General features: G+C 46.9%; 1 protein-coding gene and 4 pseudogenes across 1 annotated transcript; all 5 read right to left on the bottom strand.

The window, feature by feature from the left end:
- Positions 1 to 707: 707 nt before the first annotated feature.
- On the bottom strand, positions 708 to 32774 carry Wdr1 (WD repeat domain 1). Its single transcript, XM_042670270.1, has 15 exons — positions 32644 to 32774; positions 32181 to 32302; positions 23897 to 23987; positions 19478 to 19625; positions 18304 to 18484; positions 12253 to 12330; positions 11993 to 12073; positions 11598 to 11831; positions 10466 to 10553; positions 8416 to 8572; positions 7152 to 7239; positions 4648 to 4758; positions 3769 to 3942; positions 3376 to 3520; positions 708 to 1789 (listed from the first exon to the last, which is right to left on the bottom strand). The coding sequence occupies exons 1-15, from the start codon at positions 32657 to 32659 to the stop codon at positions 1683 to 1685; spliced, it is 1821 nt and encodes a 606-aa protein (XP_042526204.1). The 5' UTR covers positions 32660 to 32774; the 3' UTR covers positions 708 to 1682.
- Positions 32775 to 40310: 7536 nt separating this feature from the next.
- LOC122099762 lies at positions 40311 to 44329 on the bottom strand (annotated as a pseudogene).
- LOC122099744 lies at positions 41826 to 43463 on the bottom strand (annotated as a pseudogene).
- Positions 44330 to 44528: 199 nt separating the features above from the next.
- Positions 44529 to 45310, bottom strand: LOC122099769 (annotated as a pseudogene).
- A 7402-nt stretch (positions 45311 to 52712) lies between these two features.
- On the bottom strand, positions 52713 to 53113 carry LOC122099763 (annotated as a pseudogene).
- Between the last annotated feature and the right edge of the window lie 90596 nt (positions 53114 to 143709).

The raw sequence follows: 143709 nt of genomic DNA on the forward strand, positions 1-143709 counted from the left end.
CTCCCTCCAAGTGGTCTATGCTGGACCTTGCCGACTGCTCCGGGTCAGCCCAAGGTCTCAGAATCTTTCCCGTTCCCGGAAGTCAGAGTTGCTCTGCCAAATGAACTCGGTGTGCTAAGCCCTTGCCTACAGAGGAACTGGCAGACATGTGCAGGGAAAAGCATCGTGTCAGCGTTGTTACTTAGGTCTATGGCAGCCTCAGCTTAGGCAGTAATGCTTTTTTCTTTCCCTGACTTCTACAGCTCGTTTGTGTGTGAACTGCAGACATGATGATTACAGCCTGAAAGGAGGTTTGTTGCTAGGAATACAGATCTCACACAACTCCACGCCATCTTTCAACCTGAACCAGCAGCTTTCACTAGGGAGCTCATCTGGATGCTCCCAAGATTTCCAGGTGTGCTTTTCCTTTTGGAAGACAGCTGATAGGAAGGACACGTATGGCGATTTGAATGGGATAAATGGAGACACCTCCCATCCACAGCACAGTGTAGAGAGGAAGGTAAGGCTGGAAAGGAACAGGCTGTGGGCGTAGTGATGTGGCAGCAGGGATGGGGAGGGGACCAGGCGCCCTGGGCTCCTCTACTACTGTCCCTTCTCACCACAGCCCCCTCCTGAGAGGCAGGGTGGCCACTTACCTAAGGCCACGAGGGTTCCCCAAACTGTCCCATCCCCTCACACCCCACCACACAGAACCAGTGATCCACAAACAAGAGAAAAGATATTTAATTATTTCTCAGTCTAATCTCTTAAAGCGCTCAAAGTGTTTTCACAAGTGCAAGGGGTGGGATTGTTCTCAGCCAACATTACCAGTGACTCCGACACACGCAAAGAAACTCCAAATCACCGTGCTTTATACTTACTTTTAATTTCTGCACTGAAAAAGAAAAGGAAGGTAAAAATGACGACAGATTACAGTGATTTCATCTTTGCCCTTCTCCTGGTCTTGGAGGCAGACGGGGGAGGCAGGGACACATCAAACATGGTGATGGTGGCAGCCAGAACACCAGAGTCTGGCTACAAAGGGCTCGTCATGCCTGGACACGGTGCTGTCAGCGTGCCAGCTTGGGGACAAGGACAGGCAACAGTTAAGATACACTTAAAAAAAAATATCCCACAATTTCATTTTTAAAACCAAGCACAAAAGCTGACAATGAAATAGGTCCAAGGTTACTTGTCTTCCGGTGAGATCCGGGGAGGCGCCCAGGGAGGCGCCTGGGGACGGGCATGTGGCGTGAACCCCTGCTCTAGAGTGCCTCGTGCTCCCTGCGTCGCTGCCCCTCTCTAGTGCAGATGTGGCCTGCGTAGAAAAGGGGAGCCATGGCTCCCCTTGGCCGGCCTCCCTACTGACAGCAAGAGCCTTGGAGCCGGATCTCTGTGCTTTGGAGGCAGCTGCCTCTGGAATGTTCCGCGCGTTCTCAAGGTCTGCTTGAGTTGTGGGGGTTTTAGTTACGAGCCACACTTTGTTTAAGTGCTCGCTTTATTTTTCATGTGCAAACTGTAACTGTCTAAAGCTTTCAGAAGGTCGCATACAGACACGAACACCTGCAGAGATGAGGGGAGCCACCGGCCCTCCCCCCACGGGGGCGGACAGCGGGTGGGCGCGTTACAGAAATAGTTAGAGAAGAACGTTGGCGGCAGTTAAACTCTAGTCCCTGATTCGGTCCCTTCGGGCAGAGGCGTCCTCAGTAGGTGATTGTCCACTCCTTGACAGAGGCGTCGTGAGAGGTGGTGACCAGCGTGTGCTCGTCCAGCCAGGCCAGGCTGCTCACGTGGTGCAGCCGGTGTGCATCTGGGGAGAGAAGGCGGGGAGGGGGGTTATGGAAAACACGACTCCTCTCCCTCCAGTATGTCTCAGACAGGGAAGAGAGGCCCTGGGGACAAAGTCATCAAGGGCTGCAGAAACCAACCACGAGGGGCTGGCCTGGCTGGAGTCCCCTCGCCGGAGGGCAGGGGGCTCAGTCTTGCACTTGCCAAGCTGCCAGGAGCAGGGCCCCGGCCTCTGTCCGCCATGCCAGTGGCTCTTCTCCAACACCACACGTCCCGCCCCCCACAGTGGTGAGAGCCTTTCATGTAGAAGACAACTCTCACCAGGCAGACTTGGCCAGCCAAGGATGGAAGTGCAGGCGGGCCCATGAGGGCTCCTGCGGTGAACACGACAAATGCCCTTTCTTATTATTCCCACAAGGACACAGTGTAACAACGGTTTACACAGCAAGCACTGGCTTAGGCACTGGAGGACTGGAGTACCATACACGTGTGCGCGCGCACACACACACACACACGCGCGCGCGCGAGCACGGGAGGATGTGGATGTGCTTCTAGGCAATCACTACGTGTTATGGAAGGGGCTTGAGAACCATGGGGGAAATGCCGACTGCGGGACACCAACGCCCCCTCCCGAAGGCCCCAGTTAACAGGCAGGGACCCCAGTTACACTCAACACTAAAGGTGGCCTTCTGTGTGGCAAATGGGAGAGGGGACCAGGCTGTGTGTAAGCAGCGGGCAGGACAGAACTGAGGGAGTCCCTGGGAGCACAGCCACGTGCGACTGTGGAGCCCTGGAATGAGCTACTAGCAAGGGAGCAAATGCTAAGACGCTCAACTAAATCAAATACACTATTAAAACAGCTGAGCCGTGCTGGGCGAGGTAGCTCACGCCTATAATCCTGGCTACTCAGGAGGCTGAGATCTGAGGATCTCGGTTCAAAGACAGCCTGGGTAGGAAAGTCCTTGAGACTCTTATCTCCAATATACCAGTCGAAAACCAAAATTGTTGTTGTGGCTCAAGTGGTGTGGTAGAGTACTAGCATTGAGCTGAAGAGCTGAGGGACAGTGCTCAGGCCCAGAGTTCAAGTCCCACGATTGACCAAAAAACAGCTTAACTTGTCCTGCTTTTTTTTACTTTTGATGCCACTTCTGAAGCTTGAACTCAGGGGTCTGGGCACTTTTAAGGTTCTGTGCTCAAGGCTAGTGCTCTACCACTTGAGCCACAGCTCCACTTCATGGATTTTCCTATATGGGCTGGCTTTGAACCTTGATCCTCAGATCTAAGATTACAGGTGTGAACCACTAGTGCCTGGCTTAAACCTATTTCTTAAAAAAATGTGGCTACTTGGAAAATCTGCCAGCCACATGTGGCACCGGTTATCCTATGGAACAGCACCATGGCCGGGGGAGAGAAGCTGGTGAGGACAGGGCAGGGGAGGGTGCCAGGAACCCTTCTCCTCACGTACTCCCAGGAGGGTGTCCCAGGACCAAGCGCATGGGCCTGGAGAGGACAAGAGCTAGGCCTCCGCGGCGTCACAGACGGCGGCCTCTGGAGCGGCCTTGGAACCTGCGTCAGGGACAGTCTGCCCAGGTGAGGGGTGGGAGTCACCTTGGATCTTGACTCTGGTCTCTGGGTCGCTCAGGGTCCAGACATACACCATCATGTCCATGCCACCGGAGGCAAAGTGTTCATTGTCTGGTGACCAGGCCAGGCACACGATTTTTGCATGATGTCCATAGAAGACATTGTTCTCCTAGTGGTAGGTGAATGAACGGAAGGAAGGTCAGGGTTGAGGCCAGAGCTAGCACGCGTCAGCTCTGCTTCCCTCACGTTGGGGAGGGGGAGGGTCCTGCTCCTCAGCACTACTGCAAGCAAGGCAACCCTGAAGTGCTCCCTGCCTCCTGCTAAGAACCCCAGGGTGCCTGCCACGCAGGGAGGCAGGGACACAGGAGCCTGCACCAGCCGCCCGGTGCCGCCCAGCACGACGCAGAGCCCACTCACCGAGTAGCCATCAGCCACGCTGAACACCGTGACCACCTTGCTGGAGTCACACACAGCGAGGAAGGCGCCGTCGTGGGAGTAGGCCACGTCCGTCACGGGGCCCTTGGCCTCCAGGAGTTTGCCCTCATCCTTCAGCGTGGTGCCCAGAATGGAGTACACACGCACATTGCCGTCCTGCGGGCAGGTGGGGCGGGGGGGGGGGGGGGGGGGGGGAGGTGTCATTCCACAACGCACACACAATACCCTTTCCCGGAGGGAAAGGTCTGATGCCCAAGGTACCACCCAGCCTCAGTTTCCTTCGCATTATGGCCTCAGGGGTCCCCCTCTCATTCTAGCAGGAAAAAGACTGAGGTCAAAGGAATGGGGTGCAGTGATGTGGCTTTTAAGGGGAGATACCAGGCTCAATCCCAAATCTGGACCTTGCCTCCTGGCTAAAGTATCCTATGACCCGGGCCTGATGTCCCTCCCAGGAGACTGACCTGGGGTGGCCCACCTGCGCCACATCACTGCCCAGCTTGTGCTAGACTCCCGGAAGACACTGGCTGAGTCAGTGGATAGAATCCGGAAGACTCTGGCTGAGTTGGTGGATAGAACTGGAAGACACTGGCTGAGTCGGTGGATAGAACAGCTGAGCACAGGGCCAAGGCCTCATCTTCTGGCCTGCCAGGTGCCCTAAGCTGGGGGACGGTGGCGCCACACCCTTCTGGTGTGACACAGCTGCCCAGGTGGCAGAGAAGACTGCTGGGCTCAGAGCATGCTCCTTGCACTGGGACACCATCTCCTCCCGGCCTTCTCAGGAACTCAACACAGCTCACTTGGTCCCCACATAGCAGCACACACATGAAGGTCAGAGAGGACACAAAGAGGAAAAGGCCTTACCGAGCCCCCAACGGCCACTGTGTCCCCGCCGGGGTGGACTGCCACAACCTCAGGCTCATAGCCAGGGTTGTCGATGCTAAAGCACTTCTTCTGGTCCTTCAACAAGACGATCTGAGGGACAGATATACCGCTCAGCACCACAAAGCCATGGGACACTGCTCTTAGCAGGAAGGGTACATACTGATTAGGGACCCTGGACTCCAAGCCACACCCCAGGTGCAGCCCCAACCAGCCTCATCAGTTGAGTGGGGCACTGCCAAGCTCTGGTCAGCTAGCATCAGGAGTTGGAGACTGACACCTGGACTACATTGTCAGAAGCTTCAGAGACCTCTTGTGAAAGACCACTAGAGCCTGAACTTGAAACCATGGGCACAGGAAATAAACAGTGCCAGGTAGTGTTCTCTGGGGAGCAACAAATGCACAAGGACCGGCAAGAGTGGGAGCTGCAGAGTCCCAGTCAGCCAACACCCTTCAGCCCATTCTCTGTGCCCATGCCACAGAGGACACCGGTCGTTCTGTGCCAACAGCTCTAGTCTTGTCAGCAGTAGAGTTCAATGGGCTCCCACCTGAGCACTGTCAGCTGGGGGAGAAAGAGGCTAAGGCACTGCAGCAAGGGGCCTGAGCTTCCTGGACCGCAGCTGAGAACCGCAGTGGTCCCAGGGTGCTTCGTGGTGCTGGCCTGCTGACAGCAGTGCAGGGTGCGCAAGCCACACTGGTCTCTGCTGCTCTTAAAATGCTGCACAGGCACCGCCTCGGCACAGTCATCTCCTGGCCCTAGCTAACCATACATCTGCAGAACGTTCTGACAACATAGTGACACTCTGGCCTAATTGGAGGACCAGGGGGAAGCGCACAAATGGTCCTGTTTCCCAGCAGGAACTAGGCTCTGGGAAGACAAAATTCAGTGGGTAAATCTAGTACTAGTAAATGGGAAGCAAGATCACCAGCTTGTACCCAGAGCAAGTGCCATGCCTCTCGGGTGGGGAGGTGGGAGGACAGGAAGGAAAGGGGAGGCATAAAGACTTTTTACCACATGCCTGGGCACCGCAGCTTCCTACGGGCTGGGCTGGGCCTAGACTCGCTGCCCTTGACTGCCCAAGTGGACATACCCCACTCCGGTACATACATCATGGTGGCTACAGTACTTACTGGCTCACTCCTAGACAGTGTGGCCTGAGGCCTGTGACAGTGCTGGCTCTGTCCCATCTTACCCATGACAGAGCCAGCAGCTGCCCTCAGGGGCTGGCTCCCTTGGGGTTTCTGCTCCTGATAGGGAAATGCCAGGTGCCAGCCCCCACTACAATCCACCCCATGTATATCCAACTTGACAGCAGTATCTGTCTTACAAGGAAGGGGATGTGAACATCTCCCCCCCAAAACAGCCTGAGATGCCATCTGACATGCAGTGTTCCTGTTCTAACCTCTTGGGCCCCTTTAGAATTCCTGACCTTGCTAGAAAGCTGTCATTTGGACAGAGAGCCGGCAAGTTGTGGCAGATCAGGACCTTGTCCCCTGGTCTGCTAATACCCTGCTGGACACTTGCCAACATGTCCCAAGTGGCAGGGCCAGCCTGTGACCACCAGAACACAAAAAAGCCCAAGAGCCTGGGAAAGGAGCTGTCTGAAGCCCAATCACAGGGAAGACTCCCTCCCTTTCCCCCCTCCCCGGCCAGTTCTCATCTGCTCCCCACAAGGACTACAAAGTTGTTCTAATATGAGGCTGGAAGATCCTGCATTCCTTTTGCACCCCCGTGGCCATCCAGGCTGTGCACAATAATTACTTGGCAGGGAGTCGTTGTTATCTAGGGCACACAGCATCCATTCTCCCTGAAGCAATTAGGTTCAGAGTGAGGGGGAGGGAGGGACAGGCCGGTCCTGAATGGTGGCTTTCTTCAGCAAGGTTTGTTACTCCTGCCGGCAGGGCCTCGGCTGCCACCTGCCTTCCTGTCTATATGCTGGGATGCCCAGGCCCACTGACAGGTGACATGTGCAGTAGAGCAGAATGTATATCAAGTGGGTCAACGGTGGGTTCAATCAAGGGCATCTGATCCCACACATTCCGTTAGAAACCGAGTGTAGGTGACATCAGCATGGCAATGAAAACCCAACCCGCAGAGTCAGCACTCCACCTGCTTCCTTGCCCTCATTGGCATGAGCAATGTCACCAATGCTATGGACAGTAGTGGCAGATCTGGCCCAGTTCCTTCCTCAGGCTTCATGGGCCAGCCCTGCAGTGTGGTGCTTGGAGGCACATTCTAGCTTGCCCTTTTATCACTGAGACTCGGGGCTTCAATCTGTGTCTCCATTTACTTCCTGAAAACAGGGGCCTAACTGGCTACACCGATAGTTGGGGTTAGGGGTGGGGTTCCATACAAGAGTGAGTACATGCAGTGCTCTGGTCAGTCACAAAATGCCCCATAAAAATGCTGGTAACAGGGGACACAAGTGGAATGTAGAGGCCAATCCCTTACTCTTCTTCTAGACAAAATTCAGCCAGACGCGTACCTGTCCGATGCACACAACCACGGTATAGCCCCTAGGGCCAACAGCTACGCACTTTGGTTGAACATCCAGTTTCACAACTCCTTGTCCACTGTGAGAGGAAAAAAAACCCACGTTACTTCCAAAGGTGGCTCAGTGTGGGTGCTGATACACACTTACAGTGCATACTTACTGTAAAACCACAGCAATTTGGCTATGTGGAAGAAAGAAAAGTTGACCGTGACCTATACTGAAGGAGTGATTAATTTTAAATGTGGGAGGGCAGTCACATCACGGCCCCTGGGCTCTGGGGCAATGGTGGGTGGGGAAAAACAAGAAGTGAGGAGGAGTGAACAGAATAGTCTTTCTTTCAGCCTTAACTACCTGCCCTCCAGTCCCTCCACCCACGTCTTTTTGGCCAAAGACTGAGTTTCCTGAGTACAGACTAAACAGAGCTCTGTTCTCTCCGGATGACTAGTATTTTTTATTTCTCCCAAGAGGAATCTTTAAGAACCCATTACCCCAAGAAAAAACAATCTACTGGCCTGAATGGGCAAGAATCATCATGGCTAATGTATTGACTCACTCAAGAATAATTCATGTACACACACTTTTGTAAATAAGAAAGGTTCCACATAACTGGGCCAAGGGTGTAACAGATGTGCCCTGCCTTTCACCAGGCCATGGTAGGTTCTGTAACCTCCAACCTCTCAGAGCATGCAGTCATGGCATGCAAGATGCACACAGTGAGCAACTGCACAACTGCTACAAGCTGGAAGCCAGGCTGTGTGGAGCCTCAGGTGGATGGGAGAGTTGTGATGGGATCTGGACAGCAGTGCCGGCACAGTGCTGGGTGGCTGGTCCTGGGTCTGAGGACAGTGGGGCATGGAGGCCTTGTCAAGGATGCAAGTCTGCTTCCCATTTGAGACCTGGGAGCCCTCCCTGGTTTCCCCTTGCCTGAGTTCCGAGCATCCTCACTTGTCCCCAGCTACAAAAACCAAGTTACAATTGCTGTAAGCTGAAGGCACCAGGGCAAAACCAAACAGCAGCCGCTCTGCATTAGAGTGCCTCTGCTCCGGACTAATCCCCAGCACCTGCCATCTGTACTCACGGCAGAGCCTACACACTGCCATCATCTACAAGTGCGGTCACCTAGACACTATAACCAGGGCCTGACAACAGAATGAGGCTAACAACTAAGAAGAGATAGGACACTGGGCAGTGACTGTCCTTGGCCTGGGGTCCCCTCAGAACCTGATGGCTGCTGTTTCCCATGGGCAGCTCTTACCTGTAGTCCCGCAGTGTAAGGTTGGTGTATCGCACAGTGTCATCCATGCTGCAGCTGACCAGCTGCCCAGACTCGTCTACCGCCATCCTAGACACCTGATTTGTGTGGCCTTTCCCAGAGAAGGAGTCGTTCTCTCCCGTCTCAGAATCCCAGTAATGTGGGGTGTGGTTAAGGAGAAGCTTGGCTTCGGGAGGGGGAGGCACCTGCCGCACCTTGTCCAGACAACCCAGAAACACACCAGAGGACAGCAGGATCCTCCAGTGTGCCCAAGCTTACAATTTCAGGACGCCAAGGCAGTTCAGAAGCCAGCAAGATGACCAGGCTGTGAGTGAGAGGGCCCAGACAGCCCAGTCCCTCTCCTTGGAACAATGCCACGTAAAAGTTTATCGAACTCACTACTGTGTGACTGCGGATACAGGCTGAAACCCCTTCTAAAATGCTGTGAAACCTAAAACATTTTGAGATACCACAGGTGGATGGAATATTCCACTTGAGTCCAGGTGGTCACTGTAAAATCAGGCACACAAAACACTGTAAAGCTACCTTCAGGGTAGGGGCACCATGAATTTCATATTTAGACTTGGGTTCTGTGCAATTTGAGTCTGTATATGCAAAAGCTCCCAAATCTGAGAATATCCTGAATCTTCAACACTTCTGGTCTCAAACATTTTGGGTAACGAACATTTCATGCTGCCCAACTTGCAGCCTGATCACTTTTAGAGCAGTCTAGGAGAAATCCTCAGGGATTGGTGGTCACTGGTGGCTGCTGTCCACTGAGACTCTAAGTCAGAAGATTCACTTTGCCTTTCCTGGAACAGTCAACCCTATGTTAGCCTCCAGGAAGCTGGCTGTGCTCACTGCTCAGCTGGTAGATGCCCCAGTGCCATGGGGTATCAGCCCAGGGGCGACCCACCATTCCTGAAGATTCTGAGCCCAGGTATAAGGTGTAGCTTATGATGAGACTGCTTTTATATAAACAAGTAAGAATCGTTCTTTCTTCATTGTGTCCTTGGGAAGCTATGCGTGAATTCTTAGAGTAACTAGGGTAAAGAATCTGTGCCTGGATGCTGATGGACACACGTCAAGTAGGTACAACGGTGCTGGGGTGGAGACCAACCAGGTAGGACTACAGGAGCGATGCTTGTCCTGGGCCTCTCTGCCACTACATATGACTTCTACAGCTGGGCAGTGACGTAGCCTCCTTGCTCCTTAGGAGAAGGGGAACCTTCCTGGGTCTTGTGAAACCCCAGAGCCCCAAAGAAAGCGAGCAGGTTTGAGATTTCAGGAAGAATGCGGTCGGGACAGTTCCCTCTAGCAGCATGTAAACAGGAGGATATTGACCCACAGGGCAGTCCAACACAGTGGGACATTCATAGCGGGTGGCAGAACACACAACTCAATGGCACAGTACCTGCTGGATCAACGACAGGACAAGGGCTAGGGCCTGGGCCCCTGCAGATGGCAGCACCAGGTCCCACACGGTCCTGTATGTGGGTATCTGTGCTCCCCAGCACTGAGGCACAAGAATGGCATGTAGGAAATCTCCTGTTAGAGAAGCCCCAGATGGAGCCCCGACTCCAGGGAACACAAATCACCGAGGGAACCTCCAAGAACCTCTGCTACCAATGAGCTACTAAGCCCTCTCTGGGCTTGTTCCTCCACTTTTAAAACAACAGAGCTGTACTGAAGGGTTTCGAAGCCCCCAGAGTCCTAGGCCTCTACGATCCCATTGCTTGACACAGACAGGGTCAGAGCATGAGGGTGGTACCAGCGGTCTCTAATAGGGAGGAACATAGCTAAAGTTCTGATAAGTCAAATAACACACTAGACTGCACTGAGGGGTCTGATCTTGCTCAGGATGCTCTTCCCCCGCCTTAGGCCTGGAGCAGACAAGGTTCCAAGAGCAAACATTCACGCTAGAGGCCAGTGCTACCTGGGAAATGCAGCTGGGGCCAGTGCCACCTGGCTGGCCTCAGCTCCAGCATCGTGGGAACAGGAACATGCCCTGTTCTGTGAGTGGCTTGAGCCAGCTCCCCGAGTCAAAGGATATTAATGTGTCCATCATGACTCCCAGAGTAGATGTAGGACTTGCCACCGTTTTTGTGCACAGTCAGACACTGTATCGACTTACTGTGACCCTGTGAAGGAGACAAGGTAACAGGGTGAGCTGAGGACGTGTGTCCTGCTCTGTGGCTTGTTAGCCCCATTTAAGTGAGAGGAAGGAGATAGACACTCAGCACATGGCCGAGGTGCGCTGGGACCAGTCCCATTGCCCACGTACACAAGCCATGATCTGCCACCAGCCAGCTCTGAAATGAGAACTTCTGTTAGCGTCCCCTCCCCTTCCTGTCCCAACCCCAGCTGGGTCACGGTCTAAACCAGAGTCCAGGACTTGAGCGCCTGATGTGCACTCACAAGGCTGGTACCTGACCTACCCTACCCAAGCCCCCTACAGGAAGTGCTGACCCTGCTGTCACACAAGTGTCACATACCCGGGCTCTGCCTTGTAGGGACTGAGGTGGCTGAGATGGGATTAACCTGAGGTGGTCCTGGGACTCAACCACTTTCCCAATTGCTGGTGATGCAGGGACTATGTGCACACACAGGATTTGACCACAACAAGCATCTGCCTCCAGAGGGGGCCTTTGCCTCCTTCACTGCTAACGGCACTAAATGAATTGCTGAGGAACGGTGTCCCCTGGTCCCTGCCTGTCTGTGCTTCATTAGCAACGCTCAACAATCAGTTGGTATACTTCATGCTCAGAGCTTTCTACTAGGAACTTTCCAGGCAAAAAGCGGGAAACGGAGGTGTGGCTCAAAATGGTGGAGCAATAGCCTTGAGCAAAAAAGTTAAGGGACAGTGCCCAGAACAACATGCCATCCCCCGCCCCCGCAATCAATCTACTCCCCTATTCCCACTCACTGGTCCCCAGATCTCATTCTGAGGAAGTTGTCCTCAGCCTGAAGCTTAATGTGTCCCTGGCCTTACCTCCCAAAATGAAGTTGCCATCTGGCCTCTAACCTCTGCTGAGATGCTGAGCTTGTATCCTTGGAAAGCAAATGACACCTGTTCTTATCCTGCCCTTCTGCTGAATTTGCTCTAGCTCCCACCTGGCCTTCCTTCAGTGCCCATCCTCCTGGTTACCATCTTGGGACAGAGCCACATCCAGCCTGAGCCTTACCTTGATGACCCGCAGGGGCTTGCTGGGGTTGTTCTTGTCCAGGTAGTTGATGTACCCAGACAGGGAGATGCTGAGGAGGTGGTCCTTCTGCCACAGGCAGCCCAGCTGCTGGTCCAGGACGTTGGAGCCCATGGGAAACGTGCTCACGACAGAGTTCACATTAACGTCCCAAATCTTGGAAGTTTTGTCTCCAGAGGCAGAAAGCAAATGGGTGCTATCAGGACTCCAACTAATCTACTCAAAATGAAAGAAGGGTTTCCTGTCAGCACTGGGAAGAGACCCAGGAAGTAGCTCTGCAGTCCCAGGGAGGCGATGAGGTGCCCGCCCCCCGCAACCCTAGGGGGACCCTGAAACTGTATCTTTGAACTTCAAAATGAACACAAATCCATACTCACGGCATATATTCCTCCATCATGGGCCTTGCTGTCTCCAAGCGCACATATTTTCTCTCCCGTCTTCCCATCATAGATGTAAATCTTCCAAGAAATAAAAATGCATGTGGATCTCAGATCTGTGTGTGTGAGCACCTGCTGTAGTTATTAGCTCACCAATTCTCTGCAGACACTGCTTCTGTCTTTAAGGAGCGAGCCATGAGTGCTAAGCTTTGGTGACACTCCCTGGGAAGTGGGAGGAGGTCCTCCACTCTAGTCCTTACCTGGCCGTCGGCACTGGCCGTGGCAAATCTGTTCCCATCTGGAGAGAAGCGCACACAGTTGACAAAGCGGCTGTGGTCCTATGGGAGAGAGGGCTGTTACCCAACTGAAGGAGGTCAGGAAAGTTCTCTATGAAATACAGGGCGGAACCCCAACATTAGCTGCCATTACAGTGGAGATTCTTACACAGGAAAACCTCAGTGCTAACTCAAAAGTCCAAAGTAGTCCCTGGCGGTGATCAGCTCCACCTCTTTGACCCTGCCTGCTGTTGGCTCGGCTTGAAGGTCACCCTTAGGCTGACCCTCCCTTCCTCATCACAACCCCGAGACCTCCTCCCTTCCCTCTGGGTCCCCAGACATCTCAACTCAAACTCCTAGGCCCTGGCACAGCCAGGACAACGAACCCCTCCTTCAGTCCAGTTGTGGGGGGTTACTGAAAACTAACGGCTTTTAAGAGAAATTAAGGAGTGGTTCAACTTCCACCTGGGAATTGTCTGGAGTGATTATGGGGTACCGTGCATGTGTGCACATGAGTGTGCGGCTTACAGGGACCTTCAGAGCCCAGCTAAGTGCTGGAAGGTCCCAACCTTGCTCCTTAGCTCAGCTGTGTTTAGCTTTTTATTTTTAGTTCCTTTCATTCTTGTACTCTATTTCTATGATGGGCCTTTAGCTGCTTAAATGTAGCTTCTTAGTAGGCATGGCCCACTAAACTCCACTACAGTCCACATCTTCCCACATCAGGGTCTCTCAGGCCCTCCTAACTGCTTCTGCCACAATCATGACCTGTCAATGGTTAGGGCCACTGGGCCTCTAGACAAACTCGTCAAAGACGACCAGGTCCAGAAAGGCTAGGTAATTCAAGCTCAGTCAGTGTAAGAATACAGGATCCAGTTTCTTGTCCAGAGCCATCCTGAGTGCACTGGTTCTTGAGTCCTGGCAGATGCCAGGCAAGCCCAGGCATGCTCTGGCCGGGAGCCATGTCAGGGGTCAGATCCTTAACTACCCAGCTTAACTTCCACCAATCTGCCATCCATTGCACCAGTGCATGCTGAGGGCTGTCCCAGGCTCACAGATGGAGAAAGAAGAGCCCGAGAGACATACTCCTACACACCAAGCCCTCTACAACTACTGGTAGTAGTAGCACTACCCTAAACAATCAAGTGGACCAGAACATCAGCTTGCTTCTGGCCTGATCCTTCTTCAGTGAGCACAGACCCCTACCTCTCCTCCTGGGCTTCATACTGGAATGTCACCTCTGTGCTGTTTCCTCCATGAAGGAGACAGAGGAGCTAGCTGCATGCCAACAGCATGCCCCTGGACCTCTGCCTGGAGGGGAGAACAGGGCATGGGACTGGGAGACCAGAAGTGCTCATTCCAGGGGAGCAGGGCCTGGGAAAAGAAGGTGCCCAAGGGGGGTGCTGACTGCTTTGCTTTGTGTTAGGAATAGGTCATGAGTTAGAGAAAAATATTTAGCCACTGTTTACGTCTATCCTGTAACAAACTCTAATTTCACGAGTCCCGCTGGGGTCAGACACAAGGCAGTCCTGTTCCAACTCCAGGGCAGAAGTAGCACTCTCCTGGGAAGCAGCACTGGGTGCCCAGGCCCTATGACCCCACGTGGGTGTCTCCAGCTCATGGGGAAGGCGTCATGTCCTGGGAGATCTAGGGTCATCACTTCTGGGTCAGGTGAAGCCGGTGCCCATGGAATACCAGGGCCCACATGAATCCGGGGCCTCTGCTATAGGGCTCACTCAGCCACCACTTCCTGCCCATCAGCCAGACACCAAGCATCTGCACGGACAGGAGACAGGTCTGCTCCTGAAATAGCCCCTTCCAGGCAGGGAGCAGCCAACAGCTCATTAGCTGAAGAAAGCGAGGGCTGAAAATAGCACTTCCCACAGGGAGGGCAGACAGTGTGGGGGGCTTGTGGGGAGACATCACAGGCAGTCAAGAGGGCTCGGCAGCTGCCTTCTACCCCGTCTTCTGAAGGCAGCACGGAACCTACCCATGGGTCCAACTTCCAGCCATCGCCACTGTGCCTGGTCCACACCTTCTGGGCCCCTGTGGCCACTGAGCCTTGGCGTGGGCTGTAATACGTCCTCTACATGCCCTCACCTGTCCTCCTCAGGCCCCCACCAAGGTCAGGGGGCACCCAGGTAATAACCCCCAGTCCAAGACACTGAGCGAGGCCTCAGGCCCTGGGCTCTACATGGCCCCTCCAGCCCTTCTCAGCCCACCAGTCCTAGCTGCTGCTGTATATGGGACTACCTGTGCCCTCAGCCTCTCCCATATGAGCCCAAACATGCTATGGTCCTGTAGCTGGTTGGTACCATCAGCTCCTTTCCTTCTGGCACCCCACTCCTCCAGGGGAGGGCTTCTTCCTCAGGCTTAGCAGTACTCCCTAGGAAGACTTCCCCTAGCCAGAGGGGCAGTACCCTAACCTTCACCCATCTCAGTTCGGCTAGGAAGTCCACAGGAGCTCCACCCCACCTCTCGGTTACTCTCCGGACACCCTGGCCGTGCCAGACCCATTTGTACCTTCCTCTGGTGGGTGAGGATCAGGCGAATGGATAACAGGTTCACTCCAATCTACCTTAGGCCTCCCCGGGGCTGGAATAGTCTGCTTGCTGTCAGTCCCAGGGTTCTAGGACTCCAAGACGGGAGAGACTAGTCTTGCTGACCTCCCAGGGAGACCATGGAGAGCAAGAAACGGCCCTTTGCGAAGGACAAGGGAGGGCACTCGGGAGGGCACTCGGTTGGTCGAGGACTCGGGGGAATAACACTCAAAAGGACTTGAAATGTCTGCTTTCTGCCCTGCCGTGAGGAAAGAAACTAGAAAAAGAAACAAACAACCCCTATCACCACTAGAAGCCTAGGAAGACAACACCTGCTGTTATCCAAGACTGCCACTCCCAGACTCTCAATCTCCATCTACAAGGCAGTGGCCTCAAAGCCCAGTTCAGAGTTTATCATGAGAGGAATGAAGATGGGTTCCTGTAGGGCATACATATATACATTCTCCTCAGATTCCCAAACATGGTCAGGCTGGGCAGGTGTCACAGCTCCAGATGACATGGTGATGACAGCTGAAGCCATCACTCTGATGCAAATGAAGGTTCTACTTTCTCGTTTCAGATCACCCAGTATATCTACTAAAATGTGCATGGGTGGGCAGGTGCTTGGGCCTACTCAAGGGAAAAGGTGACCCTTGCCCATCCCCATTACACAGGCAAAGCCAGGATATGGATGCCTGGACCTGGTGGGCCAGGGAAGTCTTGGGAAGTATCTGCCTCTCTAGAATTTCTTATGTGTAGGTGAGCATTTGGCTGCCTGGAACGACCAGAACTTCCAGAACTGTGTCCATGCGCTGGTTCTCAGGCACCGACGCTAAACAGGACAGTTTGCATCAGTGATGGCTGGAGTGGTCATCACCATGAGATCTGGAGCTGGGAGTACTTGCCCAGCCTGACTGTGTGTGGGTGCCTGAGGAAGGCATAGATACGTATGTTCCATGTGGACCCATCTTCTGTTCTCCTTACGATAGACTCTGAACTGGGCTTCAAAGCCACTGCTTCCCACATAGAGGAGATTGAGAGGCTGGAAATGGCAGTCTTGGCTAACAAAGAACCAGAACTTCAGTTCAGAGGAGTGGAGTCGGCCTGCTCTGCTCAACAAGCTCATGAGCAAGAACAAAAACATAAGTAATGTGACGCAAGCTTGGGCAAGTGAGGTTCCTTTGGTTTTTCTCCGAGTTGATGCTTTCCTTGTCACTTGGTCAGTCATGGTTGCTTTAGTACGTAATTTCTAACAACTTAGTTCTTTGCAAGGCAGTAGCTTGCAATAAATCCCTGTGTCCTCCCCAACCCCACCTTTCCAGCCCAGAAGCTCCATGATGTCACCAACTAAGCCCACACCCTAGGCCCTAGTGAGTTCTGGCCCCTGGCATAGACAGACAAAGGGGCAGGGAAAAGAGGCATGGGAATGAATGGGCAATCACCAGATAGAAATGCTTGTGGGCTCCTGACCTGAAGGGAAGTTCCAACTGACAAAAGCTGCCTGACCTGCAGAGACAGGTAGGTGGAATCAAGTCTGGATCCCTAGTCACCATGGGGTTGGGAACAAAATATGACTGCTTGGATTTCCAAGTAAACAGAAATTTCTTCTAACTAAAATTGTCATTTTTAGATGCTAGACCAGTGTTTTAAGAAACTTCAGATGGAATCCTAAACCATCTCTGGTTAACGTATGGATATGCATCAGAGAGTGGGAAGAGAGCCATTATCTTCTTATTTCCCAGGGGTGGGAGTCCTAGAGTATGCCCACCCTGAAGATCTCAGAGTCGGCCAGCTCAGTGGAGATCCAGGGGCCATCCAGTGTCTCTGATCCTTGGTTCCAACTCCTCCTCTCTCTCCTAGGTCTCCAGACAAGACCTGTGGGGTGAGGTCCCTGGGAGACTTTAAGCACAAGTGGTGGAGCGGTACTCACCTAGGGACAAGACCAGCTGGGCACACATTTCTACCTAACAGTTCTGGGATAAGGACTCTGTCCTGGAATTAGCAAGGAAAAGGGTAGAGAATGCTCTGGACAAGCCTTGAGTGAACACATAGGATAAAGGTGATGGAGGGTTGGGCTCAGGCTGCCCAGCTGGAGTCAAACCTTAAGCAGTCCTATGCTGCATTTGATCCACATCTGCAAAGGGAAGGAGTCTCCACCTACAAATAGCCCAGACTAGGGCTGAATCAATCCAGAAGAACCTGTGGGAGTCTCGAGAGAGGGTTATCACTGGGAACAGCCAGGACAGCCTTGGGTTGCCATGGAAACCTCTTGCCCTCTTCCTTCGTCCCCTGGGTTCACACCCAGATGATTTTGCTGTCTGAGCACCACTCACCCCGTAGTCCCCATGTCTCCACACCACTTCGGAAACATTGACCTTGAATCACAGCCTTCAACAAAGCTCCCAAAATAGCCAACTCTACCACCTACCAATTAGGCAGAAGCCACAGGAGAAAGGATCTGACAACCAAACACAGGGCACACCCTGCTAAAGCCCTACTGAGCTTCTCTCCCAAGGCCTACCAGCTACCCTAATCCTGTTTAGGCTAAGTTCCAGGGACGAAATGAGCCCGCTTCATCATGAACAGGGAATTCCTGGACAGCCAAGAGCCCTGGTCCTGTGCTTGCCCTTTCAGGGACACTGTTCTGGGCTCTGATGACTCACTCTGCTGTCATGATAATCCAAAGTCCTCCACAGCAAGCCACTTTAAAGACATTATCTCATCTAATGCTGGAGAAGGGGAAGGAGTAAGCCCCAAACTCAACCACCTCCAAGGAACCCAACAGCCATAAGACACCTTCTTTATGGTAAAGCATCATAATCCCACCTATTTTTCTTTTCCATCAGCACTCATACTGTTTTCTCCATTGGGTGTATGTAATATGAATAGCCAAAAGGTAAAGCCAGGACAAGCACAGAACTCCAGGGCCATGCTGAGCCCTCTACCCCCTTTGCCCTCACTCCTACAGACCAGCCCACACCCAGACTGGAAGGCTGCAAGACAGCTGGATGAGCAGAATGCTGCTCTGGACCTCAGGGCAGCTTTGCACAGCCACAGTTGAGATTCTTGGATTATCAATGTCCACTACATACCACCACTCTACACTGAATGGGAAGTGTAAGGCTAAAAAAGCCAGTGCTTGGCCAAGTTAAGGCGCATGCAAAATGAGAACACCGAAATATGCTGTTTATACCAAAGCCTCAATACACTAACAGGACACTTGGGCATGACTTCTTCAAACTGAGTGTTTCTGCTTCCTCCAGTCACAAGCCACTCTGTAGGCAGTCTGCTTTTCCTCTCCAGGGGAGGCAGCTGACACTGATCCTGATATCATGCAAGCCTGCTTCTCCCATTTGGTGATTCAGATCTGAGGATAACCCAGCAAGGAAGCGGCTGGCTGCCAGTATCCCGGGCTCTCCTTTCTGACAGATCTTCCACCCAAGTACACTCTGGTTGCAAGCATCAGTTGAAAACCACAAGAGGAGTCGAGTACACTTACGCCAATTGTAAACTTGAATTTGAAGGGGGGCCCCTCAAAGAACGCAGCACAGTTATCATCGCTGCCCGTGGCCAGCCGGTATGGTCTGCTCTGCTTGATGTCCACACTGTTGATGACTTTGTTGTGTCCTGTGATCTCGCCTACCGAAGAGCCACTGTCCCACAGGAAGACAGCTCCAAACCTTTATCCAGAGAGAAATTAAGGAGAAAGGTCATCAGTCCTAGATTAAGAAGGTGATGGCCAAGCTGCCAGGAGTGCTAAGACTAGGCCTGGTGTCAGTATAGCCCTGAATCAGGATAAACAAACAGGTCTGAAAGTGTGTGATGCTGGAGTTCTAAGGTTTGTGTCAAAGGAATCCATGAACATGTAGGAGTAACTCAAGTGCCTTTGGGAAGGAACTAGAAGTCCACGTCTATGAGGCCACTGCCAGAGGGCCTCCCATGTGAAGATGCCCCAGGAAGTTGCTACTAGGGGAGTTTCTTTATGCCTTCATCACTTCCCTACTGTTCTGCAGGGAGGGACTAGGAGCCAGTTGCTGTCACTACTGGCAAGGAGCTACCTTGCTCTCAGCTGACACTCAATGAAACCCTGCTGTTCCAGTTACTGGAACAAAAGGAATTAAAATCAACAGTGAGGATTTGATAAGCCACACAAGAGTCAATACCCAACAGAACACAAGCTAGTAAGAGTCTCTGAGTAACAGATACACTGTCAAGTTCAAGTGCTTAGGGGCAGCTGTGGCAGGAACTCTGTTCTCACAGTGGTGACCCTGACGGTCATCGGCCCCAGAGGACAGCTATCATCCATGCTGACTGCTCAGTATTCCTTTGCCTCTTTGCTGAGCTCAGGGGACCTTGAAAGATGGGTCCAGCTAGGATGAACAAGTGTCTGGCTCCTGGGGCATGCTTACAGGGTACTCCTAAAAAGAGGTACATTCGCTTCTCCTGTCCCATTCCTCATGCCTGGGACATGGGCATGACATCGGGAAATCCAGGGGAGAGACTCAGGATGTCGTAAGGAAACGTAAGTGCCTCACTGTGAAGTGGCACTTTATGTGTGGCCCAGCCAGCTGTGAATGGACCCGTGGCTCCAGCTAGTCACACATCTGGCACAGGTAATAGGTGTGATGCCCCCCAGTCCAGAGCCAGGACAAGAAGGGACTGAGGTGACTCACTTTTCCCTTCCTTCCCCAACCACGGCAATCCTTTTACTGTCCTCAGTCCAGGCAATGTCCTTGATCTTCCCGGCAAAAGGCTGATACTCGTATTTTAAAAGGTGCTCCTTCTGAGTGGTATCCCAGATCCTCAGCTTCCCAGAGATATCTACGGGATACAACACAACAATGTAAGAAACGCTGCATTTCTTAGTTGGGCCAGGGCAGTGTGGTCACTAACCACTTAGCAGTGGCTTGGTTTCCCTGGCCTCCTGGAGGGTAGGTCCAGGTATACGATTCTCAGCCAGTTTTAAATCAAGCTGCTTCCCCCAGAACTGCTATGGGGCCCTGCATTTCTCTTGCACACCAGCAAACCCTGGACAGGCACTGGAAAAGCCCGAGGAGAAGTGCTGGCCAAGTCCCAACATGCTACAAAGCAGTTTTGCTTTATGACTCTCAGGACACTCACATGGTATGTGGGACTCTTTAACTCTCCAGATAGAGCCCTTCATTTGTGGGGTGTGCCAGTGGCACCAAGCCCTCCCTCCAGGAGCCGTCTCTGGAGAAGCAGACACCTGCACCCTACAGACCCAGGTCCCACAGAGCCCTGAGCCTTGCTCATCACACATGCTTCCCTGCACACAAGCCAGGGCCGAGTGAGCTGCTCCTAGGAGACGATGAGGTGGGTGTTGGGAAGGAGGAACAGTAACAGAACATGGCAGTCCTTTTCTGTTCTCACTGGAACACTGCCAACCAACTGTAAAGGCAGAGCCGGGGCCTCCTCCTGGATCCTGCCAGCAAGTACGGCCCTGATACACCTCTGCCAAACAAGCTGTGCCTGTGGGAGGAATAGGGAGTACTTTCTCCTGGCTCCTAAGGACTCCAAGCTGCGCCCTCCCTAAGCAAACCATGGAGCTTCTCCAGAGGACTCTGGGCCACCTCACACAGCGGTGGACAAAGCTACTACCTGGTTGCAGTCAAAAGTACCTTTCAAGCCAGGCGCCAGTGGCTCACGCCTCTAATCCTAGCAACTCAGGAGGCTGAGATCTAAGGATTGAAGTTCAAAGCCAGCCCAGGCAGGAAAGTCCATGAGACTCTCATCTCCAATAAACCACCAGAAAACCAGAAGTGGCACTATGTCTCAAGTGGTAGAGCTGAAGACGCCTTGAGCTGAAGACGACAGTGTGCAGACCCAGAGTTCAAGCCCCTCAAGGCCCCAAGACCAACCAGAAAATAAGAAAGAAAAGAAGTAGCTTTAGTTTTTCTGGTTAGAGCAAAACAAGACCAAGAGAGGGTAGAGGTGGAGGCAGTGCAGAGAGGCAGCTACATCGAGCTTCAGGAGGGGTCACGTGTGCAAAGTCGCAGGCTAGTCCTGTGCCTGCTACCAGACCCCTCTCGGCGTGACAAGACATAGCAGGGCACAAAAGGGCTGCTCCCATGCTTAGCCTGGCTGGAGGGGACCCCAGAGAAGACACCTATTTCCCCTAGGTGGGGAAGGGTCCCCATCAACTCTTGGTAAAGTCCAGGAAGATGGTCTGACATGCTGCCAAGGTGTGTTCCAGACAACCCATGTCAGTTAAAGTCCCTTCTACAAACGGAGGGGGTGCAGCTTTTCCAGCTCCTTGGGCTCACTGGCCCACTGTTACTGCGTTATTTCCACCTCCATTCGTAGACTGGCTTCTGGTTGCTTTTAACTGTCCCCCCTACTAGACAGACCATCAGTTTCCCCTATTGGGCCCACTCAGTTGTTTTTTTTAGAAGGTGGGACAGGAAAGGTACCGAGGCCTGGGGACCAGCACCAAGCACCCTGATCAGGGAAGTCCTGTGGAGGCTGCCAACACTAACCCCAGGCCTTCCCACTGGGTGCCAAGCTTCATGGGAGGCCTAGCCCCTATCCCACAGAGGGGAAGCAGACAAAGACACCTTCAACGATCTGTTGGTTGAGACATAGCAGCTGAAGAAAAATTCTGCAGTGCAGGGATAGTGATAAGGGGTAGAGTTCTCTCCTGGAAAGCTCTGGTCTACTACCACATGGAAGGAGCCGTTCCCGGTGTCTTCATCCCCACACACAAATGCTCAGCAAATACCACAGAGCGAAGCAGGGGGGGGAGACCCCAGCTTACACCCATACTGCTGTGTCACATTAGCCCAGGTAACTTCCCATTTAGCCTACGCTGGCTGTGCAGCCAAATCAGGAGTCGGGTCTACCGCTGAGCGCCTGATGTGCCCCAGCCATCTAGGAGTGACTGCCATGGGCCCGAAGGACTGAGGTGGGGGCGGGGGGGGGGGGGGGGTAGATGAGCATCAAGACAGCCCAAGACCAATACTGCTGAAAGGGAAATGAGATGCCCTGGGAATGATCTCTGAACTGAGGCCACTGCCAACCTCCCACAAGTGTGCACACTGAGACTGAACACCTCCTACCCAGAAGGTTCTGTACTTCAGTGGCTGTGGGTCACATCACCTACAGAGCCCTGCGGAGGGGTGGACCTCAGTGGAGGGCTTCCAGGGGCCAGCACAGTCACAAGCCTCCCCTCCCCGCCTCCCCTCCTCCCACATTACATTTAGCCCGGGGCCATCATCTCCAGAGCAATGTTTCATTGTAATCCTTAGCAATCACTTTGCTCTACTCAAAGAAATTGAACAGAAATGTGAAAATGTGATCTCTACCCAGGAGCTCTTGAATTAGGGTGCTTTTAAGAGGAAACATTACATTGACGGTCATTTATAGACCAGCATCAGCCTTATGCATTAGATCTGAAGGCCATGGACTTCTGTCCTGATCACAGTCCCCTGGGGCCAGGCCTCTGCCGGCTGGTGAGGCAAGGAGCGGTGCCAAGCTAGGGATGCCCTTGCCAGCCAGCCTCTTCTGAGAAGGTATTTCTCAGAGTGATGGGCACAGTTTAGAAACACACACTGGACGAAATCTTGAGTCCTAAATACAGAGACAAAATTTCGTTGGTAAGCAGGGCCAAAGAAGCAAACACTGCTGGGTGCCGGTGGCTCACGCCTGTAATCCTAGCTACTCTGGAGGCTGAGATCTGAGAATAGCGGTTCAAAGCCAGCCCGGGCAGGAAAGACCGTGAGACTCCTATCTCCAATAAACCACTAGAAAACCGGAAGTGGCGCTGTAGCTCAAGTGGTAGAGCGCTCACCTTGAGCTGAAGAGCTGAGGGACAGCGCCCAGGCCCAGAGTTCAAGCCCCATGACCAACAAAAAAAAAAAAAAAAGAAGCAAACACTATCAAAGGACTAAAATAAATGATGGAATATGAGTGAGTTTTACACATGCAGTTGGAGCAAACCGAAGCACAATCACCACTAACTGCCTACTCTGTGCCGGACTCCTGTCACACCCTGAGTATAATCACGGTCAGCACTTGTGTCGCAGTGTACCCATTGTCCTGGATGAACTAGCACAGGGCTCTTCTCTCCCTTGTGTCCAGTTTCAATGACTAAAGCTGGGTCATTTGGTGCAAAGTCCTGCTGGGCACTGTACATACACCACATCATTGCTCCCTCCCCCATCCCTGTGAGGGGGTTGGCAGGGAGCCTTGGTTTACAGGAAAGGAAACTGGCTGCATAGCTAGTGAGGGGGGAGCTCTTTTGAGCCTGGGGTGAGCCCACTACTTCCCAGACATACAGCCCCAGGGAGCAGGTCCTGGTGCAGACAGAGATGGGGACACGGAGATAAAGATGCCCTTCCTCCTGCTAGGCAATTCTCTCAGTATTCAGTTTCAGTTTTTCTCTGGAGATGCTGAGATCACATCAGCCCATCCACACCATCTTCCCTGGGCCTGGATAGGACTAAGGCAGGCCACAGATACTTTTTGAGTGTGTGAATGAATAAGTGAACAAATGAATGAGATGCACGGTATACCAATCTACCGCCTATGCTTCTTTTTCTCAACTGTGAACGGCTAAACTCTACCTCCCAGAGCTGAGTGAATAAAACCCCTACAGCTGTGTAGGACCCCCCCTCCCTGGCCCCAGCTTCCCACTGAGCCACACAGAAAGCCCAGGCTGGAGGGCAAAGGCCAGGCCTCACATACAATGCCAGCTGGCTGGGAAAGGAGCAGCAAAGTAAGGATGACACAAAACACAGCGTGCTTGCACACATGCACACAAACACACAAAACCCCCATCAGGGTAAAGCCACTAGAGACTTTGGCTAGCCTCACAGGGGTATTCTTGCTGACCTGCAAGTTAGAGTCTTCTAGAACACGTAAAATGAAAAGTGTACTTTCCAGAATAAAGGCTAGGCCTGCAATGAGGCATTCTGGTGGCTTCTATTTTCCTTGTCAGCCCCAATTAAAGATCATTATCTGAATCCTCCTTGCTCCTAACTAATCACATCTTTCTAAGGTAGCAGAGCCCAGGCTAGCCCGGCCCTGATGCCCTCTGGGCCCACAGCACACGCATCCTGGGCTCACATAGGTACCTCCAGATGCAATGTAGAATCCACTGGGCGCATACTTGGCCACCACCACCTGATGGGCATGCTCTGTGTAGATGTCCGCAATGGCTGGGTTCTGCAGGGAAAAGAGCATACAGTAAATAGGAGGAATCAGGCAGCCACATGGTGCCCCTCCCTGATCCACAGAAGCGGGGAAAAGACGCACACCAATACTTTAGTAAGCTGTCAGAGGAACCAAAAGACTGACCTAAGGAAGGAAGCCTGTGAAATTCCTTTCCTCCTATGTGTGGAAACCTGTCAGCTGTGTCTCCTCTGGTGCTGGCTCCCCTGTGCAGCACTGAGTCTCTCATGACACCCCCCCTCCCCCCTGTGTCTGATCCCATCAGTTCCCAGAGGCTCGCAGAGCAGGCATGGGGCTGGGGGCCTTCTTTGAAAAAAATGCATAGATCAAAGGCTTGCTTTGTGGCAAGAATGGAGCCTGCCTTTGGAACTAGGATCATCCTCAGTCCTCAGCAATGAGGACTGGGCGTGACATTTTCTAAAAGTGGATCTCTCCCCCTGTGCTGCCCCCACTCTCAATGGTCTCCACAGTCAAGCGTTCTTTTGGGAAGAAATAAAGATGTGGCCATCTATTCTGGTGCTCCTGCTGTCAGCTTCATAAACCAAGGCTTTTGGGTAAAGAGGCATCTTTCAGACTCAGGGTTAGGACACAGCAGGGGTGTGTGGGAGGGCTGTTCAGCTTTCTAGAACCCCAACCTGCTCAGGCTGCTTGCAGCCCCTTCCAGCTCCCTCTGAACCACCAGGAAATCTCAGAGGACCCCTAGCTGCCATTCCACAGACCGAGACCAGCCAATATTGTTAGCTAGCTTGTGGCATGGCCTGTGTAACCTGTCTGTGTACACTGCTCCCTCAACCATCCTGTCTTCACTCCTCAGATCTATCTGCCAGCTCACTGAAGCCTCCCAGGACCATTCAAAGGGGCTATTTACTGTGTTTCTCAGGCAGTCACAGCACCCAGCGCAGTCCCTCAAATTCTCGTTCACCTCCTAGTTCCGTGACCTCATCTCTTCAGCCAGCAAAGTGCTCAATAAATGGTTTTGGGAAGGAAAACATTTCTAGTCTTTCATCTCTAAGAATTAACACAGCATTATCTATCACATGTGATTCACACATTATCTATCTTGAAAAAAAAACTGCTAATGAAATTAGAAAGATGGAATATCCAAAATAGACATTACAAAATGACAAATAACCCATTGAACAGGCATTCAACATCATTTAGCTTTATGGAAAATGTCAATCAAAAGTATAATGGCTGAGAATCACAGAAAGACTGATACCACTAGTGTTGGTCAAGGATGGCGGACGCTGGTACAAATGTAAAACAGTGAGAGCTGGAAACAATCAGCAGTTATTTAAAAGGTGGACAGAGGTATTATAAAAGGATCCCATTGCCTGGTACCTCCCAAACGCAGGAAAGCAAGGGTCTGCAGGAAGGCCTGAATCCAGGATAGCCCCAAGCTGGGCCTAACCTGGCAGGATGGAGGGCATCAACCATGGGAACAGAGAAATTGGGTTAAGTGTGGTCCACCTACTCAGCCCAACCTGCTCAGCAACAACAACAAACTATAAACAGGCAACTAGAGTGAATCTCAAAGGCTCTGTGCTCATTATGCAAAGGCATAGGAAAGAACACACTGTGTGACTCCTTTAAGAAGTTCTAGAGAAGGGGACTTCAGCCACGAAGATCAGCAGCTGTTGTGGGCTGGGCAGAACAGCATGCCTACCGAGGCCAAGAGGCCTTTTGGAATGATGGGAATATTACCGTAACTGTGCCTATGGTTATGAGACAAGATAAATCCAAGCTATGTAGCTGTTTCTAAGCCACACCCACTGAAGTCAACCCACTCTTCACCAAGAGGCTCTGACATGGTGGATCAGGTTCCCTCACACACCACCAGGTAGATGCAGCCACACAGCAAGTGCGGCCTAGAAGCTGGCTGAGGGCCCTGTGCTGCTGTACCATGGGACCCCCCCCCCCCCCACTGGACTCACTGTAAAGCACGGTGACCGCCTCCCAGGCCACACTGCCTTCCCAGGGGCAAGCAAGTCTGCAGAAGTGATCCCAGGATAGGGAATGACAAGGCTGGGCCCCGGGAGGAAATTCTGTCCCTAAAATTCCTTCCCCTAAATGGTCAGGGATCTGTAAGCAGGGTGTGTAAAGCTCAGAAGGGCAAATCCTGTGCTGGGCTGGATGAATCACACATACATACTCACTCTCTCTCACTCTCGTTTGTATTCTAAATACAACTGGGTCAGCCATGGGGTGAGAGACTCCAAATTACAGATAATGACTTACATCTGAGTCAGCGCAGCAGCTCCTCCCTACTCGACTCAGACGCGGTGGGAGCCGCTACACGCACCAGAAGCCAGAGAAGCCTGCCTATCCCGGTGGAGCCCTGGTTCTCCCTACTCGACTCAAGATGCGGTGGGAGCCGCTACACGCACTAAGCCTGCCTGTCCCGGCGGAGCCCTGGGCTGTCAGAGAGCTTCATCACCAGGCCTGCTGATGTCACATCCCCTGCGGCCCCTCTCCCTGGCCTTCTCCCTCACAATCTCAGGGAAGCAGGTCTGGAATGAGGAGAGAAGACCGGAAGGAACCAATTTCAGGAGCACCAGGGTGGTTACAGCTGTGGGAAGGGCCTCCAGCCTCATTCCCCCATTCAAAACAGCCGCAGGGTGATCTGTGCCGGGTGCTGCTCCCCTCCCCCCCTTCCTTCCTGTGCTGCTGCAGGCAGGTCCAGCTCCGGCTGGGGACACAGGTCTCCAGGCTGAAAGCAGGAAGCCCTGGCTCCCTCCCCTCGGGCCGCCCAATCTTCCATCTTTCCACCCACCGCCTTTGCAATCCGGTTCTTCCTGTCCCTTCTGGGCACAGCCACCATCACTAAACCAATTCCTCCATGTCCCACCACACAGCCATGGTTTACAGGACACCCTGCCACCCTGTCTTGCCCAGGAACCAGTGCTCTCTTCTGGGAGCCCTGTCACATGGGAGAGCGAAACACACATTCCACATAACCCTCACTGTATGTCCTGCCCGAGAGGAGACTAAGCTGCAGAAAGGCTTCCGGAAGGAGTGACACAACCAAGCCACCCAGGGCAGGGTGCAAATGCCCCTGCAGGACCCACGTTCTCTACTCTTCAAGGTGAGGTCAGATCCTAGGCTACCTATGACAGTTCAGGCTCTCATCTCAGCTCCTAGCCTTGGGTGAATACATTGGAACATGCTAGAAGGTGGGAGGCCTCGAAACCAAACATTTTGGCAGCCAATACAGTGCTGCAGGCGGGGAATCCTGTGCAGAGGGTCCCCTAGTCCCAGAGAAGAACTCCCCACTGTCCACCTGGACAGGACCCTGCTTTTCTGAGTACACTGGTGCTAGAGAAGGCAGATTCTGGGATGTCTGGGCCAGTGCACAGCACGCAAGGTCCTCTGTTCACTGGTGACTGGGGCTGATCTTGGACTACCTCCCAGAGAGCAGCACTTACACTGCAGGCTAAACTCAAGAGGCCAGGGCTACTGCTTCATAGCCACCCACAGCTTTCCCTGGGGGCCCAGCAGTGGATGCCTGTTGTGACTCACACAAAGCAGGACCCATCCCAAACCCCGTGAACTCTAGGTGTGTACTCTTGGTGTGCAGAAGCAGGACCATTTCTACTTTACCTGCCCCAAGCTCCAGCCTTTTCTCTTTACCTCACAGATGGCAGATAACCCTCTTCTCTCCTGACTGGGGAAGGAAGAAGCACATCTAAGCCTGCAGGAAGTCCAGAGGGGCTGAGAAGACCCCAGTCTCGTGCTGTTCCCTGTCTGGACTTTCATCACATCTGCCACGTCCTGGGAGAGCTACTCATCCCCTAAGACCACGGTCTGTTGTATGCAGATCAAAATACCACTCTACATGGTCTAGTGGTATCTAAATGTGCCACCCTTCTCTTTTGCAGGACATATGGTTCTCCCTTGTTCCCCCCCCCCCCCCGCCCCGCCCCCAACCCAGGATATTCTTGGAAGTACTCAACCCAATGAGCAAGGTTATTTACTGGGATTCTCAAAGCCAGCACTAGTGGCATTTGGGCTGGTTAATTCTGTCTCTGGATGGTCCTATGCCACATCTCTGGCTTCTCTCCATTAGATATTGGCAACACATCTTCAAACATGGTCAGTACCCAGCAGGGAGTTTTAAGGGGGGAGGGCAACTCCTCTCCCCCCAGCAGCAATGATTGACCTCTTGTCTTGGACCTGTGGCTTATGGGCATAGCCCAGAAGATCCTGGCTTAATGGATGGGTGCTGGATACATCAAGAACCAAGAGATGGCTGTACCAACTGATGAGATGCATTAATCTCCAAGCAGTTTCCTAATTGGCTTTCTGGACTCAAACCTTAGCTTCACACCAAACTTTCTGTTCTGTAGGGTTAACCTACGCTCTTGTCTACCTACCAGTGGCCGGGGGAGACAAGGCCAGGGTCCTGCAGAGCTGCCTGCACCACACACTCACGTCTCATCCCCAAGGCCTCAGCTACTACCCTGGCTTCACCTTACTGGTCCCACTGCTCCTTCTTTGACCCCCTAGCCCCCCAGTCCCTGGCCCCTATACCCGTCCCTCCCCCCCACCCCCGCCTTTCCCTCACATGGATTGTGGTCAGGCTGAAGGGTATGGGCTCTTGTTGGTCCAGTTCATCTAGTACACTACCAGCCTCTGTTGTGCAGTTTATATCACCATGACAGTAAACTCCATGTGGCAGGCCTCTGAACCTGTGGCTGCTGGCCACCCTGGACTATGTGGCTAGACAAAGGGTCTTATTCAGTCCTCAACCCATGTCCATGAACATAAAGAGGATACTTGTACTTGAGGCTGGAAGCGTCTGGCCAAATCCAAATATACACTTGGATATATACAGCAATGTTTAACAGCTGTATTTTATTCCCTAGAGGGTGTTGGTGACTCATGCCTATAATTCTAGCTACTCAGGAGGCTGAGATCTGATTCAGACTAGCCCAGGCAGGAAAGTTCACGAGACTCATATCTCCAATTAACCACCAGGAAACCAGAAGTGGTGCCGTGGCTCAAAGTGGTAGAGAACTAGGCTTGAGTTAAAAAGCTCAGGGACAGCACCTAGGCCAAGTTCAAACACCACAGCTGACAAATATGTATTTGTGTGTGTATATATATATATAAAACCTGAAGTTTAATTTCATTTTATAGACCTAAGGTTTCCAAATGTAAGTTTTGGCTCTATGATCTAGGACAGGTAAAAAGTCTTGCATGCAGGAACTCTGCCCCAGGTTAACTTCCTTGAAGAAAGGTACATACTTTCTTACCACACATAGCCTTACTTCTGGAGCTTTCTCCTGGATTAGTTTGCAATTGGCCTCTATTACATGCTTTATCCCTGTAGAGAATTTCCTCTTTTAGAGAAGCAATGGGATGTGGGATGTATTGAGTGAAAGAACTAAGAAACATCCCACTGCTATGAGCTTGAGAAATTGCTTTTCTCATGAAACAACTTATAAGTCAGAAAAACAACTGATACAGGTATCTCCCAAAAGGAAGTTGCAAGAGTATACTTTAGTAAGTTTAAATGGTGGGTAATGTAAATTTAGATGCAGGAAAGCTGGGCATAGTGTTACAGGCCTATAATCCCCCAAACTCAACAAAGGCAGAAGGATCATGAATGCCAGGCTAGCGGGGGCTACATGAAAGAATCTACATTTTATGCAATCTACATCTTCTTTCCTTAGGCAGTAAAACCTTTGTGGCATTCAGGTCCATGGCTCAAACAGTTGCCACATGCCAGGCTGGGGAGAAGCTTGCTTTAATGGAGCTAACCAATATCTAGCTAGGAAGGAAAGGCAGACACCAGTGCACATTCAGAAATGGCAGCAGCCTCCATGTCAGCTTGTTTCACATTCAGTTAGCACTATGCAACAGAAAAGGCTAGGCTTTTAGCAGAAACCCTTCTAATAAGGTGGTTATCTGAAGAAAAGGAGCAAGCCTTGTGGACATTGAAGAAAGAATATCTATGTAAGGAGATAGCAGGTCCCAGGAGGGCGATGTCAGGTTGGAGAATCAGGGAGGCATGTGTGCCTGGGTCTGACAGAGGAGAGCTGGGCTGAAACCATAATGTAAAGGACCCTGGCTTTCACTGATCGAGGGTACAGAGGGGAAAAGTCAAAGAGTGACTGTCTCCCCGCCTGAAGAGAAGCTTTCCTGATAGGAAAGCATAAACCATGGGTGGAAAGAGGGAGTCATTGACTGTTTTTTTTTTTTTTTTTTTTCAGGGCTGGAGGGGATAGGGTAGGAACAGTAATAATCTGTCAGAGTTGCTTGTGGTCAGCATAACCAAATGGGTATGGTAGCTAACCGAGTCAGAAGGCAACATTTTAGCAGCAAGTTACAAGAAAATTCCAATTCTGGAATGATGTATATAGGGTGTAAGATACCAACAGACATTTTGCCCCTCTATGATGGGGCCCTTGCCGCTTTTCTCTCTTCCTGACCCCATATTCTAACCAGATACCTGAATGTTCACAGGAATTCACCTTTCTCTCTGATAAAATCTTACCAATTTTGCTTGAGGACCAGTGGCCCATCAATCAAAAGATTATCTGACTATCCAGCATAGGAAAGAACATTCTGAAAGCACCCCATGCTGTCTGGGGCAGGAAGATGCATGTTCAGGACAGTAGGGTTTTAAATTCCAGAGAGGGCAAAGAATAGAGAGCTCAAACAAGTGCTGATCGAGCTCCATAAGTCAGGAAGCATTTTCTGCAAAGGGATGCATGTCTCTGGTGGTGAAATCGGCCCCTTTCACCTTACTGAGCAGGACTCCTCTGGGAGTATCAGGCCACTGTAGATGGAAGGGAGAAGCTGGCATCATACCAGACAGAGCAAGTACTCCATGCAGTGCCCCCAGCTGGAAGCAAATGGAGAGTGCAAAGGCAGGAGATTTTGTCAGGGCAAAACCACATATCATACTGCCAGGTCCTCACTCCACTGTGTAGGCCCTTAGTGATGGCTTCCCAGTCATAGGAAGCTGGATGCACTTTCCAGGAAACCTTGTGACTAGCAAGTTGTTAATATCTTCAAGGCAAGTTTGCACCTGCCTCCCCCCCTCAAGTGAGGGGCCCAGCAGTCAATCCCTGGCAGGGCAGAAACTATCAGGAGTCCTTTTCTTTCAGCAATAGCTGGCTTACCTAGACACAGGAATAGAGCTAGCAAAACCACAAACCAGGGAGGGATCTCTCATTTTACAGAAAAGGTAACACTCCTGTGTGCTCTTAGCCAGCTGTGAGGATCCCAGGACGGAATGTGTACCTATGAGCCACAATCTCAACCCATATATGCTTCTGGATGCAGACTGGAGCCAAAGCTGGCATCCCTGTGAGGAATGTGAATACCAGCCCCTTACCAAGCACAACACAGAAGCCACCACCAGCAGCTACTACCCAACCCGTATCCTTGCGAAGAAAAACAAGCACCACCTGGTAAGGGGAAAGGGTATTGACAATCAAGCTGGGTCATTTCAATAATTATAGGAGAATAACAAGAACCTGGCAAGGATTTCCCAGGTGCTGGTGCTGGAAGCTTCAGCCGGGTACAGAAAGCCTGCAGAGAATGATTCATAGGAATAAACTGGTTCCTGTTTTTGCTCTGAGGCACAGATCCACAGCGGCAGATCAGGCTAGAGTCCAGAGTGTTGGGTGTGTTCGTACTGGCTCTGCTCTGGCATACAGGGAAATCTCGGGCACCAATATGACTGAGCCTGAAGTGTTTCCCCAGTGTTCCGTGGATGCCAGGCATGGCGGGCCTTGAGGACAACCGACTCATTCACTTGGTCAGGGGAAGTGGAGGAGGGTCATCACCTCACCATCTTCCTTTTTTTATTTTTACCCCAGAGAAATGTGGTCTCAGAAGAAACCCAAAGTCACTTCTCACCCCAAGATCAAGTAGCCAACTGGCCGGGTCTGTCTGGCCCCTCAAACCCAGAGACGTGGAACTAACTCAAGTCTCAGTTTCCCCAGAATAAAAAAAAAGAAAGCCTGGACGATGAGACCATCTCATCACTGCCAGGTGGCGGCTGTAGGGGGTGTGGTGTGGGGTGTGTGTATGTGTATGGGGGGGGTTCCCTCACCTTCCCCAGGCCGCTCAGCCCATGGGGGGGGCGGGGGGACGGGAGGGAAATCCTGCCCTCTCCCGCGGCATGCACAGGCAGGCAGCACGAGGCCCCGTGGGCATGGGGGGGGTACTCACGTCGATGTTCCTCAGGATGACGCACTTGCCATTGGTGTACAGGAAATTGTTGCCCTTCGGGTCCCCGCCGAGGATTTTGGAGACGCCCCTCTCCACCTGGGGGAGGCTGGCGAACACCTTCTCTGCGGAGACACAAGGCGGGGCGCACGTGAGGCTCGGCGGCGGCGGGGCCCCGGGCCCGCCGCGGGCCGGTCACCTGTTGCCTCCGGTGGGAGGGGCGGCCGCCACTTTCCAGGAGCGCCGGGCCGGCCGCCACTTCCTGCTCCGCGTCCCCCTCCCCCGGCCTCCGTCAGGCCCCTCGACGCGCCGGGGCTCCGCCGGCCCGGCCCGCGGCGCCCACTTCGGGCGACCCCCGCCTGGGGCGGGGGGGAAGGTGGGCGCCCGGGCGGACCCGGGCCGGCCGCGCCCTCCCCCGCGCGGACCCCGGCCGCCCCCGGCCGCCGCGCCCGCCCGGGCCACTCACTGATCTCGTACGGCATCCTCGCCCACTTGTTACCGCGCCGCGCTCGCCGAGAGCCGGGGCACCGGCCGCGCTCCAACAGTCCTGGCCGAGGCCGAGCCCGGGGACAGCGCGGAAGGCGGCGCCGGGCGTGCCGGGCGCGGAGGGGGCGGTCCGAAGCCGGGCTGCGAGGCCGGCTCGCGCCTGCCCTGCGCGCTGCCGCTGCGGACGCCCGAAACCCGGAAGCGCGGTCCCGGCGCGGCTCGCCCCCCAGCTTTGACCATATATAGTCAAGCGCTGGGCTCCGCGGCTGCGGCCCCGCGAGCCTGCGCGGCCGCCGCCCCGCCCCCGCCCGGGGCCCGCCCCGGAAGTGACGCGGCGCCGCGGACCGTCAAAAGGCGCGCGCAGCTCGCAGAGTTCGGCGGCGCCTCCCGGGTCGCGTTCGCCCTGCTCGGTCTCTGTGCCGGCGGTGTCGGTTTTCCCGCTGACGCTCTGGGGGTGCGGGAGGCTCTGACGCTACAGGAGCACCCCCCCTCCTCCGTGGACCTCCTTCCCGCCAGGGTTCCCGCGGCCTGCTCTCCTCGAGCCTTCCAGGGGGACGCAGGCTTTCCGCCCCGTGGACGACCCCGAAGCCAAACAAGTACCCCCCCCCAGCTTTCCTTCCTTCAAAAGTCTTTTAGAAATAGGGTTTGCTGAGGGCAAGGTCTTCTGTCTTCCTCAAAACTTTTCTGGGAAAAAGTAACCAAGAAGCAAAAGCAATGTAGGTGCTAAGAAAATTGGGGGGGCGGCGTGGGGGGGGAAAAACGTCTAAAAAGCTGGAAGGGTTCAGGACCATGGGAGGGGGCGAGGAGGGAAAATGAAGAGCTGTGAGACACCTGTGGCAGGCTACCTGAAAAGCTACTTGAAACAAGCTAGAAAACCTGGGGAGGAAAGGGGGGGGGAGGAAAGGGGGGGCGGAAAGGGGGGAGGAAAGGGAAAGTGGGGGAAGTTGGGGAGGTTGGGGAGGAAAGAGGGGAAGTTGGGGAGGAAAGGGGAAAGGGGGGCTTGGGGGGTAGCCTTTGGCTCCCCCCCCTACTATCCTGCCCGGAATAGTCTGTTGATTCTACTTTTAAAACTATGGAGTGTTCAATGTTCCTTGACTTCCTCCCTGGACTGTTAAAAAGTCTGCAGAAGCAAGCCTTCCCTCGGCCTCTCCCGTGGCTCACCTGGGTTGTTGCTCACTAGTTCCTGTAGGCTACCTGGCCTACCCTCCCCTACCTTTCTTAGTCTTCTCCAAGTGGCAGCCCTGGGGGTCTTTTGTAGATTTTTTTTAATAAAGAAAAACCGAGTTCTTAAAACATCCTTAGGTGCTATGTGGTAGGCCTCAGGTGTTAGGTCAAACTTGCCTGCACTCTGGGTAACCCTCTCCCTTCTCATTTTGGCTGCCTTCAGGGCCTCTATGAATTTTGTTGCTTAATTGGTATAATCAGAAATCGACCTGGCAAAACAGACTTAGCCCAAACATTTCTAGATCTCTGGCAGGATGCTGGGTTCTATGACTATCCTCTCAACTTCCTAAGTAAAAAGTTAACATGCTGTGTGTGTGGTGGGGGTGGTGGTGGACAGCTGTTAGTAGTGAGAAAAAAACACATACCTAAAGAAAAATATCTAAAGACAGGAAATAGGGCAAAATATTTCCAGGGAGTAAATAGGAGGCCTGCCAACCTATTCTGTGGTTCTGTCCTGAGGGGTGAACTCAGTTGACTTGTCTCACCTGTGGAGCTCAACACTAACTGGAGCCAGCTGTAGCCAGCCTACCCTTGGCTTCTGTAGTCCCATGTAAACCTTTAGTCAGACCTCAAGATTACTCCACTGACATATTTTTTGTGACCAGGTGTCAAAAGCACAGGCAACTGAAACCATAGTCTCTTTCTTCCCTTACTGCTGACTTCGTTGACATGTCCCCATTCACAGTGCCCCATGTTCTCATGCTTCAAATTACAATGGCCAGAAATTTCACCTCTGCTCTTACCTCCTACCCCATACTGCCCTGATATTCGTCATTGCCAAATCAAGTCGCAGTGAAAGCCCAAATTTCATGCCTACCTTGAGCTCAGTCATTGCTGGGATCCCAGCTTCACCTCACCTGAGCTTGAGTCCTGACCATTTTCACTGCATCTACCCTGGCCCTCACTTTAGTCAGTGGCCTGAACCTAAACTTTGCCAGCTATGTTACAGAACTACTTTCTAGCCATAAAGCCTTCCAATGCTTAACTTCTGCTTGGTTGTGTTCTATACTTTTTCTGTCCAGCCTGTTGACATTCCAGCTTAAAGCTAATCCCTTTTCAAACTACTGGTACCATGTCTGTTAGGACTACAGGACCATTTTCTCATGCCTTGACTCCAAAGCAAAGACTGCATGTATTCCAATACTTAGCACAGAGTGCTCTAGACATTTGAAGCTGCTGATTTGAATTCTTGTGAGGGAATTGGCAATATATGCCCTAGATTTGCTTTAGATTCCCAAGTGTTTTAAAAAACTGAAAGCAATTCTGGAACAAAGATTTGAGGACCTTCCAGGCTAGCTTTGGGTATGCTGGGTCTAGTTACCTGAATTAGGTGATAAACTTGGCTTCAGGTGTATTAAGGAGATGGAAGCTTACAGATAGAAGGGGGAAATAGGTTTCAAATGTATCCTAAGTGCTTTTTCAGGTAATGAGAATGAGTAGTTGATGTGTATGGCTCTGTAGCAACCTAACTTGTCCTGACCCTGTTTTTCATCTTTGCCAACAGAATTAGATGAGTTGTGTGATAGATCTGTGGTCTTGGAGGCTTTAGGGAGGAACAGAAAGGAGAAATGGATGGTTCTGAACTTAGTTTTTCTGAAATTAGTTTTTCCTTTCCTCTCTACTGAGCCCATGTAGGACCCTGTGCCAGGTTCTAGCAAGAGCAACAGGGAGCAAGGTACAGGTGCTGCTCCTTAGGAGCCCCAGGCTTGCTGTGTTGACTGTTTCTTCTAGAAGGAATGCCAGGGTAGTGGGGAGACTTGTCTTTGTCTTCTCACAGCTGTCAGAAGTTCAGTAACCCCCTCCTTCACAGTCCACCCTTATTCCTTGTAAATAAGGTCAGGTGTAAATCATTCAGGGACTCCATCTGTAGATGGTCTGGGCGGCCACTCCACAGCCTCTGTCTCTTGTAGAGGATGTCTGTTCTGTGGTGGGAAGTGTCTGTAGTATTGATTTCCCAGAGACATGCCAACACTCAAACAGGGCAAGAAGTCTTTATTAGCCACACGGTGACTACACCCCACTATTCGGATAGTGGGATGCAGTGAGGTCTTTGCCCATAAGGGTCTTTAAAGGAAAAACTAGCCTGGGTGGGGGTTATCAAGGCAAGTAAGCAGATATACGGAAGCACAACATAGCCATGGGCGGATCAGCATGACTAATACTATTAATGCATGATTACAAAAGTCAAAATATAAGCTTGGATAGGGATAGTCTATTTTACAGAAATGATTTTTATAAGCAACTCAATATAGCTAGTGGTAAGCCTCAAGATTGTCAGTGGCCTTGAGCAAAGTTTGTGGTAAACTTGGGTGAGAGATGTTTTTTTGCTCTTTGGAAGGATGGAAAAGGCTTAGGTTGACAACTGGCCATTTGACCTGGAGTTTTCTACAGAGGGGTTTGTGTTTTTAATATCTGACCCCATTTTAAATTTTGTTCTGTTTGATTTCACATTTTACACTCACCAGAGTAACATGCAAGGGCTTTTGTTTTGAAGATCTGCTTAGTAGTTCTCACTGTAGCCCAAATTGGACGGAGAGTTAATTTAAGCTGGGACAAAGGGTAGGGTATGGAGTTACTCACCTGGGCCAAAATTAGGTTTAAGGTACTCACCTGTGAATCGGGGGCCTGGTATTTTAAAATGCCCTCCGGAAGAACTGGGTTCTTATTTAGCTTCCTGCATGTCTGCATTGAAGGATTGGCTAGAAAATCTACCAAGAAGGGTTAGCCTCTGAATTCTAAATTCTTTGGAGGCAAGAATAAGGTGACTTTTTGGAAAAATAAGTGTATAGTATCCAAAGGGAGGGATTTCACTGCAGTACTTCTATACATACCTTTAACATCTAAACCTGGATTCTATTTCTAATCCCCACTACTAAGCTGAGTCAGTTTATGACCTTTTTTCCATTTAATGCACATCATGTTCTTCCCCTTCACCTTGTATTTTCTCTTATCTCCTGCTAGTGACCCTCAGATTCTAGATTCTGCAGAAGAGAAACTGTCTGTGCTTTAACGTGCTCTCCATCTATTTTTTGGAAATGTTCTGTAGGCCTGACAGAAGTGGTTACTGACTCCCTCCCGGGGCTTCTCTGTAAACAATCTTTCAGTTGAGCATCCCATTGGGGAACTGGCTTAGGAAAACAGGTGAATCTCTAACACCGGCAAATGGTGCTGTACCGCCTTCTAATTCCCTGAGGGCTAAGGAGCCTCCCACATAAGTTGCTTTTCAGTGTGAGTGCCTTTACTGTAGTAAACATCTAAGAACATACTGCTGGCAATACAAGTCTGCCACACAGTTGAGGAAGCACAGCCTATTGAAGTTACTTATCTTTTAGTTGTCACTTCTTAGGCAGCTAAGTCATCTGAAGATGAACAGTGTAAACTTAGCGGAGAGCAAACTGATTGGAGCTGACAAACCTTATTTGATAGACTTTGAGACCTAAGCCTGCGTTCTAGACTGCATCATTCAAAACCTCTTCTGTCACTCTAGGGGTGTTTGTTATTCCTGTCTCTAGCCCTTTTACATGTTGGGATCCCATGAGTGGGAGGTTGCAACAGCTTTTCCTGTCTTCTCCTGTGTGAGGCTCTGCAATGGTAATGGCCCAAAGCCAGGTACTAGAGTCCTGTCCTTCTCTGCTGATATTTAGGCTTCACCCCAGAGGAGGTTAGTCTTTGGCCCTCAGACCATTTGAGTACTTTCATGGTTAGGAATTGGCTGTGTGTTCGTGGTCCTCATTTTATATTGGCAGCTTCGGTTAGTCCAAGAGCTATTAGGTACAACAGGAGTTGAACTTCGGTCTTCCACCTTCATAGTCCAAGCTGCTGTCCTTAACCCAGTAGTGATCAGAATTTACAAGCCTTAGGTGTATTCCTAAAAGGGTAATTCCCTTCCAGTGAGTGGTAGAAGCCAGAGGGTGTTTTCCTAACCAAATTCAAGGATGATCTAAGAAGCTCTCCAATTGAAAAGCTTGTTTTATCTTCGTTTCCACAATTTAAGCCAAAGACATGCTGCTCTTGCTGGCCTACTGTTGTGTGGCTGGTGTGATCTGCTTAGCCATGGACACTTTGGTATCTGCCCTGGATCTGTCCATGGTGTGGAGTCTTGAATCTTTGGTCTCACTGCATCCTGTGTTGCAGCAGGCTCTGGTCTAATAGTCATGTTAGAGTCCATTATTGATGACAGTCTCCAGTATATGGGAGCCCTGCCTCCACAGTCTGCTTGTACGGATCTTTGGTCTTTGCTCATTGTTCTGATTATTCATTGGCTCCCTTGCCTAGCCTGATGCTTGGAGAGCCTCTACTCCATACCTCATGTGTTTAGGCTTAAGTCTTTTGTAGAACTAGATCCATTCCTTATTCCTGAGGAAGAGATTTCTGAGGTTGTAAAGAAAGGATCCTGGAGCATCTAAGAATCCCTTGGCCTCTGCCAGCACCTCTCTCCATAGAACACCTGGCCTCAGGCTCCATAGTCACTAGGGCTGCTTCAAAAGTTTTTCCCTCTTTTGCCTTTATATTCAGAGATGCAGACTTTGGAGGACAGAACTCTAGCTCCAAAGCACAGAGCACATAGATTGGCAGTGTTTCCATGGACAGGGAGGCCAAGTAGCTGAATGCTTTTTACCTCCTGAGAAGTGGAGTGAGCTGATCCCCTAGATGGGCTTATCAGATCTCACAAACGTGTTAAGACTCTTAAAAGAATGTGGAGTCAAGACTTGAGCCAGAAACCTTGTGTAAGATTCAGATGTCTTCAGGGAGGCAGGCAAATTTACACCTTAACTTCCAGCCTTTTAAGACTGATGGAGGCTAAAGATCTGCTAAGCCTAGAATGCATTTAAAAATCTTCCCTAGTCACAAAAAGTGTTAAGACAAAAAGCCAATATAGCTGTCACAAGGACTAAAGGTGGCCCAGTACAATGTTGGCTGTTGGACCTAAATCATTCTCTCTACACAAGTTTGTGATGCTCCTATCAAGAGAAATTAAAACCCCCTGGAAGCTAGTAAACACTGAGAAGTTCAGTTCACAAGACCTTCTTATCCTGCAATTTCTAGTTAGTCTCATTGAAGACTGGAACACTAAATTGAGGGCATATTTTACTCCTTGCTAGCAGAATAGGCTGGGTGTGCCTTTCTGCTGTCCCCTTTCCTGTAAACCAACCCCAGCCCCCAATGTTTGAGCGCCTTTGAAGGGGGAAGACTTGTAAAACAGTTGATTTTTTTTTTTTTTTTTTTCCAGATAGTTGACAGGATTTGCCATAAAAGCTTTTCCATTCTTGGGGCACCTGTCTTTAGGTACCCTCCTATCAGGGCACAACAAGAGTGTTATACAGGAATTTGATCACAAGATAGAAGCCCATTTTGAGAGGTCCACTTGGGAGTCTATTAGAAAACTGGTGAATGCAAGCAGACATATGTCCCCAAAAACCTTGCAGCCTTGAATGCACTTAATACTGCTAGGAAACTGAGCCAAGAAGGTTGTAAAGAGCAGAAGAGCAGAAAAACAATCTCAACAAACTAGATCAATTCTAATGGAGAGTTGAAAAAGGACACCATGGTGACCTGAGGACAGTAAGGAGACAAGGCATGACTTGATGGCAAGCTGAGTTGGTCAGGGCCTAAATAGGGTCATGGCCAGGTGACAGGTTCACCTGGGAGGAGCTTGAGAATTCTCTCAAGTTCCTGGTACAGAGCTAGCAGGTGTGGTAACCTATTGTCCAAGTTCCTGCCCTTGCCTCTAGGAATTCAGATGAGCCTATTACTGGGGGTGGAATTTTACCTCTAAGAGTTTTCACACCAAGATGCCAAGATGGCACCAATCTCAAAAAGTGCAAAATTTTATGATTCAAGAGCTCAACCAGGTCTAAAGTTTTGGTATATATTGGAAACTGTTTTGCTGATAACCAAAGCTCAGTAAGATTTTCTGCTCAGGGATTTGCCCTAGAACAAAAAATTCCTGGTCCACAAAACTTAACTATATAACTTCTAAAAAATAGAAGCAACAATTTTCCCTCAAACCAGGATTTCATTTTTATGCGTTTTATTTGTTTTTAGTTTAATTTTGTAAAGGTGATGTACAGGATGGTTACAGTTACATAAGTAAAGAGTACATTTCTTTTTGGACAATGTCACCCCTTCTCTCACCCAGCTTTTATCTCCCTGTAAGCAGCAGTTCTCCAGGTACCAACTGAAGCCACAATAGTTCTGATGTACTGAATCAGCAGGAATGTTCTAAAACAAAAGACCACTGGCAAATTGGATGCCACTGAACAAATCAACAAAACCTAAGCATTACCAAAAGGTAGTCAACAGAGGAAAGACATGGCAATAAGAGGTATATAATGAGTCCTGGGGTACCCTTTGAAGTCAATCCCAAGTCTTTCAAGAAGAGAAAGGGATCTTAGTTTGCTAGGTGCTGGACACTGCTTCCTTTTACTCCTCATCCTCTTTCCTGTCTAGTTCAGAAGTATCAGATGACTCATGGAGCAAGACATACTCTCTGCTACTGAACCCAAACTCAAGGACATCCTTCTCTTTGAATTCGTAGTATCTCTGTGACTCAGTGCACTGATTGTTCAAGAAGGTTCCATTTCCTGAGCCAAAGTCAATGATGTAGGGCTTCACCCTCCGGCCAACTGTACATCTGCTTGGGTGTACTCCACAAGCTGATACTGGAAGACGGCATGTGCTTGAGCACGAGGGATGAGTGATGGGAATGTTTGCGATGCCCCAGTGTTGACCCAAAAGATTGGTGCTTGGTCAATGGATGTACAGGACTGGAAGTACCTCGTCATTTTCCCCCCACATTTGTAAGGATTTTAATGAACAAAAATTCAATGTAAACTCTTACATGCAAAATAGATTTAGTATAACTGGAAACCTTATAGCCAAGTTCTAAGTCTTATTCCAGACTGCGGTGGGGGTGGAATAAGAGGATGGTAATGAATACAAAACTTAATTTCAGCTCTATATATATTAAAAACGTTGAGGAAATAGAGCTTTAAATCGAATAGCATCCTTTGAAATGAACAGCTTGGGAAAGCTCTTGCAATTCGGATGTTTCTCTTTAACCAGACTTGAGACAAAAAATGAAGACTTCAGGATATAGCTACTTTGAATCCAGTTTCAACAGTGAGCCAGGTCACCTCGGTTCTAGGAAGGAGTTTCTCTTAAATGACGGTGACACTTCTGAAGGTGCATGTGTGGACAGCCAGCGTTCTGGACTATGTTTCCACGACACTGTGCCAATGCTATAGTATGACTTTCTCTAAAAGACGACCAGACCCTGCAACCAGTATTCACATTTCTTCTGGCATTTTCAAATCTTAAAAACACATACACACAGGACCCCTAACGAAGTTGGCAGTTATTACTCGAGCATTAGAGAAGTGTCCTTCTGATATCCCTTCCAATCTTCAGCAAGGAGTGGCAGTTTAACACTTGCATATGTAAATAGTTCAAACTGTAAAAGAGCTATGGAAAATGTCCACTGCTCCATGTTTGCAAATGGATAAGAAAGACTAACTCATCACACACAGGAAAAGATAGAATAGACCTTGCTTTCCCCATATTCATAGGACAATACCTCTTTAAAGCAAATAAATATCAATTAGTGTTTTTTTTTTGGTCGTGGGGCTTGAACTCTGGGTCTGAGTCCTATCCCTCAGCTCTTCAAGGTTAGAGCTCTATCATTTGAGCCACAGCGCTACTTCCTAGCATTTGTTCTTGTGAACAATCCAAAGGTCTGAGCAGCAACAGCCTTGCCGAGAGGGTTGCAAGCAGCTCCTCTACATGTCAGGACTTGGGGGCAGGAGGGCCTTCATGCACTGACAGCTCAGTACCTATTCGAACAGAAATGAGGTGGGACACTTTAACCCACGATGTATGAGGTATATGGAAAAGTCCATGGAAGAACCACCAGCAGTAAGAGGACCAGGCAGGGCACTGTCACAGCAACTGCTGATGGAGGATCTCCAAACCATCATCTTCCAGAAGAGAGGCATCTGGTGCTGTATAAATGTGATAGGTTTGTCCCTAGAAATATAATCTGCATATTTACAAGCAAACATTCCACAATCATCCCCATTCAACTGTTGAGGAATCTCATGTGACTGCATGCTGTAGTAAGTCCACTCCAAAAGATTTAGATCAATATTTCTTTTTGTCTTTCATCCTGTAGATACTGAAGAATTCCACAGATCTTGCTGTCCTTTTGTCCCAAAGAATCCAGATACTTAAGACACTTTTTTCGTAAGTCCATCACCACCAGGATCCAATATGCCTTCTGATGAATAGGCACCAGAATGAGTTCTTGTTCAAAGAGATTTACCCCTTTGGTCCATCTTTCCACTGCTTGGTAACCCTCAGACTTTAATTTAGGATAGAAGAAAGTACTGAAGACATGAAGTGCTGGATAGCCTTGCTTTTAACTTCTTTCCACTAGAAGATTCATGTAAAAATTAATGACCTCATCATTGAGCCAGTGAGTGTTCTTTAAGGTTTGTATATCTCCCCAAGTAACTCTCAATTTGAAAGTACTACTTAGAATCTCATCCTGTGGGCCATGGCCTAGGGCACTATTGATTTCCTTTTCCATGTCCTCAGTAAGTTCAAGGAGATCATCTGTTCTGTCCTTTTCTTTGCCTGAGAAATGTTTTTCCTCAACTACTGACATTTTCCTCCTAAGCAAGCCACTGCTTCCACTCCCCAGGCAGAGTCTGGCTGACACTTCTTCTGATAGGCCAGGTTCCAGCTGATATCCTCTTTTACCATCAATTTCAGGTCTTAAGACAGGTATCTTTTCAATGTCAGAGATTTTTCCCTTTGAACATTTCACTTTTCACTGGACAGAAAGGTCCTCTTGTTTCAACAATTCTGTACTGTTTTGGAACCAACTGAGTTCTGACATGACTCTTGTCTTCCACCAGGCCTTTGGTCTTTGTTTCCATCTGACTTCTTGGAGAACTGGAACCATAGGAAGTTACAGGAGGGACAGAACTCCCATGCCTACTTTCTTTAACTTGCTCTAATAACTTGTTTTTTTTCTCTCCTTCTTGAACACCCTCCTCTACAGTACAGTGGAGATGCCTCAGACTTTTAGAACCCTCTTCTGAAATCTCTGATATACCCTGTTCTTGAGATTCCCAAGTTAAGCAACTCTCTGAATTGTTTCTGCTGTGGCCACAGCCTATTGGTCTTCTATTACAGCCTTCTGATTTCAAAGTAAAACCCAAGGAAGGCAGGACTCCAACTCTACATGTCTGATCTCTGGTGACTGTCACTCTGATCTTTGGAGAGTCACTCTGTTAGAATTGTTACCCAGATTGAGCATGTTGTTTTGGGATCCAGAAATGGTCAGTTCACAAGATGAAGAGTTTGAAAACGCCTCTCCTGAAGGGACATTTCGTGTTCCATTACAAGCAGAAGTCACCGTGGGCTTCGTGGTCAGCTAGAATGGGAATCTAAAAAAGCTGGCAGCATCGTAGACTGTTACTCACTTTTAGCTGGTATTTCACCGGTGTCCGCTGGAGAACGCAGAGTGCTGTGTGAGCGCAGCCTCTCGAACACCAGAGTTCGGCCCACCCACTGATTGCCTAGAATCCTAACTAGCCAACGCGCTCCTAGACACAAACCCCAGCGCGGTCGTCGCCACTGCCACCTTCTCTTCAGCCTGCGACACCACGGACGACGACACCAAGCCTCAGTGGCTAGCTGGGGACTCCATTCTGGGGGCTCGCTGTATTTAATGACCGACCACACCCGGGAAGGAGTCGGCATCTTCAGGAAGCGCCCCCGAGAGTCGGAGGCTGGGCTTCTCCGGACCCGGCGCGTCCCCGGGGCGAGGCGCCCTCTCTGCGGGCTCTGCGGGCCTGGCGCCGGTCGCGCCCTCGCAGCAGTGGCCCTGCCTTCCGGCCTGGCCAGACTCCCGCTCTGGCTGCGGAGCCCGCGCGCGCGGGGCCGGCCCGGGCCTCGGCTGCCCGCGGCTGGCCCGGGTGGCCGAGCCTGGCTCTCCAGGGCTGCGGCCGCGCGGGGCCCCGCGCTGTGCAGGGCGGACCCTCGGCTTCCCGCATGGCCGGGCCCATCCCGTGGGTAGGACGCGGACTTGTCTCTCTGCGGGGCCCCGGGCTGCTTGTCGCGGAGCCCTGGGTCTTCCTTGGGGCTGCGCGGGCTCACGGCTGGGGCTGGGCTGGGGCTGGAAGTGAGGCCAGGCCGCGGCTGAGGGGTGAGGTGCTCCTGCTTCACCACCGCACTTTTTTATTTTATTTAAAAGCTAAGAGCAATTTTTATTTGGACACCATTTTAAAAAAAGATCAACTTCTCCCCATTCCAACTAGCTAGACACAAAATGAATAACATATCAAGTTGGAAAAGTTTAATGATCATCAAAAGCCACAGGAAATTCTTTAGTGTTAACAAGCACAAATTACTTCACTAATCATCATATCTTCCATGGTAAATATCACAAGTGAGAGTTTCTGGCTGTTTCATCTACTGAAAACCAGAGGTAATAACTTCTTTTTGTTAATAGCAAGTTTAGGCTTCAATGTGAAACCACCCTCAGAATTCTCAGGGTTTCGTCTGAAAGCAGCACGTCTGTTTAAAAGACGCTGAAGATCCATGAACATTCTTCCAATGAGCTGAGACTGAAATACTTCAAATGTCAGAGGCTGAAATTAATTACAAATCTGAAATAGGCTGTATACCTTTTAGGTGCAATGAATACTTGTTTGGATAAAGACATTAAAATTGTCACCATAGGAATATTCAGAAGACAGCTACTGACTGAAGCACCAGGACGTCCCCTGTCAGCAATGGACCTTTCCAGGATTGGTTCTAGAAGATTTTTTTTGTGCTTTGAGTTAGGGATCTGCCCCTTCAACTTCAGCCTTCGAACAGCCTCCCTCATGTGTTTGGGCTGTAGTGGTGGCATTTCCCCCCACTTCTCACACACATCCAGGGCTTCTTGCACCACCTCCCCGACGAAAACCTTGGCAATCCCAGACATAGTAATAACATTCTGGGATACAGATATGCCAGTGACGGACTGGATTAGCCTTCTAATGGCTGCGTTAGGAAACGCTGACCGGCGATACATTTCATAGCGGCTCAGCTGCTCCTCAGAAAACAAAGAAACTAGGATTTCCATCTTTTGAATCTCCTCTTCATCCATTTTTGCTTCCTCTTTTCTCTGGTATCTATCTTCAGCTTTTTGGCAGCAGGAGTAGGTAGCGATGTGTCTTCCCTTTCAGTTGCTGTTAAATCTGAGGCATCCCGACTCTCGCCTTCCTCCGCTGCGGCCTCTCTCCGTCGCCCTCCGTTTCTTCAGGTGCTCCTTCAGTGTCCGCAGCCCCTGGGTCTCTGGGAGCAGCGATCGTCTCCTCTGACTCGCCAGTCTCCCCACTTTTGTCTGCGGGCGACTCCCTGCCATCCATCTCGGGAAGGAGCTGAGAAATCGCGGCTCGGTCGGGACGTGGAGATGAGGGTACCACCACCACCGCACTCCTGACCACGGACGCCATAGGAGTCCTGGTCCTGGCGTCCTTCCCCCTCAGCAGTCTGGACCAGGGAATGAAGACTGGGCTGTGCAGCTCTCCTTTATAGGCAGGACGGGAAGAGCCCGCCCCCGGACTTCCGCTTCCCCTTCCGGGAGGGCAGGCTCTGGCAGAAGCCCTCAGGCGCAGGGCTTGGTTGGCCCCGCCTTTAATCCTCTCTGCTCAGGGGCTGAGATTTTGAGACACTGGGGCAGGAAAGTCTGAGAGACTCATCTCCAATGCACTACCAGAGAAGGCAGAAGTGAGCTGGGGCTCAAGTGGTAGAGGACGAGCCTGGAGCACAGAAGCATAGGGCCCAGGACCAGAGTTGAAGACAAAACCTTTACGAGTTTGTTTGTTGAAAGCGAGGATCTCAGCTTCGGCAATATAGACACGTCTCATTGGACCCCTTGTTATTACCTTTGGTAGAGACTTAGTCATGTTCTGGAGTTGAACGGCCTCCTGGGGGAGAAAGGAGGTGGCGGTAGAGTTTCCACAAGTACTTGCCCAGAAGGTTTGGAGGCCGCCTAGGTCAAGGCAGTCGTACGCCTAGCATCCACCTGACAGGTAGATGGTGCAGGAGTTTCAGTGACATTGGGTGTTGCAGGAAGAGGATTCTTAATTCCTGAATGGTGGAATGCAGGTGCCATTTAGAGCATTCTTCTGAGATCATCCAAACCTTGGACACCAGGAATGCTGGAATCTAGCAGAGCTGATACTGTTGGCGCAAAAATGTGTATGGGTCTGTTATCCACAGAAAGGTCAGGAGCCAATGTGGAAGATTCTGAAGCTTGGTGCCGGGTGTCTAGTACCCTTGGTGAAACGAATTTGGCACATTATTCAACTTAAAATACTGGCACAGTATAGCATATTCTTGAAAAGACAGCTGTAGTGGGAGCATGTTTCTTGAATTCAGGGTGTGTGTGGTGGGTGGAGCTGCTATGGAACCATGGGGCGTATTCCTTGGTTTTCTTGGATAATGACTCCTCATTCAGATCTTACCTTTACAGTGTAGTGAAGAAAGTACTGAGTTCTTCAAAAAATGAAGCTTGCCTGAAGGAATGCTTGGGTAGAAATAGGATTGGGGCTGGGTGTGGCTGAAGCAGAGCTGAAGGGGGCTTCTCATGGCATTGAGAAAGGCTCTTGGGACTTCAAACATGATGCAGGTAGATCTAGATGGTCAGAGTTGCTACTGCAAATCATGTGGGATGGAGGAAATAAGAGTGGAGACAGGAGGACCACAGTGATGCTGGAGTGCTCTGGTGTGAGTGGCTGGTTGCTCACCAGATGGAGACGAGACTGATATGTGGTCCAAGCTACAGCCTTACATGGTCTTGAATGGGGAAGGAGAGGAACCCATCGTTGATTGTCTGGTTTAAGTTGATAGGTGGGTGAGCCTCGTTATTTAAAGGCAAACCATAGCCTCAAGGGCCCTGACTGTAGGCACTGAGTTGACTATTCTGTGTTAGCAACTTCCCAGGTTTTTTTTGTGTGTCGTATGCTTAAAAGCATACTATCAGCAAACATGTTGCATGTGAAATGTTTGTTTAGAAGGAATATCTTAACTTTCATGGAATAATCATCACAGTTCCATGATAACAGCTCCATTTCTCTTACACTGAGGAATGAGTACTGGCATATGGTAGACTAATGGCAAAATCTTTGGGTATTAAAGTGATCGCAACATCACCCTCTATCCTGGGCAGGTATCTGTCCCAGCAGGCAGGTGAACCAGTCCTGCTTGAGTTATTTTGAGGTGGGTCCTGACAGTGCTCTTAAGAGCTTGTTCTAGTGCTTTGTGTCCAGTATTGTCCCTACGTGGTACACATTGTTGAAGAACATTGCTGTCTTTCTGACCATGTACTTTGAAATGTGGCCACTTCTCCTGGAAGTCCTTCCATACTATTTTCAGTGTTTGTCGAATTTATAGTGGGAATGCTCTCCTGACTTTGATCAGAACTAAGATATCTGTAGACTTTGCTTTGTATTCTGAGGTTCTCCATGTCTCTGAAAGCATGGAGAATAAGTAGAAGTTTCTCTGCATTTTTTTTGGGGGGGGGTCCGGTTGTGGGGCCTGAACTTTGGGCCTGGGCGCTGGACCCCAGCTCTTCAGCTCAAGGCTAGTGCTCTACCACTTGAGCCACAGCGCCACTTCTGGCTTTTTTTTTTTTTTTGCTTATGTGGTGCTGAGGAATTGAACTGAGGGCCTCGGGCATGCAAGGCAAGCGCTCTACCACTGAGCCACCTTCCCAGCCCTCTGCATTTCTTATAAAGTCTCTATGTGTTTCTGACCTAAAGCTTGTGTCTAATGTAAGCTCTGAAAGTCATCTTCACAGGTAAATTCACATATGGATTTTCCATGATGATAACTCCAGGAAGAGTGTTCTTCACAGCGGCCTTGAGTCTATTCATTCTCCCTACTAAATACCTTGTTTACTTCTGTGTTCATAGTCTGCAGGACTTGTGATTAAGACAACTTTGGTTTTAAGTTTGTTTCATGTCCAATAAGGACTTGTGACCTTGAATGGACTAAGGCTTCTGTTGGGCTCTTTATCTTTATTTAAAAAGATAATCTCTAGAATTCAGCCATAGTTGTATGCTGCACAACGAGAAAGAGTTCTGGTGGCACTCTGGCTGTGAGTCCACCAACCACAGTCTGAGCTTCCTGCAAATGCTCCATTAGGGTGTAGGTATTTCTTGCGGAAGTGGGGTCCTTCTGGGATATGAAAACCATTTGCTGTTTGAGATGGCTGTGGCGTGAACCTGTACTTCTTGCCTGGCCAGAGTTGCCTTCTATGTGAGGGGCTCAAGGTAGGAGACTGTGTTATAGGGTGTGCCTCTGGAATGAAGACAAACTTATCCTCATCATCCTGTTGAGGACTATGATCATTTTACGAATGTTTAAGATCACTTTATGAATGTTTACAGGTGTGTGGGCATTGGGATGCCTCCATATCAAGACATATCTAAATGCAATGCTTTATATCCCGGTATTCTCTCTGAATAGGAAGGTAACTATTGACATGAGGGACATCAGGAAGGGAGGGCCATGCTCTTTCCATCATCCTTGAAAATGGACTGTGCTCAGCTAAGGGCTCTGAAGTTACTTTGTGCTCCATGGTCTGCCTGAGCAGACCCGGGTTAGGTTCCTTCGGCCTGCTGGGGTGAGGTGAGCCCTTTCTTCCTATGTGGTTCCCTTATCACTTCTGAACAAATCTTCCTGGATCCCTGAGATTTCCAAGAAGTCACCATTGATTGCTTTTCCTTACATAACTTGATGCATAAGCCCTTCTGAATGAGTACTCTGGTAGAATTGTGTAAAGTGAAAGGAGGGCAGTCCAGGTGGCCTATGGATAGTAATTTGACTCTAGAACACCTCCCACCCCACCCTGCCACAGGTCTCTAGCCTAACACCCAGATTTCTTCAGTCACAGGCTGGCATGATCTAGACAGTCTTCTGTATTGCTTGTAAGCCCACATACTACTCTGACTGTCCTAAGAACTTGTAGTTGGACAAAACTTGAGTTCAACTTTGAAGATTCCTGAGCTTAGCTTCATCAAGGTGATCTATGGTAATCCAGGTCTCCTCTGCACTTCCAGTAGTGGGATTATGATTGAAGAATAAATCACGAAATCCCTTCAGCTTAGATGTACGAGGCCTTTCAGCTGCACTACCTTGTCTGTTGACCTGTAAATGTATCCCATTCTAGATGGCAGTAGATGTGACAAACTCATCACCTTTACTGGCTTATATCTTTTTATTCTTGCTCCTCCCGTTATTGTGGGTACATTTTAGAGTCTAAAAATGGCATTGCAGCCAGATTTTTCCTCCACCTTGCACCTTGAATGAACACTAAATCTGTTGTGCTTCTACAACTCTTGTCTCTTTAACTTGAACTTTTTGGTAAGGACACAAAGAAACGTACTGTCTTCTTGCTCTTGCATGATACAGTGGGTTTTAAGACTGAGGAATTTGGATATGCTATAAGCTAGTGCAGTATACTCCTTGATGTGCTGCCATCCATTTTTTAACAAGAGCTTTCTCCAAATTCTCACCTGAATAACCTGGTTGGTGTATTCAGGGATAGTGGGAAATTTTCTGTGATAAGCAGATGCTTTGTTTCTGGTAGGCTCAGTGGCCTTTGAAGATAAACATCCTCCAATCAGGGGTGTTGGTGCCAGATCATCAAGCCACTCTACTCACAGGAGTCATCCAGAAGGGACCTCCAAGCCCTGCTCAACCTGATGGCTGGGTACTTGTATGGCAAGGCAAGCACCCATGGCAAAGCCGACGCACCTTTCTAGAGAAGGGGTTTCATGATCTCCGCATGTCTCATCTCCATGTATGAATACATGATGGGGGTGGTTCTTTGTATTTCCCCACTTTACTAGAGGGTGATGATGGTGTGTGGGCTCTAAGCTATGTAGGCTAAACCATCGGCAAGGAAGGACATATAGCTGGTAGAATGAACATTCCCAGGTGTATTTTTGAAGCTGAGTAGCTGTTGAGTGGTCTAGGATGGCACTTGAGAGGAAGCTGTTGCCAGGTCTGGTGGTGCCGGACCTTCTGGAGAATTGTCTTCTGTGGAGTGTGCCATTTCAGGTACAAATTCTGCATTCAGTTTTGCATCTTCCCATTCAAAACTAGTAACTTCATGTCTTCCAGCAGAAAGCCCAGGCAGTCTCATGGAGTGTGCACAGGGATCAGGTGGCTCCCATGATCTCTGTGGGGTGGGTTGTGGGATTTCAGAATGACATGATCCTTATGAGAGCGTTGTGTTGCAATCTACTCCATATTTGTGTGTACATACAGACAGTTGTGAGCCACACTGGCGTCTTACAAGGTAGACATGGACTCTTGGGACATGAGGATACATGGACATATAAACACTTGATTTTAGGCTGAGGACACGAGGGAACCATCCGAAGAAGTGGCTTTGGTTTGTCTTCAAAGACTGTCTTACAATGGGTGTTTTCCATATCGGTGACTCCTTGCTCCTTACAGCTCTACTCCTATACAATGATTGTTCCTCAGATCACAACTTGGCAAGAGAGTTGCCTCGAGAGGGGGCAGCCCTGTGCGCAGCGGGCCCAAGGCTCATTTCTCTTGACTGCCAAGGGAGGGCCTTGCCTAGCTCAAGGGACCCTGGTGATCTGTCACTAAGAGGCTCTGCTTTCAGAGGTTGAGGCCTGGCTGATGCAATGGTACTCCAGTTACTTCCTTCTAATGGGGTGCTGTCTGTGCCCCTCTGCTGGGGAGACTGAGAGCTTTGAAGTTGAATTTCCACTAGATGCCATAGGCTTTTCTAGATTGGTATGTGTTGATGCATAATACAGCTCTTGGCTCAAAGAGTTTGTGAGCCAGATAGGAGTGCTTATGGCCAGGGAACATGGATTTCAGGTTACCCTGGAAATGTTCCAGCGTAGAAGAGATGAAATTTCAGGACAAAGTGATAAATACAGTGATGGAGGCATCAAGTAGATGAGTTTAATAGCAGAGGAAAAATCTCTTCTATAGATTTTACATGGTACGCTAGACTAGCTTTTAGGTTTCAAAAGTGGCTTCACCTACAGACATTAGATCAGATAGAGGTCTGGTAAAGTAGCTGTTACAGTGCATGTAGATGAGCCAAGATGACTTTGGCTGCTAGATCTGTAACATTCCACCAGGAAGTTCTACTGTCCACAGGATCTTCACGGGGAAGAAATGCAAACTTCTAAGGGTTTCCAGTCTCCAATTTTGCGGCTGTTTTACCTCATGGCCACTAAGTGGCACCAAAGGACTCCTTTGAGCTAAATGCCAAACGGAAAAAGGAAAGAATGGGCTAAGTGCTCTGGAGGGGTAGGGGGAAGAACTATCTTTTGGATGGATTTGAGGATGACAGTGTTTGATATTTCAAACACGGTTCCTTCTTCTAGGAGAGTCTTCATCCTGTGTGAACTACTGTATTACTAAGCTCAGATCCTTTAGAAACACAGGTGATTCTGTCTCCTGGTGGAGATATGGCTAATGAGCAGGATGGCATACTCACAGAAACCTCGGCACATCACTTGGCCTTCTCTCTGCCCTGCCCCCCTCCATCTGGTGGTGCGCACTAAGCAGATAAACTTTACTCTGGACATTGTGTTGGATGTTAGTTGTGACCTTAGAAGCAACTTGATCTTTATTGAGAATTTTAAGTATTGTAAATTCGAAGTTTGGCTTGGGAACTACATTTAAAAAATCTCAGCTGGGCAAAGGTAAATTAAGCAAAGGGAGGATGTGATGCTAAAGAATACACTCTTAAGAATGGTAAATGCCTATATGGTAAATTATAGCAAATCCATCAAGCAGCAATCACAACAGTATATTGGTCCTAAGCCTAAGTCTTATAAGGTGTAGGGAGATGCTGTATAACAATGAAGTGCATACAGATGAGTAGGTAATAGACAAATGCTGGCAATTGCCTGTAATGATGTGAACTGGAGCTGAAACCTTTTTACTGATGTCTTACAAATACAAAACACTGGCTAGCCACACTCAATGATCTAGACCTATACTCAGTGCATGATGGCAGTTGGCTAGGGGTGGAGTGTTTGCTTTTCATCTGAATCGGTGACTGGCTCTTCTGTCTTTGAGGGCTGGAACAAAGAGTGCCACATCCACAGAAAGTTACCTTTTAGCCCCTGGGTTCTGGAAGTAGACCCTGGCTGCTAAAGTTTTGCTGCTACATTCTTGCATCTCCTTGCTTAGATGATTTTGGGAAAGACAGATACAAATGGTGGGGCTGTTGTCTCCAGACTTCAATCCTTTTGGGTGACATCACTAAGTAGATTTGATTGATGTGGAAACTTCAGATCTTGTTCTTAAATGCAATTGTATTGCTGATATGTCCTGATAAACCCAGAGGGCCTACTCTAGTTTATACATTTGAAGAACAAGATTTCCCTGATTGCAGGTCTCATTTGTATTATGGGACTAAAATAATAGGCATGTGAACAGCCACTAGTGAGTAATTCGGGTTTCCTGCAGGCGGACGGGGACATGACAACTCACAGGTGTTAGGTGAGTGCATGGAGACAGGAAGATTATAGCAAGCTTGTGGAGTGGGAGTCAAACCTTATTTTGCCATTCTCACAGGGAGCTGTGTATCTGTGGCAAAAATCCTGTAGTGAATATTCAAACACAAAAATAAGCTTTCTGTTGCTGAATGGTATTTTACTAGCTTAATAATTTGGGCTTGCCCTTGGCATTGAGAAGCTTGAGCACTAGTCACGAGATTTTCATTCACAAGTGGAGAACCTTTGTTTTTAAAAAATGAATTTAGAGAAAGGGCTTCTCGGGGCCTGCAGTGGCAGCAGGCTTCTCTTCACAGGTGATGGGAATGGTGCATCCAGGGCCAGAGGTCTATTTCCTTGGCCCAGTCAGAGTGAGGATCCCATCAGAGGGACAGGGTCATCGCCGTCGTCGTCGGGGGTGGGATGAGAGGGTCCATTTCAGCTGGGATCTAGTATTTCATGTAGCTCCTTGGAGATAAAGCTAGGCCCCTCCTTGTCCTGAAGGCTTTTGGATAGGGGGTGGAGTCATCAGATGGCAAAGTCTCCTGCCTGGTGTTCTTCATGCTTGCCAGGCACCACAATCGCATCTCCTAGCACCTTGATCTTGAGTTTCTCTGGAGAAAACTCCTTTCCATCCAGCTTGACAGAGAACCTATCTTTCTCCATGGTATCTACTCAGTTGGGAACATTCTGCTGGTATTGCTTGTTCTTCCTGAAAGCTCCATCCTGGAAGAATGCATAGAAACCACAACATATCTGACTAGGCTCAACATATTGCTGAATTGGACTCTTAATTCCAAGGCCACATCCTTCCTATGAAAGGTAACAAGCTGGAGGAAGGGGGCTTCTGGGGTGCCACCTCCATTTGCACCACTGGGCAGAATTTGCAGCAAGAAGAGCAAGTAGGTGAACAGACTGAAGCAGACATGGAAGGGGGAGGGCCTTTGCAATGCATTGAGCCTTCCATCCTGTTTGTTCATACTCTTAACTGTCCTTGCTAGTGTAAAAACTTGCTCTCTATCTCTGAGGCTTACATCCAACTTCAGTACTCACCTTCGGTTTCCAATGAAATTCTGATTCTTTGCACTTAAAACCCCAGACCACTCAAACAGCCAAATCCCAGGAAATCATCTTGGCTCATAATGAACTCGCTGTTTGTCTGGCAACTACACTTCACTAGATTGTAGTCATTAAGTGGAGAAATGCTTATCCTGCTTGCCTTCTTGTTTTACAATTATCCAGAACCCTCCAGTCTTGTCTACAGAAGTTTTGGGAAACCCTATCTTGATCTTGGGAATGCCTCGGTAATTTGGGTAATTGAGAATGTTTCCCTCATTTTGAGGCTGGCCGTCAGGAAGGCTGTGTCCACATTCTGGGCCAGGCTAGAAGGAGTTGGTTGTCATGGCAGACAGGAAAGGCAGCCCTGGTGATTGCTTTTGAAACACTCTGCCATAGTATTTTCAGGACACCATCCTGGGTGTAGGCTACAGGTAGGCCACACTGTTGGTGTCAGGACCTATTGTTTCATTGAATTTGTCCTGTACAATTAATATTTCATATGGCTGTCACCAAAGCTAAGTTCTGTGATTTCATGGGCATCTCCGAATTCAGACTCTAAGCTGTGTAATCCTGACCTGGAGCTGCCTTAAGTACTTCTCTTGTGTCTGTATTCTTTCCAGTAATATAGCAGACAAGCTCTGCCAAAGGGTAAGCATATGGTGGATTCAGAATCTAAGCTTCATCAGTGTTTTCCACCAACTGGACAGACAACTGTAAGTGATGGAAAGTTGCACCTAAGTAGGTACTGCCTAGACAAAAGCTATCTTGCTTCTGGAGCCAAAAGTGTTCAAGAATCAGAATTTCATTGGAAACTGAAGATGGGTAGTATTTAATGCTTGAGATTTGATCATAATACCAGGGAGGTTCAGGATGTTGATAGGCTTCAGCTCGCATGATAGTGAATATGGGCAGATGATCAGAAAGGATGGGCTCTATCAGAAAATGCCTACAAATGGACTACAGGATTTTGGACATGGAATACTATCTCTACAGACTTGGCATTATTGAAGGAAGAGCTGGTGAATCTAGGGAAGCTGACTTGGGAGACCAGATATTGATTGCTGTATTTGAGCAAGTGATAGGGGTTGTCCTAAAATGGCACACTGGGTATGAGGAATGAGACTGAACCCATGAGGCCCATCTCTGGTCAAGGAGTTTCTGTGGAGACAAATGGATTTAGGCCTTGTTAAGGTCTGGGTTTTCTGTGCTTTCTGTCCTGCAGTATTCTTCCTGTCATCTTGAGCTGGTAAACAGGTTTTATGTCCATTCTGTTCTGATTAGAAAGGGTAGGCCGCTGCATACCTTGGGAATGGAAGAGGTCAAGCTGGAAACCAGACTTGTTATCTACAAAACTGTTTCTCCATAACATAGTATCTAGACCTTCATAGGTTCTAGGAAATACCTGGATGGTTTGGGAGATTGCTGATGTCATTGGAGCATAATCACCCCTAAATCCATCAAAGCTGAAAGTCAACCCACTTGTGTGTTATGTTCTTCTGATTTGTCTGATAAATTTTTGCCTCCTTTTTATACTCAGAAGTAGAGGCAAGAAGCCAGAGAATGTGGCCGGATACTTTAACTCCTTATTTCCCCCCAACTTTTTAACTAGAGATAAATTGGGGGTAACTTTCTGGAGTTGTTTAGTATTTTCCTTTCACTTTCTTCATGATGGGGGATATGGCTACTGGCAGCTCTGAGATACTATTTTTGCTGTAGGGCACTTAGGAGTTTGTATGAAACTTCTTACCTGCAGATGCGAAACTACTTACCTAATGTGGCTCTTCTGACTTCATGTTAGGCAGCCTTTGTCCATTTGGGATGATATATTGAGTGGCAACTTGCTCTATAGCATTTTCAGGATTGCAAAGATGGCTTGCATGATTCTAAGATCAGGACCCAGGAATACCTTAGTTATCCCACAGGGAACAAGTTTTCTCACCCTTTGCACAGAAGTTGCCTTCAATAACAATGATGGGTTCTTGGGACTACTGAGGAATAGACTCTGACTTCATACTGTAAAGTTGTTTCCTACGCTGATCTGCTTATTTTCAGAGGAAATGCATGTAGTATATGGAAACTAAGCAGAACAAAGTATTTGGCAGAACCACAGGGTGGCGCTATGGGAGCTGACATCTGGTCAAGTGGAGTAGGTTCCCCAGGTTGTTTGCAAGACGTTGAAATGTGGCTGCTCTTGAAGGTGGGAAATAGACACCTTCACACTGTTACCTTCATACATGTATGAACTATGGAAAGTAGCATTGCTCAGCAGAAGACAGGTGTTGAGCAAATTTAGCAGGAATTTAGCTGAGTCATCTCTGGGATGCTGCAGTCTTTTTTTTTTTCTCCCAATAACTTATTGTCATAAAGGAAAATGAACAGAATAAGCAACTTCATCAGGAAGTGGCCATTTCTATAGAACCATCCAGGAAACAAGGATTCCCTCTTGTTCCTCCCAGGCTGAATCCACTCCAGATTCCTTTGTTGAGACCATTGTTCCTAGCATTGAAACTAGAAAGCAGAGGAAACTGTCCTCTTTTCTTTATCCTTGGATTGGCATGGGGTTTGTGACCCTTCTAGAAGGTACAGTGTCCTAAAGAGCACACTCACGTTCATTTCCAAGGGACCCCAGGAAATGACATGGACTATTGACCTGCACAAACCTACATTGTCTAATCTCCCTTGAAAAGGGATATTCCTCTGTGATTGCCCAGTTAGCACTGGGTGCAAGGCTGTAGAATTGGCACTTACTACAGCTCTTAAAGGAGTGCAGATCTGGACCTTAGGGTCTGGCTGTATGTCCCTCAGGATCTGCTTCAAGCTCACAGAAACCTGAGAAAATCTCTCCTTTTTTACTTCACACCCATACAGACATGGGTAGTCATAGGTCTCCAGATACAACCCTTGGCTTAACCGGCTCAGTCTGGCTCAGCAGGTTCTGCAGGGAGGCCCTGGAGATGCGGTTCCCATAGAAACTGAACAAACTGAGCTGGGAGCACTGGCTTAGGGTGGGCAGGATGGCAGAGAGCTGGGCCTCAGTGACCCCACAGTGCTCTAAAGCCAGGGTCTCCAGGGTGCCAGCCACTTCCTCCAGCAGAGCTCGGAGGAGCTCAGGACTGAAGTGATCCATGCATGCCCTGCTGAGATGCCAGTGCTTGAGCTGACTGGTGCAGGGACACTGGGACAGATAGCTCAAGTCTGCACCATTCAGTGCACATGAGCTCAAAGTCATCAAGGGCTTCAGAGTCCTGAACACCTCAGGCAGCTCTCCATAAGGGAAGACATGATGCGTATGAAGTTGGGAGATTTTTGTGCTGCAGTAGTTGGATGAAGAGGGAATCGAATCCAGAACTGTGATGTTTGCACTCATCTTGGAGAGAGAGGATGGAAAGGTTTGTCCAGATAAAGGACCATGTTTTCCATTGTTAATCCCACAAATCACCCATGTCCATCTCCAGGATGGAGTCCAGATGAAGCACACTCAGAATGCTTCGTATTTTAGAGGTACAGTTTGACAGACTCTGCAGCGTCTTGGAGCATAGCTGAACCTTGGACTTTTCTTGTCTTGACCCACCAGAGCAAGTGGGCTAGGACAGACATAACCCTGTATCGTCTTTGACAACGTCTATGAATATCCCAAAGAGTGGCTCCCCCATTTCTGTACACTGAACTACTGCTTGTCAGGGCCATCGCTGAGCAGGCTCGAGACCCCACTATGTATCCTGAGGTCCAGATGGCCAGGGACATAGTCCACATATCTATCACCTGCTTTTTGCATTTACTGGGCCACACTCTGCTCAAGCAACCTATCGAGCCCCTCCAAGGTGACTTGTAAGATCTCCAGGTCAGTCTGCCTTGTGCCCCAGGGGGAGGCAGGCAAAGGGCCAGGTCTGCACCCTGGCCTTCAGCACCTCCATATGTCTCTGACAACCACTGCCCCTGAACAAGGTAGAAAAGAGATCCAAGGTTAGGACATCCAGAGCAGAGATGGCCAAGGCCCGGTCCTCTTAGCAGGCTCTGCTACAGTGTGGGCGGGGACATGGTGGTCAATGTGGTGGACCAGGTAAGAGGGGCTTTCGGAAGGCAGCAGGCTCAGGCAGTGACTTGCCAGGATTCTAGCAGTTACCTCTTGTCTATCTGTCTGGCATACAATCTGTGAAAGCTGGGTGGTAGTACATGTGAACCTGTGCATCTTACAAAGACTTCAGGGTGTTTCACACTTGTTGAAATTGTCATCTAGCGTGTAAGAACTGATACTTGAGAGAGAGTGATTCATGATCATGAAGCGGGAGGCAGGGGGCTGTCTTGTGCACTCTTGACAATACTCCCCAACTGATGAGAAAAAAATTTCTGCCATTACCATAACTTGAGAACCATTTTGATTTTACTTGAGCTCAGCTCCCACTGGTGCCTGATAGTCTTGTTTTTCCATGGTGCCATTATGGATGGAGTACTAAAAGCTTGTGTATTTTTTCTCAAAGTTGAGAGGAAGATATTTCAGAGAATACAACTCTAGAAATTTCGCCCCTGAAAGAATCCATTCCTCAATTTTTAGAAGCTAGGCCAGGGAGATCACTTACATAGCAAGATGGCAAGACTGTACTGGAGTCTTGTCATCAAACTCACAGCTCAGGGTTGAAATAATACTCGGGCACATCTCCATGTCTTACTCTTGGATCTGACTTTGACCTTTTGGTCCTCTTGGGACTCACTCTGGGTCTTGATTAGAATGACACTAGTGGATCTGTTGTCTGCATTGGCCTAGATAGCTATGGATGACATGAAGGGTATCCTTGAACTGTTTTCCTTGTGCTTTGAGAAGGCCTCTTGTACTCAAATGGCCCCAAATAGTCTGTTAGTTGAATGTCAACAACCAACTATGTATCCTATTTGAAACTGTTTCTAATACAAGACCTATAGATCAGCTCTGCTTCAGCTGATAGCAAAAGAGGACATTTTTAGCATTTGTTTTCTTTAGAGAACAGCATTTCTGGGGAATAGTCAGTGATAGTCCCTTCATCCTCTAGCTCTTTGGATAGGGATATTACTGGAACTAAAAGGTATTTTAATACCACATGTAATATCAAGCCATCTGTAGGCTTTAGGGTCCAAGTAGGCTGGTGGTTGTACAGTATATCTGTTCAAGTAGCCTCTTGGTAGGGTTGGTACTTCACACCTTCAGCGTGCTCTCTGCTACAGAGAATAGCAGAAGCTCTAAGAATTGACTTCGTGGTTTAGTGAAATGAAGATTCATAAGATAGTGGAGTGTTAGAAATTGAGCAAGCCTCTATTCTGTGCTGTTTGCTCCTGGGTATAAAGTTCTTCAGGAGGTCAGAGGATTGCCAGGTTTGAGGTTGCTATGACACATCTCTCCTGGTGAGTGGACAGGGTGTGTTGTGTCTTACACAACACAGCAACTCCATGGTGATCCTTGGTGGCAGTGGCTGGATGACTCAGGGATGCAAGTAGCTAGAGAGATGGGAAGAAGCCAGATGCATCTTCAGATGCTCCTAGGTTTGAATGTGAAATGTCTCCCCACAGGATCCCATGTTATATATTTGGTTCCAAGGTGGTGGTGCTCTCTTGGGAATTCTGGACAGTTTAGGTGGTGTGGGAAATAGGTGGCTGGGGTGTTGGACCCTTTGTTTCTTGACGGCCACGATGTGAGCTGCTCTGCTTTTCCATGTCATCCTGATCCTTACGTGCTAGTGGATGTTTTATATCTATTGGGTACATTGGTCCCAGGTATGAAGACTTTCCATGAGGTTCAAGTAGCTCACTTGATCCTTAGTGATGCTCTCATAACCTCCCCACGTGTTGGGAAGTATAGCTATATGGTAGCACTTCAGTTGAGGCCTGCAGCCTACGCTCAGAATCGATAAGATAGCAGTCATGTGAAATCAGCAGAGATAACTCCTGACACAGAAAGGATATGGCCCAGTGCTGTTTTTGATGCTGACCTGAATGCAGGAAAATGTTTTCGTTGTCACTTACAAGTGGAGGCTGAGACCAGTTGGTACAGGCCTTTTAACTGCCTATGTACATTCCTTTGAAGGCGGAAATGCATGGTATAGGAAGGGATTTTAGGGGGAAGTTTTGAGATGAGCAAAAGATGCTTTATCTCTGTTCTTCTAGGTACCAACAGTTGAGTTGGTTCTTGTTCATCTTCCAGCTCCTGGAGAAACTGTAAAATGTATGATATTCTCTCCTGAAAGAAGATTCTTGTCTAAGCTCAATACTATTGATGTTAAAAAGTAGGTCACGTCTTTGTAGGGTTGTGCTGCGTACTGTAGGAGTATCAGCCTCCCAGACTGAATGCTATTAGCATCCATCTGTGGAGGCTGTGGCCACTGATGCATTCGTGCATGGTGCAGACTGGGGTGGATTGCCAGTGGAAGCCAGCAATGTTCTTGCCTTTCGTAGCATTTCTTCCAAAGGACAGACAGTAGGAAAAGGCTAGATGATGGAATAAGTTTTCTATTGATTCCAGAAACTGGCCAGTTTGGTCTTTTATTTGTTGTTGGAAGCCATATGTTTCCCAAGAGAACAGGATCTCGAGCTTCTTGCATTTTTCCTTAAAACTCTAGTAATTCTTTCTCTACTATTGTGTTTTGGAAGCTCCTTAACCTGTTTTTCAAACAATTTCGAGTTTAAATGATATCTTCATGTTTCTTTGCTCAGTACGGATTTGGAATTGGGATTCATTTCCTCATGGAGGCTGCTGTCATGTCCTAGCTGGTCTGAGTAAATGCAGCATGGGAGAAATACACGTGTCTGGTGCTGTAATTTGGTTATCTTAAGTGACAGTCTCTGCTTTCTAGCTGTTGCAGAGACAATAGCCATCCTGGGCTAGTGGCTGACCACCCCCAGGAACTTGATAGATCATCTCTGAGGACAGTTGTACAATTTTTTTCTTTCAACATTGGTCACAGTCTAGCCATTCCTAGCAGAATGATAGAAGTTCCTATTCTTAATCCATACTTGCCTGGATGCTTTTGCTCATGGAAGAAGGCTTACTGAGAATAGAAAATGAATGTTGGGAAACATGGTAGTTGGGTATTCCTACCCATAGAGATGTGTTCTTAGCCAAGGGTAGATCAGATGTACTGAAATGTCCCAGAGGCTATCCAGTGTGAGGTGAGTGTAGAGGAGGGGGATATGACCTGATTAAAATAGGTCAAAGAGCTGCCTGGTCACTGGGCAGATGATTCAAGTGTTTGAAGAGCTAAGGAGAAGAAATCTTTAGTTGCCTTTGGATCACTTGGGCCTGACATGAGCCGATGAATCATTTCTCAGTGCAACGTGAATGATTGTTGGCAAGTTCATGATAAAATTGTTGGAAAGAAGTTGGTGATCATAGCACAGGTGTGGTCGTAGAATGCTCTAAATGGAACCGTGACAAATGTTCTGCTTTCCCATCCCTTTTCTCTCTGCCTCTTAAGTGTCACCAGTCACCACTCCACCTGAGAGTACTCTAGTGCTAGATTGCACAATGTTCAGGTAGATAACCCCCCACACAGTTAAAATAAGGGCCTACTTGTTTCTCACACCTAATAGAAGCCATGACCAAAACATGAATTCTGTGATTGTTGCAGTTGACCAATGTCTACTCCCTGACAAATGGAGAATAGTTGTCAGCTTGTGCAATACTTGGGACTTAAATATCCAGCCATCTCTCTGCGTTCTCCCTTATTCCCTCACACCGTGTCCCTCCATGAATATAGGACTACTAACTTTATTTTAAAAAGCCTAGGTGACATCTCATAGGTTTTGACCTCTGTTAAGAGACTTAGCTGGATCTAGAACCAAAGGGTTCAGAGATATGGAATCATTCTGTGATGGTGGCAGAGCATGGGAGTGGCCCCCATCACCAAGCAGCTGGTATAGAAAGCAATCAGCTTACTCTGACAGTGGAGGGGGCAGGTATGTGACTGGAGACTTTGAGCTCAAAATGCTTGCTTTAGGGCAAGTAGTGGGGTGTCGGGACTTTGAACCTGATCTTCTTATCTTCCCTGTTCTGTGGGGGGACTTGAATTACTTATTCTGACATTTAAAGGTAACTTCTACCATGAGCTGTCAAGACAGGAGCTTTTAGAAGGTGGTAGTGGTGTCTGTAAGTGCAAATTTTGGGCAGAGCCCTTGTTAGTATGCCTGGGCTTTGGGAAGGTAGGGTATTAATGCACTTGAAGTACATCTGACTGCAGTCTGGATTCAGATAATCCTTATCTGAGCTCTGCAGTGAGTTAGCAATCACTTGTTTATTGGGATTTGTCTTGTGAACCAGACAGTGGCCTGTTGAATGTGAGGGGTGATGGACTTGGACTCTGTACTCCCCAGGAGAGACCTCTGTGCCTTTACATGTACAACATGACTGGTTTTGAGCTTCAGACACTGGTTCCTTTTCTATGTCTTCACGGCCAGTACAGCTTGAGCTCTATTTCCAACAGCTATGTGACTCTTGGTGGGCTTGTGTGTAGGGTAGACTTGAGGTGTATGCAGGTGATTCTGAACCCCAGGACAAAGATCAGTTATATGTAACTCCAAGGAGGCATCAAGACTGCCCTTCAGAGTAGGAGATACTTGTAGGAGATATGTATCTCAGTTCCCATAGTGAGGTCCTAGGGACCTCATCTAGCATTAAAAACATTGCAGGCCTGAACTTGGGGGGAAGGAGAGCATGATGGACATAGATAAGATACCACTCTGTGGTCACCATCATCAGCATGCCTAGCGGGAAATGGAAAACACAACATGCTTAGTATACCTCAATCTGTACCCAGATTCTCCAGGTTGTAGGCCATGACAGAGGAAACAGTGAATAGCGGGTGCTTGTCTCTAGACGAAGGCTTCTACAGGGGCTCCCTTGTGAACTGCTTTACCGTGCAGAGTTGTTAGAAATATTCAAGTACTAACTTTTGCCCCTGTATGATGCTAGAGTCTTGAAATGAGCATGCTTATCTGTGTCAAAACTGCAAACTAGCTCACAAGTATTTAAGTTCTTGAATGACTTTGAGCTGGAAGATTCTTCATTGTTACAGATGTCCCTGGCACGATGGGAAGTTCCAAAGTCCTCCTTCACTACGGCACTGTGTTTGTCGGAATCCCCCGCCTCCCCAGCATGAAGAGGGAAATTTTCTTCTCACATGGTTATATTTTTACTGGCTTGCAAATTATGGCCAGGCAGATAATACTACCTATAGGTTTCCCAAGGAATACCTGTTTGGTATCTTTTATCTCATGGAGCCTTCACTAAATTGGTGCTTGAAACGTGTGCAACTTTCCCCCCCATGATCTGAGGCGAGAAAATAGAAATTTTGAAGAGTCGTTAGTTCAATACCTCCACAAAAAGTTACTTCTGTAACTTCTGTAAATGTCCCCTAAATTTGGGCACTGGGAGTTTACTTTGTGTTCCCCTTCAGACCAATATTGCTCATGGCTGATGTGATGAAAATGTTCTCATGTCTCCACTGTGTGTGTCACACATTCTGGATGTCTTACAGCAAGGGGATAGATGGTGTCCCACGGGAAATGATCTAGGTTATTCCCATTCTGCTTGTATGGTCAGGTGCATGCTGAGTGAGACAAGTGTATCCCCATGATACCTTGCTATGTCTGAATCTATGTCTGAATCTATGTCTGGATCTATGTCTGGATCTATGTCTGGATCTATGTCTGGATCTATGTCTGGATCTATGTCTGGATCTATGTCTGGATCTATGTCTGGATCTATGTCTGGATCTATGTCTGGATCTATGTCTGGATCTATGTCTGGATCTATGTCTGGATCTATGTCTGGATCTATGTCTGGATCTATGTCTGGATCTATGTCTGGATCTATGTCTGGATCTATGTCTGGATCTATGTCTGGATCTATGTCTGGATCTATGTCTGGATCTATGTCTGGATCTATGTCTGGATCTATGTCTGGATCTATGTCTGGATCTATGTCTGGATCTATGTCTGGATCTATGTCTGGATCTATGTCTGGATCTATGTCTGGATCTATGTCTGGATCTATGTCTGGATCTATGTCTGGATCTATGTCTGGATCTATGTCTGGATCTATGTCTGGATCTATGTCTGGATCTATGTCTGGATCTATGTCTGGATCTATGTCTGGATCTATGTCTGGATCTATGTCTGGATCTATGTCTGGATCTATGTCTGGATCTATGTCTGGATCTATGTCTGGATCTATGTCTGGATCTATGTCTGGATCTATGTCTGGATCTATGTCTGGATCTATGTCTGGATCTATGTCTGGATCTATGTCTGGATCTATGTCTGGATCTATGTCTGGATCTATGTCTGGATCTATGTCTGGATCTATGTCTGGATCTATGTCTGGATCTATGTCTGGATCTATGTCTGGATCTATGTCTGGATCTATGTCTGGATCTATGTCTGGATCTATGTCTGGATCTATGTCTGGATCTATGTCTGGATCTATGTCTGGATCTATGTCTGGATCTATGTCTGGATCTATGTCTGGATCTATGTCTGGATCTATGTCTGGATCTATGTCTGGATCTATGTCTGGATCTATGTCTGGATCTATGTCTGGATCTATGTCTGGATCTATGTCTGGATCTATGTCTGGATCTATGTCTGGATCTATGTCTGGATCTATGTCTGGATCTATGTCTGGATCTATGTCTGGATCTATGTCTGGATCTATGTCTGGATCTATGTCTGGATCTATGTCTGGATCTATGTCTGGATCTATGTCTGGATCTATGTCTGGATCTATGTCTGGATCTATGTCTGGATCTATGTCTGGATCTATGTCTGGATCTATGTCTGGATCTATGTCTGGATCTATGTCTGGATCTATGTCTGGATCTATGTCTGGATCTATGTGATGTCTGGATCTATGTGTCTGAATCTTGGGTGGGTGACCAAAGGAAATTGACTTGCTACAGGCCTCACATGGCCGAATTATAGGCCTTATTATCCTCATGTGGATTTGGGCTGGGAGCTCATTCAAAATTTCTTGATGGGGTTTCAGGGGTACTTGGGAAGGCATGGGCTGGGACTCTTTGGGGGTAAATGTGGAATCTTTCCACCAGCATTACAGGCAGGTCTTCAGGAAAGACTTGTCGCTGCTTTTTAGGCCCCTCAACTGATTGAATTGGGCCCCTCAATCCTAAAATGATCTTTCCATAAAATCAACTGATTGACACTGATCACTTCTCAAGGTACTAATCCACCTTAGACCAGTGTTTGGTTAGAGTTTGGGAACTGTATCCACAGCCAACAAATAAAATTGGTCATCATGGAAATACAGTGATCTCTTTTCTGGAGAACCTAGTCTCTGAAGAGAAGACAGATCTGTTTTACGGTGTGACTCTTCTGTATAGCTGCATTTCGAACTCTCCAGTTATGTTAGTTACCAGGACACTGTGACCAGAGCAGAAGTTAAAAATCCCAGTAGGTCTCCGACCTCATCTAGCAGCATCTCAGAATACTTGCACAGAATGAACTAGCTTCTGGTATAGGACAGTATCTAGGTGTGTGTACAGTGTATATTTCCAGTTGTCCTGTGAATTATCCCGTATTGCTATAGCCAATGCCATTTCTCGAGGCATCTATGGATCTAGACCTATAGATGATACAGTAAAGTTCCAGTGGTAGATATTTAACTTATCTAGCATACTGCTGGGCATCTTTATTTTTTTATGATTAGTAGTTGTCTAGCTCTTAGGTGGTTAATGTTATATGGCCTTGGTAATTACCATGTGAGTAATTTCAGAACCAAGGAAGTAGGTTCTGAGCCTCCCTAGTGATCATATCTGGTTTGTATACTTCAGCCAGTCTTCTGTACCTTGCACATGTCTCTGGTCTGCAGAAGTTAGCTGTTGACTGTAGGCAAACCATTAAGAGTTCTGGAATCATCTCTTCAAAGATGAAGACTGGCCAGGGGTGAGCCCTGGGCATGTGTGCAGATAGATCCAAGCACCAGCTTGGCCCAGGGATGAATCTTTCCTTCCCATTGCAATTATTTTTGGAGTACTGGTGAAATGCAATGGGTTTAAACATTCTGCTCAACTAATGTGGGGTTTCTTGCTGGTCTCCTGTACCTGTGCCTGACCTCTTGCCTCTAGTCACTTCCCTCTGGGAGATACAGCTAGTCATTCTCAGTGCAAAACCTAGGTGAGCTGTGTTAGGCTTTGGTGAGATGGACTTCTTTCTGGGCGAATCCTATTCTTCTGTGTGTCTCCAGGAAATGTTGGCTTGAAAGTATTTTTGTAGTCTTACCTATGGCCATTCTGTGTCCTGCTGGTTCCACTCCTGAGATAGAAACAGAGTGAGGCTTGCTGGATCTTATTTCCTATCCTTTTAGGAATGTCTATAAGGTGAATTGCAGTTTCCTGGCCAAATATGAAGCAGTAATTGCAGGCTAGCTTTGATAAGTACTGATTGATGTTGCTGATTATTAGGGCATACTGTTCAATTTGTTGTGCTCCCAGTAGGCAGAGGAAACAACTTGAACTATCCAAGAATGGACTAGTGACCTTCTCTTCGGTATCAAAAGACAGGAGTAGGCCCAGAGAGGCCGGTCTGTATTCAGGCAGTCTGTAGACATGGGTAGTGTCTATAGATGGTCTCATATCTGATTTTACTTAAGGTGTGGTCTTGCTGTTGTTGGCATCATAGAACCTTCTCTCTGTCCAAAAATACCTTCTAGATGAAATTCTTATCCCATGACTGAAGAATAGACCACTGTAGCTGGAGGAAGTGTGTGTGCATGTGGGGGTAGATGCATGCCTAAGCTGGCTGTGATGTCAGCTTCTAGGGGTAGGTTATGTAGATGTTAAAATGTGGGCCATTTGATACATTCCTCTTCAGTGGTAGGGCTGGGAGAGGCCCAGTGCCTGCTAGGGTGGCGTAGCCTGGGTGGGATCTGTGTCTTAAGTGCTTGTAGATCTCTCTGAAAGAATGAAGATCTCTTCTGTCTCAGGATGGTTGGTATACTCTATTCTGTCCCTGGAATGGGTGACTTGTATGGTGATTTAGTCTTCCAAATACCTAGACTATACATAAACAATGTACACCATAAGCTATGAGGGAGGAGATGTCTACTAAGAATAAATATCTACCACAGCATTGAAAAACACTTCTCCTGGTTTGAAGGTCAGATGCAATCTCCATTCCAGTGAGAGGCAGTTGAATGATCTCAAAGTGTGGTACCTTATGGAGAGTTTGGAGTCTGTCATTTGCTGACAGAACCAGAGTGGGAAGTCTGAGTATGGACTCATTGGGTGCCCAAATGCAAAGCTGTCTGAGTGCTAGGCAAGTCACCCTGTCTACTTGACAGTAAGTACATCCCAGGTTCTGGCCGTGGCACACCCTACTTTGAATTACGATAATCCCGTAATTCCCTCTGTCTCTTCAGACTTACTTGTGTCTCATCTTCTAGGCTCTGACAAGCCAGCCAATCTATTTGCTATTAGTATACATGATTGACCATCCTTATGTTAGACTGTTTCTCTTAATAAAAGATGAATTATATCTTTGCTCATTGGGTGGACTTTGAATAACTGTTTTGGGTGCCTTCTAAGAAGCCACAATATCATAGCAGCTCATTTTTGGTTCTATTTTACACTGAGCCAATCTATGTAACAGGACTCTTTCTCCCTGTCATAGAAATATCACCATGAGTCCAAAGGTGCAGACTGAGATCTGATATCCGGGTCATTGGGAATCTGAGCTGCCTGTTCTTGAAATTTAAATGACAGATTTGCTACTTATAGTAGTTGTATTCATTGGAGCTCCCAATAGTCGGGAAAAGAGAGAATGGTTTGTCAGGTATACCTTTCCTACTGATTCCTGCGTGGACCTCCTTCCAGTATCCTCCCCTTTACTCTGTCAAACCCCATGAGAGTTAGGGCAGAAAGCAAAGGTAAAAGACCAGTTATCTTTTGTTCCTTCAGTCTGACCCCTAGTTTCTGAGCTCACTGGAAGATGGCTTGGAGCAGTATTCCAAAATGTCATGTATGCTATAAATATCTTCAAAACTGGAGGGTCCTTTGACTTTGTGGTAAAGGAAGAAAATGCATCCTTGTTACTTAGGTGGAAGTCAGAAGTGATATTTCTGTGTACCTTAGGCGTCTAAAACTGAAGGGTCCTTTGACTTTGTGATAAAGGAAGAAAATGCATCCTTGTTACTTAGGTGAAAGTCAGAAGTGATATTTCTGTGTACCTTAGGCATCTAAAACCATCACTAAAGATAATAGGGCTCCAAGGCTTTCCTTGTAGCTCTATCTCCCATAATGTAGCATCTAGGTGCTTTTCAGAGCACTTGCTACTTCCTCATCCTAAAATCTAACTGCTGCAGTGCCAGTAACATGTTCTGTGGTATACTAATGATCAGTGATTTTTCTATTGACCATGTTGGGACAGGGAACAAGAGAGCTGGGTGAAACTGAGGGCCTCACCTAAGGCCTGTTGGCCTTCCCATTAAAAACACCAAAGTAACACAGTCACTGAGGAATAAGAAGGTATTGTCCATATTTATTGATATGTACTAAAAGGCAGGGAGGATGGTAGTGCTCAAGGTTTCTTGGGCATGACAGCTATAAAAGCTTAATATGGGCTAGTAGCTGCCTTTCAGCAAGAGACTCCAAATTCTGAACTGGAAAAAACCTGGTAAAATGCCAAGGGGGACTTCCCTTCTGCACTTAGCTTCTTTTTGTGCATCTCTTCCAATAGTTACCTTGAACCACCTTTTGAATGAACTTCCTCGTTCTAGATGGCCATAAAGGAAATGCAAGTCAAGACAACATTAAAATTCCCTTTCGCTTCAGTCAGAATGACAAGAATATGAATCTGATTTGGGGTGTGTGTGTAGGGAGGAATTTGGTAATAGTGGGAATGTAAATTAGTATGACCACTATAGAAGACAGTATGAGATTCCCCAAATTAAGAACAGAACCATTGCAAATCAGGATGTAGTAAAGGCACCTGCCCACACGTTCGTTGCAGTACTCGCAATAGCCAAGTTATAGAAGCAGCCCAGGTGCAAAAGGATCAAGAAAATATGTGTGTATATTTATATATCTTTATATAGATTGCCACTGACCCCCTTGACTGCACTTGTGCTTATTACCTTGTACCTCCTCAGAATGAAAGCTTGATCTACATTTCATCTGGTGCAAACCTTTTCCTGGACTAAATTAGGCTTGAAATATATGGAATATACTAAGCCTGTTCCTGAGGGGATTTTGCATTGTACAAGCTGACACATACTGTGAATGTGAGAAATTCTTCAACTACAGTCCCTACACTCACAATGGAAGGAGTGACCTTATGGTTAACGTCAGCTTCTTAAACTTCCCGAATCAGCCTGGGTACTTCTGCAGTCATCCCGTGGCTCATGACTAGCTTGGGTGAAGAGCAGACTCAAGTTGAGAAAGGCATCTCTCAATTGACAAAGATGAACTGTGTCCCCTTAGGAAGGAATCTTGAATGCCCTTCTGGGTGGGCAACTTTCTTCAGCATGGGTCAAATTGCCCCTGCTCTCATTTTCCTGTGCCTATTTTGAACTACCTGAGTCTTGAACAGAATTATCTTGAAGTAGTTGTACAAAGGGGTTTCAATTCCACTTGTCAGTTTGAGTACAATGCTTCTTGGACAATTAGTCCCCTTCATCACTCCCCTCCATCTCTCCCTCCCACTCCTTTCTGTGCTAGTGAAAGAATGCCTGTGTGTGGCATTGGTTTTGTTCAGGAAGTACCACACTTGGTCGAGTCCTTTAACTTTACTGATGTTCTCACAATCTCCACAGGAGTTTTCACTCCTATGTTATCCCAGAATCAGAGTGGATATTACCTAAAGTGCCACATGGGATGAGGCTAAACCAAACTGCAGCAAGTCAGAACACTGGTGCCTCTTCAGGTATGCCCTATACCTAATTTCAGACATTGGAAGCTCCAGGTCAACGGTAGATTACAATGCTGTTTTCATGGTAGCTGCCTTCCATTTTCTTCAGGAAATTTTTAATCTTTTGCCAAGCTGTAGAAATTCCCTGGGAGGCAAATTGGCAGGATCTACCGATAACCTGCTATTGATGCTGCCATTTGCAGACTTGAGGAATGTCTTTTCTCTGAATAGTCTGGTATTAATCTGGGGCAGAATCTGGTATCTATGGCTATGGAGATTTTAATTCTGAGTAATCCTGGTAACATTAAACACACTGCAGCCCGACTTCTGTATAACAAGTGAGTGTTTTTGATAACACGAGTCATTCTGTAGGAAACCGGAGCTGTCAGCCTGAGGTGCTCCTTTCCGAGAGGCTGGCAAAGAGCCCTTCGGATACAGACAGCCAATAATCAGGTCCCCCCTCCTCACTTTGGAGTGACATGCCATTTGGTCAGTCACAACCATAAATGGTAAGAGGACCCCCCTCAAGGTAGCTGACCTTGTTTGGTCAGCTGCAGCTACATGGTGGAAATGACAGGTTCCTTATCTACCATTTGGGCAGCTACCAAAATCTCAGCCACCATAATGAAGTCCTCTGCTCATATGGCTGCATGAATTTGCCCACATCTAGCATCTCCAGATGGTAAAAATCACCCCAGACAAAGACAAGTGAGAGAATTAGCCTTGTCTGTGTCCTTGTGGGCTTCTGGGCTGGTACTTTCCAAAGCTACTTTGTTAACAGATGTATAATACATTGAGTTGGAGATTGCACACTAGCTGCTGTGTCAGTGACTTAGTCTCTGGTTCCTACCTGTCATAATAAACTGACCTGGGCTTCACTCACAACAGAATATGGACTAGTTGCTCCATAGTGGTGTACTGCTGGGGTCTTGAATTCTAGGATGTCGAATTTTCTCCTGTGGATTTCTGGATTACTTCATAGATCCTTAGTTCCTCTGTCTCTCAAGACTCTGGGAATATACCAGACAAATGGCCTGAGTGATCTCGAAATATCATTCCAAGTGGGTGTTTGACTATGCATTGGGGTAAAGATTTTCTTGTCATTATGGATAAGAACAGAAGACTAAGGTAGCCTTGGAGGACCACTTACAGTTCCTTATAGGGCTAGGTATAGCTTCAACAGCAAATGAATTGCAGGTCATTGACAAAGCCTTTTTATTCTATTGAGATTACATGTGTTTTCTACTGAAAAGGGGCCTCATCTTGGCTTGGGGTCTATTAGAATATGGGCCATCCTTGGAAGAGCTGCCTATCATCGCAGTACTCATCCAGATACCAGGAAGGATCTTTTTTTCCAGAGGAAACAACATGCAGTGTCCATGGATGAAAGCTTGATAGTTCTCTGGCTGTGTCTTCCAGTATTTGGTGAGAAGTGTAGGCATGCCACTGCTTGGAGGACTGAGCACATTTCTTTCTAGGATTTTCAGAGTGTGTGTCTGTATCCTTGTTTTAACCTGTCTTCCTGATTTGCACAGGGAAATGCCTTGTGTTGCATCTAAAGAAAAAGCAGACAGGAAGTGGGCGGAGATTCTCTGGCTGTCTTGATCCAGTTCACTCTGGAATCCTTGTTTGTCTAGAAGGAAGTTGTGTGGCCAGGTCAAACTGTTGACCTACCTTTCTGAACTCTCTTGTCCTTTTGGCTTGATAGCAGGCATTATCCCTGAATTTTAATTGTGAAGGGGACATTGCCACCTGATTCTGCTTAGGTGGCCCACGTTGATCAGTGAATGATTCTGGGTCACAACGTTTTTAGGACACCTTCCTGGGTATAGGTTGTGGACATGACACTGTCAGTGACCAGATGTGGTGGGTCATTGAATCTATCCTAAAGATGTGTGATCCTGACTAGAGGCTTTCGATACAAGTGCGTATGTCCCCTCTGTATTCCTCTTACCAATATGTAGCAGATCATCTTGGCCAAAGTCAAAGCACTTCTGGGTTCAGAATCTAAGCTCCAGTAGTCCTAGACACCTGTGATATTGGGGAAAAAGGGGGCACTTTGTGATAATTCTAAGAAAAAAGTGCTCAGAGCAAATAGTGGGAAAGAAACTCACTTCTGAAGCTCTATACGGTTCTCCCCATAGATAATTTTTTTGGAGGGGGTGTGTGATTCTTCCACATCAAGAAACTTAGAAATCCTAAGCTGTATTCCTATGCATCCTTCTGTTATATGGGAAACTGATTGTGAGATACACAGAACCCATGTTTTGAGAGGTTGAATTGTGCGTTTTTATTAGCCAGTAACTGCAAGTGGACCTGTGTCCTCCAAAGAGCTTGCAGCCTCCAATACATTAAATACTCTTGGGAAACTGAGCTATGAGGGTACTGAGCTATGAAGGTACTAAAGAAAGAGCAGAAAACAATCTCCGCAGACCAGATGAACTCTAATGGAGTGTTGAAGCAGAGGTAGAGAGGCTTAACTAGGGTCACGGTTAGGGGGCAGGGTCCCAGGGAGGTTGAGAGTTCAAAGTCTTGCAAGTTCATGGCACAGGTCTGGCAGGTTCCGGGACCTATTGTCCAAGTCCCCCACCCCATCTGCCTCGAGGAATTCAGGTGCCAATCACCCAGGGGTGAGGGCGGGGAAGTGGAACCCACCTCCAGAGTTTTTGGAAAGTCCACATCATCCACCAAGATGGCACTGAGGATGAGCTGGCAACACTGAACCGTGTCCATACTTCTAACATTGCAAAGTGTTTGAACTACAAGGTCAAACTACCAATTTGGTAGGATTCTTCAGCCTTTTTAATGCTGACATTTTGGGGCTGGATCTTTATCATGGTAGGTGTCCTCTGTGCACACTGTAGGGCATTTATCAGCAGCTATTGACTAAACTTCCTAAGGACTAGCCGTTTATACCTCCCTGGTATGGCAAAACGAGCTTCAGAAGTTGCAGGACTTGAGTGGTGTTTCAGAGGCCTGTTTGTCTCAGTCATTATCCTTTGGGATTTTATGACTGGCACTTTGGATTCTTTTACTCATGAGGATTGAGTTCGAGGCAAGTAGCACATGCAAGATGGTTCCCTCCTCAGAGCTGTTGATCTTCCTTGGAGAGTTACTTTAGTTTGGTTCATCCTCTAAGCTAGTCGTCCTTACTGGGGACTTTTTGCATTCAGAGACGATGTGTTCTCACTAGTCCTTCCACCAGTAACTAGCAGACTAGCTCACTCAAAGGCTAAGCACTGGCGGGTTCAGAATCTAAGCTTCAGTAGTGTTGTCTACCTGAAGCATACTGAAGCTGTGGGAGTTATAAAGGCCACACCTGAATAGCTAGTACTTGGAGCAAGACATTTTTCTTCAGCCCAAATGGTTCTATCATTTCCTTGAAGTATGAGAAGACATAGGTGGAATTCTTCATTAGGATATTACCAGAGGACCAGAGATGTCAGGACATTTGTTGTAAGGACTGTCTTCATGTGATAGAGAAAGAGGCAGGTGATCGGATAACGGGGTCAATTGCATTTATTTCTATAGAAAATGCCTATAAATTGCCTATTTTAGCCATAGAGTATGATTCTGTGTTGACTTGCCTTGAAAGAGCTAGTAAACCCATAGCAGCTGGTTATCAGGAACTATCTGCCTTGTGTTAGAGCAAGTGGCATGTCTTGTCCTGTGATAGGCTCAGTGGCTTTGAGTTGAGACTGAACCCTGAGACTCATCTCAGATTGGATCAAGTAGATTCTATGTAGATACAGATGACTCCAGACATTGTCCTTAAAAATCTGTTTTCTTGATAGCTGTCATGTGGTATTCCCCTTATGTTGAGCTGATGTGCAGGTTTTATATGTCCATCCTAGGTTCTGATTATGAATGGGCCAATGAGTACCATTGGGAATAACAGGAGAGGTCCAGCCTGGCTAGATGTCTATAACATTGTCTTAGTATCTAGACCCTCATTTGATCTAGAAAAATCTGGATGTTTTGGGGGTACTGCTGGTATTATTGGAGCATTATCACACCTAAAATGATCAAAGCTCAAAGTCTACGCAAGCACCAAAGAGCTCTGTGGGCTTCACTTGCTGTTAAGAGATGATCATATAGGCTCTTGTCTCATGAAGCCATCCCTATGTGCAGGCCCAGTGGCTCTGTTCTTTGGTGTCGCAGGATGTCCCTGTCATCCTGAAGCTGGCTGGAAGGAGGGCTTATGTCCGCCTTGTGTCCTGTCTAGGAGTTGTCCATTGGAAAGATGGACATGCTGATTGCCATGGCTCTGTGGCGATGGGAGTTCAAGTACTGGCTCTTGGGTCTGCCCAATGCTGTGAATTTGGTCAGGAAATCTTTTCTGTGATATGTCTCTGATCTTGAGTGACTGCTAGGAGAACTTTGGGATGTGGTGCTTTGCAAAGGTCGTTCCTTTTCAGTTACTTCAGTAAGGCTGAGTATCTGGAAATTTCCTCATGCACTTGGGCTGAATTACCTATGATGATTTCCATGGGAAGGTCAAGCAGGTTCTCACTAGCAACAAGGTCAGACTAGTATTTATGTGCTGGACAGAATTAACCACATTTTTCCCTTGCTTGTAATGAACAAACTGTGCATCTCTGATGTTGCACAAAGAGTATTGTGAACAGCTTATGGGTTTCTTGGGTTCATGAAGAGTATCCTGTTGGTGGAACTGAGTCTCTTCAGAGAAGTGTCCCCTAGAGTTGTTCATGCTCTTACAGTGAGCAAATCCTCATGATGATGAGCCGCATTACAAGTGCCTTCTGCACTCTGAGGGCCGTACATCCACTGTGAAATACATTTACATGGGGGAAGACATCCAGTTTCCATAAAGGACTTGCTATTTCTCTATAGTCAAAGATGCGGCTGTTGACGGTCTGTTTTGTTTGGATTTTAAGAAAGATAACAGAAGTATCTTTTCAGCTTCCTGATTCCATGCAGGTGGTGAACCTGCTCTTCAGGGTCTAATGACCTCAGCTCAAGTTAGCTGGCAGCAGCCTGGCTATTGTATTTTCAGGACATTATCAAGCATGTATTCTGTAATGTGCTGCATTGTCAATCTTGTAACCATGTCAGCATCTTGAATTCTCTGTGAAGCGAAAGAATCGTTTCACTTGCAAAGTGCCATTGAAGTATTCCTTAATTTCCTGAATGCTTGAACTATGAAAGGCAGAAGTGACCTTACTGTTCAGAAGCTCTTGAACTAAGATGTCCTACTGATTGGTGGATAAAACAGGTTTGCAGAGAAAAGGCCGTTGGTTAAGACTGCAGAGCTTGCATTCCTGGGGTCTAAGACTTGTCCTAACACTAAGGAGTAGCCCCGATGGAAAGCATGATGGGAAATGGTCCCTCATCATAGCTTGTAAAGACATCATTGTTTGGGCACTGCATTGTACACATTCCTAGAAGAACACAGAACACTAAGCTCACAATTATGTGCAGTGTCCGGAGGACAGCAGTCTATAGCTGAGGGAACTGTTGAATAGCGATTCAAGGAAAATGAGCAAAAGTTGCTTAATCTCTCCACCCCAGAGGCATAAGCCTCAGCAAACTGAGTGGGGCTGTGTTACCTTTGTGAACTCCCTTAATGCCTCCTATTCATGCAAAGTAGCACGGCTTCAAGGAAATAACAAAAGCTAATTCTTGTGGAACTTGTTACTCATGTCATGTTTTCTGGACTGGGCTATGCACAAAAATACCTACTAAAGGATCTGAATGGCCATGAACTTCATAGCCTTGTGTGGGCTACTTTTGCTCTTATCATCTGCCTACAGGATCTAGATAAGAGGTGCTGTGCCTTATTGATGTTTTTCTCTGCCTGAGTGACATGAGAACTGCTTCTTAACTACCTTGCCCAAGCCAGCTTCAGTTTTTCACTCATCTCGAGTCGTGGCGCTACTTCTGAATGACCATGGCTTAGGAACAAGTTAGGAATGATACAGTCTTCCTTGGCAAAGGGTACTTGAGCTTTTGAAGTCATAAAAAAGTAGGTGGGCACTCCAAAGAGGGATTCTGATAATTGCCTTTACAAGGCAAGAAAATCTATAGGACTTAACAGATGTTGTCTTTACAGGGTGAAGAAATCTTTTACCTAAGTTGGATGTTCTTCAGTAGAAGATCTGGCTTTTTCCCCAGAGAACTCTGCTCACAATACTGGTAATCAGAGTTTGAAGGTGCTGCCTGTGGTTCTATGCAGCAAAGACCTCAGTATTTGGCCTTTCTGTGTGAAAACTGACAGCTATGTCAGGACTCTTCTACCTCATTAGTGCTGGGCTACCCTTTACCATTGGGACCTGTCCTAAGCATTAGTTTAATTCACATCTTCTGGATAATGGAGGTATATTCCATTGTGACAAACATGTCTATAGACATCTAACTGGTGGAGGGGTAGGTGTTGGCAGAGAACTGAGTGAGATACTTCTGGAGCACCTCTGTGGTAAGACATGCTGCACAGCTCTCGTATGGTGCTAGATGAGGTACTAGAATGTAAGCATTTCCTCTATAAATTAGGAAGGAGAGTCGAATATTCTAGAGAGGATGTGTCAGTTTCTCCACTGAAAATAATTTAGACCCCCTTGGAAATACTTTTCTCTAGTTGGGCCTGAGAGTTATTTCCTCTTCCAGTTTCCCATTCACTGCTAATTCTTGTGGAACTTGTTACTCATGTCATGTTTTCTGGACTGGGCTATGCACAAAAATACCTACTAAAGGATCTGAATGGCCATGAACTTCATAGCCTTGTGTGGGCTACTTTTGCTCTTATCATCTGCCTACAGGATCTAGATAAGAGGTGCTGTGCCTTATTGATGTTTTTCTCTGCCTGAGTGACATGAGAACTGCTTCTTAACTACCTTGCCCAAGCCAGCTTCAGTTTTTCACTCATCTCGAGTCGTGGTGCTACTTCTGCATTGTGCCAGAGGAGCAAACATCAGGCAACTTGCTTCAGGGAGCTGTTTGATGGTTGTGGGGGCTTCTTAGCACATGTTTGATATACTGGGACTGGGGGGCATTCCTTGCTGGAAAGGGCTTAATTATTACAGTAGTTTCTCCCCCTCCCCCCGCTCCCCTTGCAAGATATCTGTGGCCTGAGTCGATTTATTTGGACCTCAGAGTATGAGAATGAACCATGAAGTTCTAGTGTTACTAAGTTTCCTTCAGGTAGAGACGGATGTCTTTGGACCTGTGCCTCATTGTGAGAAGGTCGAGCATACATTCTTGGTTTGTTGTATGCCTGTAAGTGTTCTCTGAACATTCTGGTTGGAAGAATTCCATCCTGTCTCTCACCAGGACAGGCTACCATGGCCGGTGATAACAAATAGGTAACGAACTGGATGTGTGTAGATGTGAGCTTGGGTGCATTTGTCAGATTCCTTGACTGAAATGACACATCTCTCTAGGGTAGGATTTGTCCCTACCCTGTAACTTCCAGAACATGGCCCAGGTGAGGGCTGCCCTGTGAGAAGGTTGGGATTCCATGCTCCTTTTTCCGCTGCCGCCTTGGTTGATTGCTATGGAGCTGAAATGTCTTCCTGTGCTAGGCTTGCTATATGTGCTGTGCTATTTTGAAGGAGAATGTCTTTTGTCAGGCATGTGATGATTTTTTTAAATAAGTTTTTTTATTGTGAAAATACTGTACAGAAGGTTTACAGTTACATTAGAAGGTAATGAGTACATTTCTTATCAAGTATTTTTGCCTCCTCCTTTGTTTTTTCCCCTACCATCCTTTCCCTCCCACCTCCACAACTTGTGATGTTTTTATATTAATGCTGCTAGGGTGCCTCTTGAGTTTCCTATCACAGGATTAGGGCTTCACGTGCTCATCAGGTTGTGTTGCTTTGTGAAACCATTCTCATGTGCTCCAGTGTATCCAAACAGAACATGACTCATTCTTGGTACTGGAAACCCAGCTTTGTATTAAGGACATCTTTTGGAGTCCTCCTTTTGCCATTCAGTATGACAGATCTAGTTCCAGGTTTGATGAAAACTTGGAACTTGGTATTCTCCCTTTTAGGATGTGGCTGATTTTTGAGCACATGGCCAGTTTAGGCTCCATTGATCTCACTCCAGCCCTCTAGATGCAGGCTTTATTTGAAACAGGGAGTAGTATAGCCAGATCGATTATCAGGCCAGCTACTTCCACCAACACAATTAGCCGGGGGGATCTGTGGTCTCTGCTTGGGTGCTGTCACCTCAGCTGTGACCCTCCAAAGTCAGACTTCGCATGATGTGGATGCTGCTCCAGACTTTTAGCTTCGTTGGTACTTCAAGCACACGAGATGTTGTAATGGTATTGAGAGAATAAAACACAAAATGGCAACAGCCATTTTGAAGGATGGAGGACAGCTGAGGTTAGAAACGGAGGAGCCTTTAGTTCTGGGTGTTTCTGGGACCTGATCATCTACATCAAGGAAAGGGAAGACTTGGCCAGGCTTGAGGTTGTTGCTAAAGACAGCTTCTAGTGAGTACATGTGGTATTTAGTGTCTTCCATACTGATCTGTGACCACTGCTATTCAAAGGGTTATGATTTACTGCATGGTAGGAGACAATTGCAGCTTCTGGAGGTGGCCCATTCAGGTCAGCTAGGCATAAAATGGTTGAACCTTATCAGAATGAGGACATTGTCACCTGACTTTGTAATTTTGGACCAATGTTGGCCAGTGAAGTTGGTCGATTGAGGCCTTTTCATTTGTGCTGTCCAGCACATCTATAGGATTTGCAGGATGGCAGCTATAGAGAGGCATAAAAGATCTCTCCTTCACCAATGTAGCAAGACCCAGTACTGCATTTGATGTTACCTTGCATGAAAGAGAATGATTTTCCAATTACAGTGGAGCATTGTGAAGACTGCAGAAGTACCCTGGTCTACTGAAGCTTAGAATTTGAATCACCCTTAAAGAAGCCATGGTTGGAAGTGGCACTGTGGCTCAAAGTGTTAGAGTGCAAGTTTTGAGCAAAAAGAGCTCAGGGGCAGTGGACAGGTATAAGCCCTATGACTGACAAAAAAAGTTCCTGTCTGCCTCCAGTTGGGGAAGAGAGACAAACACAAATCTCAGCACAGAAAGGGCACCTGATTGGGTCTGGGTCTAGCCTGTGGTGGATGAGTGACTTGGTCCCCTTTGATTTCTAGATGGCATAGAGGTCTCTATAGGCTGAAGAAGGTAGCAGGGAGCACAGTTTTCATGATCAACTCTGATGTGTTTGTGAATTGTTGAAGGCAGCAGTGGATAGCACAGAAGAGTCTTCAAACTTGGTGTAGAGATAGGCAGGAGGCCTTATCTTGCTGCTCTGACCAAAACCGGTTTCGGCATTTGGTTGTAGAATTCTCTATATTACTCTCCTGATTGTTAAGTAATATTTCAAAAATCGAAAGGTTTTCTTGGTCTCTGGACAGACTGAAAAGTTGGAATTGTTTAGATTTTCTCTTAAAGAACCAGTTTGTCTATCCCACTACTGAGCTGCTCGGCCTGCCCAGTCTTGTCTTTTAGGCCCCATGCTTTCTCTGTGGAGATGTTACAAATGACGGGATTTTTAGCAACATGGTCCTCTTCTTCCTGATGCCATTATGTAGATGCTGTACTAAAACAATGTCCCTCTGGAATCAAGACAGTCTGTGCTGTGGAGTTGATGTCAGTGCATCGTTTTAAAAGGCCAGGTCATGGGCAGAAGCTGGATAGAAATTTCCAATGATTTCTAGTAATGAGAAAGTCCATGTAGCTTTGGTCAGATGCCAGGGGAGTTCCCCAAGACAACAGGTTCTCCATCTCCTTTGCTGGTTTACCTAAATGTCTAAGGGCTGTAGCAGTTGTCTGATTTTTCTCCCCCTTCTCAATTTGAGGGAAATCTCTGAAGCTGTTGAATGTGACTAACAACTGGAAGTCCTTATCCTTCTGCAGGTGACTTGTGCATGGCTTCAGTGCCCTGGTTTCCTTTGTTTGCATGCATATGTTCAGGCACATTTGGATATCTCAGTGGCTATGTGACTCCCAGTTGGCTTTTGAGCAGAACAGATGCAAGTGTTTTCATGCAAGTCAGAACAAAGGAGTAATGGGACTATCCTTTGTCCTTGTTTAAGCATTTTGTTACACCCCTTCCCCAAATGAGATAAACGTATATACAAGACAGAGTACCGGAATCAAAGACTGATTGCCAGGGATAAGCCAAGGGAAAAAGAAAAATGAAATAAAATTTTAAAAAAGAACTAGATATAGCACATTGGTGACAAGTTCAACCAAATAAAGACAAAGGAGTGGGTAACAATGTTTGACAAGAAATATCTTACTCATGCAACTTCATGTAACCGTAACCCTTTCTTAGCACATATTTCCAATTAAAAAAAAGCGAAGGAGCATCAAGCACTGAACAACTTGAGTTGAGCAGGGTTTTTTCCTTCTGGTGTTCAGATGGCATCTTTTGTTCAAAGGGAGACAAGAAATGGGAAAGGGCACATGAATCTTTTGATGAATCTTTCAGCTTTTACAAACAACTACTCTAGATCATTCCTCGGGTCATCTAGCAAACCCTTGGCTGATTCTAGATTGTTCTAGTTGGTTTCCATTTTGAGAGGATGTGACCAAACTATCCAGAGTTCCTGAGCATCTTCAAGTCCGACTCCACTTGACTCACTGAGGATGTCAGGTTGTCTAGAGAAGCAAGTTTGGCCAGGATCTCCTGAGGAGGCAGACAGGTGGTCTGGGCCGGGTCCTGGCCAAGCAGTGTGTGCACCACGCAGGGGTCTTTAAAGGCAGAAAAGCTTAGTTGTTGCCAGGTAGGTATTGACCAACCAGGGAGATACGTACTGACCAACCAAGGAGATACGTGAGGCAGTAGGGAACTGACCAGGCCCGGGGAGGTGGTGGTCTTTTCTTTAACTCCAGATGGACATTATCATGGCCCTTTTTTGTGAAACTGCAGTCAGTCTCCTAGAATAGTCAGTCCTGTTTAGCATTTCAGAAGGCGGAGAAAAGTAATGTTCTTTTTTTGCCTTAAGATTAAAGTGAACTTTATCTCAGGGGGAAGGGAAATTGAGGTTGTCTACTAAACGTGAGACTGCTTTCTCAGTTCTATTTGTTTGAGGTTTTGGTCCTAATATAATACCAAATCTGCACTTTGTGGCCTCGGATGTGTGATGGGCAAGTTATGTCCTTGTCATAGCTCGTAAGGTGACATGCTGGCTACTGTACCAGTAAACCCCATGGGAGGAGAGACTACATATCTGTCATGATACCCCCAATGTCTAGGGCCTCAGTAAACTGAGGAAATGAAGGGTACTTCTCTCTGGATATTGCCTCAGTAGCCAGGGTGGGGTTGCTGTGTCTTTGTGGGCTGCTTCAGCTGGAAAGGAAGTACTTAGAATTTTTCCCATGCTGCTGGAATGCTCTAGAACCTTCAAATTCTGTGTATACCCTGTGTCTTCGTAGCCACCTAGCTCATGAGTACTCTGCTTTATCGGCTAATGATGCAAGAATTGCATTATTGGAAATTTAGCAGCCTCCCTTGACTATTGAACAAGACATTTAAAGAACCCTTCGGTTTTCGAAGGGAAACATCGTCTGTGAGGAGCCAAATATCCCCTGGTGGAGAAGCAATCCGAGGTTTCTCAAGGAACATCTATCTTGTTCCTGCGTCCCCGCAGTGCCTTCACGGATGGAATGGTAGATACTTGTCAATTTTCTTGATACCTAGAAAGTTGGAAGGGCAGACTATTTTTGAGAGGATATATCAGTACCTCCCACAGATAATACCCTTCTCTGGAAACTCTTGAGTTCCTTAGTACTTATTTCCCATTCTATGTGGTCTGGATGTGAGGAATCATTTTTTCCACTGACACCTGTGGTGAAATGCAGCTCAAATCTGTCTCAGCTGGGTATCTTTCAGCTTTACTGTTTGACACCAGGGTCAGAATCTGAATGACCTTGGTATATTGCTGTAGGATACCTTGAGGATTCTGGGTTGGTGCCAAGGAAAAGACCACTGAGGATTGAGGTACTGCAGCTTGAATACTATGTGCTTGCCACTGTGGGGTTTTCTAGCAAACTCTTTGAAACGGCTGGTGAACTTGGGTGTCCAATGGAAAGACCACCAGAAGTCTGCCTCCTGTTTCCACTTGGCCTATGCTAAGTAAACCGTTAATTCTTCTTTGTGATATTTGTGAGGTTGAGCTCTGTTGGAAGGGGATACGGTATCAAGATGGAAAAAGAGACCCTGCTAAAGGTTCAAAGACTAAAATTTGAAAAGTGGTTAGAAAGTAGGATTAGGCAGAAGATGTCAGATCAGAGTGAACTTGGGAGGGAGCTTCAGATAGAGCAGCAACCACTGGAATTGTCGCATGCCAGGGTGGCTAGGATTTCTACGGTAGCTCAGCTTGTAACTCACTGTGGTCTGCTTGTGGACAGACTGTTTTATGTGCCAAACACAAGGCTCTGTCTTGTGAAGGATTTGTCTCATGCATTTTCGCTTCTTTCATAATAAGTACTCCATTTTGCACTTCAGTTGTAGGCACTCTCCCGACTGACACTTTGCTTGGTATTTAAGATGTAGCAATACTGTCAGGCCTGCATGATGTATAATAGGAGTCTGTCTGCTTCCATTGTCTCACTATAGTATGGGGTGCATGTTCCAGGTGAGTTGTATGGGATTTTTTGTAGTAAACGAGCTATTGTGAAAATGGTGGGATAATGATGTTGCCATAGACAGTTAGGGATGAGAAATGTAAACTCCTATGCAGAATACATATCAGTCATGGTAGGATGAATGAGTCCTTCTCCAGGGTGGAAGGTGAGATGTAATTGCCTTGTCAACTGGAGGTGATTGGTCTAAGTAATGGCATTTCATGGAGAGCTTAGCTTGCTTCTGGTGGTGGGTCAGGACTATAATGTGGAGAATATGGTTAGGTTAACTGCTAAATGCAGATGCTGTCTCCTTCCAGAGAAGCCGTCCTGCCAACTTGATGTTACAGTGCATTCTTTGCACTGAGTGCATCATGCTAAGTACTGAATGAGGTACATCTTGTCTCGCTTTGGTCACTCCTATTCTGTAGAGCCCTCTTGGCATATCTTACTCAGATTTCCTTGACACTCATGTAATCTTTAGTCTCTGACAAGACAGCGAATCATTTGCTAATTCACATGATTGCATGCACTCCTCTTGCACGCCTTTCTCCCCTTAAATGAGCGACAATGAAGTGTATTGGTTATTGAACTTTTGTCCCTTGGGACTTTTCCCTTAGAAGCCATAGGGTGTCTCCAAGGACCCATGCTGTGATAGTCTATTTTAGTTTGGTTTTATATATGGAGTCATGTGTAAAATCATGCATGAGTCATAGATGAAGCAAAGAATTTTTTCCTAGCTTCTCACTGAACTCAAGCTGAAGTGAGTTGACAGGTCTTAGAGGTACAAGAGATTTGGAACCAAGGAGCCATCTAACCTTGTAACTGGAGTCCTCTTCACAATGCACAGGTCTTTGAATTCATGGAAAGGAGCAATATTTACCTGAATGATGAATGTTTCTCAAAATCTAGAGACTGCCAAATTTATACTTCATTTCAGAAGAGAAACAATGTTGCCATCTGTCCTTTAATCTGAAAGTTGGAAGTCTTTGGATGCCTTTAGATAGGCACTGTGAAGAGCAAGCTTCAACAGCTAGGTGAGAATCCTTTGTTTCTCCTGCCTGAAGAATTTTAGAAATCTTAGAGGAACTTCTATTTGTATCCTCCTAAGATTCCCAAGTATTTGGACTTCAACAGTTGGTTAGGGCTCTTCCACGTTTTCAGTGTTGACATTCAGGGTTGGATGATCATCACAGTGGTAAAATGTTCTGTGCATTTTATGGTGCTTATTCCTTGACTCCTATGTACTGGTAGTCTGTACTCCAGTACAATATGACCAATGAGTTGCACTTTCTAGGCATATCCAAAGAAACTATCTCTAACCCCACAGGTTGGGGCTTGGCTTAATGGTACTAAAAAAAAAAAATGAATTGTTTTGAGTTAATCCTCCCTTAGGCTTTTTTGGATGGTATGCTAGATACTTAATACTTGTCCATAACCTTAGCATTCTGAGAAAGTATATTTTCTAAGTTCTGGTTGGTGTTCTCAATCCGTCTCTCCTGGGGAAAGCTTCCTTAGTTTGGTTCCTGGGTCTCAGGACTTTTGTGTGTTCTTTTTTTTCCTTAGGAATTCTTTGACCGTTGGACTTTTGTCATGAAACTTGTAGGTCTGATGTCTTCATTGTGCACATTCAAGCCCACATCAGTTACTATTTGGGACTCTGTACCTGAATGACTGTGGTCTCCATCTGTGTGACCCATTCTGGGTCTTATATAGTTTGGGCAGATGCCAAGTGGGCAACTGTGCTGTCTCTGACTAAAACTGTGGTTGACATAAAGACAGCTCCTGAAGTAGTATGCAAAGCTCTTGAAATCAGGAAGCTGCATGTCCTTAAATGTTTCCTGTACAATTAAAAATGCGCCATATACCTATCACGAAGCAAAGTTCAATTTCATTGGAAAGTATTACAGATTGAGGGGCCTTGCTCAGTGGTACTCAAGGAGCTGTGAGTCTTACAACCATTCTGCCTTGGGCTTTTATGGCTAATGTGCTGAATGCTTTTAAAGTATATATTTAACATATTCAGAAATGCTCTTCAAAGCTGACTTTCCTTGGAGTCACCTTTAGTTTGGCTTAGGGTGTATGATCTTGACTAGGTGTTGTCTTAGTACAAAGATGTTCTCTTGGTGTTCCTCAGAATCTAACCTTCAGTTATGCTGTGTATGTATGGAATGTTTAAGTTGTGATTGTAAGTGTGGTACCTGAATAAGTTTATAAACCAAAGACATTCTTGTTGAGCCCATAACAGCTTCCCTGTGTATCTGAAGCTGGAAAGGCATGAGCAGAGCTTTTGATCACTTAGGATCACACAGAAGAACAGACATGTCAGGGCATTCATTGCAAGGATTGACCTGACATGATTTGACAGTAAGGGTAGGCTGGATCAAGGTTTTCTCTATACAAGATGCCTATAAATTGATGGCCTACTGAACACTAAATCTCTGCAGACTCGGCTTGTTGGAGGGGCTAGTGAACCCTGGTAGCTAGTTACTAAGGATTATCTGCCTTCAAGACATGTCCATTTGAGTAAATCAGGTTGATTTTCACAATGTATTCTCAGTGGCCTTGACTTGGCCATAGGAGGTCTAAAACAACCATAAAGACCTATCTCTTGAGCCATTGTAACGATGAAATGTACAAGACACTATATTGAAAATGAACTTTACAACTTTGGTGGGGTGGGGAGGGTGGTGGAGCTTGGGGAGGTGGGGAAGGAAGGGAGGATAGGGGAAAAACAAAGGAGATGGGCAATGTACTCATTACCTTACTCATGTAACTGTAACCCCTCTGTACTGTATTTTAACAATAAAAAAATTTATAAAAGACCCATCTCTCTTGAAGCAGTCCATCTTCAAATGAAATCTACATTTTCATGTTACTGTCATGTGACTGTCCGTATCGCCTTGAGCTGGCATGTAAGTTGTATATGTCCGTTCTGTCCTCTGGTTAGGTCATTGGGTGCCATTGGGGATAATTAGAAACTTGGCTAGCTGCGACTAGATGTCAACTTGATATTACCACAGAATCTTCTGAAATCCAGTATAATCAGTGGGTTCTCTCCTTTCAGATATCCTGTGACTTCTTGGAAATCATAGCCTGGGAGAATACTTCTATAGGCTATGATTGCCTTTCCACTATTTAAAGCCATGATTCTTGAGGATCGTCACTTGCTAGGCTCTGCTATAGGTAGCTGTGCTATTTCTAGAAAGGTTTCTCTGAGGGGAGGATCCTAACTATGGACTGTAGTCCTACTAGGTTGGTCATTGGTGTGGCCTTATGTCTTTGATTTCTTTATAGACCTGTAGGATTTTTCTCCAGTAGATCAGGTTGCTTCATAAATGTCTTCTATTCTCCCATGGCCCCAGTATTGTGCATTTGTGGAATGTCTATGGTCAACTATGACTTTTAGGAGTTTCCTCAAATACATGTGCCTGGCTTGCTCCTGAGCTAGGGAACAGTTGACCATGAATGGTTACTTGGAGTGGTGGCAAGTGAGCTACTTCTGCCTTTGTCCCTTGGTGCCAGATACTCTGTTGAATTGTGACTGTGCTACTTAAATGTACTTGAATGACAATGTGTGCTACTTCTTGGAGTGCAAATGTTGAATGCATAATTGAGAACCATTTTAACTCTTGAGCTTTACAGCTGATCATACAATTGTTGGCTACTCATGTAACTTTTCCAGCAAAGTGTATGCCCCATCTGTGGGCCATTATTTACAGGTTGAATAGAATGCTTAGGGAGCAAATCTGGTTAAGTACTTATGGGTAAGGAATTAATCTACTGGGAATATATCTGTGTTGAAACCATATAACTGGCTTTTCTAGGACTGCAGAATCCCACTGTAGCTAATCTAAGCAGCCAGTAGTTTAGCTACCATGAATATAGTTGGAGTGTGTCACTGATCATTTGAGCTGGACGGTGCAGAGGTGGTAGTAGGTAGATGAGTGTTCACAAATGGAAGTTCTTTCTACTGAAGCCATGTCCAGCTTTCATCTGAAACCGTGGCTGTTTTGCCTTCGACCACTCTAAGACGACTTGATGGCTATGTTAATGCATATCAACTGGTAAAATCAGTTTGTCTTAATTGGTCATGCATTCTTCCCTGAGGTAGGTGTTCTCACTAGAGAGCAAATAGTGTAATCTTTTCATGCCCTTACCCAAAATAGAAATTCATAGCCTAACTTTGGACTACTTTTTTTAATGTGTATTAATCTCTCAGGAATGTCAATTCAGTGAGAAGCAATAGGAACAATATTATAAACCCTCTCCAATTTGCAATTAAAGTCTGAACTTTGTTCCAGGTAGGAGCCGAGTAAATAGGCATGTTCAAGCTGCATAGGATGTTTTCAAGACTGCTAACCTTTCTACTACAGAAAATGATTGAGTACTGATGTCGGAGTAATTTTTATATATGGTCTTCGAAGGTCACTTGTTCTAGCTGGCAGCCATTTTAACCTAGCCTTCTTTTTTCCTCCTATCTGTATTCTCAGGTTTGGGGATAGAGGTAAACTAGGAAAGAGGTTACTGGTTTGACAGTGGAGCCAAGGCGGGGCGGGGGGTGGGGGGTGGGGGGTGTACAGCTTGTGTCCTCCAATGCTTTTGCAAAGTCCTCATACAGATAATTGTTGCTGGGACCTTAAATCTCATGGAATCATGTGGTGGATGGAGCTCAGCTAATGACAACTTTCGGCTGTGTGGTCACTTGATGCTGCATGGTTAAGTGTTCCCCCTCTACCAGGGTCTAGCTGTGGGCTAGAGTGGATTTTACAAAAGCTTATGGAAAAGTTAGGTGATGCCACTCATGATTTTTTCCTATACACTTGGACACTTCATAGTGACCTATATGATACTTTCCCCCCAAGATTCTGATAGGTGGCTCAAGCTTGATAGTTCACTGGATCTTGAGATAAAATTGCACTGGGCTTGCATTGATCTCTGCATCTAGGCTACTCCCAGAAGGAATTACCTTAGGTAAGGATGTCTGAAGCTGCCTGCAGATGTACCTAAAAGCAAAGGACAATCTGCAGATGACCCTTGCAGCAGCGGCGGGAGGGGGCACAGAGGGCATCATGTCCTCTCTTGATAAGATATCTGGGTGATATCTTGGAGTGCTACAGACCACGATCAGCATTTGCTCTGTTGCTGTCCTTTCCATCCTAGATTATACTATTGTTCCCTTATTTGGTGATCTTAATGCCAGCTATCTTCCCTACCTACGTTTATAACTGAGCAAACCAGTGTTGAGCAATGCCAGTAGTGATGGAACCATCACAAATGCTGGCTATGAATTTCTGCTGACTGTCTGCCGGTCACCTTGTTTTAGAGGGAAGAAAATACAACTGGGGAGTGTTTTCCCTAGAGTGTTAGGGTAAGATTACTTTTAAGAACATTTGCTTCAGGTTAAATAGACTATTTCTAAATCTATTTTTACTAATCTTGGCCATCTGCACAAGGTACACTGTGGTTTTTAAGTATGGAGAATGTGATGAATCCTTGGATCACAGCTGACATGACCAACAAAGGGATGGAGTCCGTTGACTTGGGCAGTCTTCTAAGACAAGACTGAGACTCTCAAAGCACAAAAGCCCAGACAATATAGCCAAACAGACATGTATACCCACATGTATGGGAGATTTGGAGGCTCTAGGTAAAACACAACTTTCAATATGTTTAACCTTGCTTTCTTACCAAAGAGCCAAATGGTTACCTTTCCTCTTTGGCCATCTTCAAGAGCTAGACCTTCAGAGAGGGAAAATGATCCTTTCAATTATGTGTACTTTGGATGTACATGGACCTGCTGGGCTACTTCATGAACAGACTTAATTTTTCTGGTGATTTGACCATAAATCTTGGGCTTTTTATTAGCAACCATTTTCCCTTTCTCTGGGAACATACTTGTCCAGAGGCTTATAGTAGTACCAGAACATGAGATTGCTTCTGGCAGTTGATGTTTCTGGCATTTGATACTTTTAAAGGAATCAATTTGGTGCATGTCCTCAAGTTATTTAGCGGGCACAACTCTTGGGTAGTTGGATTTGTTCTTACTCTTGTTCTTGGTTTGGAAGGAAATACTGGGACCTAGGTCCCTAGGAAAGCTGCCTTTTGTCATTAGCTTCTTTACTTGTCTAATTCTTTGAGGTTTTCTGGACTGGATGCAATGTGGATAACACTGTAATCCCAGTTTCTGGGAAGAGAGAAATTGAGAGAACTGGGCAAAAACTTAGGGAGATTGGATATCAAGAAAAAAGTAAAAGTGGTCCTTGCCACTACTATGTAGGAGACGTACGTAGGAGAATCCAAGCCCAGCCCCCACCCCAAGAAGGGAAACCTTCTCTGAAAAATAAAAGGGGGCTGAAGGTGTGGCTCAAGTGGAAGAAAGCTACTTAGGAAGCGCAATGCCCTGTGTTCAGAATCCCTTTACTACTAAATTGAGATAGAATTACTTCACCATAATTTTGTATGAACCAATACTAGTTGACAAGGCTTTTATCTAAGGCATGATTTTTGGCTTGTCAAAAATCACCTGACTGTTGCTATGTGGGCTACTTCTGGGCCCTTCTGTCCCATGTCATTGTTCTTTGTGTCTGCTTCTGTGAAGTAACACTGTGTTTTTGTTACTGTGGCTTTGTAGTATAATGTGAAGGATGGTATTGGGATACATCGAGTATTATGGTTTTTGATTAGGATAACGTTTTCTATTTTCAATTTCAGTACTTGTTTTTCTATTTTAGTGAAGAATGACCTTGAAATTTTGATGGGAAGTGTGTTGAATCTGTAGAAGACTTTCAGGATAACATAGCTATGTTGACAATATTCTGCCAACCATCTTACTGGGAGATTTTCTCCATCTTCAAATGAAGCTACTGTCCATGCTTCATAAGGCTGATAGTTTTATCCAGCCAGCTCTGCTTCCATCTCTCTGAAGCTACAGGACTGAAATGAGTTTTCTGTTGGCATCACTGCCTATAGTCAAAGGGCTTCTTTAATCACTGTCTTAAAATAGGCGTTCTATGGCCACATTTATGGAGAAACAGTTACACTTAAAAAATTTCATTTCCTTAAGTGGTAGGTTTTTATTTAAAAGCTTATGATTTTCTGGTGCTTACAGAGATCTCTTACTATATGCTAGAAATCCATGATTGGAGGCTTGGGAAACTATTTGCTCCCCAGCTTATAAAGGCTTCCACTTTTTTTTTGACCTGCTGATTACCAGCTGGTTACATCAATTACTAGGTTCTCAAAGGCGTAAAATGGCACGTAAGACTTCGTATTGATAGTTGAGCTGATGCCAATGTTCTCTATCCTTTCTGTCTGGCCCATGAAACTTCCCTTACCCTCCCCAAACCACTTAGTGGGTCTCTCCTATCCTATGTATTCTAAAAGCATCTCTAGTTCTGGTTAATCCCTGGCCAGTCCTAGAGAAAGCACTCACTGGGAGCACTGGGTGCCAGTACTCTCCGCTCAAGGCTCTTAACATGAGTCAAAACAGAAGATCAGAGCAGGAAGAACTTAAGCTTGACAGCCTCGCTGGTGCCTCCATTTCTGACTTCCAGTATTGGTTTGTTCTGTTCATGTTTGTGCTAGCAGGACATAACAGGGCATGGCTCATATTGAGCCAGCACCTCTTGAGGTGGTGGAAGAGTTGACCTTAGGGAATCCTTGTTGCTAAAATTTCCTGTTGCTCCCAAGAATAGAGCAGTTGTGTTCAGCAAAAATCCTGATTTTTTTTTTTCCAGTCACTAGGAAGTCATCTCGGGCAAGGAGTTATTGTAAGTCCCCTAAGTGGAGGGGATGCTAGCTTTCTGTCTGTCTGTGGCTATATTAGTGGGTCAGGACCTGTCTGTGGCACTCTTTGGCAGCAATCACCTATTTTGTTGCTCCTTAGCAGAATCATCTTGAGATTGCAGGTCTGCTCAGTTTCTTCCCCTGTTCCATTCTGGATCTTCCCAAGAATATGCTGTAGAGTACCTTTTAGTTGGCCAAATGGGGAAACTATCCTGCGATACAGCCTTGATGCCCACCAGCATGATCAAGCCTATAAGCAAGCACTGAGTGATGCAGGCTAACATCCCAATCCCCATGCACATCTCTACCCATCGGCTGTTTTGTATTGCCCACCAACATTGCTAGGTGTGACAATGAACCACCTCTGTGCAAAGCAGATGCAGTACGTACTGTCTGAAAGTCTGCTTGTTGTAGCTTTCACTTCCCCAACCTTTCAGTCCCTTCAGTGAGTGGGGATATGGTCCAGCGACTGTAAGCTTCCTAGTGTGGCTGGCATACCCTGAAAATGGTATCACCTACCCATCTTGGCATATTTCTTCCAAGTGAACACTTTGAAAAGGTGTAGTAGGTTGACAAAAATGGAAGCAAGAAGAAAAGGGTGCCTTAGGATTCTAACTGGACTTCATGTGAATGGCTGGTTCCTGGGGTTATTCAGAATTGATATTCCTGAGTTTTCTTTTATAGTACCTTATCCTGGTGCTTGCCTAGCTTTGTGAGTTGATCTGTCCATGAAGTAGGTTTTATCTGAGCCATAACTGCCTCCCCACCCCCCCCTCCCCGCCCCATCATAGTGTACTTTGACTTGGTTTCTAGTAGAGCATCCACAAACTCATTCAGGAAAAGAGGAATAAAATTATTCTAGTACCATCAGTATCTAGATAGGGTCTTCTTAAACTATGATTGTATGAGTTTCCATACATGTTTGACTTGTTATGAAAATTTCCTTTTCAAACTCAAAAGAAATGAGTAGCTCCACTCACAAAAGGTCTTGCTTTTTACTCAGTAAGAGGCCATCTGGTAGAGGAGTGCCCTTAAGTCCCAGAAGGGGAAAAGGATGCGAGTTTCACTGTTAGTCTATCTACAGGCCTGGGAACTGAGTTCTCTATTCCATAAGGCCCAAGTGGTCAAACATCTTATACCTACTATTGAGTCCACTCATGCTCTTGATTACACTTCAACCTGGCAACATAAGGATTACTTGGTAAATGGGTCTGCGTTGTGCCAAAATATGTGTAGGCATCCAGAAGTTCATGTTACCTCCAAAGTCCAAAAATGCTTGAAACACATGTACTCAGTGCCAGATGCAAGGTAGAGACTTGCCACTAACTTCACAAGATGTTCCCATAGGCACAGGCCACTGGTACAGCGGGACCAAACCTTGGGAAAACAATGGTCTTCTCGTAGTACTTGTATATCCTGTTAAGTCATGCAAGGTCTTTATGAAATGCTGTGGACCCAATGGAGTAAAGAATGAGAATTGATGTAATCAACTTTGTAAAGGCATGTTTATGTCCATGTCCATGGTATAGCTTTTATTTTAAATAAGTTTTTTACTGTGAAAATACTGTACAAAGGGGTTACAGTTTACATGAGCAAGGCACAGCTTTATATGAAGGCAAATTTTAGAGTATGGTAAATAGCCCTTGCTAGCCTACTGTCTTTGTATATCTTCATATTTCATCAAGGTCATAATAGAAAAAGATAAGGCATGGAAATACTTAGTCTCAACGGATTAAATATTTTTTGTGTCTGTCCTGGGGCTTACCTCAGGACTCAGGAACTGTTTGAGTTTTGTTACTCAAGGCTGGTGCTCTGCCACTTGAGTCTGGCCTTCTTGGGGTTGATGAAGATAAGAGTCTCAGGAACTTGTTGTCTGGGCTGGCTTTCCACTGAGGTCCAGACATCTTTGCCTCCCACCACTAGCATCTGGCTGAAACTATTTTTAATGTCTCTCACTTTGGCGTTTCTTGCCTAGTTGTATTTCTTTAAGAGGCACCTGCAAGCATCTTTTAAGTGTTATCACCTACATGAACCGGGACAACTACAATTACATTTAGGCATGAGTGTAGCAGGTCAGGTGTATGAAGGTCTATATTGAGTTCAATGTTGTCAGTATCTGTAGGTTTCTTTAACTGAAGTAAAAAAAAGTTCTAAAGTGCTTAAGGAGTTCAAATCTTAAGACATTTTCAAGTGCTCCATGCAGTATGAACTGTGGTTAAGTGCAGCAGTTCTTTAGTGAAAGGTTTTAGGCGAGGCAAGAACACACAGGAGGTTTTAAAGGTGAAAAAAGTTTACTGGGTGATGGTCCCGGACAACCCCCCTGGATGGATCAGAGAGGTCACCCAGAGTCTGATTATAGCAGAGTTTTTATGGCTGGGGTCAGCAGGGACTTGTAGCACATAACTTGTTTTGCGAGTTGGAACAGTGTCAGGCTAGTGCCCCCGAAGAATGGTTGGGATAGGTGGTGTGTAATTGGGACGGGTGGTGTATAAGGAAGTGAGTTTTTCTCAGCTGCCTCTGTCCTCCAGTGGCCTGTCATTTAGAACTTGCTATGTTTAACTGAAGACTGAGGACTTACTAAACAGCCCCATTGATTCATGGTGGCTTCCTGGTACCTATGGTAAGAGGGATTTGGGTGAGCAATATTGCTACAAATTGCAGAGCTCATTGCCAAGCTCACCTTTGCCTATGGAAAAATAGGCATCTTTGGAGCAAAGGTGGCTTGGATCTCATTTTAAGCAGGGAGCAGTTGACTTTCTGTTATGGAATCCTGCATGTCTCAGGCTGTGTTGGGCTCAGCATCTAATGTTGCTTATTTGCAGAAGTTCTGGATAGACCAGATACAAATGATAAATGATTTTCTGAAAACGGTAGAAATATGGTTTCATTGGTCATGGTATAATCTTGACTTGGCATCATTGCAAAGCCATCTTGTGGTCTTTGGACTCGCAATCATATGTATGTGGCTCACACATGTAAGTTAGGGTCTCAGTTATTCCAGGTGATCCAGAAGGTAAATGTCCACCATGGAATATTGGGAGAAGGATATTTCCTTTTGAACTAGAAAAGTTACTGCTTTATTCAAGCTTCTCTAGTGAAGCAAAGAGGATATATAAATACATAATTAGGGGGGCTGACAAGTTTCAACCCCAGCCATTGGCAAGCTGGAAAGCCAGGAAGGCTCATGATACAATTCAGAGTGGGTACAAAAGCCCAAGAGCCAGGGGATCTGGTGGTGAGAGTCTTACTAGGGAGCTGCTTAGGAACCCAGACTTCCAAGATGGATATACCAGCTCAATGTCCACTTAGGTTAAATTATAAGGATAGCTCTTTGTTTACTGATTCAGATGCTAGTGCCTTCTAGACATACCCTAAGGTGGAGAAGTGCTGACCAGCTTTCTGGATGTGCCTTAGTCTCACTAAGTAATTAACTTCTAAAACTACACAGCAGTGCTGTTGCCTTAAATATTGACCACCTTGGAACTTCAGTCTCAGCTCCTGAGTTGGGGTAGATCTCAGATATGAACTTGAGAACATGTTGACAGAACTTGGGTTCTGGACCATGATTCTGAGTACTTCCTCAGACATAGCAGTTTCTAGGGAGACTCCTAGATGCAATGAGCATGAGCAGATCAGAGATGGCTGCTCAGGTTCCAGAAGGGTGTTCTGCACCTCCACCTGCTCACGGAGGTATCAGGCAGGATGTATCACAAAACGGCAGGTTCTGAGTTTTGCAAACCTTTTCTTCATGACTTTTAAAAGGATCTAGATCATAAACTTCAATAAAATTATAGTCTAGTCTCACCCTGAGAGCTTTATCCTGAGGACGCTGTAGACAGTTGATTTAGGAGAAGAACCCAGTGAGAGGAACTAATATTCTGGGGAGAATAAAATAGTAAGGGAAAGGCCAGGACAGTGGTGTGTAGTAAGATCACCATTTAGGGACAAAAGCAAAGAACCTATGAGCCACAACAGCAAACAAATCTGAAGGCTCAGTGGTCTACAAATCAAGACTGTTGATATCGTCTCCTGTCTATACAGTCTGTAGGCTGGTGGAGTTTGTCTGTATATTCCTGTGGTCCCCAATATACGTACAGCAAAAATGCTACTGAGCATTTCTGAGTGTGGAGTCATTTGGTTAGGTTTTCCCTAAGTGTTCTTTCTTTTTCAGTATGCTCTGGGAGAGAGACTGCACAATGACATGAAGCAGTACTTTTAGAGGAAGATGAGACTCAACAGTCACATTCCAGACAGCACTTTAGTACTCAGGTTTTAGTAGATGCAAAAGTGCATCTTTGGTGGCTGTCTTGGGAAGGAGTGTAGGGAAGAGATTGTTCTTCCACTGAGAGGAGGATGGCTACCCAGAGAAGGCCAAGCTTGTGGGTTTGGATCCCTCATTTTCTCCCCTACCCCACATACCTTCCCCCGAAGGAATGGAGATGGATTAAAGGGAAGCTACATTTAGGGGTCAACCTTCCACCTGCTTTGGGTCTGACCAAGAAGCCATTACAATCTTGACTAGCCAGGGCTAGGATAAGTGGCATGACTGTGAACACAGGTAAACAAAATCAGTTTCTGATGGTCAGTTTGACTATGGAATGCTTAGAAGATTTTTCTCTTCAGTCACCTTGACTGTAATGTTTCTCTCAATCCTCTATAGGTTTTGATGAGTGCCAGCAGTTGTGCTGAGTATCCGTTGTGTGTGATGAGCCATGCCTCTCTTGTGGCTTGCTGTGGATCTGAATGTATCCCACGTGGTCTTCAGTGATTGACTGAGGTGCATATGTAGGGAATGTTTGCTATAAAATGCAGAAAAGTTTTCAGCCATGGCTACTTAAATATTCAGTCCACCTTATTCTATCCTTCTGGAAATACCATTATGAATACGTTGGCAGGTTGGGTATTCCAAAAGAATTCCAAAGGAATTCCAAAGTCTGGGACTGTTGAATTTGTTAGGCTGTAGGATCGCAAATGACTTACTCTTTAGTTTGAATCTGCTGTTGAGCCCCTCTAGGAGTTGGGTAATTTCAGTTACTGTGTTTTTCAAATTTAGAGTTACTATGTGGTTTGTAAAGACTGTTTTCAATTTCCTTATTGATACTGAGCTACTGGCTCTCAACTATATTTTACTTCAATGGCATTTAGAATGTCTGAAGTTCTTCTCTAGCAAATAGAAGATACAGGCTTCCTCAGGAACCCCAGTAGTGGCATTGTGGACTTCCTGTTTTGTGGGCCACATGTTCTTAATTCTTTGCAGACCGAATAATTTTAAAGTTGAGTGACCTCATAATGCTGGAGATTTGACCAATAGCTACTGTTTTGACTAGGTCTGTAAAGTGTGTTTTTGTCTAGTCATATAATCCTGAAGTTATGCTTCACCTTTCTAATTATGTAGCAGCTGTTTTGCCCCTTCCTTTTCCTTCAGCTGTGAGGAGTCTGAAGGTCAGCTAGAATTGAGCTAGAAGGGTTTCACAGGTTCTTGCTGGACATGTGCACAGCCAAGAATATGTAGATGGCCTTTGAAAGTTTACCAAAGTGGGCAGCTCTCTTAAGTCCCAAACTTATCTAAGAAAGATCTTCTACCCAGGCATAGTTTGATGAGAATCATCCTTGACGAGAAAATGAAAAAATGGTAAAGGATAGAATTTGGTGGCCATTTGAATAGCAAGAAATGAGCAAGACTGCCCACCATAAGCAGAGTTATGATGTTACGTGTGCTGAACGGGAATTTGATATTTGATTGTGAGATAGAGAAGCCACATTTTGAGAGGTTGAAGTGGGAGTATCTATTACAAAGCTGTCGACGGTGAGCGGACTCAGGTCCCAAAGCCTTGCAGCCTGAAATGCAGTTAATACTGTTAGGAGACTGAGCTATGAGGGCATTAGAGTCAATAAAGAGCAGAAAGCAGTTTTAACAAACCAGATAAACTCTATCAGAGTTGAGGAGGGTCACCATGGTGACCAGAGGAGAGTCAGACAGGAGGCATGGCAGAAGGGTGGCAGGGGTGGGGAGGCTTACTGAGGGTCATAGCCACAAGGAGCTGGCCAGTTCATGGTAAAGGTCTCCCAGATGGCATTTCTTAGCCCTGGGTATCCACATTTCCTTCCCCACTGGTTTTATGTACATAAAATCAAATCATTGATGCGTCAGTGAGTGAGAGGGCTGTATTGGGTTCTTAGGACCATGAGCTTAACTGAGTGAATACGATTTTGAGCAAAGTTTACGTGGACCTACAAGGTTATACCCAAAAGAAGTAGAATTAAGGGCCCCATGACTGTAGATATCAGTTGCTAGCCACAGGGACCAACAAAAGTTTCTGGAACTAGCTGTGGGAATGCGCCCACCTTTGCTTTGTTTCTATGTTCTGTCTCATCAGAGAGAGGCTCTCCTGTATTAGACCTGTTAGCATAAAAACACGTTTCTCCTAAAGCTGTCCAGAAGTCCCCCTCTTCAGTTTTGCCCGGGCTGATCCCAGCTGCAACCTGAGGTGTCTCCAGCAGTTAAAATTTGGCTCAGTATAACTGATGGCCACATTATAATGAGCATTTGAACTTAAAGATAACTAGCAACCCTTTCCCAGATCAGGAGGGAAAAAGTTTACAAACCTGTGTACTGCAGAAATAGTGTCACACAAGACTCTGGCTTGGTGGGGGGCGGTCTTAGTTGTTCCCTGGTGAGTTGCTTGGTATACCTGGTCACTCAAGGTTTAGCCCAGAGCTTTGGGTAGAAAATCCTATGGTCTGGCAAGATCAACCACTGTCCAGAGTCTTATATTCCATTCAACTTCTTGGCTAGATAATTTTTCCTCTGAGTACACTGGCTTGGATGGCAGGCTGGGGTGGGGCTGCGCTGGCTTTAAGGTAGCTTTTCAGGTGGTGGCTGTACATTCCCTTTACTACTACGGAATCCCATTTTGGATGCCCTAGACAATGCACCAGGGGAGCGGCTTTTGGGGACCAGATGTCTTCCAATAAGGCTAGGATTTCCTGGGCGGACATAGAAGACTTAGGTCTGTAAGCATTTCTCATAAGTGAGGTCTCCACAGGCAAGGGAGTCTACTTGGCACCACTGTGGCTATCACTTCTTGATTTCCAGAGCATGTCTGCCTCTTCCTTCCCTCATAGTATTGTCTCTACTTTCTGAGAGGAGTCAAAGAAACAGAATACAATTATCCTTCCACAGCTGTCATCTTTACATTCACTGATACTATGTTGCTGTAAATGTCTAGCAATACTTAGAAGTTTCTCTGAGAAGGTTCCAGAAAGTTTTTCTCTTAAAGCCCAGTTAGGTCTTTAAAAGTGCACCAATAAACCCATCTTCTGTTCTTAGTGCAGTCAGAGCAGTTGGATGTGCTTTCTAGGGTGAGAGCAGGACAACTGGTGGGAAGAAAGCAGAGGATAGTTCAATGCGGAATATGGAATGTAGCCTTCCTCTAGTCTTTGACTTTTAAAAAAGTATGCCTTACTTGACTTAGAACAATTGATCCTTATCTTCGACAACAAATTCTGACCTCTAACTCCATAACCATGAACCTTAGGGTGGCTGCTTTTCTTACCTATTGTGCACAATGTCTTAACAAGTTGTGACATTGCCATCTGGTTGCTATTCTTGGAGAGTTCACTTCTTCCTTTTGCTCAAAAGTATTCCTGCTTATCCCAGAATACTTGTGTTCTTCAGGGGAGGTTTACCTGACAGGGTGAGGTTTCATACAATTTCCTCTGAACTGGCTTTCTCGATGGTGACGGCACAGGTCAGTATTTATCATGCCCGTTACGGGCTGGGGAACTGGCATCTTGTCTAAGATGTCTCTGCCTGGGCTTCCAGTGAAGGGCTTGAGGTTCAGAACCCCGTGTTTTTGAGCCTGAGTTTGTGTGTAACAGTGGGCTGACCTGGCATTCAGCTGAGAGCAAGAGCTTTCCTCTGCACTGCTGGTCTTAAGGGCAGCTGCTCTGTGGTTTTCTGGAGGACTTGACGGTGTATGTGGGGGTGTCTGTCCTGTCCATGTGACATCCCTTAGGTGTGGTGAATGGGTTGAGGGAAGCCTGAGTGAAGTTAGTGAGAAGGACACTTTAGAACACTTTGCTCGATTTCCTATGTGGAAAGATGCCTATTAACCTCCTGACAACAGAAGTCACAAACCACATGCTAGTGGTGGAAGGGGCCCCAGGCAGCTTCTTGCCTCTGCGGCCCCCACTTGTGCTTCTCTGTGTGTGTGTGTGTTGCTTCATGTGCAGGGGATGGAGTCCTGCCTGCCTTCTGGAGCCACAGCTAGCAGTATTTCAGGAGCCAGGGGTTTTCTAATCCCTTAGTAGTGCTTTGGAAGGGGTTAATCAAAAGTCTACTAGAGTGCATCCTATTGTTTAACAAAATTATTCCTTATAATCCTGATGGCTCTAATGTGGACTTAGCTCTAGACAGAACGGGAAGCCTCTCTAACCACTCAACTGAATTTAGATGATGTTGCAGGCGCGATGCTGTGGATGGCTACTCTCATGTTCTTTGAGCCTGAGGCAGCAGCAGATTGCTTGGAGCCGGGAGCTTCGGGCTACATTAGCATAGGGAGACAGTTTCAAAGAAAAAAAATCATGATGTTTGTTAATGAATATAATCTCTAAATATGTAAATGGGGATTGTTCAGGTCCCACTCCCTGCTCTCCAGTGTCCTCTGAGCTGCCTCTGCACAGATGGTTCTAAGACGGTGTCTGTGCCCACTCCAATTGTGTGGATACTCCTCGAAGTGTGTATTACAGTAGGGTCTCCATAGGAGGAAATCATGGGTAAGCACAGGCAATGGGCCGAGCCCAGAGCTTCCCAGCTGCCTCAGGAATGGCCCCATCCAGTCCAGAGCACAAGCCATCCTCCCAGGGATTTCGACCTTGGCCGTGGCTTCAGGAAGAAGCTGGGTTCCTGTGGCCAAAGCAGATGGCTAATCCCTCTGGAGTCTGCATCAGCATCCTCTAAAGATGGCTCTTTCCTGAGGCTTGTCCTACTATTTCTTGTGAATCATCTCCTGCCTTTAAGAACCTCTCCAGGACAATATTGAAGGGGTAGAATTTGGGGGTTCTATCAGCGGAGAGTCTCAAGATAGTAAAGAATTCCTTTTAGCAGAGATAAGGAGATGTATGTTCCAACATCCCTACTTGACAGACACATTTTTGCCTTTTGTGTCTAAAATACGTCCTCTGTGGTCAGTCACTAGGTCTCCATGATGCAACCTCCTGACAACTTGGTGCCAGGTAAACCCTGATGGTTAAATGGCTCCAGGACATCCATCTACAGATGTCCTTCGTCAGGCTGCTGCCCAGTTGGGCTCCATCCTTCTTTATCCTATTCCTTCACGTTGCTAAAGAGAGGCAATCTAAAGCTCTAGTCTATCACTTCCAGAAAATGAATGGACTGGTCACTAATTCCAGTCTACCAAGTCATGTGGACCAGTTGAATCTCTAACCATCATGTTTTGATGAAGTAAAAACAGTGCCTATATATGGGCTAATCTGAAATGTAAACCCTTGATGTTTGACAGGTACCTTGTAGGTTTACATATCTGACTCCACAATGGGAGCTCTGCTTACACAGTACCCAAAGCTAAGGAGCACTAATGTAAAGTGGTTTCTGTTACCTCAGATCCCAGGGAGGAGGCAGGGGCAGGGGGCCTGGGCCCAGTTCCTTGAGGGCGGAAACCTGAGTATTCTTAGCATATATTATTTACTTTGTCTGCCTGGCTGGGCTGGAAGTGGGGTTCACTCTTCTCAGCCTGCTCATCTTTGCACGATCAAGCTGCCATGAGCCTCATAGAAGCTCAGCCTCTCTGGCCTGAGAAGGTTGGGAAATCTCCATTCTTTAAAGTCTGGTTGGTTCTTAGGAGATGACCTCAATTGTGTGTGTGTGTGTGCGCACATGGGTACGTGCTAGGCTTGGAGCTTGTGCCTCTTGCTTGTATCTTTTCTGCTCAGGACTGGCATTCTATCACTTGAGCCATACTTCTGACTTGGCTATTTGCTGGTTAATTTGAGATGGAGTCTTGAAGACTGTTTTGTACAGGCTGTCTTTGTACTGTAGTTCTCTAGGTTTTGGTCTCCTGAGCTACTAGGGTTACAGATGTGAGCCACCAACACTGAGCTTAACCTTAACATTTGAAGATTGTTCTTCGTGTATGTTGTCTAGAATATGTTGGATAGAGTGGTGTCTTTGTACCCTATTGGGTGGGTAAACTCCAGTAAGGAAGTTTTGTAGGTCCAGAGAAGGCTTTGTGGGAAGGTTTGTGCATGTTTTTTTTTTTCCCCCAGGGATAATCCAAGTATTTTTCCCACATAAGGTTTACTAATGTGCCTCGAATATTTACAACTTCAAATTCATCTGAATTTTTGAAGTTCAACACTGTTCGTAATTTTCAACATGATTGTGGAAGAAAGAAGATTTTTGTGTTTATTTTCTGGCTTCCAGGAAAAACCATTAGGAAGCTTCTCTTCTGAAATACAAAGCCTGGGTGACTTTCTGATGTTTCCTCTGACAGATCTGAACAGTACTCCCTAATTTCCCCTGATGTACCAAGTAACCACTGAGTTAGAGGCTGAGCTAGCCTCGGAAGGGTGGAAATGGGTCTCATATGAATGAAACCAGGAGGATGGCAGGGTTGGGGTCCCATCTGGTTGCTCTAGAGAACATTTTCCTTGTTCTGCCCACCTTTTGAGAGGTTCCGTGGTTCACCTTGGAACTCGGGTCCTCTTCCATCTCAAACCTGGCAGCTCATGTGACGTTTGTCTGGCTCTCAGTGGCATTCCAGCCTCCTGCCTACCACGTTTGTTTTTCTGTTTTGCCTCAGGATCCCTGGTTGATGTCAGCTAATTATCAACTTTCTTTCAGTATGCTCTTAATTCTCCCTTGGCATGTGATGTAACATGTTCACGCATTCCGAAGATCAGGATGGGGAGATCTTGATCTACCTCTACCTAGTACCTTCATCTAGTGCCATTGTGGAAGTGATCGCAGGAAGCCCAGTGGAGGGATGGTGGGAGGGGCAGGAGGGAAAGGAGCTACTGAAGGGGATAAAATTGCAATGGCATCTTAGAGGTTCCGGGCTCTACTGAAGTATCTGAGGATCATACACAATATGTTAGAATGTCCCTCCATGAGGATAGGTCTGGCTATTTCTTCCAACAATTTACCATGACTATAACTTCCCCTTCTTCCGTAAATGAAGATGTTGAACATGGCTGGGGAAGTCCAGCATTCTAACCAAATGTCAACTTGCTGGCTATATTCAATAGCATGCAGCACTTCACTATAGCAAGGACTTCCCTCGGCTATCATCCCCTGGTATTTAGAGAAGGACTTTCCACCTCTGAGCTCAGCCACGTGCCCATCTTCACCTTCCTCAACCACTACCTGAGTTAAACACCTACAATGATAACTGATTTATCTTAATCCCAAGCCTTAAGTTCAGTTCCACAAAAAGCAGGTGATGTTGCGGGTTTAAATATGTCAAATGAGATCCACTTGTTGACAATGAACTCTTGCAAATTGTAAGTTGTACATTTCTTCTACCATATTTAACTTAGAACAGCTCTCATTCTTCAGGCATGATGGAGATATAGATTCCACACATAAGCATGTATGTATTACCTAAATCAATGACTGCATTTCATTTAGGCACATATTTCTATGAAGTTTTGAGGATCGTATTTCTGACAGGCTTTATTTTGTTGAGCTTAGTTCTTGCAACATAATGGCTTTTTATTGGAAACTAAGACCCAAGAACAGTCGGCATCTCATGTAAATTCTAACCACGGGTGCTCTTTTGTCTATGAGACATGTTTTTCTCTTCTGCTATATCATTCCTTAGTTGCCTTGAATTCTGGGAAGCACATTGCTCTTCCTATTTTCTCCTCAAGATGCCTGATAACTGGCTGAAAAGGAAAGATGAAATATATGTGAAACCTGCCTTTTGCTGACCCTAGAGGTTCTACTGAGGAATGTAGAAAAGACACTCTGAACCTCGTGTGGAAACATTTGGCTTTGACGTTGCCTCCTGTGTGGAGGTATTTAATACCATCAGCTCGTTTTCTTCTGGATGCCTGACCTAAGTCATGCATTGGCCTTTGTTTGCTAGGTGCTCTGTTTGTGAACTTTGCTAGGTAACTCTGTTCCTTTCAGTTCACGGGTAAGTGTGTGTATGTGTGCGCACATTGCTAAGCTAGAGCAGTTGGAATTGACTGGGTATGGTATTAGTTCTCTGGGGAAAGTATTCATTCCATGTTCCCAAAGTTGTTCCTCAGGATACTGGGGAAAGGTGCGGTGTTCACTGGGGTCCTGGGTCACATTGGTTTTTACTTGGCTCCCACATCCATGGTTCTGTGATCTCAGGTGGTCTGCCTTCTCTACTGAGTTCATTTTGTTATGGTGAAGAGCTGAAGGGAAGTTCCAGCAATTCATCTCTGACAAAGGAAGTTTGCCCTTTGGCTGTTGATCTCAGGTGAGCTCCCAGTGTTTACCGTGAGATGACAACCAGGGCCTATCTACCTTGTGACCACAGTCAGGGTTTCGTTTTCTGTGGGTAATGTTGGTTGAAGGTAAATGGAAGGTTTTATCCAAGTAGGAAAGCTTTGGTTCATACTTACATGGTGTAGAATATGGGGAGTCTTGCAGTCGGCCAAGAATGGTCCCAAGCCTGGGATCTGTACCAGGTTACAGCAGCTCAGGGCTTCATGCTTGCTAGGGAATCACTTTACTGCCCTATAGATATCCGGGCTGGACATGTGGCTTTTTGTCTTCCAGATAGTGTCTCAAAATTTTGCCTGGGATTGGTCTTGATCAGCAATCCTCCAACCCTTGCTTCTTGTGTAGCCAGGATTATATAAGAATGATAAAATCTTCCTGTTTTTCAATGTGCAATAAAGATGGGTTTTCCCTCTACTAGCAGTTCTTGCGGCTGACAACCAACAACAGTCTATGACTGAGGAATGAATTCTTGTAGTGAGATGAAAAGCCTGTTGAGAATCCAGTCAGACCTTGAGTTGCTTTCCTGACTTAGTTTGTTCTTTCAGTGCTCTTTAGCTTCCATCCTTAATTTTGGAGCTCTTCTCTGTCTCAACTCGGAATATGTTATCCAAGTTGTTGCCCCGATTCTTCTCAGAGTTGTGTGAATGAAGCTGCTAGTTCCAGGATTCTAGGTTGCTTTAGGTCTCCAACATGTTCCTGGAGAGATTTCTCTGGACATCTAGAAGCTGTGCCATCTCCCCAGTGAAGGTCATGGATAATGACCTCAAATGACAGCCTCACCAGCGGACCCAAAGTCTTTGCTCTTGGGTGCACATAGCTGACTGGGTTGGAATTCCTAACTCCCAGGTGACCAGGAGTATGCATATGGATCTCCTAGTACTCCCATGTCACAGATGATGCAGCGAATGACTCTGTACACACACCTGGCTTCCTCAGCAGAGCAGCATTTAGTACATAGTGTTGTAATGTGATGCTCTTCCTATCTTTGACCTACGTGCCATTCGAATGACTGAGGCCCCTTTTGGACATTCCACTATTGGCACCAGGAATGCTAAGGAGCCTATTTGACTTCCTAAGTGCCTACTCACTTGAACACTTCTCAGGATTGAATATAAAGGTAGCATTTGACCCTGCCCTATGTAGAGCCTCTGGAAAAATTATCTAGAAGACATATGCATCTGATTTTGTGCTGACCTCAAGTGGAAGGAGCTGCTTCATGTCTTTGGCTTCATAAATGCACAGCCATGTTGGCCTGTTGGACACTATCGGTTCAGCTGCCTCCTGTTTTTATCCTTGTCTGTCTGGTGCTCTTATTATGTCTTTGTATGAAAGTCAATCCTGTATGAAAGGCAAAAGGGTTGCTAAAGTTTTTCAGTCTCTATCATCACATGGTTTTAAAGTATTGATTTATGAATGATATGTATCTCACTGTTTTGGGAGTGCCCAGGGAGAGGCAATCTGCAAATTTTATGGTTGAAAAATTTTAGTGTTGGAATAATGTCTTTAAGCACCTGGAAGTTCAGTTGGATTTGTGGCCTCCAGTAGGAAGAACTTAATTCTTCAGGAGGATTGCTTTGAGCCCAGAATTCCAGGAGATCTAGTCCCTTGTAGCGAGACCAGGCCCGAGAATACTCCAGTCCCATTGACTGCTATAGTTGAAGGACATAAAGCATGTTCTAAAAGCACATTCTCCACTTGTAATATTAGGCCAAGTCTAACCCTGAGAAGTGTTTGGACTAGAAGCCTGTCTTGATTTCATAAAGAATAGGTTGTCAAACTACTTGGCTAGTACTCTAGTCCAAAGAGGTGTACATTTGTAGAGAATACTCACATTCTATAAACATGGCCATTGCCACCATTTTTCTGCTCTGATGATTCTAGGTGGTCTTAAGGTTACTTCATTACAATACTCTAAATTTGTCTCAAAATATGATCTCACTGAACCTAGGGCCCTTGTGGTGTTCAGGGGGAAGTTCTTCACATTTTAACCATGTAATTTCCTCTGCACAAATCCTGTGGGTGGTGACTGAATGTGCAGTACTTATCATGGGCTGGGAACTGGCATCTTACCTAGGATGCCTGTCACTAGGCTTTCCCGATCTCTGAATGCTCAATTTTCTTCCCTTTGGTGCAGTGAAGCACTCGGCTCCAGAACCCAAGAGCAAGTCTGGGTTGATATCTACCAGTTGTCCATCCTGGCCCTTGGCCCTAAACAAGAAGTCATGAGCATGTGATGGTGGAAGCAGCCACAGGCAGCGTCTCGGCCTCTGCAGGTTTCCTTGTGCTTCTATGTGTATGCTGCTCTGTGTGCAAGGTGACAGGTTGCATCATTTCAGCAGCCAGATTATTTGTTTAGAACTTTGTAAGTCCCCTTAGGGGTCAGTAATGCTTCAGAAGTGATTACATCAAAAACTTAACGCTGTGTCTTCTGTTCCTGAAAAAAAATGTATTCCTTATAATCCTGGTGACTCTATGGGTCCTAGACAGAGGGGAGCCTCTCTGATTATTCAGTGGAATGTAGATGAAGGTCTGCCAGGTTGGATGTGTGATGGCTGCGGATGGGTACTCCCAGCTACTCGGGAGTCCCAGGCAGGGGGATTGTTTGGAGCCCATAGCTACAGGCTAGGCTGGGCAGTATAGTGACACTTTGATTTCCAGGCCACGTGGGAGTTACTTTAGACAATTAAGGATAGGTGAATTTTGAATCTATAAAGCAGGAGGCGGCTTCAGGAGCTACCTAATACTGTTTTACCCTGTTCTCCGCAACCCAAGAGAGCGGGATGTGTTGACTCGACACAGCAGGATGTCCAGGTGTTCCTACTCCCTGCTCCATGCTGCACTGAGTCTCCTGTGTGCTATCTGGTGACCAGGTGCTGGAGAAGGGGCTTGTTGAGGCTGCTTATTTGGCAAAGCTACCGGCTGCCCCTCCTGAGTCTCTCCATAGCACTGCAGAAAGGTCTTCTCCAAGACAAGATGGGGCCATGTGAGTAATATCCAGATTTGACTTCAAACTTCTGAAGAAAATGGTGAAAATTTTGAGCTCGTTAACAGTGAAGTCTGGGCAAAAATAGCCTCACTCAGTGGAATTAAAATGTTAGTGTTCAGACATGCATACTCTCTGACCTTTAACTTTTAATCTATGCCCTATGGGCATAATCAATAGTGACCTGAGGTGGACTTGTATAGTGGCCAACACCAGCCGTAACCAGATTCAGCATGTGTGAGAGGCATGAGGCTGAGAGCGTGTCTGGTGAGTAGCTCTCCATCAGTCTTTCGCCATCTGTATCTCTATCTCATTCCTACACATTGCTAAATGAATAAAGCGTACCTATGACTGCACAAACCTCTTGGCCATCTCAGATCCTGTAAATTGGATCTATGTAGACCAATCCTTGCAGACACTTCTGCACCATAATGTGAGTCATTCAGCACTGACAACCAAATCCTCATGGAATAGAAGGCTCTGTCTGTGAACGGAGCTGGAAACCAAATCCTTGCTTTTATATGTAACAAGGAATGCTCACCTCATTAGTGTTTGCAGCTCTGACCTCATCCGGAAGATCTGCTTACAGTGGTACAGAAGACTGAAGAGCCTCAAAGACACCAGCAAAGAAGGTGACACACTTGTATCACCTGAGAACTGATGTGTCCTTAGTATAGATTAGGTGACCTCACTCAGCCAAAGGGCACGGCTGCAGGTCTGAACAGGCTTTTCCCCAAACTGATTTTGCCATTTGCTGGATTGCTGAATTGGTGTGCTTCTACTTTTAATCCTGTTGATAGATTCATAATCTGCTGCAGTTGGGAGATACTCTTTGTAATGACATTAAATAGGTTATCAGTGAAGCATTTGGACGACTGCATCCATTGGAAGTACTCAGCACAGGCGGCAGCTCTAGAAGGCTAGACAAGTTATGGAGCCTCTTACTATGTTTGTTCTCAAAATACCGTGGGATGTTTCTGAACAGCCACTTTGTAAGTTGCTTTTGGTTAACTTCTTTCATCTACTTCTACCGCTGTGATTGTAAGAGTTCTCCTCAAAGTACAGCTCCTACACTGCGCGTGAGAAGAATTGAGGCAGCAGTGGCAGGAGGATACTTCTCCATCTTGAAACTCAACGACGCCAGGCTGCTCTAGGTCTCTAGCAATCCCTTCCCTTCGAAGTTTCTCTGAGAAGCTTTGAGAAACAGCCTCTCCTCCTAAAGTTCAGACAGGCCCTCAAAAGTGCACTGATGAACTCATTCTCTTTGTTCTTAAAGACACAAGAGGATTTGGCATCCATTACTTTCTGGTGTCGGGGTGATTTGTATGCTCCACATAGATCCCCCAGCACCTGTAGGTCATAGGACGGCAGGGGCTGTCCCAGACACTGGGCCCTTCTAAGCTGAGGACAGCTCCGTAGGCAATGTTGTCCTTAACCTTGCTCCAGTTGCTTAAGAGCGATCTCGTTTAAATTTGTAAATCAATGAGAAGGGAGAACAATTTCTCTTTATATTTCTCTGCTTTCCTTCTCATTAGATATCTAATTTAGATTCCTCGAATTAGAATGTGAAGAAAGGTGGTGGCAGAGACTCTGCTTACTGCTTCATGAGAGAATCCATCCTTTTGTGTTTCAGAGGAAAATTACTTCCTCCTTCATTCGTTGTGATGGGTTGTTTCTCTAGCTTCATGGGGAGGTTTTGTACAATTGACTGTATTGTGGGATCTGTAACTAAATGTTGCTTCTCTACATTCAAACCAGTGAGTGCTCTTGGCCTTGCTCAGGGTGTGAAGGATGTCCATAACACCACTGGGATTCCCACTGACCTGGGCCAGGTGGGCCAGCGTGGACCAGCTGTGGGGTAGATTGTGGGGATGCTGCCCAGTAGGAGCGTGGGAATCCACAGTTTAGAATTTTCTGTGACGTGCTTGGAGTTAGGGCCCAGTTCTTTTCTTGAGTCTGGCAGCTGGGCTGTTTCCTCTAATGGGGCCGTTTGTGCCGGGTCCTTCCTTGTGTAGTGAGCTAGGGTGGTACTCTCAGGTGATGGCTGCAGTGCCCACTATTCATTGAGCCGAAAGTGCATGGCCATAGCTCTGCCCTGCTTTGTGCTTTTCTGTGGAATGACTCCAGTTTTCACTCGGCAGAGATGACACTGAGTTATTCTTGGAGAAGAGGTCGTCTTTGGGTGATCATTGGTGACCAGGTGGTGAGTGCTTCTGACTTTAACAAATCTTCTAGCAGGCCTGTGGAAATAGGTGGTGTGATATCCAAAAGATGTCTATGAGCAAGTGTTCTGGAACTTAGCTTTCATTTTCTGACTGGGAGAGGTCTTCCTCAGCCTGGGGGGGTGGGTGCTGGTGGAAACATGATTTCCTTTTTCCTGAAGTACAGGGGGTACTTGAGTGGAAAGTAGATAATGACGGAGAAGATGTCTCTGCATCCAGGAAAAAGTAGAGGGCAGAGCCTAGATCAAGGTGGCAGAAGGGAATTAAGTCCTGTGTTATCTTAGTAGGTAGGTTTGCTCATGATTTTCTACCCCCCTCATGAGTCTGTGCTGCTGTAAGCGTGGCTAAAGCAGATATTGGTTATTTCTGTCCTCAGAGACCATTGTCTAGAAGTACTCTCAGTTCTAGATGGAGGATACTTGACCCTGATTGTTTTAGTCAGATCCAGAATAACCTGTAAACCTTCTTGTAAGGGCAATGACTCTTAATGTTGTTGTGTACCAATTATTTTTTGACTATAAAAATGGGAAAGGTTCTGTTGCCACGTGCTGCCTCCCTGTGGAGTTCTTGCTGAGATTCTGAACTAGGCAACTCAATCTCCAGGTGTTCATCACAGCTGGAGAGGGCCCTGGTGGAGAGGGGGTAACGATACAACCCAATGATGGAAGCTCCTGAGCCACCCTTGGGACAGGAAAGGGATTTCTGGGAAGGCTGAGAGTTTGGTTCTGGAGAAGAATCAAGAGTTCTTGTATTATTGCCTGGCTTGGCCTCACATTATGATCCTTCTACTTTTATCACCCGGGTAGTTGGGAATATAGAACTATTGAATGTGACCCCAAAGATTGATAGAGGAGACTAGAGCAGCACTGAGGAAATGTTTTCTTCCTCTGTAGACCTGGCAGATCCCAGAGAAGGAGGGAGCATATGACCCTGATGTCTAGAGAGTCCTCAGTGAGCCACATCTGTACGAAGGTCTCCTCTGAGATGGCTCCCTCTCCCTTTGGACTATGTACTAAATGCAACAGACTTGGCCCAGTGGCCACTCCTCCCAGGGGGAGTGGGCATGTCCTCTGCTCTTGGAAAAGTTGATGGCAAAGTACAGCATCTTAGACGTTTACCAAGATGAGGTAAAAGACAGGAGGACCTGAGCTGCTTCTCCCTTTTCCTTCCATGGTATCATTTCTCACCAGTCGTTATCTTAGAAAGCCTGGAGACTACGTTATTCATTTAAAAATTTTCTGCCCAAGATATATTTTTGGGCATGCATTTCATCTAGAGATGTTTGACCTTGGTCCTGAGGAAGGGTTATCCACTCTGGCACCTTGGTCTCTTTGCTGAGACAGTTGTTTGAGCCTTTCAGGCACTCAGCATATGGTTCTGAGTCTTTCAAGTAGGCATTTCAGACTGAACGCAGGTAGACTGCTGTCAGTAGCCCTGAATTTTCCAGTTGTGATGCCTTGGAGCCCCCAGAGGGGCCTGCCCCAGGCTGATAGCTTGGGACTCATTATGTATGGTCAGGAACAACGTGGTCTATGAGCAGGCCAGGTCTCTGTCTGGACACTTGCAGAGACATTTGAGTGTCCCATTAACAATGTCATCTGGTTGGCTCAATGACTGCATGTGAGAAGGTTGGGAGCAGTGTTACTCTTGGGGCTGGAAAGCTGCTTTTTATGGTATTACGGTTTCCATGGATTAATTTTTGAGAGCATTTTTTCATGTTTAAATGAAGACGGGCACAGGAGAAAAATGGTTCAGGTTATCAGATAAGTGTGTATTCTCTGGGTGTGAGGAGGTGCCTTCAGGCCATCTTTAATTTCTGTGATGCAGGGAAGCTGTTAGCTCTGAACATAGGACCTCTCGTCCCTTCTTAGATTCTTAGCTTAGCAGCGATCACATGAGTTGATCCTCATCCTAACCGGATGTGAACCCGAGTGCTGTGTCTAACGTAGGTACAGAGAAGCAGTTGGTCCTTCAGTCTAACACTTTCCTTGTGGAAGGTCACATGATTGGATATGTTTCTGAACACTAATGTGTCCACTGTTTCTCTCAGCTTTTCTAGACCATTTTGCTGCCCGTCCTTGGCGTGAGCTACCATGACAACATCTGAAGAGGGGATACAGCTCCTGTTGGCACCATCTGCTTAGGTCAGGGTGACATTTTGAGAGGCTTCTTACATCTTGAACTTTAACAATGACCATTCAGTAATAGAGATGTATTCTGCATGAGTTTACCCTGCTCACACATCACTTTCTACCGCTAGGACCCTTGGCCTTTGATTCTACATAGAGAATCTGATCACGGAGCAGTTACATGCACTATTTTCTGAGTGTGTATATATAACATTGGCATCTACTCCAGGGAGCTCAAGGGATTTCTGGGCATGTTCTCCACAAAGCAGGAAAAACTGCAACCAAGGGATGAGATGAATTCCTCGATGACTTTCGCCATTTCTATTCAGGCAGAGGTGCCCATCTGCTACAGGGGAATGGTTTGGAGGTGGTTGTGGACTAGGTTGGAATTCTACCTGAACTCTCAGATTTATGCCTGTTTTTCTTCCCTCTCCTGTGAAATGATCTCCTGCAGCCTGATACAGCATGTGTGCAGCCTTGCTGAGGCAGAAGCCCTCAGATACCGGAGAAGAGTTGGCATGAGCTGGGGGAAGGGGAAGGATGAGGGTTTGTCCAGTGTGGACTCTCAACTAAAATGACCGAGGTCCCATACCTTTCACAGCAGTGTTCTGGAGAACGGGCAGGGACGAGTTTACACTGTGTGTTCTACCTTCCCGGCAGTGATGGGCTGCACATCAAGGCAAGTTGGAGTGTACAGAAGGGCCTAGGGAGATGGCAAGGCTTTGTTTATGGCTGTGTTGGCTTGAACCCCTGGGCTGTGTGTGCTGAGGATCCAAGCTTGCTAATGGAATAGATTGTATCTGCTGGAAGCCTCCGTTTCCCTGTAAAATTCTTGTCTGAGTTCCCTCCTTTGCAGTCTTTGTGGGTCTGAGCTTCACAGGGGCTTCTCTGGGTGAAGGCGTGGGGTTTGTAAGCTTCTCCCAGCTTCCTGCCTCTACTGACCAATGTACCGGGGTGCCTGAGTTTCCCCAGCCCACTCGTGCGCAGTCTAGCAGGTAATGCTGTCCCTCTGCTGACAGGCAGTGCCCTGGAACACACGAACCTTTCTCGATCTCACAAGTCCCATGTTCATGACATTTCTGATCTCGCATACAATGAGGAAGCCTATTGTGTATGAGTGCCAGCATTCTTGCTGTGATGAACACGTTGTAGTATTAGGTTGTTTGTATAGATAGGTTCTAGAGTTTGAGGAAGCCTGTGATATATCATTGCAGGCAGGCTCGGTGGGATGGACACATCGCCATATTAGGTGAGCGCTGGATCACCTTTTGGGGTCTGTTTTGTAAATCTGAGTGAAATGCTATGAATAACATGGTTCGGAACTTCTGGGCATGGCTCTTTCTGTTTCCTCAACAATTCCACTGAAGACAGTATCCCTGTCTGCATGAAAGCAAGTGCTTCAAGAGAGACGGCTCGTGACAGCCTCCTCACTCTAATGACATTCCCAGTCGCTAGGTTTCTTTTAATAGGAGGTGCATTACCCACTTTGGCCAGGAACTCCCTTTTTGTCCCTGTGATGTTCTTTCCCTCTCTTGCTGGGAGGCTGTGTGTTTTTTTTTTTAACATATACTCTGGTCACTTGTGTGTACTTAAACGGATCTCTGCTTCTCATGACCACCACGGGAACTGAATACAGGGGTCAAAACCATGGTTAATTCATTGTCTTCGTGGATGAGGTGCTCTTTAGCTATCATGCATTCTATCACAACTAGGTGAGGGAATATCTAAAATCATCGTCGTCGGCTTCACTTTATCTCACCTGCCCTGAGTTGATCTAATATAAATATTGTAAGACAGTCCTTCAGCTCTTCACTGCTTAATCCAAGTGGTAAGTAAAGAACTTTGGAGTGTTCTTCAGCCATTAAGAAGAATGAAGCTATGTCATTTGTAGAAAAATGGGTGGGACTCAGGATGCTTCTGTTAGGGGAAGTAAGCCAGAGGACAAAGGACACATGTTTTCTTGCATATGTGGATGCTGGACCTAAGAAACATAAATGTTAACATACATAGGAAGGCATGCAACATTTGTGTCTATGAGACATATTTGTAATTTTGGGGCTGTTGAGGGGATGAGAAATGCGGCGAACGCCTTCTCGGCCAGCGAGGAAGAACGACCACACACCAGGAGTCTTCTCAGATCACACTTTACTGGAGAGCCTTTTAGTTGAAGGGAGAGCTTGAGCGCAAGAGAGCGAGCAAGGAAATGCAGCCGCTTATATAGGGTCTGGAACACGGGTCGCTTCAGGATTGGCTGTCCGCCTTCCACCGTCACCAGGTGCCACGGGATTGGCTCAGGATTCATAATGATGGCGCATGCGCACAGCTGGGGACTCGCAGCCCCGCCAAGCACTTGCCTAATATGGAGTTGTTTACTTCTAGGCTGAAAGGAAGCGGGCGCCATCTTGTAATGGCGTTTGTCCCGGCTCCCTGCAGAGAAATACATTTTATCTGTGAGTAAAGACAGCAAATGAGAATTGCTGAAAGCAGGAAAGGGAGAGTGAGGGTCAATCAGATTAAAATTTTGTGCATGCTTCTGTGAAATATCACAGGAGCATCTCTTTGAACACTTATCACAGACTAACAGGAATGTAAAATGGGTCCTGTCAGGGGCGTGATTACTAGTTGGTGGGGAGGGTGTGGTCAAAATGCCTAACGTACACATGTGAAAATGGAACAATGAAGCTTGCTGAGATTGTTGTGGAGGGCTGAGGGACAGTGATGGAGGGAATGAGTCTGATCAAGATACAATCGTATGCATAGATGACATACCAACATGAAACTCCCTGTACCAATGGTGCTAATGGGAAAAAGGCCATCAGTTTAGATTTCCACACATGAAAATACTTTTAATATGTCAACCATTGTGGTGTGTTATATATATTATATATATATATATATCCATCTATTCAATGACTGAAATAGGATCTAAAGCCTATAAGCCATCTAAGTCTCACTTGAATTTGAACAACCTGTAATCCTTGGGATAAAAGCTTTCATGGCATCCTGGCTCTTTAGCACCCGTGAATTTTAGGAGAGCCTGCTTTCATTCCCATTGCCTCCTTTAGGATGCTTAGGACAGACTGAGGAGGTGGGCGCCTTCCTGCTTACCCTTTGGCAGGCCCAACTCAACTACCTAGCTCAGACAGGCATCAGTGGAAGGTGTTGGCAGATGTCTATGACTTTGCCTACAACTGTGATGAGGTGTTTGGTCATCTCTAGCAGAGCTGAGATGAACTTGGAGACTACTCCAATGGGACTTGAATTGCTTAAGATTTTTGAAGGGGAAGCTCAGTATTAACCTCAAACACACAAGCAAGAACAAAAAAGCACAAATGTACCAGGTATTCTCCTTTCCATTTTGATAGTTTCATAGTATCCTACCTGTTCTCTATCATTTAAACAATCTTGGAATTCTCTCTCTCCCAAACCCTCCTCTAAATAGGACTTGGTGTCTTTTGATCACACAGTCTACTGGACATGAAGAGAATGTTTTTCTAACACATTGCTGCAAGACTTAAGTTTTGCATGCTACTTCTGCAATATCATAAACTATTTCTTCATTGAGTTTTGATCATTTTAAGGTTTATATGTCAAATACTGTTTTGCATTGCTATATATTAGCTATGTTGAGCAATAAGATTTGAAATATTTTAATAGTGTTGCAAGGTCTCATGTTTTTTGTACTTGAAACTTTAATAAATGATCTCCATCTTAATTTGAGCCATTAATACTCCTTGGTGAGGAATTATTTCCTTCCCACATAGCACAAGGCAGGAGAAGATAAATGAGCCATTACTAACCAGTGGTATGGGGCATCCAATTATAATTCTTGGGAATACAATTCTTAATGAATGCAAGTTGTATAACCTAGCACTTTGACAGACCATACAGCTGTGTTGAGGTGTTTGGTAATGTCTAGCAGGGCTGAGATGATCTCTCAGCTTCTGATGGACATAGCTTAGGTCATCCTTTGATCTTGATAAGCCTAATACTCCAGTATGTGGACACATAGGAGTCATTTGAAAGCTGGAGTATTGGGAATGGTCCAGGTGAAGTTTCCTACTACCCCTGATCAGGGGCTGGATTCATTCCATTGATCCCTATGGAGTTTAATGCGTCTGTGACATGGGCCGAGTGTGTATTGTGGGCTGATTCACTACACACTTGCCCCTAGGTGCTCACATTCATGTCCTTGGATCTCTGGCATTTGGTCTTCTCTTCAGTGTGGTCCCTTGCTTTGTGTGGAACAAAGTCCTTTCTCTGGCTGTCTCAGTTTGAATCTAAATATGGTGGCCGAGTAGTCTTGATGGACTTCATCCTCTTTATGGACTCAGCCCTGACTTTCTTGGAGATGATTTTTCTGGCTCTGATATCTTGCATTGTTGGACTAAAAGAAGTAATACTGTTAGCACTACTTCTCCTGGTGGGCAGCAGAGAAGCCAGAAGAAATAATGCTAATATTATTAGCACTAATAGAAATAGCGAGGAGGTATAAAACCTATGTTCTTCTCTGAGAGAAACATTTTGACAGAGGTGATTTAGCTCTAAAGTCTCAAGATTTTGTTTTACTCTGGAGATGAAGCTGGGAAAATCCAACCAGGGACTGAGGGAGTCCTTAGTTCCCAAGTCAGGCTGGCCGTGCTTTGTGTCATAACCAATACCACTGAGGGGATCAAGTCAACTCGGCAATCGCTGCCAGGCAAACAGATTCCTAAGCTTCCACGTGGGTCCTTACACTTCAAAGTGTTCCTAGAGGGTGTCAGTTCCTATCTGTACTTGGGGTGGTCTTGGCCAGAAGCCTTAGCACACCCTTTGTCCCAGGCCAGAAAGAGATTAAATCCTCAGGTGTGGGCCTAGGCTGGTGTGGTCTCTGAATGGGAGCCCCAGGCTTTGTCCTTTGTCCTGGGTTCACCCTTGCCCAATTGTGGCCAGAGGCTGAATCCTCTCTTGCCTAGCGTGGGCTGAGACTGATGCCTTCTCTAAGTGCTGATCGCCAAACTGTTCCTTGTCCCCAACTCTAAGTGCAAGTTCCTGACCATCGGCCACCAGCACAGCGAGGTTATAACCTCCTTCAGACTGAGATCTATGTGATATGAGTTCTCAGCTCAGTCTTGTCTGTTTATTCTCTCTTCCCCCACCTTCCTATGTCCCAAGCCCGCTTCTGAGCCAGGAGTTGTGTTCCTTTCCAGTGTTACCAGGTACAGTCTACCACTCAGACAGCCTCATGTAAAAAGATGACTTTATTTGGGGAAGTGGATAGCTGACCAGCTAGGGATGCAGCACAGACTCAGGAGATGAAACTGAGACCCTGAATGGACCACAAGCTTGGGTGTTTCGAGGCAAATGCCGTGCGGTCAAGCCTGGTCACATGCAGGTGGCCAACGGGGTTGTCACACACATAAAGACTGCATATTTATGTCAGTGGCTAAGGGAGTTAGTCTATCTCCTAGTCACTGTTTGAACTTGCCTATCATTTTGGTTTGCATTGGCGTGCAAATTTGGGGGTCCTCACACAGAGCAGGTGGATCTTCTTACTTGTGGGAGCAGGGATTAGGCTGTTCCTTCCTGGAAGGGCAAAGGTGGCTGGGCTGTTTGACCATTGTTAACCAAACAGGGCTGCAGATCCTGTCTGGGCTATTGCTAACCATGTTTAACAGGTGGTCAAGCAGACTGCACAACCTTATCACAACAATCAGTAGGGTTTTCTAAACAGTTTCTACATTTCGGGGGGGTCTCAACAAACAGCGTATTTCCTGGCCCTGGGGGCTTGTGAGAAACCAGTATTTTGATTCTCAGGAGCAGGGGAAGCTCCTAATGCGTTAAAGATGGAGCCAGTTTTGGTTCCCCTTAACACTTAACTCTTCCCCCCTACATCAGCCCTTCTGGCTGGCCACCTAGGGGTGGCGATCACGTGAGTCAGTGTTGAGTGTCCTTCCCAGATGGTCTCCTTCCTGGGTTTCACCGGAGAAGTCGTTCCGCTGTGGTGCTGCAGCTGCTGTCTCCCTGGGCGGGCTGCTCCAAGCAGAGGGAGGGCTGGTCTGTGTGTTGGGCTTTCTATGGCATTCCATCTGTCCATGCCAAACTATGGTCCTCACACAGCTGCAGGCCGTTGCCCATTGGGCTGTGATGGAACTCGGTTTTGGAGACTGAGTTTGTCTCCCCTTCCTGAGTTAAAAGTTTGTTCCTTGATTGGCCCTGGGCTTTTACTGCTTGCCGTTCCCTGGCGACCACTCTAGAGCTGGATGTTGAGGTTGGAGTCTTGTATTTCTGATTAAGCAGACAGAGCTGATATTGGCCCCAGCCATCTTGGATCTCCTCATGGATGGTTAGCCCTTCTGTTGCTGTTGAAAATGGGAAGGAAGTAATAGCAAAGAACCTCAAATCTGAGGCCTAACCTGTGTACTGCCTCAGGAAACCTGTGTGAACCAGGTTGGACTCCATTGGTGGGCAGCATAATCTCAGATTTTGTGATTGCCCATTGTTGACATACACATGAAGTACTTTTGAGTTTTTTATTTAAATTGAGGCACGTTTAAACTACTCTCTGGCTTTCCATCTTTATGAATTCTCTTGTTTGTGATTCTGTGTGAAAGGTCATACTAACATTGTACAGAATTAAGGATGATTTAGTTCTCTCTTGATATAGGGTGAATGAAGTCTTGTAGCAAATGTTGGCAGGCAATACATACCTCATTTTCTTCTAGGCAAAGGCTATAACTTAATTTGAGTTCTGTTCTTCTGCTCATGTCTTCTGACAGAACAGAGGGCTGGAAAATAGAGAAAAGTCATACCAGTGTTAATCCACATCCTAGGAGGGGCTCTTGATCTGGTAAGGGTTGTTTTAAAACCCGGATCACTGGATGGCTTCTGGTTACTGTGGGGGAGAAAGTCAGATTTAGTTGATGCCCAGTAGATTATGCCTCTGTTAAAAGTGGAAAATGTCAGACAGAATCTTGTCTGATTTGTTTGCCAAAACAGCCATGAAAACTCACATCGGGAATTTGATGTGGAAGTCAATCCCTGGTAGCCTTTGAGAGAATACAGGTGCGCTTCACCATTTCCTCCAGTCACTGAGCATCTAGACAGTCACTGTTTAGAAGAACAATGTACCTGAATCAATGGACGTGAACTTGCTTTTGCATGATCCCAGGCCTCCTGATTGAGACCTTGGAGTTTCCACTCAATATTTCTTGGCATACATCAGTGGTTTCTGACTAGTTAGGAGAAGACTGAAGGTATAAGTTTATCTAGAGCTCCCAGATTTGGGGGGATGGTTGAAGAAATACTTTAACCATGCACACAGTGTCAAGTTAATATTTTTGTCAGGTTAATACAATTGTTGCCAACTATGACTGAAGGTACCTTTACCATGACAGCCTTACAATATCCACCACTAAACTGTGAAAGGAATTTAATTTTCCTGGAAAGTGATCACCCTGTTCTTAGAATTCTGCATTGGTCAGAAATGACATAGCATGACTGCTCCTTCCCTATTTTATATGATCACATTATTGAAGTAATGCCTCTGAGCTGAAAAAAGTATTTGGAAGGACACAGCATTCCCACATGGAAGTAGGAAAGGGGCTTTTGATGGGCCCTCCTAACAAACATCATGCAAGTGTGATGTCTGAGTGGCCAGTTGGATGTCATCCTTCCTGGTCTTTAATTTGCCTTGTGATATAGGAGTTGACTTGGGTGGCTAGTGGCCTTGGGATACTACAGAGAAAAAGCTGTATTTCTTACGGGGACATGAGTCCCTATGAGTCATTTCCACAAACCTGATTTCTCTAGTGTCCACCAATCATTGGTGTTCATAACTATAGTCTCTCTGATGTTGAGAGATACAGCTGGTAATATCTGACTTTTCTTTCCTTTATCCTGCACATGACTGGTGAATCTGCAGTCTTAAAATATGCACAACGAGAAGTATGAGTAGGGCTTGTAAGTCCCAAAGGTGAAAATAGGACCATCTGAGAACAGAACGGCCCCTTAAAACTTTCCAATCTTGGAAAGTTTCCTGGAGAAGGAACTGGGAACAGTGAGCTATTGATGGCCTTTCCGAGCCTGGTCTGGAAGCTTGGAATACTTCGGGTTAGGAAGGAACGGTCAAAGAAGTATTCGGGAGGAACAGATCATTGGAGGCTGCTGTGTGGAAGTTCAATCTTCCAACTCCAGAGGGGCTCTGCCCTCTTCCTCTTCTTTGTGTTTGTGTTTCTCCTGAAGGATCTAGCATGTTCAAAAATGAAAGCTCACCTTCTGAGTGGGTTTGTAGCACTGGTGGGGCCTTCCGTGGTGAACAGTGGGTGGGTGAATGCGCACCTGCACTGGATTCCTAGGTATACTCTGAAAGACACACAGTAATGATCTTGAGGTTCACTGACCCTCATTGCTGTGCTATGGCACAGGCTGTATTGACCAAAGAGAAAGGGCGAAACTGCCTTGGGACATGGGCTTGAAATGCCGCATTTCCCCCTTCACAGCTCTGGGCTCATGGCTACAGCTTGTGGTGCTGGACCGGGCCAGACATCTGCTGAGCCATGGTTAATTTCTCTGGTTGGTATCCCTCATCTGGGTGCATTGCCCAGACTTGGGATTTTAGTTGGTTATTATCAGTGAGCAGATACTTAAACTGCAGGTAGTTGGTGACTGTCAAAGAAACGGAGCTGAGGAGCACCGTTCCCTTGGAAGACGGAACGGCGTGAGCTGAGCACTTCTGCAATTGCTCCCTCTTGTCTGTGTTTCCTCCTAGACCAGATCTCCATGATAAATTAGGAATCTTTAACCAATTCGTAGTTTAGTTGGAAAAAAACTGAATATATTAAGCATTTCTTCTGAGGTTGAAGAGTTATACATAAAAAGGAAGCAATCAGATATTGCCTGAAGTGCTTGGACAGGGAGTTTTGAATCTATAGATCCCGTGTCATGAACAACGTGCATATCCTGCACACTGTGTAAGCTTTTAGTTTCAAATGACAAAATAGCCAACTTTGAGATTTTTAGTGGAAAGCATGTCATGATGTGTCAATGTGTAGAGGCTTTCCTATGTGTATGATTTAATCTGTTTTGTGTAACTTGGCATTTTCCTCTGATAAATCATGCCAACGAAAGGGTAGCTGAGGAGCACCCTTTGAAAACAAACCAGAGTGTCTGGTTAAAGCAATGCCGGCAAACTTAGAAGAGGAAGAAATGGTAAAGCAGTAGGTAGCGGGGACAGAGGAGGTGGCCACACCTTGGCCTTGCGTGGTAAACTCTAGGCTTCGTGTGACTTGTGTCTCTGTGTACTCTGTAAGGAAGCCCATCTTGTGGAAGTCTGAATGTCCATGCCAGGAAACAAGGACCTTGAATCATCCCCAATGCTAGCCCAGTGGTTAAGTTCATTCTGCACTTTTCAGCTCAGAGGCACCTTGATACTTGGAGGTGTTTCCCAGAAAGAGCTAAGCTAGTAACTTGGATGGAGATCAGAGGGAAGTGTCCTTCTGGGTTAGGACAGCTGGCATGATGCTTTCCATAGCTGTGCTGACAGGTCTGGAAGATGTCAGAAAGCACCTATCCATGCCCATATTCTCTGGAAAGATTCCAGGGGTCCTGGGATGAACTTTGATCAGGAAGAGGAAGGGAGCTGTCCCACTAGAGTAGGACTAACTAGACACCATAGCTGAAGACTGACATCGTGCTCTTGTCATGCCTTGCCCTTCAGCCTTGAGAGTGCTGATGGAGCCTCCCACAGGACTAGAGTGCACTAGTGCTCTGCTCACCCTCTCCCAAGATGGTTTTAAAAGGAGGGATTACAAATAAGGGAAACCATGGGACCTACGTTTCTTTGGGCCTGGCTTACTTCACTTAATATAAAAAGGTCAGATAATGTGATGTCAGGAAAATGAACCCTTAGATGTGTATTTTAATGTTTTTTTCTTTCATGCATGTGTTTCTAACACATTTATAAGATTATCTCTTTGTTGCTTTGTATGTCCCTCCCCCACAGTATAACCCTTGCTTTCACTATATTTGATGTCAGTATAACTTGTGGAGGAGATGGGGAAAAACCAGTTGTTTAAGGATACAGGTGGACCTGTTGCAACAATGAGAAGTACAAGTTGTCATGTCCAAAACGAACTTTACAATGTTGGTGGGGGGGGGGGGGGGCTGGGGGGAGGGAGGAAGGAGAAGGATTGGGATTAGGGGGGGAGGGGGGAGGCTGGGAAGGGATGTGAAGGATAAACAAAGGAGGAGGCTGCAATGCTTGGTAAGAAATGTACACATTATCCTGCCCATGTAACTGTAACTCCTCTGTACAGTATGTTCACAAATAAAATTAAATTAAATTAAAAAAAAAAAAAAAAAAAAAAGGAGGGATTAAAAAAGGCGGGATTCGAAAGCTGCCCTGCTGCTTCTACCATGAGGTGTTTGGGTTTGTTCCTTTGTCGTCCTCAATTAGTTGTTTAGCATGACCTTTCTTAGGCAAACTGCAAAAGCAAGGGGCTCCTCTCTGATTGCCTCCATCCGCTGGGCTGTTGAACATGTCAGAACCAGCCACGGTTGACTTGCTTTCTTTATACAAGTTTTTTATTGTGAAAATACTGTGCCAGAGGGGTTACAGTTACATGAGCGATAGATGAGAACATTTCTATGGTTGACTTTCTCAGTCAGGAGTCCATGGGGATGGATTTACACGCATTCTTTCAGTATTTCAGAAAACTCACCGATGGCTATAGCATCTTGGAAGTCAAATAAGGTGAGGAAGGCAGAAGGCAGAATTCATAGTGCTAGAAGCTTCTTTCTCCCCAGAGACCTTTGCTGTTCAAACACTCAGAGGACAGGATAGGTCATGCTCATATCGGAACCTTCCTATCTGTGGGAAGACCCACGGCTCTCTAGTGCAAAGGGCAGACTGTGCAATTGCTCCCATCACCAAGAGCGGGGTGAGCTGGGCCAGCCAGGCTCCTCAAGTCTATAGTGTGAATGTTCTCCACTGGAATGGAAGCAGCCTTTAGATGGACACTTACAGGTGTTTTCTGCAGGGGAGATGGCTCAGATCATGGTTACCATATCGGTGTGGCAATTCCTTGGTACTCTCAGCCAGAAGGGATTTTGTTGAGGTTACTGGGAGAAATGCCTACCTCCTTGGCAACTGCAGTGACTTCTATGTTAGGAAGAGAGGATCATAGGTCATTGTGAAATGGGTCTTAAGATTGGAGCGTAGGCCCACTATTGGGGGGAAATTAAGAAAGCCCTCTGGTGTTCAATCTTCAGTCTTCAGGATCATAAAGGGAGAATAGAAATTGTTAATTTTCCCCCTTGTTCTATTGCCTGGTGTAATTTGATTGTGCCTGGTGTGTTGTATCTTGATTAGTGATAGAAACCAAGGAGGAAGTTATTTGGGGCTATATAATCCTCCATTGGGAAGGTTCCAGTGTTAAATTCTGTATCTACAATGAAGATAATCACTATGAAAACTTACAGACTGGAAGACTTGGATATTTTTGGAGAATTGCCTATTCAGTTAAAACTTAAAGAACAAGTTCATGTTTTCAACCTCTGTACTCTGGAATGCTATGATTCTGGAATGCCATGAAGACATTTCCTTTGATTTTTTTAAAAAAAAAACTTGTGATCTAGGTTTCCAGTGCCAGAATAGGTATGGGGACTATTTCATAAAATTAGAAAGCAAATGTGGCTCACTGAGTCTTCAAAAGAGAAATGAACTTAAAGAATTGAAAAGAATCATGTGTTATAGTGGGAAAGAGCAGAAGTGTAAAATGGTTCTCACAGACAAATCCTAGGCACTCTTGCTCTCTCCTTTCTAGCCAGGCTTGCCTTTCCTAGAGCTGTTTACCTTTTATCAGCCTCTGTCTTCCTTAGACTGTTCTTCAACTTCAGAGATAGGAACTCTGTAGCCTCCCGAGTGCCTTTCCAGTTCTTTCTCTGTCCCACTTAATTGACTTTAGTTTCCCTTCTGATTATAATTGCTCACCTCCCTGGACAACTGTAGACAACAAAAGACCATCTGTGCCTTGGTATCAGTGGACAAGCAGTCTTGTTTCTATTTGTCTCCTTATGTTTGCAAGTCACGTATGTTGACCACTTCTATGGATGAAGACGTGGGCATTTTATTGGGCCAATATATGGCTACGGCCTTCAGATCTGCTTTTTAGGATCTGCAAAGATATTGAAGTGGTGATTGAGTGGAGAGAGAAGTGACTGCAGGAGGTGTTAGTGAGCTGATCTGTTAGCGGTGACTCAGTCCCGAGCTTGTTGTAACCAGTGCATCTCAGAATGTCCCTCTGGGTGAAGAGTTGGGCTACTTAGCCCCAACTTGATCAGTGGCATTTGTTTTAGCTTTCCCCCTTAGTATTTTCTGGAAGTGCTGAGATGGACCTCTGGAAGGAAACAAGTGGGGAGTGAGGCTAAAGACATGGTGACATACCTGTGATAGCTCAGATGAGATCAAACCCACTGGCCTTCCTTTTCAGAGGGAGAGGACCTGGCCTGATAACTCCCTATGGCAAAGGAGCTCTTATCCCTCTCTCCTAGGACAGAGAGCTGCCTTCTTGGGAGAACTATGACCAATGTGCCTTTTTCCCTGGGTGCACGCATACGTATTATTTCCAAGTCACATATCCTTGAAGAATCAAGTCAGAGATGGGTAAGGCTCTTGTCTTATTGTGTGCATCATCACAGATGGCCTTGGTTACGTGCCATTTTCCATTTGGGAGGTATGAGCAGGGCTTGTGTGACACTTGACAGAAGAAAGTTCCTAGTTCCCCTCAAAGCCTGTGCTCCAGAGAGGCATGAGATGGACGGATGGGTGAATTTGAATTGAGGTGTAGCTCAGCATGGCCTTGGGAGTGGGGGAGAGAAGCAGAGCCTGGGTTTTGCCGCGTGGAAACTCATCTCTTAAGCTGCAGATGGTGAATCTACTCTGTTCCTTTTTTCATGTATTTGTCTGTTTCCCATGAAATGCAGCTTGTTTCTAATCTTCGGACTTTAAACATGACTGTGCCATAAAGCCCTTTTCTCCCTGGGGCAGCAGCTCAGCAGGGTCCTCCTTGAAAGGAGCAGAACGTGCTCTTCTCTGGGGCTCCTGTCTGCACTCTGAAGGATGTGCCTCGGGGTCCCTGCCCTGCACAGGCTCGGGTGCAGTTTCTGACTTGGGGTATTGTGGGCAGCTTGGTGTTCATGATCATGTCCTCTGTAGCTCCCTGCTCACGTTAGCCCGTGCGGTGTGGGACCCTTCCTGGAAGCTATGCTGAGCCGCCGTGAGTTACTCTAGCCCAGCCCCCAGTGATGAGGTGCGCATGGCTCAGGCTTGTGACTTGCCTTGGTGGGTGCTGATTTCTCTTCAGGACACGGTCAGCTGGGGAGTCTCCTAGAGAAGATGATTGTGATTCCCAGTTCCCAGGAAGTTGTCTCAATCTCTTGCCTAGGAAACCCAGAGAAGGGAGTGGTGAATGATGGCAAGTCAACATAGCATAGCCTTGGGTTGCCTTAATGCCAAGGATACCTCCATGTCACTAGAAACTCTCTAGGAAGCAACGCAGAATACAGGCCAGAATGTCCCTGTGAACAAACAAGACTCCTGGCGTTGGCACCAGTGCCAGCAAAGGGGTGCATTTTGTCCTTGGACAGCTAAGATAAGCCTTGATACCTGAAGCTGAGCTGTGGGGGACATTTTCCAGAAAGCCCTATGGTAGAGGTTAGAGGGAGGTGTCTTTCTGGGATGGGACCAGGGAGTCTAGAAGGTGATGTGGAGCACCTCAGCCTTCCTCACACTCTCCAGAAGGATCCGGTGCACTTGGGATTTCCTGTTACCACAAGCAGGGAGGGGTCTCTCCCACTGTGGTGGGCGGGGGAATCAGATGGGAGGCTGACATCCTGCCCCTTTCTCCTGAGTTGTCATGAAGTGCCATGCTGTTTATGTTACATGGAAGGAAAAGTGAGTTGGGGCATTGTCTTGCCCCAGTCACTGCAGTGTTTTGCCGCTGGCCAAGGCTTTTTAGCCATTTATGAAAAACGAGAGGAAAGGGATTCAAAAGACATCTGCTAGCAGATGTCTATGTGTGATTTTTGTTGTTTGTCTACTAGCAACCCAAGATATACCTCCAAGTCAGTGATGCAGCTCACGTTAGCCAAGGGCTTCTCCCCACCCCCCAATTAGTTTTGTCCTACGGACTGTTAAGCATAGGATGCGGACTCCACTGAGTGTGCTTGTCCTTGGAAGATACAGATGGTATGGGAAGAGATTGAAAGTGGTTCCCTTAGTATCTCAGGACCTTCAGGCTGGGTCGCAGTATCTTAAATTCATCCAGCTTGTGGTGGAAGGCAGAAAACACGGGTAGGAAACTGCTTTCTCCTCCGAGGCCTTTGCTGTTCCCTGACAACTGGCAGGACTGTGTGGAAAGTGGAGAAACAGACTTGATCGTGTGCTTAGCAGCTCCCCGCTTACATTAGCCAGTGGTGTAGGCCTCTATCTTGAATCTGTGCTTGCTAAGCCATAGTGAATTCCTCTGGCAAGAAAGACTTGGTAGTCTCACATCCAGAATCAGGATTGTGTCTTTGTTCTCATCCCATGATATGGAGGCATTGGCTGGGCTGGCTGGGCTCTGCAAGGCTGTAGTGTGAGCCAGAGTGCTCTTGAGTGAAAGCACCTGCTCGTCCTGCGATCCCGCTGGGACCTCTTTCAATGTATCCCTGGAGATATTTTCCTGTAGATAGTGCGTGCTTCCAAAGTGTAGCTAGCATATCAGAGTGGCAAATCGGGCCAGAAAGAATGAGCGGATGGTGCAAGAAAAGGTGGTGTTTGTCTCAGGCAGCTGCTCCAGCGACCACTCTCTGTGTGATGTAATCCTGCAGAAGGCTGGTCTTAGTCCATGTCTCACAACAACCAAGCTTCCCACAGGATCTTGTGGTCTTGAGGAGTACAGAAGGGGAACTTCTGTTTTTGCTGGTGCTAGGATCCTGAGGAAATTATTCCTCATTTTATATTTCTATAGTAGGAAAATCATTAAGAACTTATAAAAGCACATGCATATTTATGAGAATCATGCTGATGGCTCTCAGGTATAAGAGCACATTGTACTTAGTCTTCCCATCCTGAAACACTAGGAGAATGACACAATGTGGTTTTGCTTTTCCCATGTATTTGTTTCAAGGCTATCAATCTTGTTCTCACTTAGCGAGCAGGAACCGCTTTCTTTGGAGTGTTTCTCTTCTCAAGGAGTGCAGCAGTGTCTTTTCAAACACTTCCAATCCTTTTCTTCAGCCTCTTCCAGTCCCTGCCTTGGTAATTTGTTGGGGCTCTAGTCAAATCGGTGGGTTGACCACATTGGACAGAGGTGTCCTGCCGGTGCTGGCCCTGGGAGAGGAGGCAGGCTACACTCCATCTTTCCCTCTGTGCCCCTGGAGGACCTTTCTACTATTGCTGGGCCTGGTGACAGTTTGCTGCTGTCCTCCTCTTCTGGGCTCCTAGAGGCCATTTCTGTTGCTGCTGGGCCCAGAGGCAGCTTGCTGCTCTCTCCTCATGGTCCTCCAATTGGGTTTTGAAGTAACTGGGGCAGGATAGCTGCTATCCAGCTCCCCCTCAATTCCCCATGTTGAGGTGTTCCATAGGATGCATGGGAAAGAATTGGCCCTGGGACATTTTCCTGCTCCCTCTCCTGCTGGGTGGCTGGGCAGGGCAAATCACAAGATTGGCCCAAGGGGAGCATTTTGCCTCCCGCAGGGGTGGTTATTTTTTGCACAGTCTCCCTCCCCCATGTCCCTTTATGCAGGGGTTCAAGAGTAGGCAGGGGAGATGCCCTCCTGCTTCTGCTGTCCAAGGAGGATGAGGATGGTAGGGTGATGAGCAATGGCTGTCTTTAGGGGACTATTGGAGGAGTATAAGGGGTGAGGCGGAAGCTCAGGAAGTGGGTGTCTCACATGCGGGTGAGGTCCTGCCTCTGGTCCTTCTGTTTGGGGAGCATTACCTAAGTTCCCATGGTGGCATCAAAAGTCCTGTCTGACATGGCTGCTTGTACCTTCCCAGGATCCAATTCCAGGGAGTACGTAATATCCAGGATGGTGGGGTCCAGAGCTTGCCTGAGCCAGGGTGCTGTATCACTTGCCCCAGTGAGGGTCCCCACTCATGATCAGCACTCATTAAGCAAACCAGAGGTTCTAGTAGCTCTGGGGAGAAGCATTTGCTAGTCCAGGACCTTCCTGCTCAGGACCTACCTTTTCCGTGACTGAGCTCTCCCCTCTAAAGGGCACAAAGCCCATCACCATCTAGTAACCTGTCACACCAGGAGGCTCCGAGCGTCCAGTTTGGGGCCCTGGTGTCTCTGCTGTTTGCACGCCTCAGGGGACCTGTAGGCTAGAGTTCTCTATTTTCCATCCAGCTTCTTCCTGGTGGGCACCATGTGCTGAGCCCAAAGTTGGGTATCTTGACTTTGCCCCCTGGTGTCTGGCAGGTTATTTTCTGCCTTGAGGTCCCTGTGTGCAATGCCACTGCTGTGCCATTGCTCTACAGCACTTGGGAGCTGCCCCGACCAAGGCCTGGCTGCCTCCACCTCCATTCTGCTGCTGGGTGGGGCTGGTAAGTATGCACGTTCTTCTGTTCCTACTGCCTTAAAGGGTTTTACAATGTTTGGGTGCTCCACAGATGTCAATGTGTCCAATTCCTTGGCAAAGGGAGAGTTGTCCCTCTTGTGGGGCTTTTACGGCCACCAGGGTGTCCATGAGGAGAGCGTGGCCAAGCTGGGGAGGTTCCTCACCACCTAGGAGGAGCTCCTTGTCTGAGAAACTGGCCTCCAGGCCCTGGTGAGCCCCGTCCTAACTACTCTCATGCCGTCCCAGAGCACACCCTGACGATGCTATCTGACCAAAGTTCCAGGGCTTTCCTCTGTGTTTGACAGAGCCCATGTCAACATAGCCCATGTCATTGAAAACCTGCTCCTTAGGCTCTTCCTTGGAAGGCATGGAAAGCAATTCCTCTAGGCACCAGGGGTTGAAGGGGAAGTAAGTCCTCATTAGCCTTGAAGGTGTGTCTTCTGCTCTTCACTGCCGGGTTGTATTTGTTCCCAATGGTGTTGGGTGCGCTGGTGAGAACCACGTGGCCTCCTTGCTAGAATTACTAGTGAGGGACATCATCAGGTTCCCTTCCACTAGGGTGTGTTTGGTGGTGATAGGATGTTAGAATGGCTCAACCGCAAACTGGCTTTGGTTGGTCATGGGAATCCAGAGGTTTGCTTGGGTGAAACACCCATTCCCCACCCCCACCCACTCTGGGAGCAGCAGAAGTTAGCCAAGCCCCTCTAGCCACCAGACAATGCCACACAGCGCGCATCTAGTTTTATGAGGCTTCTCAGAAAAAAATTACTAAGAAATTGAGGGGAAATTACCAATGACTTCTTCTAAATGAGGTTTCTACAAACCTTAAAGACTTCAATGAACCAAATATACTTCATTTTAGAGTTGAGGAGAACAGACTGAATGCTCTTGCTGGAAGCAGGCAAGTGCCTCTTTGGGCTCTTTTTCTCAATGACCCTTAAGCTTCCTGGACTTGTCTACCTTCTATGAGTCTTCTGCCGTGAGCGGCACATCACTCTGGGGTGAAAAGATGTCGGATATTTTACCTCAACTCAGGTCTGTGTCGTTCCCCGCTCCCCCAGGGTCTCGGATGACCGGGATGCTGCGATGTGGCTATGCAAGTAAACGAATGGAAGATGAGCACGAGAGAGTAGGTAATGAGAGAATTGCTCTAGTAAGAGGACCAAACCTCCTGGCTTCCTTTCAGTGGGGGCGAGAAGGGCTTGGGTGTCCCTTGCAGCAAGGAGCTCCTTGCAATAATGATAATTATCTTGAGTGGTCATGTTCCTATCAGTAAATGGTGCCAGTGACACAAATGAGACTTCTCTTACTTGAAATACAAACTAAAATTGGAGACCTATCGTAGGAATCACAAAGGAGGATGTGGTGAAGAACAGGGACAGAGGGAATACATCATATGGCCATAGACTTGTGCCATTTGTGGGCTATCCTTGGGACAGAATCGTACATGTGTGGCCTATGACCTGAATAGACAAATTCCATTTTTAATTTTGGAGATACTTATGTCATTGACTTGAATGATCTTATCCCTTTACCAGTGTATTACTGGTGAACTTGATTTCGTGAAAATTTCTACTCGGAAGGTGTGGATAGGGCTTGTTTTTGTCCGGTATGTGACCTGGAGCTACTTGACCCTAATGTTTTGACCTTAATCTAGAGAGGATGGCTATGAGATGGGTGTCACTGAAGTGTCACCTCTTCAGAAGCATGGCTTAAAGCTTGTGATAACTGAGGGTGAAGAAGGGGACCGACAGGGGGTCTGGGGAAGAAACCGATTTGGGTTTTTATTGTGTGGAAGTTCTTTTCTCTTTGTAGTTGTGTGTTGCTGGAGAAGTCTAGCTTGTCTGGCACCTGTTCAGTTTTTAACTTGTAACTTCTGCGGAGACAGGGGCCTTTCTCTTGTTTCCAGAGGCTCTGCAGATAGCCCTGTGAATGAGTGATAGGTGCACACCTCTTAGGCTCCTATGTATCTGTGTCCCTGAGTTTCACCAGCAGCAGTGTTGGGGAAGCATACAAAGTCCAGGATGGGTGCTGCTGGCCTGGTAGCTGAGGGCTTGAAGTGCTTTGTCTTGTTGCCCTTCCCAGCGTGGTGCTTTGTTTAGCCTGTAGCTTGGGACCCTGCCTGGCATATCTTAGTGGCCCCAGCAAATTTCTTTTCGTTAACTTCTAGTGATGGGCAGGTTGCCCAGGCTAATGTTGATGTCTTCGTCATGGGTGACTTGTGTGCCCAGTGTTTTCTTTCCACTGTCTTCTGTCTTTCTAGCCAAACGATAACTTTGGGATTCATTGAACTCTGCCTCGAACTTAATTCTATTCCTTAAAAATTAAATAACTTCTATTGAAGTTGGATTTTTTTCCTGATCAATGAAAGGGTATCCGAAATACAAAATTAAACCCGAGTTGTTAAGTTTCCTTAAATTCAGAATTAGAGGCCTATGCTTGGGTCCTTGTTTTCATTCTAGGGAACAATTACAGGGCAGACCAAGCCAGGAGAAAATGGTGAATAGCAGCAGGAAGAGAATAGTCGCTTCCCGGGCAGAGTCTAGACACAGCCACTGGTAGGCCATGTGCAAGTCGTTCCTTCTGAGGGGTAGCTAAGGGCTATGCTTCAAGTATTTCTCTTTGGAACACCAGGGTGACGTTTATCCACCCCACTGATTTTTTCCTCTGCTTTACTCTGAGATGTGCATTAGTATCTGAGCGTCCTTGGGGCGTTTGGGAGAAAGTGATAAGATAGCAACTTTGAGAAGCTGGGGGAAAGCAGAGCAGGCATGATGCTGTCCTCCACAGCTGTCCTGAGGACTGAAGCAGCCTAGATGATGGAGTCAAGCACGCCAGCGTCTCCCACATGTGGTCATGCTCTCCAGAAGGATGATAATCTGCTGCAGTGTCCCTTTATCTGGAAGGGGAAGGGAATGATGAAGTGAGCCCATCCTACTGGTATGATCTTTCCCTTTGGCTCTTTGAGTTTCCAGGGATCCCTTTGGCTCTTTGAGATTCCATGGAAGCTTACCTGGGAAGGATGTCTTTCTTTGAAACACTGGAGGCTGAATAATGAGTGACAAAACCATTATCCTGTTCCATTGACTGACGTCTTACCATCGAGGTGATTTTTAGATATTGCGGCTAGAATAGAAGAAGGAATTCCAATGCCATTCTCATGCATTGCTCACAGGTCTCTATGTGCTCATTTCTTATGTTTCCGCATATCCATGTGGTTCTTGCTGATTCTCATTTTCTCCCCTGGGCTGTTGAGGAGTTGAGAAACCTGTTAGTCTGTTTACCTTGTAAGGAACAGGTAGCTCTTTGTGTAGACAGTGAATTCTGCTCAGCTAGCTTCTTACACAGGTGGATGATGTGAATAGCATTCTTGAGCTCTACCCTTAGGAAGGTGAAGGGTTATAGAATAGCTGTTCCTGGAGATGTCTTTCACTTGTGATGCCTTTGGCACCAGATGAATGGCTGTCCCCTAATGTCTAGGCTATGGATCAATCAACCTAAGTACCTTCCTTCTGGGCAGGAAGATTCCATGGTTTCTGCAGTTCCATGTGCTGGATGGACTCTACAGTGTAGATGTGCTTGGACCTAGGAGGCTCGATGGGGCAAGAGTGTGAACCACTGGAATCATCTGTGGGGTAAAAGTGCCTTCAGGTTTTGTTTTCAAGGTTTATGACACTTTGAGAATTGTCCTGGCATGCAGTATGATGGGGATGTAGGTCAGAATCTGGGTGAGGCTGCATTTGGAGATGGTTCAGGACTGTTAGGCAGAAGGAACTAGTAGCTGTTGAATGGGAGCACAGACAGACATGTATGGCTCCTCAAAACCACGGGTCTGTGTGAAATTGGACCCTCAGATGGCCTTAGCCTGTCTGGGGTGGAGAAAAGTGAGTTTACCCTCATTGTGGCTGCTGATTGTTGATATTAACACAGTAACACTGGGACATTTCACATCTAATGATGTATGTGGGTAATGATTTGGGTGTGACTCCAGTCATTTATTAACTGCTAATAGTAAAGAGGTTACTTAGCCCTATGGGATGCTTTCTAAGAAGGGTTCTAGTTTACTTAATAGAAAAAGAATCATCTTGAGTATATTTTGATAATGCATATGGTGTAGTATGTATGGCTAGACATTTCAAGTGACAAATGATGTTAATGATTGATCTAGTATATACCAGAGCCCTGGGTTGGATGTTATAGCACTGTTAACTTTCTCTTCAGAGTTCCCAAGAGAAATTGTTATGAAGACTGCCTATTGAATACAAGAGAAATGTTTGCAGACTTACTTGCAAGCACCCTGAGACTTGGATTGAAACAAGAATCTTGGACTGGCCTTGCTATAGTATGAATACCAGGTTAATGGGCCCAGTGAAACAAATGTTCAGGCTCTCCTTTGGTGAGGCAGAACAGAAGTGTGACACTGCTCTGGCTTACACAGAGGTGGGCATGCGGTGGTGCTACTTTGCATAGATGACAGTGTGCATTGTTTGCCTCTGGCAGCCTTCTATATTTCTTGGCTTGAGGTCCCCTGTCTCAGGCTGCCCAGCCCAGCTCTCCTTCCCTGTTGCACTTTCTCAATTTAATTGCCTTGTGAGTACAGCAATGGTAGATGATCTGTACCCGTTCCAGCTGGCTGTTGAGCAAACTCAGTCCTCTTGTCCCCTAGTTCACTCTTGCTGTGTCATCTAACAATTTTTCCAGTTCTTTGAATGAGAATGTGGACAATTTCCCTGGGCCACTATCTGCATACAGCATTTGGATATGTTATTTGGAAATTTCTGAGGCTGTCCCTGGAGATGCAAAACTTGAATGGGAGGGGGAACTAGTAAGCTGGCTAATGACAGTGATGCAGTGGCTTATTCCTGCCGGGGGCTGGGAAAAGCTGTGAATATCTGAATGCTCATGGAAATATGGAGTCTGGCTACTAACCTCCAACGCAGCGGGGTTCTGCTTGCTTTCTCCTTCAGTCCCAAGGTCTCAGATCCACAGCAGTGCTGAGATGTGGTTTAAAATAAAGGTGAGACTGTGGTGAGTGGCCTTGAGTTAAAGCTCAAACTGTTATGGCTTCTTTACACAGATGAAGGCTGTACTTTGCACGCGGCAGCAGAAAGCTTCTTGTTTTTCCTCCCTGTAATAGGAATTTCCCTCTATGGGAATAAGCTTATTAATCTTATCTCTGCCTCATGAAAACTTTTCAGGACAAATATACATAGTATTCGTTATATCCACATGGTATTTAAAAAAAAAAACTCATGCTTTTTCTCACCTATGAATCCAGGTGAGATGGTCTAAAGCTCTGAAATGGGCACACCCCAAATCCCTTACCATGTCCTAAGTTGTTACAATATAACTATTATAGAAGAAATTTGCAGTTCTGATTTCTTGGTTGGTCATAACGGAGGCTAGAGCGTATGCATTTCTATGGTCAATATTGCTTCTCATTGCCATTTGCCTCCCTGTCCGATGTGGGATAGACATGGAAGATAGTTTAGCGTGTGCTCATCCAGCTATCCTCCTCCTGTTTGTGAATCTCTAAGAAAAGCCTGCAGCTCTCGTGAATCTGAGCCATTGATATCATCTTTGATTGGAAGGAAGACTGTGGGTTTTCCCAATAATGTTCTGGGTATGACACAGGACCCCATGACATTGTGTCCCAGTTAATACTGGTAAGCCTGAGCCAAACACTAGAAGACTAGCAGCGTTTTCCCTTTCCAACTGGCTGGATATTTTCACCTGTATCCCCGAGTCGACTAGACCTTCTGCTTTGTGGTGGAAGCCACTGCCAGAAGTGTGTGGCATTGGCATTGTTGCCCTGTGTGTGGGTTCCCCTCCATCTCTGCCGCTGCTGTGTTCAGAGGTCAGACGTGGATCTCCTTCCAGCCGGTGCTCTTGCTCCCTGTCCACAGTGGGCTCATTGTCAGGCCAGAGTTTGAGTTATGATCAAGCTCTTCTAAAGGCACGGCTCCATGTATAGCAAGCCGAATCCCTCTGGATGTCAGTCGTGTGGATGTTACTTCTTTAGGCCTTTGCCATCACTGTCCTTTCCTTGAGGGCCCCACATCAAATGTGATTCTCAGATCACAGGGTGGTTCTTCTCCATTGGCTCCCTTTGCTGTGGTGGTACTGAGGATTAGGACCAAGGATTCAGTGTTGTGTGTAGAATTGTGCTGCCTGATCTATCCGACAAGGTGCTTTTCCCCTGACCTATGCTTTAGCTCCACATGTGGTGGGTTCCTAGGCAGGCACAGGTATACCTTCTGTATGTGTATGGAAACACACTGACTCTTACTGGCTGGGGCTCTGTAGCCCTCTGAGGACATTGGTTCCTGATGGAAATGCCTCCCTTGATGATGCTCTAGAGTGCTAGAACAGGAGCAGTGGTAGCAGTCACATTGCAGATGACATGTACTCGAATGCATTTCTGGTTAGGGTATCATTCTGTGCTATCTTGTCCTAGAACTCGAGGAAATTCAAGAAGTTAAATGTTAACCTTGCATTGTTCTTGCATTAAAGATTTGAAAGTATTTTCATTGTATGTTCTGACTATAAACACTTGTATCATTCTGGATAGATGTGCCTTTGTGAAGATTGAACTCACACTTGGGTGAAGACTGTCACCTTAATGTCTAGAATTGAGTCTGGGTCAAATAATTATTAAATTGAATTGATAAGAATGGTACCTTGTAGACTTGGAAATACTTTTATAAAGATGTAGATGCTGAGATTAATCCTAGACCCCACTATTGCTGCTGCTATGATCCGCTTAACTCCTACCAGAGAGCTGTGCCCTGCTCCAGAGCGTGGGTATTTGAACTGCACGTGAAAGCTTGTGGAAGACCATGAACCTGAGTTTTCTGTAAGATTATGATTTGCCCCTACATCTGTGAGGGTATCAATACTCTACATCTTAATTTCTCAATTGATGATCCCGTTTGCTGAGTACAGGTTCAGGTGTCTTAAAGACTTTGCCTTTTCCATGCGTACTTTTTGTGTCCTGCGGACTCTTGTTCTGAGTACATGTAGTCATGGTTTGGCACAACTGAGAAATATTTCGAGAGGAGACAAAATGTCCAGAGTGACAGATACAACAGTGCAATGTTGCTGCTCCTTGAGATTTCTTGGCCCTGCTACAAATAGAATATCCCCGACGCGGCTTAGGTGGGGTTGTTTGTCCTACGCGGTGCTGTGCATCCTCTTCTGGGTAGTCAGGGTCATTGAAATGAGCTGAGCCTTTGGCCTCAAACACCCAAGCAAGAGATTTTCTGGAATAAAGATGTAACTTGTTCATACTGTCCAAACATTGGCCCCTTGGTGGTTAATGGTTGGAGATTTTCCAAGTAAGTTTTACATTCTTGTCATCCTATATCTTGAAAGGGATTCACATCTTGAATTAAAAGTTGATCACAAATGTGGAATGATAGTGAAGGTCACCTGATCTTAGTGTGCAGTCTTTCCTTTAGTGAGGCCTGTACGGTGAATGTGCCTTCCATTCCCAGGCCCATGGCATCTCCTCTGATGGCTGTCCTAAGCTCAGACTGAAAGGTTACTATGGGAGCAGTCAGATTTGGACAACTTGCAATGGCCAGCATGAGATAGGTGAAGTAAAACCTTCAGAAATCCCAAGAGAATGCCCCTTTCCAACCCAGCACTCCAGTTACTCATTCTGAGAGTGGCTGTGTGCTGCCCTGTGGGGGGTTGAAGGAAATTACTTTGGGCAGAGGGAAGGTATTTTCTGTCGGACTTGAGCAATCCTACCTCCCACAGAAACCAGTTTTTCCAGGAGCTTCCATCTTTCCATCTAAACAGGTGGATGGAGAGCTCATTTTCTAGAAGGCTGTGGAAACTATTTCAGGAGCTTAGTCTGTGCCTGAGGTGGACGGTCCTTCCTTGGAGCTCCTCTGAACGATTCATGGTGGGCATTTGTTTCTGAGACTCTTTAAGACACACGGTGACGGAAGCAATGTACTTGTTCCCTTTGTTGCTAAAGTGCTGTTCTGCCACAAGCATGTGGGATGGTCCGTGTATTATACTTGATGTTCACTTTGGGGAACACCACTAGACCTGTGGTCAGTCTGCTCATCAGGGGAACCAAGAACCCCCTATAAGCCATCATGTTTACCTTGTTATTTTAGGTAGTGCTTTTCTGCCCAGGATCCTATTCTAACTCTTCAGTACTGACTGAAGACGATATTGGCTTGTTGCCTTCATCCCTTGAGGAATCTACAGTGTAGCATATGAACAGTGTTAACACGAGGCTGCATGCCTGTGCATTGCAAATAGCTTCTTTGGTCAGGCATAACTTACAACGCTCTCCCTCAGCCCCTTTTCCCATTTGAACATGTGTAGAGTTGTCAGAGCAAATTATCCCTGCTAAAGAGGAAGCATTTGTAAGTAAATGAGGTGCATCTATTTTAAAAGGTGAGAGATTGATGGGATTTGAGAGAAACAGAGGTATTCCTGTAGTTCATAGAAGCCAACATGTCTCCACTGGATCAGAGGAAATCTCCTCCCTCAACGAGGACATTCTAGCAAAATGTTTCATGTGGGAGAGTTGAAAAGAATGGGAGACTGGATTTCATCCTTTCCCCTCATTTGATTCTGGAGAGGTGAAGAGCCAGTTGACCTAGGGAGCAGGTTGTCAAGAAAGAGCTAGAGTCTCTGTCTGGGGATCTCAACTCGGAAGTCTTAGAGGCTCCATGTCATAGGAGAGAAAAGAATGTTGGAGCTGTGTTTCAGATACACGCTAGACTGATGGCCGATGCATCCATCTCTCAGGGCAGCTCTGCTGGGCACCAGCCTTCTATGAGTCTCATTGTGCAGCTCTGAGCACACAGATTTAGATATCCTTGAGATGAGAAAATGACAGTCTTCTGTATCCAGAATATTCTTAGGAAAAGTGTCACATCCTTTAGTGTTGGAAGTTGATCTCAAGGAAAGGTGGACTACTTCTGGAAATAACCAGAATCGGGGATGATTATGAATGTATCCTGCTTCTGTTTCCTAATTTTTTGTTCTTGCTCAGGACAAGGCTAAATTGTCTGCTTCCCTGTGCAATATTTCACCTTGTCGGAGCTATCTTGTGGATAAGCTCAGCTTGGTGAAATTGCCTTTTTTGGGAGGTATATCTTAGCATGATCTTTTTGATCCTCAAAGTTACTGTCCGGGAGAGATGGGGATTGTATATTTTATAGCTGTCATTTCATCTTCAATAATTAGGGTCTTGTAATGGATTATCTTGAATACTAGTTTTGAAAGATTATTTTCCCTAAGCCTGGAGATCAATTTAAGTGCTCCTCACAAAGGCAATGAGGAGGTTGGTTTTATAACTGGCTCCAGGGAACTACAGGAAGGGTACCAAGACCACAGATTAGTTCTTGAAGGCACTGCCTTCAGTGGGGATTCCTCCCCTCTACTCCCTGCAGAGTTGGTGCTTCCTTCCTCCAGAGCAGGCTTTTACCAGTAAGAAATCCATGACATCATGTCTGGATTCCTGTGTCAAGACCTCCAGGTAAGATGATCAGGAAGCTCTTAGTTTGTGTAAATGGAGTCTTAAGAACCCAAGAGTGGGCCCTTGGATCACTTACAAACTGGAATGTTTCCACCTCCTTGAGAGCTGGAGGACACTTCTGAGGGAGTATTCTGAGTGGGTAGGCTTGTTGAGGGCGGAGCTTGCTCCAGAACCTCCTGTGATCTGGTGTCTCCGTTTGTGGAGGTCGTGGATAAAGTTGTTTTGTATGCTTTCCTAATCTATGCTTCAATAATGGGAGGAGGGGTGTCAAGCCTGCAAAATGAAGCAGATCTGTACATTACATGCCTACAAAGTGCGCTTTAGAATTCTACGCATCAATACAGTGTAAGAAGTTGATTAAAATAGAGCATTCCATATACTACACAATGTAGCAAGTATCCCAAACTACTGAGCGTTCCTCATGGAGGATTGAGAACTTACTGTGGGAGAATAAAAGACTAAGCCTTTTACTTAGTAACTCACCATATTGCTTAAACCTTCATAAGCAGCCTATGTTGTCTTATAATGAGAAGGTATTATGGAAGAAAACAAAAGGCAATTAACACTACTTGTAAGGTTTTAGGTGAGGAAAGAACATGCAGGTGAAGAAAGAAAAGCTTATTGGGGTCTGCTCCCGGGTGAACTCCCTGGTCGCCCGGAGTCTGGTTGTAGCAGGCTTTATATATGGCCAGGGTCAGCAGGAACTTTTAGCACATAACTTGTTTTGTGAGTTTGAGCAGTTCCAGGCTAGTGCCCCTGAAGAATGATTGGGACAGGTGGTGTATAAGACAGTGGCTTTTCTTGGCTGACTCTGCCCTCCAGCAGCCTGTCATTCCGGCATCTTTGGTAATAGGGTGTCAATAGTCGTCTGGCTACTTTCTGCTAGACAGGGGCATCAAGGGGCTGTATGCAGGATGTTTAGGACACTGGAAGACCTGGGGAGGAAATAAAGGGCCCGAGTAGGAAGGAGGACCAAATAGGTAATCCTTGTATAGTTCAAAAAGGAATTGGCCTTACCCGCTACCTGGATCATTGCCCTTGGCTCAGTGACGGTGGTCGGGGTTGGTGAAGCAGGGCGTCCTCAGTCTTCAGCGGCCAGGCCCAGGACGAAGGCCGCAAGTCAGGGGAGGGAAGGACTGTAGCCCCGCGGCTAGGCGCAGAGGGGCAGTCAGGCTTCCAGTGTCCCTTTTGATGACACAGCGGACATGGTGCCTGCGGAGGATGGGTTTAGGGTATGGTCTTGCCCAGTGCCCCTCCTGACCGCACTTGAAGCAGGGTCCAGGTGGTTGATGCTTTTCTCCAGAGCTGTGTGCCATACAAGCCCTTAGGGCAGCAACCAGAGCTTGGGCTTGGTTGGCCACCTTTTGGTGAGAGCTGGCTTCCCTATAGGCCTTTTCCTGTTCCTCCCAGGCATGGAAGACTTTAAAGGCCATGTTCACCAGGTCACAGATAGGGGTTTGAGGGCTATCCTCAGCCTTTTGAAGTTTCTTCTTTGTCTGGGGCTGACTGAGAAATGAGCGGCCAAAAGGCTTGCCCCAGCTGGAGAGGTGGGGTCCAAGCAGGTGTACTTAGTCAGGGCCTCAGTAAGTCTAGCTAGAAAGGCAGCAGCGTTCTCATCCCAAAGGAAAGATATGAGACCCTCAGCCCAGTAGGGTCAGATGGCACATAGGGTCAAGAGGGTCAGGAGGGGGGGGGGCTTTTGGAGGGATCTTGCTGCATGAGCAAAAGTTGAGACAGAGGGAGGGATGGAGCGTAAGTAGAAGAATCCCTGGATGTAAGGAATTTCAGCCCACTTGACCGTCTGCTCACAAATTGCAGAGATCCGTTAGTATATTGAAATTGAAAATCCCGATTTTCAGGCCAGTAAGACTGGTTATCAAGCTAATACCTAGGCCATTCCCAGTTAGAGAGGAAGATTAAGGTCAGATCTTAGGCCTAGAGGTTTGAGATTAAGCCAATGAGAAACCCAGAGGAGTATGTGGGTCTGGTTTGGAGTTTTGGTCTCCCATGGTGCCCGGGCAGCCCAGGTAAAACTAAGGCTGAAAGGAGGTGTCCCTGTCTTAGCCAGAGTTACCAGATAAGAAGGGCAACAGAGGAGACCAGGCGTCCCTCAATCATTCTCATCACCTCGACCAAAGGCCGGAGGGAGACTCAAACACAAGCTCGTGATTTTATGGAAACAGAAATGGAAGGAACCGAGTTCCAAGAGCAAGCCAGGACACCCCAGGAGAGTGGGTGGGGACTCACCCAATCCGAATGTGGTGGATGTGCAGAAGACCCAGCTGAAGTCCTGGTCCCAGAGAGAGAAAGGGAAAGAGAGGTAGAGGCCTGGGCTGGCTTTATACAGATAACCAATAGTAACCCAAGCCACTAGGTGGCTGTCCATGAGATATGCACCACTTAAGGGGGCAAAGGCCACGAGGTCATTTAAGGTGGCTGTTTAGCCCAAAGCTCTGTGGGCTCTGTGCTCTGGATAAAGGAGCCTCTGGAAGGGAGGAAGGGGGGAGAGAGGCCGAGAAGGGCCAATGCCTGTCAGTCACTCTAGGGCGAAGTGAAGCGCTACCACCTTTTGGGTTTGGCACCAGATGTAAGGTGGAGGAGGTTTTAAAGGGGAGGAAAGAAAAGTTGTTTGGGGTCCGCTCCAGGCGAACTCCCTGGTTGGGATCAGAGAGGTCACCCAGAGTCTGGTTGTAGCAGGGTTTATATGGCCGGGATCAGCAGAAACTTTTAGCAAGTAACTTGTTTTGTGAGTGTGAGCAGTCTCGGGCTAGAGCACCGAAGAACAATTGGGACAGGTAGGTGTATAAGGAAGTGGCTTTTCTCGGCCGCCTCTGCCCTCCAGTGGCCTGTCACTTCTCACACTGTGGACTCCTCATGCCTATGCATGAAGCACTCCAAGGTGGTTCCCTGCTGCCCAGGAAATTTGTGATTCTTCTAGAACTGGTGCTGCCATGAGTGGCGCCCTCTTCTGGTGGGAGGGTAAACCCCACCTGTGGATGGCAGGCCTGGTGTGGTACCTGCTCAGATCAAGTGTTCTCCAGAATGAGACTGTTGATGTGTGTTCTTTGACTGTGTGTGCTGCAGCTAAGGTGATGTATGAGGGAGAGTCTCTTGAAACCTAATTGCTTTGTCATGTGCATTACCTGGGGGTTGATTTACTGTTCTTGGACTCTTTGGACTGTTTTCCTCTAACCTGGCCAGCTCGAGGCAGGGCACCAGGATCTCAAGGTCAGGGTCTATACTGTTAGGAAATATACGCAAAAGAACAGGCTGGACTCAATCTCAACAAGCAAGGACTGTATACTGCAGCACAGTAGGGGGCAGCAACCGTCCCATAGGAATGGAGGTTGTGCAAGGAATTAGGTTTGAAGTTAGGCTTTTACGGGACCTGAGCAAGGAGACACGTGATCAAAATGACTACTATGACTGGGCAGTCATAGTAGTGTGGTTAGGCCCACAATGAAATGTTTATAGCCATGCTTAGGTTGGATTGTCTTTTCTCGGTCAAGCACGTTAGCGCATCCCTGGTGTCTTGCCCAATACCAGTATGTACCTGGAATAAAAGGGGGGGGGGGTGAATCCTCCATATTCCCCTGTTGAACACAGCTGCCATACCAGAAGACATAAAGTTCTCAGGAAACCTGTGGAAGTCACGTTTATGCAAGACTCTGCACAGTCCTTGGTGAATGACTGCAGGATGAACTAAGGCTATTGCTCCTTAAAGCTTAGCCTGATTGCCTGAGTCCATGTGTCTTAAGCCTTTTGTAGACCTGCCCGTTCAAGGCTTCTGAAACTGGCACCTGAGCTGCAAATCCTTGAATTGAGAATTTGATGAGCCACAAGTGCTACATTTGAAGTGGACCCAAGATGCTCACAGGGGACTGTCTGGCCTTGTGACTAGGGTTGAAATAATGAAGACAGAGTAGGGACATGGCGCTGACCTGGCTGCTTCTGGGCCAACTGCAGCTACTACCACTGTGGACATGGTTTGCTTGTGGAATGCCTATCAGATGTCTCTTTGTGTGATAGTGTCTCAGACTATCTGCAGTTACCCCTCCTAGGATGCAGCAGTTCCCTCTCTAAAGACATGTGACTCTGCCTAAAAAGAATACCAGAAGGGCCATGATAACACAGCCTTTCTATGGGAAAGTCGAGTCTTCTGGAAATCTTTCGAAGTAGTTCTTTATGCCTTCCTATGATACCTATCCTAACTTGGGGAAAGAGGTTTTATGTATCCCCATCTCTTTCAAACAAGTTCCCATCTCAGAGCCTGTGCTTAGAAAAGCGCCCTAACCACTGGAGCCATGCCTCTGGCTTAAGCAATGTCCCCTCCCCCAACACCTGGAGTTGAATACCTTTGAGAAGGATGAACTAGATCACTGTATTGAAAGAATTTTTCCTTCACATTCTATTCCTTTCTGCTACAAAAAAGAGTAATTGTTTAAAGAGCTAAATTTAGATTGCCCCTATCCAGTCTTCCTTACTGCCACAAATTGTTCAAAGATGAACATTGTAAAAGTGGTCTGAATTGTCAGTTTTTAATTTGGCAGTGGACAGTGGTGGGGGTCAATATCTCCCTATGTGGATATTTTAATGGGCATCGCTTCATTGCTGCAACCCTTTATATACATACAACATGCACCTAGTATCTACTGCATGTGTGGCATGTGCTGTCACCAATAAGTATAGGTGAAGGAGCCCGCTTACCCCTTTCTGGGACATCAAAGGCCTTGTGCATTTTGGTTATTCTGCATTAAAAATGCTGTGAATTGAACCAGTGCACATGGTAAGTCTTCAGGGTTCTGGGGATGAGCCCTGGTGAGGGGGCACATGGGTGCTGACACTGCAGCTGGGGAGACGCAGTCAGCACAGACTTCTTGTCGGGGCAGTGCGAGTGGAGAGCACAGTTCCGAACCTGTCACTGCTGCTTTTGTGAACTTGTCATTGCCTCGTCTTTCCTTAGTGTAGAGAGGTGTAGCAGCCTTCTCGGCCCAGGTTAGCCTCATAATCGGAGGCCTACTCTGCTGAGATGTCATGACAGGCCACCGGGGGTGGGGGATAGTGGGAGAAGTCTCCTCAAATAGATGTACCCTTTTGTTCTTAATCCCTGCTGGCAGTTTATTATTAGTCGATCAGACCGAGTGCATATTCACACTGATTTTCCTCTAATGATCTGATACTTATTAATGCCTCCTATTTATTGATCCTCATGTGGAAACTGGTCAGCTAGGTGCTAGGACACATTGAGAATCAAAATGGATATTAATTTCACCCTATATCAAGAGAGAAGAAAGTCTAACTGAAAGATGATCTCTCCATCTTGCTGGGAGAGCATCCATTTCTTGGTCCCAAGTTGATGATGGTAGTTGGGCTGTGGGTGTCTTGAGAGGAAGGTGGTAGAAGAGCAGCAGCAACCTCCAACAGAGCGAGGTTTGTAAAAGCAAAGAAAAGCACACACAGGTGGCAGCTTCACAACTGCTAGACATCAAGATCCTGGAGCCATTAGGGGGGCTCTTCAAGGACGGTTAAGACCATCCTTGGTCTAGCTGGAGGCTAGAGATTCGAACCTGGAAGTGGGGATGAGCAAGAAAACTGGGTTTTCACAACACCCACCATTGTCTGACTTGAAGATGTGTCCTGTGTTGTAAGAGAAGTCTAGGGAAAGATAGAAAACATCCTAACCTGAGATCTCATCCGGATCATTCCAATGAGTTGGTATCCCCCAAGAGGCATGGCCAGGCGTTTGGGTCTGGTTGAGGTGTCGTCGCCAGCCCAGCTGTGTCTGAGAGCTTGTACATGGGGACACAGAACCTGTAATGCCCATTAGGCATGAACCTGGTGCTGTGGGCTATTGTGAGCATCCCATGCTAGGATGGACGTACATACCTCCCCCTCTACCTCAGCCCCTCACTCCATGCTGTGGGTGAGGAGATCCAGCAAGGTAAAGCCCAGACGGGTTTTTGGAGTCGGCTAGGGGCAGACTGTAGGCACTGTGGGTATGGGCATTCCACATGTTGGGGACTGTGATGGCTTTTAAGGCTGCCTGATCTGGGTACAGCCCTCAGTGCTGTGGGCCATGGCTTCTCAAACAGTGCACACACAGGGTTTTGGGTCCAACTGGATGCGGACCACTTCCCTGCCCTCTCCCCCGACTATTGGAGGCTGGCACTATCGTGCTCAGAGATGTAAGACTTGAGTGAGTGCTGCCCCTGGTGTTGGGGCAGCAGAGTCCCTCTCGTGCAGGGACTGATAGGCAACACTGAGCGCAGGCTACCCCCACCCTCCACCCCCGCCCCGTGGGACACTGGCAGCATCATGTGTGGAGATAGACACATGGGTTTTTAGAGGCCCTCTCGGTGGCACCAGAAGTCACCTAGGCCTTTCTAAGGGTTAGAGGCTACCCTGTGTCCTCGCAAGCATTAGAGACCAGCAGTAGCTGTTCAGACTTTAAGGGCCCTTCCAAGTCCTTTCCTAGGGTTAGGGTACCCTTGGAGACCAGTACTTGGGTTCAAAGCCCCGCCTTTCACTTAGCCCCGGTGGCTGAGTTTAGGTGTGGAACTGGGCCCCCGGCTTGGTCTCTGGTTCCAGGTAGCACTGACTGGAGGCTTGCTTACCCCTCAGCCCTGAGGGCTGAGCTCAGGGTTTGGCGCACCACCTATCAGTTCCTCCATGGATCTGTTCCTTAGGAGATCAGTTCCTATGTGTATTAGGGCTAAACTTGAGTGGAATTCTTAGCCACAGGCTTTGTTACTGGCTGGAAAGAGATTAAATCCTCAGGGGTGGGCCTAGACTGGTGTGGTCTCTGAATGGGAGCCCCAGGTGCTGTCTTTGTCCTGGGTTCATCCTTGCCCAATCTTAGCCAGAGGCTGAATCCTCTCTTGCCTGAGAGGGCTGAGACTGATGCCTTCTTTTTGGGTCTTCCTCCGTCCCTCGGAAGTCAGATGGGGTCCGAGGAAAGGTAAGTGCACCGCTCGCCCGATCCCCAGCCTCCCTTAGGCTTGGAGACAGTCAGATAGCGGGGAGTCAAATCAAGCAGGAACTCATTTATTACCACACAGCAAGCACTTTTTAAAGCAAAAAATCACGAGGCATGGAAGGGGAGGAAAAGGAACCAACCAATCACTGTAGAGGTCACCCTATCATGTGCCTAAGCTTTCTATACTTTCCCTCCTGTCCACGAGATGTTCACACACTGATGTCACTTCGCCTGGTTGTGGTATCCAGTCAGATTTTAACATAAATAACTCGGGCTCTGCCCACTCAACTTCCTCTCAGCACCATCTTTGCTGCCCATGTGCCCCATACCTTCTCTGAGTGCTGATCGCCAAAACTCTGTCCCTTGTCCCCAACTCCAAGTGCAAGTTCCTGACAGTCCGATGGTTATATACGCACTGTGGTGGTGGCAGCAGATTGAGATCTATGTGGTCTGAGTTCTGAGCTCAGAATTGTGTCTGCTGTTTATTCTCCCCCTCCTCCACCCCTTCCTATGTCCCGAGCCTGTTTCTGAACCAGGAGTTGTGTTCCTCCCCAGCCCTTGGGGTGACTACCTGGTGTTTGGTGTCCTTCCCAGATGGTCTTCTTCCTGGGTTTCATGGCAGCTGCTGTCTTGCTGGGCGGGCTGCTCCAAGCCGAGATCTGAATTGAGCACATGATGGGAATCTGCTTTGTTCTCATAACCTAATGTTGCTCCCAGGGTCCACTGATCCCTCCCGTTTCTCAGGAAAACCTCACCCCTGACCTTATCTGAATCCCAAAAGGGACAGAACAAAAGTTCTAAAGAGGATCTCACCCTTGAATGTATAAAAGCCTAAAACCCTCCCCACACCTCACTCCTTGTTGTTCCAACCCTGCCTGGTGTTACATGGAGTCCCTGTACAGCAGTGACCAAAGTTGTGCTCTGGTCTGTTGAGTTTTCTGCTTCCTTTCTCTCCATACCTCCAACAGTGAGGGTCACTGCTGGGCAGAGGGCTGGCTGGAAATCTGTGCCGAGCTGATCCAGGTTGGA

The sequence above is a fragment of the Dipodomys spectabilis genome, unplaced genomic scaffold (assembly GCF_019054845.1).
Source record: "Dipodomys spectabilis isolate Male_0828 unplaced genomic scaffold, ASM1905484v1 ptg000532l, whole genome shotgun sequence".
Classification (NCBI taxonomy): domain Eukaryota; kingdom Metazoa; phylum Chordata; class Mammalia; order Rodentia; family Heteromyidae; genus Dipodomys; species Dipodomys spectabilis.

Excerpts from the sequence above, each read along its gene's own strand:
- Wdr1 (XM_042670270.1), bottom strand. Across the intron at positions 10,554-11,597 it reads AGCCCCTGCGGGTCATCAAG|GGTCACAGTAAGTCGATACA; the intron begins GTAAGGCTCAGG and ends TCTCCTTCACAG. Across the intron at positions 3,943-4,647 it reads CAGTGGCCGTTGGGGGCTCG|GACGGCAATGTGCGTGTGTA; the intron begins GTAAGGCCTTTT and ends ACCTGCCCGCAG.